The sequence below is a fragment of the Zalophus californianus genome, chromosome 4, assembly GCF_009762305.2.
Source record: "Zalophus californianus isolate mZalCal1 chromosome 4, mZalCal1.pri.v2, whole genome shotgun sequence".
NCBI classification, from domain to species: Eukaryota; Metazoa; Chordata; class Mammalia; order Carnivora; family Otariidae; genus Zalophus; species Zalophus californianus.
In genome coordinates this window covers 35,967,013-36,109,623 of record NC_045598.1, presented here as the reverse complement: position 1 = coordinate 36,109,623, position 142,611 = coordinate 35,967,013, and the positions used below count along the sequence as shown (strand labels likewise).

General features: G+C 39.9%; 3 protein-coding genes and 1 long non-coding RNA gene across 8 annotated transcripts; 2 read left to right on the top strand and 2 right to left on the bottom strand.

Annotated features, from left to right (window-relative positions):
* Positions 1-29,333: 29,333 nt before the first annotated feature.
* On the bottom strand, positions 29,334-34,643 carry LOC113928721. The gene is made up of 3 exons (XR_003521944.1): positions 34,599-34,643; positions 32,134-32,250; positions 29,334-29,390 (listed from the first exon to the last, which is right to left on the bottom strand). It is a non-coding gene; the product is annotated as an uncharacterized LOC113928721 (long non-coding RNA).
* LOC113928696 (intracisternal A particle-promoted polypeptide) lies at positions 34,292-72,961 on the top strand. Of its 4 annotated transcripts, none has more exons than XM_027604602.2 (9): positions 34,292-34,472; positions 36,996-37,334; positions 41,206-41,637; positions 49,949-50,104; positions 51,107-51,274; positions 56,649-56,786; positions 57,344-57,466; positions 60,554-60,774; positions 70,106-72,959. In XM_027604602.2, exons 2-9 carry the CDS (start codon positions 37,043-37,045, stop codon positions 70,328-70,330), a joined length of 1,755 nt encoding a protein of 584 aa, XP_027460403.1. In that variant the 5' UTR covers positions 34,292-34,472; positions 36,996-37,042; the 3' UTR covers positions 70,331-72,959. The 4 variants fall into 4 exon arrangements, with proteins under 4 accessions (XP_027460403.1, XP_027460421.1, XP_027460430.1 ...); XM_027604620.1 differs by lacking the exon at positions 70,106-72,959 and adding an exon at positions 61,810-61,945; XM_027604612.2 differs by lacking the exon at positions 34,292-34,472 and adding an exon at positions 34,587-34,727 and having other exon boundaries at positions 70,106-72,960.
* A 1,540-nt stretch (positions 72,962-74,501) lies between these two features.
* Positions 74,502-81,748, bottom strand: TMEM69 (transmembrane protein 69). The gene is made up of 3 exons (XM_027604667.2): positions 80,833-81,748; positions 78,235-78,374; positions 74,502-76,001 (listed from the first exon to the last, which is right to left on the bottom strand). Exons 2-3 carry the CDS (start codon positions 78,274-78,276, stop codon positions 75,294-75,296), a joined length of 750 nt encoding a protein of 249 aa, XP_027460468.1. The 5' UTR covers positions 78,277-78,374; positions 80,833-81,748; the 3' UTR covers positions 74,502-75,293.
* A 149-nt stretch (positions 81,749-81,897) lies between these two features.
* GPBP1L1 (GC-rich promoter binding protein 1 like 1) lies at positions 81,898-141,050 on the top strand. Of its 2 annotated transcripts, none has more exons than XM_027604651.2 (12): positions 81,898-82,023; positions 106,983-107,989; positions 108,579-108,693; positions 112,627-112,756; positions 113,300-113,586; positions 127,084-127,156; positions 128,387-128,580; positions 135,544-135,684; positions 136,536-136,694; positions 137,484-137,608; positions 139,005-139,107; positions 140,005-141,050. In XM_027604651.2, the coding sequence occupies exons 3-12, from the start codon at positions 108,634-108,636 to the stop codon at positions 140,155-140,157; spliced, it is 1,425 nt and encodes a 474-aa protein (XP_027460452.1). In that variant the 5' UTR covers positions 81,898-82,023; positions 106,983-107,989; positions 108,579-108,633; the 3' UTR covers positions 140,158-141,050. The 2 variants fall into 2 exon arrangements, with proteins under 2 accessions (XP_027460452.1, XP_027460444.1); XM_027604643.2 differs by lacking the exon at positions 81,898-82,023 and adding an exon at positions 82,492-82,666.
* The last annotated feature ends 1,561 nt before the right edge of the window (positions 141,051-142,611 follow it).

The window sequence follows — 142,611 nt, the reverse complement described above, 5'->3', positions numbered from 1 at the left end:
ACCAAATCCTCTTGGGTCTATCTATAGCGAAATCTCAAATTATTCATTTCTTCTCTCTACTGCTACCTCTCTAGTCCAGGTCATTAACATCTTTCATCTGTACAGCTGTAATAGTTTTCTAATTAGATTACCCATTTCTATTTGCCCCTTCTAATCCATTCTTCGACCAGCATTGGCTTTTTGAAAATGTAAGGCAAGAGGCTGTGTTTACTACAGTACATGTTTTGACAATTTCCCTTTCAGAAAATTTCATTGAATTTGAACAATAAATAAATAAATAAATAAAATAAGATTCCAGTTTGTGATAAACTCCTAGAAGACCAAAAGCTGACAGGCTCAATGGTCCTGGCAATATTCTAGTTATTTTGTCAGGTGATAAATTTGCTGGTGTTTATTTTATTATGCTTCAAACTTACATACATGTTAAACACATTATTTTGCATGGATCTGTCCAAGACACATTTATTGATCATTAAATATCCTTATGATCCCCTACATTTCCCATCATTCTTTGCAGTTAGATGGGATCACGTGACCAAGACTGACAAATGAGCTATGAAAGGAACTCAGATATGTAAGTTTCAAACTAAGATGTAAAAAGAGGGAGTGTAAATTTGCCATGTTCTCCCTTCCCTGTAGGTGACTTCAGAGACTCACTGGAAGCATGGAATTGATGAGTTATCACATGGAAGACAGCTAATGGGTCATGGGTCCTGGAATCAAGCCCTGCATGAGGCTTTACACTCAGTGGGGAGTCTGCTTCTCCCTCCCCCTCTCCCTCTTCCCCTGCCCCCACTCATGCTCTCTCTCTCTCAAATAAATAAATAGTATCTTTTTAAACAGAAAATATAAGTTTCTTAACTCAACAAGAAAAAAAGGAAGTCTATTAGAATCTCCAGAAAAACAAAAAGCCATAGTCCAAAGATGAAGCAAATTTAAAATGTGGCCTATATTGTAGCAATCAATGGCAAATAAGATAAGAAAGTCCATTTAGCCCTGACACTTCTATTTTTGTTGTTAATGTTTTATAATTTTTAGGTTAGATTATTTAAAATCCTAATGCAGGGGTGCCTGGGCAGCTCAGTTGGTTAAGCGTCTGCCTTTGGCTCAGGTCATGATCCCCGGGTCCTGGGATCTTCTCCCTCCCCCTGCTCTTGTGCTCTCCATGGCTCTCTATCTCTCTCCCTCTCAAATAAATAAATAAAATCTTTTTAAAAATAAAAATAAGATAAAAAACTAATGCACTTGGTGACATCTCTGTAAATGTCAGCCATTAACTGTGCTAATCTCAAATCCATTTCTTGGCCTTCCTCTACTTTGTTCTATCTTGCAGAGGATTGGCTCATGCAAATTATATGTCTTAAGTTTCCTAACTTGGTTACTTCTGTTTAGTGAGAAGGATGTTGGAGGATCTCTGTTACAGGCAGCATCTCCAACATAGGCTGTGTCTTTTCCATGATTCCAGGTCTCACCAGCATCCCTTCCTCCCTCTCTCAGCTCCTACAGGGCAGTCCTTGACTCTATGGTTTCAGTTCCCACTAACTTTGTCCCAGGTCACGGGATCTGTTAACAACACCTCTTCCTCAGGATGCCTGGGTGGCTCAGTCGGTTAGGCATCTGCCTTCAGCTCAGGTCGTGATCCCAGAATCCTGGGATCAAGTCCCATATCGGGCTCCCTGCTCAGCGAGGAGCCTGCTTCTCCCTCTGCCTGCCGCTCCCCCTCTTTGTGCACGTGCTCGCTCTCTCTCTCTGACAAATAAATAAATAAAATCTTAAAAAAAATAAAAATAATAAAAAAAATAAAAAAAACAACACCTCCTCCTCTCATTCTCCAGCCCTGGGGGTGGTAGAGGTTTCCTGCTGTTCCTAATTTCTGAGTTGCTTCCCCAACCCCTGTTTCACTAATCTCTTTTTAATTAGCTCTCTATAGTAAATTCCTTCTATTTAACTACTGGAATGGGATCTGTTTCTCTGACCAGCCCTAACAGATATAATTAATCTGTGTAGTGTATATAAACCATGAGAATTAATGTTACTTAATCATCCATCAAAGGACAAGAAAGTGAACACTGAGACTAAAGAATTCCTAGAGCAGTGAGCTAGATAAAGAGTTTTACCACACAGTTGTTGCTGTTGTTGTTTATAGAATTCCAGAGGGCGGGGCGTCTGGGTGTTGCAAGCCCACCGCCCCCCAGCATTGGGCTCCCTGCTCCGCGGGAAGCCTGCTTCTCCCTCTCCCACTCCCCCTGCTTGTGTTCCCTCTCTCACTGTCTCTCTCTGTCAAATAAAATCTTTTAAAAGAGAAAGAGAGAAAGAAACCTCCCTCAAAAAAGAAAAAAAAAAAAGAATTCCAGAGGGCATTTCTCCTAATATGAATCATTCTCCCCCAGTATCCAATCCTAAATTCTACAACTATCTATTGAATGTCTGTTCATGCTGTATCCTGAAGGAGACACAAAAATGAACTAGACATGATACTTGTGCTCAAGGATCTCAGAGTCTAGTATAAAAAAATAAAACATGTACAAGTGATCAGAAATAGGCAACGCCTGTTTTATGAGAATTCAAAGGAAGAAAGGATCAAATCCTGCTGAAGTTTCAGGAAGAACCTCAAGAAGGGAATGTCGTTTGAATAGAACCTTGAACTATTTTGGTATTGAGAGATCATGGATGGAACAGCATGAACAAAGGAGTAGACTTGGGGAAATGTAGGTGGTCTATAGTGGATGGTAAATATTTTAGTTTGACTAGTGAAGTATGTAAATAGAAGTCATGAGAAATATAAATGGAAGATAGTAAATAGCCAAATCTTGAAAACTCTTTGAATACCAAACTTCAGAATATAGAAGCTTCAGGCACTGGGCCATGGGTTGGCAAACTACAAACCATAGGCCAAATCTGGCTTGCTGCCTATTTTTGTTAGGCCCATGTGACAGATCAAGATTTGTAAACTTTTTGATGATAGAAAACACTAAGTTTGAACCCCAATTAAATGAAATGTTAGCTCCATTCTCCTGATGAGTAGAGCTGTATTACAAAAAACAAAAACAGAAACAACAACAACAACAAAAAAAAAAACCACAAAAAAGCAAACAACCCAGTTAATATATTTTCAATAAAAGTTTGTGGAAATTTGGGGCACCTGGGTGGTCAAGTGTCTGCCTTCAGCTCAGGTCATGATCTCAGGGTCCTGGGATTGAGCCCCATATGGGGCTCTCTGCTCAGAGGGGAGTCTGCTTCTCCCTCTGTCTGCTTATGCTCTCTGTCTCTCTCAAATAAATAAATAAAATTAAAAAAAAAAGTTTGTGGAAATTTGTTTTCTCTGTTGCTATATGAGCACTTATATAATATCCTCAATTTTTCCTCTTGGCCTACAAAGCCTAAAATATTATCTGAACTTTTACAGAAAAAGTTTGCTGACCTCTGTATTAGGCAATGGAATAGCCAGGCAGAGATGTGCTTTGAGAAGGCGGGTTGCATTTGCATCATCATTGCAAGCAAAGTGGAAATTAGAGGCAGGGAAACTTGAAGGGAACTCAATACAGTAATCTAGGAAAGAGATGATGCATTTGCATCATCATTGCAAGCAAAGTGGAAATTAGAGGCAGGGAAACTTGAAGGGAACTCAATACAGTAATCTAGGAAAGAGATGATGATGAAGAGATGATGAAGATTTTGACTGTATTAGTCAAAATATATCTGGTTGCAAGTGATCAAAGCCTAATTCAATCAGGTAAGCATGGAACACACTGCTAATTGCTTATCCAATATCCATTCTTCTGTCTTCCATGTGAAGGAATCCCAGTCTTGTACAGGACAGCGTGCTTATAGCAGCTAAAAATTCTTACCTTTCTAGAGTGCAAGTGGGGGTAATCTGTACTTAGGTGTGGCCATATGACCCAACTCTGGCCATTGAGAGAATAAAAGAAAGTTTCAGTTAGGCTTCCAGAGATAATGTGGATAATATGCTTACTCCTTCAGTCCTCTGTTCTTTATCCTTTCCTTCTTTTCTTGATAAGACAGCAGACTCTACCTGGGAGGTACAGACTCTATTTTGCCTCACACTAAGGTTGATGGAACAGGAAGACAGAGAAGCCTAGTCTTTCATGACATTCTGTAATCTGAAACAGTTGCTCTTACCCTGGGTGCCTATCTCCAAGCATTTTTTTTCCTTTAAATTTTTTATTGTTATGTTAATCACCATACATTACATCATTAGTTTTTGATGTAGTGTTCCATGATTCATTTTTTGTATATAACACCCAGTGCTCCATGCAGAACATGCCCTCTTTAATACCCATCACCAGGCTAACCCATCCCCCCACCCCCAAGCATTTTTTTATAAGAGGAAAATAAATTCCCATATGGTTAAGCCATGTTAATTACTTACAACTGAATACATCCCTAATTGATGAAGAGAATATATTGGAGGGATCCTAAAGTAACTCACAGATTATACAAACTAAACTGGAGTTCAGTAAACTGTTCTTGGAAGAAGTTGGAGTACTATAGATCTTTCTTCTTTATCTCATTATTGTTCTCTGCATATCGAATTAATACTCTTTTCTTATCTAATTTGGCTTTCTCTACTCCCCAATCCATATAGCAGAAAACATGGTCAACAACAGCTTCTATGTTTTATATTAAATTTTGACAGTCATAGGGGCTCCTGGGTGGCTCAGTTGGTTAAGCATTTGCCTTAGGCTCAGGTCAGGATCTTGGGGTCCTGGGATAGAGCCCTGCGTATGGCTCCCTGCTCAGCTGAAAGTCTACTTCTCCTTCTCCCTCTGTCCCTCCCCACTTGTGCTTTCTCTCTCTCTCTCAAATAAATAAGTAAAATCTTTAAAAACAATAGTGAAATTTATTAAAAACTTAATAAATAATAAGGACTAGTTTAATGCATTATGATATCCTCTTGCAATGCAATATTATGTAACCATTAAAATGATAGCAATTAAAAAGTATATATATAGAAAATGCTTTTAACATAACCTTAATAATATTAGCAATGCTCCAAGTATAAATTCAAATAAAACCAAGGTGTATGAAGTAAAAATAAAAGCTTACCCCAGGGTAACTGCTACCAAAAGTTTTGTGTGTTTGCAAATTTTTTTCTGCGCATATAAAATTGTATATCCTGGTAATTTTACTTATTGTTGTACAATGAGCCATTTACATGTCATGAAATAGCCTTCTAAAATATTTTTAATGGCAGATAATCTACATACAAAAAATGTACAATTATTTACTCCACCATCCCCTTAGCTGTAAACCTATTATTAGTGTTTGGCGGCAAGTAATTAAAACTCACCTAAGTTATCTTAAAGGAAAAATTATAAGCTGTAATAAGGATACTGTGTTTTATAGAATGAAGAGGCAAGAATTCATAAAGTAGCTAGAATGTGCAGTGGAATGCTCTGGAGAATGTTTTATCTGTCTCTTTTCTCTGCTTCTCTCCACATCTCTCTCATTCTCCTCTCTCTACAGATTGGTGTTCTTTGCTCTTCAGTCTATCTGAGGATAATAGCCTTGACACAATTCCTGATTTTTTACACTCCTTCCATTCAAGATGTCAGCTCAAACTAAATCAGAATTCTAGGTGAAAAAGATAATTAACTTAGTTTGTCAGGTATCTACCCTGGTCCAGTCAACAGTAGCCAATGGATCAAGGTCAATGGATTAATGAGGCTGCAGTAAGGAGGGTGATGACATGAATAGGATTCTCCATTCTCAAAGAAAGGCAAATCATTGTGAGCTGATAATATACCTCAAAAAATGTCTACTATGGCCTCCATATGTCAACTTCCCTTCTTAGAATAGATAGGTAAGTGAAATCATCAGATCAAATGATATAAGCCTTTTAAAGCCAATTGCTTTCCAGAAAGAGTATCAACCTGCCCTTTCACCTGCAGTAACTGGGAATTCCTGTTTGCTTACACCTGTTAACTTTAAGGAAAGAGAGGTTAATTTGAAAGGGAAAAAGTGGTATCTCATTGTTGTTTTAATTTGTGGGTTTTTTTTTTAATCACTAGTAAGGCTGAGCATTTTCTCAGATATCTGTGGACTAGTGCTTCCTCTGGACAGGGCAGAGCTTTGTGTGGTTTCTTCTGCTTGGTAAAGAGAGTGAAGATCTCCCCTACAGGGCTGAGGAGTCAGGCTTTCTGATAGGGCAGATGAATGGATGGGGCCTCTGCAGCTGTTAGGCAAACATCTGCATTTCTTCTGGGCTACCCACCCCTGCTCTCCAGCCACTGCTGTCTCCTGCCTGGTTCCACTCCCTGCCCCACAACCAGTTCTCCCAAGTCCTCCCCTCCTCTCTAGGAGCTATAGCTGAGTTTGGATAGAAGTCCTGGGCTGTCTGGGGTGGCTGGGTGGCTCAGTCAGTTAAGTGTCTGACTCTTGATTTTGGCTCAGGTCATGATCTCAAGGTTGTGAGATGGAGCCCACATTGGCCTCTGTGCTGGGTGTGGAGCCTACTTAACTCCCAGCCTCTCCCTCTCCTTCTGCCTCCCCCCCACTCCGTCTTGAAAGAAAGAAAGAAAGAAAGAAAGAAAGAAAGAAAGAAAGAAAGAAAGAAAGAAAGAAAGAAAGACAGAAAGAAAGACAGAAAGAAAGACAGAAAGAAAGACAGAAAGAAAGAAAGAAAGAAAGAAAGAAAGAAAGAAAGAAAGAAAGAAAGAAAGAAAGAAAGAAAGAAAGAAAGAAAGAAAGAAATGGAAGAAGTTGTCTGGACAGCTCTGTCTTTTGGGAAGTCAGTTCAGAAGTTCCCGTTAGCAGGAGTCAACACTGTGGTGGTCAGTACTGCAGCATAGAAGCCGGACACTTAACCTGTGGTGCCTGGAGACTTTAGCTGTGATGACCTTGTGGATGGAACATGCAACTATGAAGACCAAAGTTCCGTTCCCCTGGACTGCATCTGTCCATGAAGCTGTACCCATCCCACCCACAGCCTCTAGTGTATAATTCTGTCATTGCATTTGCCATATTGTGTTGTCATTGTCTGTGCTAATGTCTTTTTCCTCCCTAAAGTATTAACTCCTTGAGGACAGAGACAATATCTGTCTTGTTTATCTGTGTCCTTAGTTCTATGAAACTCCTCTGCTAGACTTGCTCTGCCAACATTTCCTCTGAGCTCCCTGGCTGGGGAGAATAAAAAATAGAGATTACAGGTAAAGGCCCAAGAGGGATCATTTGTTATTCAAAAAACTAAAGAACTGAAAGATTTTTGACTGAAGACTGAATTTACAAGGCTAGTGGTGAAGGAAAGATAACATTTTCTAAACGCTAGGCAATTGTATTATTAGGTACTCTTTCACTTACTTGGTTTCTCTCCTATAGCTGTCAGGCTTTCTGCACTGTAGGAAAGATTGTAGCCAGCAGCCCCAGACTTACATTACCTCAGATAAGATCCTGCCACACCAAAAAGGAGGGTGCATCTCTCTTACAGTGTGTAGATTAAGCCAAGAAGGAACTCGGAGTAGCTCTTCTTGGTCACATGTCACCTGTGGACCAATCCCTGAGCCAGGAAGATGGAATACTGTAATGGGCCATGGCTGGATTATGTTTCCTATCAAAAGTGGAGCAAGTTTTGTTACCCAAAGGGGTGAATGCAGAAGTCTGCTAAACAGCCAAGAGCATTAGCTACCAGGGCTAAAAATTGTTGGAGTCATTGTCTGTCTTGGGAGCTACTCATCCAACACTCTAAAGTCCTGGACAGCCTGGGACACCAGACTCTAAAGACTGCCTTCTTGTTCTGGGCGCCCGGGTGGCTCAGTTGGTTGGGCGACTGCCTTCGGCTCAGGTCATGATCCTGGAGTCCCGGGATCGAGTCCCACATCAGGCTCCCCGCTCAGCGGGCGGTCTGCTTCTCCCTCTGACCCTCTTCCCTCTCATGCTCTCTCTCTCAAATAAATAAATAAAATCTTAAAAAAAAAAAAAGACTGCCTTCTTGTACCCTGAGGGGATGGATTAAAAAATCTTTTTTTTTAAGATTTTATTTATTTATTTGACAGAGAAAGACACAACAAGAGAGGGAACACAAGCAGGGGGAGTGGGAGAGAGAGAAGCAGGCTTCCTGCGGAGCAGGGAGCCCGATGCGGGGCTCAATCCCAGGACCCTGGGATCAGGGCCTGAGCTGAAGGCAAACACTTAATGACTGAGCCACCCAGGTGCCCCTGGATTAAAAAATCTTCAGGGACCATTTCAGCTTTATGGTTGAAAGAGAAGATGCTTTTTTAGCCAAGCCTTGAATACTGGGCCTCGTCTGAAATAATCAAGAAAACTAGACAGTCAGCACATCTGGATGGATCTACTCTCATTATTAAGTTTTCAGACAGGAAATTTTGGGTTTGGATAGAATTCTAATTAGTCCCCAAGCAGTTGAGGTTGTTTTGACACCAAAACACAGTCACACTCCATTTATCTGACCAACTTCATTCCCAGTCCTCTTTCATTAAATGATGACTTGACCTTCAAATTCATTCCTCCTCTAGCCATTTTCTCCATTCACTTTTAGAGACAGACTTGCTACTGAAATTCATTCATCCATTTGCCATTTGAGGGCAAAAATAATTTATTAAATATCTGCTATGGGGGTGCCTGATTGGCTCAGTCAGTTGAGTATCTAACGCCCCGATTTCGGCTCAGGTCATGATCTCAGGGTCGTGAGGTAGAGCCCTGCGTCCAGCTCCATGCTCAGCATGGAGTCTGCTTGTCCCTCTCCCTCCCCCTCTGCCCCTATGAGCTCGCTCTCTCTCTCTCACTCTCTCTCTCTCTAAAACAAATAAATAAAATCTTTAAAAAAATAAATATCTGCAGTGTACTAGGACTATGCTGGGCACCTTAAAAAACTTTAGAAAGCCTGTAAGGGTTTAAATCTGCCAATGTCGACCTGACCACATGAAGACTTCTGCTGAGTCCTTTCAAACCAGTCCTGACTCTCAGGTCTGCAGAACACTGAACAAGGTAGGTGTGACTTACTAGGTGTGGTTTCCAGGTCCTCTTTCTGATTCAGTCATACACACAAAACCACAGGACAATTTTTTCAATCAAACAAATAACTAGATCTGTCTAAACAGTTGGGGACTTGGAAAAGATATGGCTGCATTTTTTTTTCTGGAAGTGGAATATAACTGACTTCACACATGTGCACATATATGCTCAGTTTGCACTTTGGTCCAAGGCTGGGTGGTTCTAACCTCACTGCCTATCCATGCAGTTGGCAATGTTCTTTCTCTGTAACTTAGCAGCAACAGTAATAGCAAGGTGAGCCCAATAGCAAGGTCAACTGCTCAAGGGTATCTCTGAGAATATGGCTCCTTAGTAATGCCAAAGAAATAGACCCCCTGGGCTTCCTCATCTCTGCTATGTTCTGTTGTCAGAGAAAGTTATAAACACAATTTCCTTAGGCTAGTGTAAGCCACTCTTTAGCTACAATTCATTCTGAATAATAGCTGATGAGAGTTAAGAGGTCTCAGGTGCTTGTAAATGGAGTATATAGCACTGGTATCTCCCCAGAGCTCAGTGTGGACTCACAAACCTGCCTTTGCTCTGTGTGTGACAGGAGTACAAATGGCACTGGTTGATCAACCATACAGCTGTGTCTTCTAGGGTGATACTTCAACCTGTCAAAGCCTTATAAGGGTAGAAAAGATTATTCTGTAATCTTCCTATGATACAAGACAAAATCTTCCCCTAAAGCCTTGGGTTAAATGAAAGGCAGAATAGGTAGGACTGCTGAGCCAATTACAGCGTTGCTTAGAAAATCCAGGCATTTGGTCAATGACAGTGAGGGGAAACTGAGACAAACCTACAGGCAAAGCAAAGGAAGCAGCCAGAGCTGCCTCTTAGAAACCCAGTGGCCCCTGTACACAGAGCTGGCAAAGAGGCTGGATCAAGAAAAGAAAAGCTGATTGAGGTCTCATCTTGTGTAAGGAAGTCTCTGTTGCTTGTAGATGAATTGGGACTATGTACAGTTTTCAGTCAATAGATATTTTGATAGAGACAACAAGTCTGGAAAACCATAATCACTCCAGTGTCCAGATGATGAAAAATCTGCAGACCAGCCCCCAGGCAGGTCAAAAGAGAACAGATTATGCCCAGTACACTATATGGAGGTAGCTCAGAGTTAGAATGGAAATGAATGTCTCTGGGTGAAGAGAACAGACTATTATTTGTGAGACAGATGGTCGAATATCAGGCTACTTTCTGTGTTTACTTCCGGTGTCACCTTCAAGCCTTTGGTAAAGCCTTTTTGAAAGTCCCAGCCTCATGTCACGATGCTGCTGGGATTAAGGGCAGCACTGGAATCTACATGTCCACACTCAAAGCTCCCACCTAGGATCAGCTCCAAATAGCCTCTTAGGTTTACACCAAGATCAGGTGTGCCAAACCTCAGCACAGATAGAGCCAGAAGGAAACGTATCAGTTTCCTTCTCTGACCCTCAGTTCCTTCTACCTATAGGTATAGCACGAAGTCCCAGTTTAGCCCAAACCGCATTCAGAGTCTGGACTGTGGTGGAGCTAGTGGGCTAGTGTGTGCTCTGTGTCTGAATTAACACATGACAATTTTCCTGGGGAGAGATGAGAACTGAATGGAGGGAACACCAGGAACACATATGCCAGAGGGACTGATGTCTCCTTGGAGAGTGGGTGTCTTAACTTGAATTCCCCTTGAAACAGACCCTGAAGCAAGGATTCAAGAAAAAGTAGTTTATTAGGAAACACTAGTAGGAAAGTGGAGTGAGAAAGGGAAGGAAACGTCAATAAAGGACAAATTAACAAATGAGCTATCACTGTAGTGACTAAAGCTTAATCCCTTGGAGAAACTGTAGGAAACTGTAGAATATAAGCCTCAGAGTTACTGCATGTCAAGGGTGAGGAACTGGGGTATATATACACCAACTCCCATTGGTCATTGTTTGAGGACTGCTCCAGGGGGCATTCATTCCCTTCACCATCATCCCTGCCAGTGCACTTGCAGCCTGCCCCATACAGGGGCTGAGTGACCTTCAGGCAAAGAAATACAGATACAGGGGTGCCTGGGTGGCTCAGTGGGTTAAGTGTCTGCCTTCGGCTCAGGTCATGATCCCAGGGTCCTGGGATCGAGCCCCCTCATTGAGCCCCCCCCACACATCAGGATGCCTGCTCAGCAGGGAGTCTGCTTCTCCCTCTCCCTCTGCCCCTCCCCTTGCTTGTGCTCTCTCTCTGTCAGATGAATAAATTAAAAAAAAAAAAAAAGAGAAGGCACGTCTTTCAAAATGCCACGTCCTAGGGCACGTGGCTGGCTCATTTGCTGGAGGTGTGACTCTTAATCTCGGGGCTGTGAGTTGGGGCCCCACGTTGGGTGTGGAGATTACTTAAAAATAAAATTAAAAAAAAAAAGCCAAGTCCTTCTTTGTGTAAAGTTCTTACATGTCTGTCTCAGACTTTGAGGAATAAAAGGGAATCAGAGCCAATCACTTTCCTTACCCCATCAAGACCTTCCGACCTAAGGTATTTGTGTCAGTGTGTATTTAAGTATGCTTATGTGTGATCACATCAATGTGCATGTTTCTGTCTATGTCCATGATGTGTGTATACAATGTGTTTGTGTTCGTGTATGCATGTCTGTGGACAAGTGTGTCAGTCTGTGGGGGTTGAGGAGTGGGGCTGATACTGCCTTGTTGTCCTCTGCAACTTGCACCAAGCCCAGAGTTCTCTCCTTCAAAGCTGCCCTGTGATTTTGGATCTGAGAGAAATTAAAAGGACAAATTATTCAGGCAGCCCTTACTCTTGGGGCCAGCTGCATAGAGACTGGGTGGTGGGCTAAATAGATGATTGATTGTCCAGCCAGGCAGAGCCTGGGCTAGAGCCTAAAAAGCATATTTATGAACATGAGCAGGGGAAGCAGGGACAGGAAACAGAGAAAGCAGAGAGAAGTGAAGCAGATGTGGACAGCTCAAAAACTGAAGCCAAGAAACAAACAAACAAACAAACAAAGGAGAAGCAGGCCCATAAATACAGAGAACAAACTGGTGGCTGTCAGAGGGAAGGGGTCGGAGGTTGGGCAAAATGGATGAAGGGGAATGGGAGCTATGGGCTTCCAGTTATAGAATGAATAAGTCACAGAGATGAAAGGTACAGCCTAGGGAATATAGTCAGTGATATTGTAATAGTGTTACATGGTGACAGATGGTAGCTACCCTTGTGGTGAGTAGAGTATAATGTGTAGAGTTTTCTAATCATTATGTTGTATACCTGAAATCAATATCACATTGTATGTCAACTATACACAATTTTTTTATATATTAAAAAATAACTGGAGCCAAGAACCAAGAACTGAGAAGCCCTCTTCTATAATATAGAGGATCCAGATAATGATTTTCCAACCCCTTATCTCAGGAGGCCCAGATTAGCCAGGCAGAACTCCCTGGATGGTCCTGTCCAATGCCAGCCCAACACGAACAAGCCAAGTAACAAAATAAACTGCTTGGATGAAGGCAGAAACTCAGCATGGCTTCCCTGGGACCCAGTATAGCAGCCAGAGTCTGAGCAGATGCACACTGCGTGTACAGGAAATCCACTAGCCATTTTGGCCATACAGGAAGCAATCATCCTTGCAATAACAATGGCATATGCTTGCATAGGGACAAACAGTTTATGAGGCCTTTAACTCTATGATCTCATCTGAGCCTCATTTAGGCCCTTTGGGGACAGTGTCATATCCATTGCATAGTTAAAGTGATGTAAGCTTAGAAGTTAAGTGATTTTCCCATGGTTATATAACTGGTTAGTGACACAGTTAGGGCTAGAATTCAGGTTTGTCTGTCTCCAAAACCAGAAAATTCTGTCTCTTCTAGTTCCTTTCCTGAACTGGTATCCTCAGTGCTCCCTTCCTAAAGACATGCAAGGGCTCCTGAAGGGGCGTCTGGGTGGGTGGTCAGGTAAGCATCTGCCTTTGGCTCAGGTCATGATCCCAGGGTCCTGGGGATTGAGTCCTGCATCAGGCTCCCTCCTCACCTGGGAGTCTGCTTCTCCCTCTGCCTGCCGCTCCCCCTGCTCGTGCTCTCTCTCTCTCTCTTTCTCTCTCTCTCCCTCAAATAAATAAAATATTTAAAAAACAAAACAAAACAAAAAAATGGTTCCTGGAAAAATAAGGATCCACTTCATTGGGCCCTATAAAGCCCAAGAACTTGATTGTTCTCAAATAGTTGGGTCCTCAGCTCAGCCACATAATGCTCCTCCTGACAATTCATCCAGAGAACTTTGTATGAGCTGGAATAGAGGGAACCCAGGAGCAGAATATCTCAGGAGGTGTCCAGATGTATTAGAAACCTTGCCCAGTGTATGCACCTGGGCCTGTTCAGCTCAGACAGAGAGAAGGAAGGCAGAAACCCCTCTAAGATTCTTCCATCAGACTCAGGGTGCAAGTACCTCAACCCCAGCAAGAGATGCCCTTAATTCCTAGATATGGAAATGGCAATTTTCTTCTAGAAGATTCTTGGATTACTAAAAAGAATAATCCTAATATGTGGGAGAATAAATTAATTGAGACTATTTCTCTACATTTCCTTATACCTTTAGTTGAGCTTATTGCCTCACTTACCACCTCGTGGGAAAAAATAACATAACAGACTAAAACGTTGTCTCTTGGCTTCTGAGAAAACCTTAGGTTTCAAGGCAACATAAGAGCAAGCTTCCTATGGCTAAGGCTTAGTTGAGATGTGTTGAAGTGAGGGAGAAGAATGGAGGAGAAGCAAAGAGGATGGAGGAGGAGTTGAGCCTGGACTTGACTGATGAGATGTATTTATGATAGATTTGCCTATTCTAGACATTTCATATAATATGGGGTCTTTTGTGATTAGTTTCTTTCACCGAGCATAATTTTTTCAAGGGTCATCTATGTTGTGGCATATATCAGTACTTCATTCTCTAGTCAAATAATATTCTATCTTATAGAGATACCACATTTTGTTTATTCATGCATTAGTTGGTGGACATTTGTGTGGTTTTCTCTTTGTGGCTATTATGAATAATGCTGCTGTGAATCATCATATACAAATTTTGTGCAGACACCTATTTTCATTTCTGTTGGAGTAGAATTGTTTGATCATATGGTAACTGTTTTTAACATTTTTTGGAAATTTACCCTTTACTTTTTTTAAGTAAACTCTAGGCCCAACATGGGGCTTGAACTCATAACCCTAAGATCCAGAGTCATGTGCTCTACCAACTGAGCCAGGCAGGCACCCCCAGGCACCCCTGTTTTTAATGTTTTGATGAACTGCCAAACGGGGGCTGTACCACTTTACAATCCCACCGTCAATGAACGAAGGTTCCGATTTTTCTACATCTTCATCAACACTTGATATTGTCTGTCTTTTTGTTTCAGTCGCTCTGTGAATGCGAAGAGATATCTCATTGAACTTTTTTTGTTTGTTTGTTTTAAAGATGTTATTTATTTATTTTTTCAAGAGAGAAGGAGAGCAGGACCGGGGGGAGGGGCAGAGGGAGAACCAGACTCCCCACTGAGCAGGGAGCCCAATGCGGGGCTTGATCCCAGGACCCTGAGATCATGACCTGAGCCAAAGGCCAACGCTTAACCAACTGAGCCACACAGGTGCTCTTGTTTTTGTTTTTTAAAGTTTATTTATTTACGTAATCTCTGCACCAAACGTGGGGCTTGAAATCCCAACCCTAAGATCAAGAGTCACACATTCTACCAACTGAGCCAGCCAGGTATCCCACCATTGGGCTTCGGATTTTCATTTCCTCAATGACTTTTTATGTGCTATTGATCATTTGTATGCAATCTACGGGGAAATGTCTATTCATAAATATCCTTTGCCCATTTTTTTAACCCTTTGCACATTTTTAAATTGGATTATTTGTCTCTTTGTTATTGAGTTGTAAGAGTTCTTTATACATTCTGGACACAGTCAGAAGGTATATCTTAAGGATGAAAAAATTTCAAAGAAATCTTCAATGTTTTTTTTTTTTTTAAAGATTTTATTTATTTGACAGAAAGAGATAGCGAGAGCAGGAACAAGCAGGGGGAGTGGGAGAGGGAGAAGCAGGCTTCCCGTGGAGCAGGGAGCCCGATGTGGGACTCGATCCCAGGAAGCTGGGATCATGACCTGAGCCGAAGGCAGACGCTTAACGACTGAGCCACCCAGGCACCCTTCAATGTTATTCAATAATTTTATTGTGTTGTTGTTGTTTAGAGAGGGAGGCATAGGAGGGGAAATGGAGAGGGAGAGAGAGAATCCCAAGCGGGCTCTGCACTGGGCACAGAGCCCGACTGAGGCGGGGCTTTATCTCACAACACCAAGACCATGACCTGAGCCAAAATCCAGAACTGGATGTTCAACCAACTGAGCCACCCAGGTGCCCCAATAATGTTATTGTTGATAGTAGTAATATTGGTAATGCATTTTTTTTTTAAAGATTTTATTTATTGGGCACCTGGGTGGCTCAGTTGTTAAACATCTGCCTTTGGCTCAGGTCATGATCCCAGGGTCCTGGGATAGAGTGCCATATCGGGCTCCTTGCTCCACGGAAAGCTTGCTTCTCCCTCTCCCACTCCCCCTGCTTGTGTTCCCTCTCTGGCTCTGTCTCTCTCTGTCAAATAAATAAATAAAATCTTTTTTTTTTTAAGATTTTATTTATTTGACAGAGAGAGACACAGCGAGAGACGGAACACAAGCAGGGGGAGTGGGAGAGGGAGAAGCAGGCCTCCCGCCGAGCAGGGAGCCCGACACAGGGCCAATCCCAGGATCCTGGGATCATGACCTGAGCAGGAGGCAGACACTCAACAACTGAGCCACCCAGGCACCCCGGTAATGCATTTTTAATTTAATGATGTGTATTATATAGCAAACTACGGAAAGAGCCCAGAGTGTCCATGGACAGATGAATGGATAAAGAAGATGTGGTACATATATACAATGGAATACTACTCAGCCATCAAAAAAATATGAAATCTTGCCATTTGCAATGCTATTGATGGAACTAGAGGGTGTTATGCTAAGTGAAATAAGTCAGTTAGAGAAAGACAATTATCATATGATCTCACTCATATGTTGAATTTAAGAAACAGAACAGGATCATAGGGGAAGGGAGGGAAAAATAAAACAAGACGAAATCAGAGGGAGACAAAACATGAGACTCTTAAGCATAGGAAACAAACTAAGGGTTGCAGGAGGGGAGGGAGGTGGGGGTGACAGACATTAAGGAGGGCACGTGATGTAATGAGCACTGGGTATTATATAAGCCTGATGAATCACTTAACTTTATATCTAAAACTAATAATACATTTTATGTTAATTAATTAAATTTAAATTTAAAAATAAATGTAAAAAAAGATGTGTATTGTAGGATAAAACAAATAAGTAAGTGTTATTAGTATTAAAAACCAATGGGCGGTGGGCGCCTGGGTGGCTCAGTTGGTTGAACGACTGCCTTCGGCTCAGGTCATGATCCTGGAGTCCCGGGATCGAGTCCCACATCGGGCTCCCTGCTCAGCAGGAAGTCTGCTTCTCCCTCTGACCCTCTTCCCTCTCGTGCTTTCTGTCTCTCATTCTCTCTCTCTCAAATAAATAAATAAAATCTTTAAAAAAAAAAAAAAAAAAAAAACAATGGGCGGGGCACCTGCGTGGCTCAGTCGTTAAATGTCTGCCTTCTGCTCAGGTCATGATCCCAGGGTCCTGGGATCGAGTCCCACATCGGGCTCCCTGCTCGGCAGGAAGCCTGCTTCTCCCTCTCCCACTGCCCTGCTTGTGTTCCTGCTCTCGCTCTCTCTCTGTCAAATAAATAAATAAAATATTAAAAAAAAACCAAAAAACAATGGGCGCCTGGGTGGCTTAGTCTGTTAAGCGTCTGCGTTCGGCTCAGGTCTGCTTCTCCCTCTGACCCTCCCCCATCTCATGCTCTCTCTCTCTCACTCTCTCTCAAATAAATAAATAAACTCTTAAAAAAAATCAAGATTCTCAGTAAAAGAGAAGGGAGATACAATATAAAATTTAAAAATAAAGAAAAAAATTCTATAATGTTCATTTTGTATTTGAAATTAATATGGAGGGGCGCCTGGGTGGCTCAGTTGTTAAGCGTCTGCCTTCGGCTCAGGTCATGATCCCAGCGTCCTGGGATCGAGCCCCGCATTGGGCTCCTTGCTCAGCGGGAGGCCTGCTTCTCCCTCTCCCACTCCCCCTGCTTGTGTTCCCTCTCTCACTGTGTCTCTCTCTGTCAAATAAATAAATAAAATCTTTTTTAAAAAAATGAAATTAATATGGATTCAGCTCTGTCTTTTGAAAGCACCTAGAAGCTATAAACAGTAGTAGATTGTATGGATGGCCTATACTATATTCCCTTCTGCCTGCTCTGAGTTCACTTGAAGCTACAGTAAATAGTTCCAGTCATGCTTATGAATTCAAACCTCTGATGGAGGTGCTGGGATTTAACAATCTAAATAACCCCTCAAACAGTGAGGGATAGAGACTAGTGGATAAATATCCCAGCATTTCTGTCCCTGGGTGGGATAGTTCTGGGGCAAATTTTAGGCTGTTCTTCAGAAGATTCCCCGCAGGATCCAGCCCCATTTGCTCACAACGGTAATGTGTTCATTAATACAAACATTATTGTGTTTTTTTTTTTTTTTTTACCTTTCCTGATTCATTTCCCCACTTCCTGATTTATACTTATTGGGATCATCTTCCAAAGAAAATACTTGCACTCAAATCCTTGTCTCAGGGTCTGCTTTCAGGGGAATCCAAATGAAGACAAACTCCAATAGTAATCAGTATACCAGCGCTGACATTGTGATTTCTAATTATTATCTTTCACTAAAATGAGCCACAATTTCTTAAAGAAATAGCTTATGAGAGGTTTGGGGCAGGGAAAGTGTAAGGTAAATCTGGGTTATCTTATTGTGCCAGAAAACAAGGAATCTCTCAAAGACTAATGGAAACATATCATGAGCACAAGGAGGCGGGTTGAAGGGATTCTCATTGGCCAAATTTGGGATAACTTTAGAATCAAAAAGAATAATGGTTGTGACTTTAAAATATTGAATACTGGGTGTCTGGGTGGCTCAGACGGTTGGGCATCTGCCTTCCGCTCAGGTCATGATCCCAGGATCCTGGGCTCAAGTCCCACATCGGGCTCCCTGCTCAGCGGAGAGCCTGCTTCTCCCTCTGCCTCTCTCTCTCTGTCTCTTATGAATAAATAAATAAAATCTTTAAAAAATAAATAAATAAAATAAAATATTGAAAACATAGTAATTAGAAAGTTCATAATGATGCTCAGAGAGCAACAGAAAAAGAAAGGGAAATAATTGAAAATAAACTTTTATACACACTATTCTGAAAATTGGCTACTAAAAGAAATGTAAGCACTTTTTTTAAAGATTTTTTTAATTTATTTAACAGAGAGAGACACAGTGAGAGAGGGAACACAAGCAGGGGGAGCCTGAGCCGAAGGCAGATGCTTAAGGACTGAGCCACCCAGGTGCCCCAAGAAATGTAAGCACTTACCTTACCTTTTAAGGAGGAACAGTAGATAAGGAAAAGTTTTTCTTTATGGGAAAATGTCAGCTAGTAAATGTAAAAGGAATAATTGAATTAAGAAATTGCCATTTCTCTACTCCTCATAAAATACTTGCTTAAGGCAAGAAAAAACCGGGGGATGCTGAAATTACGAGTTAAAGTCTTTGGGGGGACAAGATATTTGCACCATGTCAAAGCATCACCCACAGATTATTTTGTTGTTAATTGCAAAAAGAAAAACCTATCTTTACAATTTAGAGATCTAAGGGTCACTGACTTGACCAAGTGATCAAATCTAGCATCACTATTAATGAAACAACCTAACATTATGGGCATCATGTTGTAATACAGTATAAAGTACCCAGTAAAGGGGCGCCTGGGTGGCTCAGTTGGTTAAGCGACTGCCTTCGGCTCAGGTCATGATCCTGGAGTCCCGGGATCGAGTCCCACATCGGACTCCCTGCTCAGCAGGGAATCTGCTTCTCCCTCTGCCCCTCTTCCCTCTTGTGCTCTCTATATCTCATTCTCTCTCTCTCAAATAAATAAATAAAATATTTTAAAAAAAGCCAAAAACAAAAACAAAAAAAAGAAAAATATTGTTGTAAATATTTTGTCCAAATTATTACATGTTTTATGCTGGAGGGTAAATTGTGGTTGGAAGTGAAAGTTTGAGGAGATACTTGGAAATTATGTAAATATCCTGTTCTCTGACATCTTTTTATTCAATGGTTTTAGCATCCACTGACTATTTTTATTTATATCATTTATTGCTGTGATGGTTGAAAATAGTGACTACCTGACTATCACTCTTCTACATTTATTAGTTGGTCTGTTACCACAAACAAAAGCTTTCCCTTTTTCCTCCTTCATTCATGTATTTAGGTATTTAGTTTGTGCGGTGGACAGACTCTAGGGTGGTCCCCATGATCCCTGGTGTTCATTGCCTTATGTGGTACCTTCCCTTTGAATGTGATTGGGACCAGTAACTTGCTTCTAACCAATAGAATATGGCAAAAGTGACTATATTTATATGTGGTTATCTCTTTGTGATTATATTACATAAGACTGTAACTGTCTTGCTAGGAGACTATCTCTAATTGCTAGATTGGAAGAAATAAGCTGCCATGTTGTGAGCTGCCATATGGAGGCTTGAGCCCATGACCACGAGATCATGACCTGAGCCAAAACCAAGAGTCAGATGTTCAACCGACTTAGCCACCCAGGCACTCCAGCATGGTATTATTTTTTAAAAGCTCTTCAGGTGATTCTAATGGGCACCCAGGGGTAAGAACTACAGCCTTTGAAACAGACAATTGTCTGAAAAGTACTTTGTGAAAAAAAGACCTAGTTGAAAAAAAATCCTGTTTGAGGGTGATTCTCTGGCTAAATCCAACTCCTGGAAGCCCTGAAACTGGCTCCTAGAGGAAGTATAATCCAGATCACAAGAGGTCCAGCCAGCATTCATCTCTCTTTTCTTTTTTCTTTTTTTTTTTTTAAGATTTTTTTATTTTTTTAAAGATTTTATTTATTTATTTGACAGAGAGAGACACAGCGAGAGAGGGAACACAAGCAGGGGGAGTGGGAGAGGGAGAAGCAGGCTTCCCGCTGAGCAGGGAGCCTGATGCGGGGCTCAATCCCAGGACCCTGGGATCATGACCTGAGCTGAAGGCAGACGCTTAACGACTGAGCCACCCAGGCGCCCCAACAACTCTCTTTTGTTAACCAAAATAAAATCGTGGGTATTAAATAGAGGTCAAAACAACACATGTTTTAGATGCAAAATGGCCCTCAACCAATATTCAAGATTCAGTTTTGAGGGAAGTAAGGACAGTGGTGGAGTGTGAACTTTGAGTTAGTTCTCTTCTGGTATGTAAATAAGCTACTTTACTTGTTCTTTGACACTGTTGCTTTGCCTAACAATTTAGTATATATATAATGACTGTGGAGTTATTGAGCACTTCTGGGCTATGCACCAAAAAGATTCATATACTTTCTTTCCATGACCCTCTCTTGAAGGAACCACTGCATTTTCTGTCTTCTCTACGTTCCAGAGTTATGTATTTCTTTGGTTAGTATGAGAAATGCTGTTTTGTCTCTGCCTCTGGTAATTCTTCAGCAAATGTTCTGCTCAAACTTTAAAGCAGGCTCTTTTATCAACCATTTTTCTTCCCTACTCCTCATTTCCAGCTCAAACTATTATTTCTCAGGAGAAATGAAAAAAAAAAAGAAGAGAAAAGAAAAATAAATCATAGTGAACCTTCTGATTAATAAATTTACTCTGCTTCATTGTGAAGTAGTTTGCTAAATTGGAAAGTCTCCATTCTCTAGTCTTTAACACAACCTTCTAAGGAAAACAATGGTATTATCTAAACTGTGCTAACAACTCAGAATACTTTTAAAATGATGTATGCTCTAACCCAGTAGCAATTAGCTCCCTCTGGTGTCCAAATTATAGTCTCTAAATACCATTTCCCATTAAAAAGAATCTAGAGCTCTTTGGATAAATGGCTGATTCCAGGCCTGGGACAAGAAATGTTAAGATGAGCCTAAAATATCTTGTGCCTGAAAGCAAGGAAGTTATCAAAGACTACTGGTAGTGTGTCAAAATGATACAGGAGCCAACTAGACAGGGATTCCTACTTACCAAAGATGGGATAATTTGAGTATCAAATAAAATAATGACTTCAATGAATTGAACCAAATCAAATATGTAAAATCTATTATTTCATAATGACACTAAAATGTATTTTTTGGCCACCTTTAGAAGTTGCTAGGGCACTGAATCATTAATCTGAAAAACTGATAAATAACAGTAAGCATCCAGCTTCTATCCTGTCTTTACTATATAGACTCTAAGAGTATGGTGTGGGAAAGTTCTTTATAGAAGTATCATTGCTAGTAAGTGAATGATAAAGAAGTGACAATTTTAAGTCAACTTTTTTTTTTAAAGATTTTATTTATTTATTTGACAGAGAGAGACATAGCGAGAGCAGGAACACAAGCGGGGGGGAGGGGGTGGGAGAGGGAGAAGCAGGCTTCCCGCAGAGCAGGGAGCCCGATGTGGGGCTCGATCCCAGGACCCCGGGATCATGACCTGAGCCGAAAGCAGACGCTTAACAACTGAGCCACCCAGGCACCCTTAAGTCAACATTTTGCAACCTCTAATGAAATAATGGATTTGGGCAATTATCTAGGCAACATTACATGTATAGGATTTCTAATCACTACCACAACTCTAAGAGAAAGGCACTCTAACTATTCCTATTTTACCAATAAGTTTAAGTAACTTGCCCAAAGGCAAATTGCTTTGAACCTAGGCGCTCTGACTCAGGCTTGTACTTTAAATATTTCATTATATTTCTTCTTGAACATGATAGGAGACTACCGAAGGAATATAAGCAGGGGTGTGATATAATCCCACGTGTAGGAAGAGCACTCTGATTTGCAGGTGGAGATGGACTGGAGCAGGGAGAAACTTGAGGCAGAAAGAGTAAAATGCTGGGGCGCCTGGGTGGCTCAGTCGTTAAGCATCTGCCTTCGGCTCAGGTCATGATCTGAGGGTCCTGGGATCGAGCCCCACATTGGGCTCCCAGCTCCGCAGGAAGTCGGCTTCTCCCTCTCCCATTCCCCATGCTTGTGTTCCCTCTCTCGCTGTGTCTCTCTCTGTCACATAAATAAATAAAATCTTAAAAAAAAAAGAGTAAAATGCTATTCATTCATTTATTCATTCATTCATTCATTTAGTAAATATTGAACATCTCCCATGCACTAACCATTGTTCTAGGTACTGAAAATACAGGAATACAAAATAGAAATAGGGGCACCTGGATGGCTCAGTTGGTTAAGCATCCGAATCTTGGTTTCCCTCCAGTCATGATCTGAGGGTCATGAGATCAAGACCCGCATCGGGCTCCTGCCTCAGTGGGGAGTCTGCTTGGGATTTTCTATCCCCCTCCTTTTCTGCCTCTCTCCCTGCTTGCACATGCTCTCTCGCTCTCTCTTTCTTTTGCTCTCTCTCTCAAATAAATAAATAAGTCTTTTTTTTAAAATAGGGAAAAATACCTACTTTCAAAGAGTTTATGCTTGCATGTGGAAAGACAGTCAATAAACATATAAATACATAATATTTGTAGTATGTCAAATGGAAATAAATGCTATGGAGAAAAATATAGATGAGGACTGGGAAAGAGAGTTCTGGGAGAGGCGTTATACTGTAATTTTAAGTAGGGAAATCAGGGTGGTTTCACTGAGAAGATAAAATCTGAAAAACAACCTGAAAGGGTGAGCCACGAAGATATATTGAGGAAGAATGATCCAGACAAACGCAAGTCCCCAAACAGGAGCGTGCCTGTAGTGTGGAAGAACAGTAAGGAAGCCAGAGAGCCTAAAGCAGAGTGAATGCAGGGAAGAGCTGTACATGAGGCTAAATGGGGAGGCAGATCTTGCAGGATCTTTTGGCCAGTTGAAGACTTTGACTTTTACTCTAAGTAAAATGGAAAGCCGCTAAAGAGTTCTGAGTGCAGGAATAATACAATCTAACTTTTAAAAAAAATAAGAGCTTTATCAAGATATAATTTATAGGGGCACCTGGGTGGCTCAGTCAGTTAAGCGTCTGCTTTCGGCTCAGGTCATGATCCCAGGGTCCTGGGATCGAGCCCGTGTCAGGCTCCCTGCTCAGTGGGAAGCCTGCTTCTCCCTCTCCCATTCCCCCAGCTTGTGTTCTCTCTCTCTCTCTCTCTCTCTTTGTCAAATAAATAAATAAAATCTTTTTTTAAAAAGGTATAATTTATATACCATAAAATTTATCCTTTGATAGTACATAATTCAATGATTTTTAGTATATTTACATAGTTGTACAACAATCAACATTACCTAATTTTAAAACATTTTCATTATCCTGAGAAGAGACCCTGTACCCATGAGCAGTCAGTCACTCTTTTCCTACTCCCTTACTTTAGCTCCTGATAATCACAAATCTAATTTCTATCTTTATGGATATGCCTATTCTGAACATTTCATATAAATGGAATCATACAATATGTGGCCTTTTGTAACTGACTTCCTTCACTTAACATAACGTTTTCAAGGTTCATCCACGTTGTGACATATATCAGTACTTCATTCCCTTTTATTGCCAAATCATATTCCATTGTATAGATATACCACATTTTGTTTATGCATTCATCGGTTGATGGCCATTTGGGTTGTTTCCACTTGATGGCTGCTTGAACAGTACTGCTATGACCATTCCTGTACAAGTTTTTTTATGTTTCCATTTCTCTTGGGTATATACCTGGGAATGAAATGGTAAGGTCACATGGTAACTCTATGTTTAACTTTTTGAGGAACCACAAAACTGTTTCCCACAGTAGCTGCACTATTTTACAATCCCTCCAGCAACGAAAGGTTTCAATTTCTTTATGTCTTTTTTTTTTAAAGATTTTATTTATTTATTTGAGAGAGAGAATGAGAGAGAGAAAGAGCACATGAGAGGGGATAGGGTCAGAGGGAGAAGCAGACTCCCTGCTGAGCAGGGAGCCCGATGTGGGATTCAATCCTGGGACTCCAGGATCATGACCAGAGACGAAGGCAGTCGCTTAACCAACTGAGCCACCCAGGCGCCCATTTCTTTATGTCCTTATCAACACTTCCTATTGTCTTTTATTTTAGCCATCCTAGTGGGTGTAGTTTTGAATTTATTGTAGTTTCGATTTGCATTCCCCTAATGACTAATGATGTTGAGCATTTTTCATGTGCTTATTGGCCATTTGTATATATTTTGGGGAATGTAAAATCAAATCCTTTGCGGGGCACCTGGGTGGCTCAGTCCGTTAAGCATCTGACTCTTGATTTCAGCTCAGGTCATGATCTCAGGGTTTTGAGATCAAGTCCTGTGTTTGGCTCTCTACTGAATGTGAGGCCTGCTTAAGATTCTCTCTCTCCCTCTCTCTTTGCCCCCCTCTCTCTCTAAAAAACAAAAACAAAAACAAAAAACTCCTTTGCTCATTAAAGAAAATAGACTTTATTTTTTAGTTTTAGAACAGATCTAATTAGAGTTACACAAAAATTGAGAAGATAGAACAGAATTCCTATCTACTTAGCACCCAATTTCCCCTACTGTTAGCATCTTACATTAGTATGGTACATTTGTTACAATTAATGAATCAATATTGATAAATATTATTAACTAAATTCCATAGTTTTTCAGATTTTCTTAGTTTTTACCTAATGTCCTTTTTCTGTTCCAGGATATCATCCAGAATACTATATTATGTTTAGTTGTCATGTGTCCTTAGGCTATGACAACTGCTCAGACTTTCCTTGTATTTGATGACCTTAACAGTTTTGAGGAATACTAGTCAGGTTTTTTGTAGGATCCTCCTCAATCAGAATTTCTCTGATGTGTTTTTCATGATGAGACAGGGATTGTAGGTTTTGAGGAGGATCACAGAGGTAACATGCCATTTCTGTCACCTTATATTAAAGGTACCTACCATTGACATGATTTGTGACTGTTTACCTTTGCCCATTTTTTGAATTGGGTTGTCTTTTTATTTTTGAGTTGTAAAGGTTCCTTATATATTCTGGATACAAGTGCCTTATCAGATGTATGAATTGCCAAAATATTCTCCCATTTTTTGGTGGCCTTTTCACTTTCTTTGTGTGTGTGTGTGTGTGTGTGCAATTTTATTGAAATTCTAGTTAGTTAACATACATGTCTTTTCACTTTCTTAATGACATCCTTTGGAACACGAAAGTTTTTATTTTTTACAAAGTCCACTTTATTTTTTCTTTTTGTCACTTGTGCTTTTCGTATGTACCTAAGAAGCCATTACCTAACCCAAAGTCAAAAAATTGATGCCTATGTTTCCTTCTACGCTGCCATAGTTGGGCGCTTATGTCTTTGATCTATTTTGAGATAGTTTTTGCATATGGTGTGAGGGAGGGGTCCACCTTCATTCTTTTGCATGTAGATATTCCGTTGTTCCAGCACCACTTGTTAAAAAGACTCTTCTTTCCCGTTTGAATTGTCTTGGCATCTCTGTTGAAAATCAATTGACAATAGACATGAGGGTTTATTTCTGGACTCTCCATTCTATTAATTATCTATATGTCTATCTTTATCCCAGAATCACACTGTCTTGATTATTGTAGCTTTGTATTAAGTTCTAAAATTAGAAAGTGTAAATCTTCCAACTTTGTACTTCTTTTTAAAAATTGGTTTGGCCATTCTGGGACCCTTTAATTCCATATGAATTTAGGATCAGCTTGTCAATTTCTGCAAAGAAACCAGCTGAGGTTTTATTTTTTTTTAAAGATTTTTATTTATTATTTATTTGAGAGAGAGTAAGAGAGCACAAGCAGGGGGAGCGGCAGAGAGAGAGGGAGAAGGGGGCTCCCTGCAGGGAGCCTGATGTGGGGTTGGATCCCAGGACCCTGGGATCATAATCTGAGCCCGAGGCAGACACTTAACTGACTGAGCCACCTAGGTGCCCCAAAACCAGCTGAGTTTTTGATACGGATTACATATAAGTTTAGAATATAAGATAAGTTTAAAAAATGTTGTCATCTTAACAATATTAAGTTTTTGATCCATGAACACAGGATGTCTTTTCATTTAGCTCTCCTTCGATTTCCTTCAGCCCTGCTTTTATAGTTTTTTAGTTACTACTCTTGTACTTCTTTTGTTAAATTTATTCCTAAGTATTTTAGTGTTTTTGATGCTCTTATAAATGAAATTGTTTTCTTAATTTTAAGATTGTTCATTTCTAGTGTGTGGAAATACCATTGATTTTTGTATATTGATATATTTGCAAACTTGCTGAATTCAGTTATTAATTCTAACAGTTTGTGTGTGTGTGTGTGTGTGTGTGTATTCTGTAGGATTTTCTACGCAAGATCATATCACTACAAATAAAACCTTTTATTTCATCCTTTCTAATCTGGATTTCTTTTTTCTTTCTTAATTTCCCTAGCTAAACTTCAAGCACAATGTTGAATAAAAGTGGTGAGAACAGATATCCTCATCTTGTTCCTGATCTTAGGGGAAAAGTATTCAGTCTTTCACTATCAAGTATGATGTTAGTTGCGGGGTGTTTGTAGGTGCCCTTTATCAGATAGGTGGAGTTCCTTCTATTCCTAATTTGTCGTGTGTTTTTATCATGAAAGGGCACCTTACATTTACATGGCTCTTTTGCTTGCTCTGTAGGGCAAAATGGATTGTAGTAGAACAAGGTCTAAAGCAGGGAAACAGGTTAGGATGCTACTAGGATAATCTAGGTGAGAGATGATGATGGCTTGTGGTTTTCCAGGCAAAAAATGATGTAAGAGTGTAGGAACTAACCCAGTGGTAATCAGAATAACAAGAGATGTTAAGACAATAGGAGTGACAGACTTTTGTGACCAGTGAATGTAATATTGGGCATAACAGATGTTTTCCTGCCCAGATCCTCTTTACTAAGCTGGTCCAACCAGTTGCTGGGGGTGTTGGCTGATAATGGCTCACACCTGCACTTCTCTTTTTATTTATTTATTTATTTATTTATTTATTTATTTATTTATTTATTTATTTTTAAGTAAGTTCTAGGCCCAATGTGGGGCTTAAACACACGACCCTGAGATCAAGAGTCACATGCTCTAATGACTGAGCCAGCCAGGTGCTCCATGGATTCTGATCCCTGAACTGCCCACTGGGAGTGAAAAGTTTTCTCTTGGGCATGATGAATTCAGTTACTAATGGAAACCATATATTAAGCTGTTGAGATTGACTATGATAATTGGTTTCAAAATTTTACCAAGCAAATTGCAGAAGGTCTTTGAAGATAATGAAAATACTTGTGGTTAGAAAATAAGAGAAAACAAGTCCTCAAAAGTTATGTTACTTTATGGGGTGATGGAAATAGTTTATGTCTTGATTGTGGTAGGCTATATGGCTTTATACCTCTGATGGCCAGTTGAATGTGCCTTGCAGACTTTCAACTGCAGGAAGCATAATTGACCTGGGGCCCTACCTGCTGGGTCCAGGAATCCGTCATTCTATTTGAATCAACGCTACATTTCAATGATCTATTCCCAGACAATGACTGGACACAGCAAGAAAATTAAAGCCTGTCCATTGTGAAAGCTCCTCAGAAGGTCAGCTTTAGCTCAAAGCCTCGCAAAGTCCTTGCTGATCTTTCTTTAGATTTCTCAGCATTCAAGGATATTCTCAACCTTTTCTCCTTGGTTTTGTTCTCCTGTGTTTTGTTTGTTTGTTTGTTTTATTTTGGATCAGGCTGGCCTTGTGATCAGATAGTTCACCTAGCTTTTCCTGGCTCCCTCCTCATTTCTACTATAAGTGTTGCCCCTCCCAAAAAGTCCTTGCATGTTTAACCTCATATTGGCATCTGCTTTATGGATAACCTGGACTAACACAATACATTTGTCAAAACTCAGAACTATATACCCAAAAAGGATAAATTTTACTGTATGTAAATTATACCTCAATAAACTTGACTTTAAAAGATGTTACATTAGGGGCGCCTGGGTGGCTGAGTCGTTGAGCGTCTGCCTTCGGCTCAGGTCATGATCCCAGGGTCCTGGGATCAAGCCCCACATCGGGCTCTCTGCTCAGCGGGAAGCCTGCTTCTCTCTCTCCCACTCTCCCTGCTTGTGTTCCCTCTCTCGCTGTGTCTCTCTCTGTCAAATAAATAAATAAAATCTTTAAAAGATGTTACATTAGTTTTAAACATTTATCAACAGCAAGTGAATCATGACTGTTCTTCTCCACTCTACTTCAACCATCCATTGCCAAGGCCATGTCCTGGAATAGGCCCCCACTTAGAACTGCTGAAATTCCACATCACACAATGACCACATCCAATATCCACATCCAATCTTACAACTTGCTTGCTCAGTTGCTCCCCAAGTCTGTCTTTATAACACTTATCATCCCCTGTTATATCATGTATTTATTCACTTATTTGTTGATTTTCTGCCTCCTCAATCAGAATGTAATCCCACAAGAATAGGAACCTTTTTTGTTCACTACTGTATCACCACAACTTAAAGTGTTTGGCACATTGTTGGCACTCATTAAGTATTAGTTGAATAAATGAAGCTCACTCTCATGTCTCCGTTCCCTTTCTTCTTCAGTTCCTCTCAGTAAAAACAGAAAAAAAGTTAGCAAGAGAAGAATCTCGGCAAACAGTAGACCTCAGCCACAGACTGATCTGGGGCCTTGAGCATACTGGCATGCTCTACTGAACAAATTTCCTGGGGCTTTTAAGAATGACTCTTTCGGGGGCGCCTGGGTGGCTCAGTCGGTTAAGCGTCTACCTTCGGCTCAGGTCATGATCCTGGAGTCCCCGGATCGAGTCCCGCATCGGGCTCCCTGCTCCGCAGGGAGTCTGCTTCTCCCCCTGACCCTCTTCCCTCTCGTGCTCTCCATCTCTCATTCTCTCTCTCTCAAATAAATAAATAAAATCTTTAAAAAAAAAAAAAAGAATGACTCTTTCGGGGTGCCTGGGTGGCTCAGTTTGTTAAGCGACTGCCTTTGGCTCAGGTCAGGATCCTGGAGTCCCGGGAGCAAGTCCTGCATCGGGCTCCCTGCTCAGCGAGGAGCCTGCTTCTCCCTCTAACCCTCCCCCCATGTACTCTCTCTCTCTCTCTCATTCTCGCTCTCTCAAATAAATAAATCTTTTAAAAAAAAAAAAAAGAGGGGCACCTGGGTGGCTCAGTCGTTGGGCGTCTGCCTTCGGCTCGGGTCATGATCCCAGGATCCTGGGATCGAGCCCCACATCGGGCTCCCTGCTCCGCAGGAAGCCTGCTTCTCCCTCTCCAACTCCACCTGCTTGTGTTCCCTCTCTCTCGCTGTCTCTCTCTCTCTCTCTGTCAAAAATGAATAAATAAAATATTTAAATAAAAAAAAGAATGACTCTTTCAACAATAAAAATTAAAAACAAAGAATGACTCTTTCAACAATAAAAATTAAAAAAAAGAACGACTCTTTCAACAATAAAAATTAAAAAAAAAGAACGACTCTTTCAACAATAAAAAATTAAAAAAAAAAGAATGACTCTTTCAGTTCATTCAACCACTGTCATAAAATCCTCAAGGTCCTTGACCCATTTTCTTTTCACTCTATCTATGTGGCAAAACCTTAATCTTGGATCAATCCAAATGGTTGCTTTTCTGTATCCAGGCAGGCTGCAAAACACTATTGAAGGAAAATCATTCAACTGGGTAAATCCAAGCCACTATAAGTTCATTGTTACTTATCTCAAGCAGTGAAAACAAGATAAATAAGAAAAACAATAGCTAAATGTTTATTCCTAAAAATGGTATAAATACTTTATATGCATAAACTCATTTAATACTTATAAACCACTGGAAAGTAGATACTCATTACATTTTATTGATGAAGAAACAGAAGTGTAAATAGCCAAAAGTCACACAGCTAATAAACGACAGTCTTAAAAAAGGAGTAAGTTTAATAAAAGATATGTAAGACCCTTATGGGTAAAGTTATAAAACTTCTAAAATTTCTAAAATTTAAGGGACCCTGACTGGTTCAGTGGGAAGAACATGCAACTCGTGATCTCATGGTTGTGAGTTCGAGCCCCACGTTGGGTGTAGAGATTACATAAATTAAAAAAAAATTTTTTTTAAGATTTTATTTATTTACTTGACAGAGAGAGAGGGAACATAAGCAGGGGGAGTGGGAGAGGGAGAAGCAGGCTTTCCGCTGAGCAGAGAGCCCGATGCGGGGCTCGATCCCAGGACTCTGGGATCATGACTTGAGTCAAAGGCAGACGCTTAACGACTGAGTCACCCAGGCGCCCCATAAATAAAAAATTTTTAAATAAAAAAAAAAAATCTAGCCCCACATTGGGCTCCCTGCTCGGCGGGAAGCCTGCTTCTCCCTCTCCCACTCCCTCTGCTTGTGCTCCTGCTCTTGCTCTCTCTCTGTCAAATAAATAAGTAAATAAAATCTTTAAAAAAAATCTAAAATTTAATTTTGTTAATGGACAAGAATACCCAATGTTATAAAGATATTAATTCTCTCCAAATTGTCCTATAGACTTATTGAAATTCTAATAGAACCTCCACCTTGTGTATATGTGTGTGTAAAACTTGACAAGCTAGTTCTAAAATCCATGTAGAAGAACCAAGAGTCCCAGGAACAGCCATGACACTGTTGAAGAACAAGCCGGAAACTTGTTCTACCAGAGTTATTACAAAAGTATAGTAATTAAAACAGTAGGGCATGGATGAATAGACCAAGATATTGAATAGAGAATTGATCCCAGGCCTAAAGGAAATGTAACTAGGGGAGATCTGGCATTGCAGATTAGTGGGGAAATATGAACTATTAAATAAATAATGTTGTGATAACTGGTTATACATATTAAAAAAAGAAATTGAACTCCTATCTTAATCCACTTAAAAAATTGATTCCTGGGGTGCCTGAGTAGCTCAGTCAGTCAAGCATCTGCCTTCGGTTCCAGTCATGATTTCAGGGTCCTGGGACCAAGCCCCACATTGGGCTCTCTGCTCAGCAGGGAGTCTGCTTCTCTCTCACTCTCTCTCTCTCAACTAAATAAGATCTTTAAAAAAATTGATTCCTAGTGACAAATGTAAAAAGTAAAATTATAACACTTTTATTTCTTTTTTTTTTAAAGATTTTATTTATTTGATGCAGAGACAGAGAGAGAGCACAAGCAGAGGGAGCGGCAGGCAGAGGGGGAGGGAGAAGCAGTCTCCCCGCTGAGCAGGGAGCCCGATGCGGGGCTTGATCCCAGGACCCTGGGATCATGACCTGAGCTGAAGGCAGTCGCTTATCCAACTGAGCCACCCAGGTACCCCAACATTATAACACTTTTAGAAGAAAATATAAAATAACATCTTTTAACACTGGAGAGAGGAAGAATTTCTTAAGCAACACATCAGCTGGGAGCCTGCTTCTCCCTCTCCCTCTTCCTTTGCTGCTCCCCCTGCTTGTGTTCTCTCTCTCTCTGTCAAATAAATAAACTATACTGTCATTTATTAAGTGTGCAATAGCATTATGTCTAAAAGAGCACATATCCTAATTAAAAAAATACTTTATTGACTACATCAAAAACTAATGATGTAATGCATGGTGATTAACATAACATAATAAAATAAAATTTAAAAATACTTTATTGGTAAAAAATGCCAACCATCACCGAGTTTTTAATGAGTCATACTCATGGATAATAGATCTCCGTAACAAATATAAAAATAACAATGAAAAAGTTTGAGATATTCCAAGAATTACCAAAATGTGACACAGAGACACAAAGTGAACAAATGCTGTTGGAAAAATGGTGTCAAGAGAATTGCTTGATGAGGGTTGCCACAGACTTCCAATTTGTAAAAAAACGCAGTACCTGTGAAGCACAGTAAAGTGAAGAGCAATAAAATGAGTGTGCCTATAATAAAAAAACTCTTAAAAATCAATTTTAAAAAACTTCAATAGAAAAAATGGACAAAAGACATAAATAGCCGTTTTATGGGAAAAGAAACTTAGCTGGCTAGGTATTAGTCCGCTTAGACTAACATAACAAGATATCATAGACTGGGTTGCTTAAACAACAAAGTTATTTCTCACAGTTTTGGAGGCTTGGAAGTCCAAGATCAAAGTGCCAACAAGGTGGGTTTCATTCTGAGGCTTCTCTCTTGATGTGCAGGCAGCTACCACCTCCGTGTGCTCACTTGACCTCATCTTCTGTGCACAGTGGGTTAGTGGGTTCAAGGGGAGTGGGAGGGGTGGAGAAAGAGAAAGAAAGGGAGAGAGGAAGGAAACAAGTTTTCTGGTATTTCTTTTTATAAAATTACTAATCCCATCATGAGGGACCCGTTCCCCTGAACTCATCTTATCCTAACTACCTCCCAAAAGCCTCATCTCCAAACACCATCACATTGGGACTTAGGGCTTCAACATGAATTTGGGGGAGGAGGGACACAATTCAGTCTGTAGCATCTTATAAACATCTTTTTACTGCCTGATCTCATAAATGATCAGGTAATGTAAATTATAACAAAATGAAACATCATTTTACACTCACCAGGTTATACAAAATTTAAACATCTAATGATATTAAGTGTTGGCAAGGATGTGGAGGAAGGGAACTCATTCACTACTGGTGGGAATGTAAATCGGTCAGAGTTTCTAAAAGAGGTATTTTCTAGTGCAATTGAAGATGTACATGCCATATGTTCCAGCAGTTCTGCTCTCAGATATATACACTGGTTTTCAAATTGCCGGGTGCAAACCAATAGTAAATTGGGAAATTAATTTTAGTGGTGCTGAAGTATAATTTCCCAAAAGGTAAAATTAGGACTGTCATAGAAATATAAAATTAACACATACCAAAAATGTTATTTATGTTAATTAATGAGGGAGCCAGTAAAATGGTACAGGAATGCTGTTATGACTTTGCTAAGAATCAGGAATGTTGAATTTGTTGAGAGGGAAGAGTGGTTTAATATGCCGTAGGTTAATATAACTTAATGTTTTTTTGTTTGTTTGTTTGAAGATTTTATTTATTTATTTGACAGAGAGAGACACAGCGAGAGAGGGAACACAAGCAGGCGGAGTGGGAGAGGGAATAGCAGGCTTCCCGCTGAGCAGGGAGCCCGATGCGGGGCTCGATCCCAGGACCCCGGGATCATGACCTGAGCAGAAAGCAGACGCTTAACGACTGAGCCACCCAGGCGCCCCTAACTTAATGTTTTTTTGTGTAATCTTTTCTACAGAGTGGACAAGAATTATTTTAAATACCCATTTTCTTGCAAAATAGCTTCTTCGTCAATAGAAAGTCATAGGTCCTTATGGATTCAAATCCTTCCAAAGTCTGCTAGACAATGCCTAGCCTTACACTAAAAGGGCACCCAAGTAATCGCTTTTGCTCATTTCCGAGTCTTGGACAATAATTTTTCTGACAAGGGGTCCCTGTTAGCACTTTTTGGTAATGAATCGAAAAGAAGAAATAGAAATTTAGTGAATTGTTGGCAGTAAGTACATAGTTCTGTGAAATTTTTGTTTCAGATATATACATCTGTATATATGTATGTGATATTATTGGGTTTGAGATAGAATGTTTTTGTTCATTGTTGGCCGGGATCAAAATATTTGAAAGCCACGGATGTGACATATTATGAGGTTCAACAGTGAAAAGAACTAGACGTTTGGAGTTCTCAAAAGTAGGCAACCATCCAAATGCCAGGCTTAGGCAAACTTAGAAAATGATTTGAGAGGCGCCCAGGTGGCTCAGTCCTTAAGTGTCTGCCTTCAGCTCAGGTCTTGATCCCAGGGTCCTGGGATCGAGCCCCGCATCGGGCTCCCTGCTCCGCGGGAAGCCTGCTTCTCCCTCTCCCACTCCCCCTGCTTGTGTTTCCTCTCTCGCTGTGTCTCTGTCAAATAAAATCTTTAAAAAAAGAAAAGAAAATGATTTGAGTGAATGGTAAAGAATAAAGAGAAGATAGAAATATCGAATCATGTTGTTACCCATGAAGCTAAAGTTATACGTCAATTACATCTCAATTACATCTCAAGTTAAAAAAAAAGAGAGAGAGAAGCGCAGCCCTGGGGTTTGTCTCTGTCTTTCCTTAACACTGAGGTTCGCTGGCTATCTGAGACGCCACAAGAATGGAGAGAACGTAGGTGCAGTGAAACGGTCGAGCCGGCCAGCCCCAACAGGCAAGAGCTTGGACGTGCAGCTGTGCAGTTAGAACACTGCGCACGCGCAGACCCGACCGGGGCCGGCGGCAAGTGAGAGGCACTCCTCTGCAGGCCTGGCCTCGCCTCCAGCCCTCGGCCGGCCGCTGTGCCCAGTCACCTCCGCCTCGTCGGCCCAGCCGGGTTTCCCCCGCCCTCTCGGCGCCGGTGCTGGTCGCGACTGCGCGCGCAGAGCCTGAGCGGGCGCCGGCGGGAAGGGGAAGCGGCGGGTAAGAAGGGCCTACGTCCGGGTGCGACTATGACGGGGTTGGGAATGACCTCTTCGCTCTTACGGCTCTTGGGACCCCTGAGGAGAGGAGAGGAGCCTCTGATAGTCAAAGTGTTTTCGCCCTCACCTTTCGCTTGGCCTCGTCCGGTCCGCTCCTGCCTCTCCTTTCCCCGCCCCCAACCTGGAATGCGAAGGCCGAGCCCCCAACCTGTCAGCTAGCCCCAGACAAGTGTGAGGTGCCTTCTCCGCCATTTAGGTAGCGCCGAATGTTTATCCTCTTGTAGTGTCGCAGCAGCTTAGGGGTAACGCTCCAGATCCCCCACTCAAGCACAGAGCCTCGGTTTTTTGACGCTTGCTTTTTCTGCCACCCTCTGCTGAAGCAGCTTCCCGATGCTCTTGGCAGTAAAGTCAAGGCCACCAAACATAGGTCTTCACTTCTGGGCATCTCCACCGTTTCCTAATAATCTTCCTTTCAAGCTTGGGTCTCTTGAGGCACATCCCTCACATCCATATGCAGAGTCCCGGAGTTATGCTCTTTCCTTTTGGAAATATGGTCACACACATGTGCCGCCTTTTGGAATGAAGTTCTTCACTGGCAGTGGGATAGTATCAGCAATTACTAAGAAGCATGGTAACACGTTAGGATTTCTGCTGTCTGCTACCCCAGTGGATGGATATTCAGTGAACTATTTAGTAGCAGGAGGCAGCATTTTAGCTCAGTGGCTGTGCTTGATGCCTCGAAGTTGGGGGCAGAGGAGGTACCTGACAGGAAGAAATCTAAAACAGAAAAAAAGCCTAACAGCCATATCATGTTTAATAATACTCTGCAGGTCAAATTTCAATGTAGAGACAAATGCACTGTTTGCTTTTATATGCCGGTTAAATGTAATATGTTGACATTCTGTAAATGCTCGTTGGAAGTTTTAGCAGCTGTCTTGGAACTTCTCAATCAGATTTCTCAATTCCTAGATAATCATGATAATCAGCTTAGTTTTACTTTGATAATTTTGAATGCTGTAAACTTAACCACTTTTTTCTAACATCAGCCCACACCTTTCTGTCAGTCTTATTACTAGTTCCTGTTGATGCCTACATTACAAAACCGCAGTCATCTTGGATTTCCCTTGTGCTTCATCTCCAAATGTATTATATTACTGGATCTCATGGTTTCTTTATTTAAAAAGTAAGATGGATTTATCCCTTAGATTCTCATTGTTGAAGCTGTAAGGCTGTTTTCAAGGACTTTGCTACCTCTCAGCTCATTCCCTGGAAGGTTCATATAACAGTTCTGAAACATGACTGTTGTCATGTTTACTCTTGAGTCTATAGTGGCTAAATATCTGTGCTTGGGTTTCAAAGCCTTTTCTCTATAACCTGGTCTAATAATTCCTATGCATGTGATATGATGGGGAAAGCCCAGGATTTAGAGTAATAAGACTTGGATTCAAATACTGAGACTGTCATTATAGTAACACTGTGTCCTTGGGAAACTTTGAGCTTCAGTTTCCTTTTCTCTCGTTTCAAATAACAATACCTTTTCTTCCAGCCTCTTAATTATTGTGAGGATTACATTTGGCAGAATATGTGGAAAAGCTATCATAGACAAAAATAACCTAAGCTATTGTTATTTCTCATTTAATTGTTCATTTCACAAATATTTGAAAACTTAATATATGTTAGGTACTGGTGCTACTACTTTGAAAGATAGTCCTTGCCCTTAAGAGACTGTCTTTCAGGAAGCTTTCAGAGAATATATGTGTCTCTAGGAAGTAGGGTGGTAGAGTGTCTGACAAGGTAGAGTGTGATATAGACTGTAAAATAGGCAAGTTTAGGATGAGCACCAAATCCAGAGGAGAGAGGAACAGGGGAGGTTCTGCAGGAAATTATGTTTGAACAGAATCTTGAATTATAACAAAGACCCAAAAGGAAAAGGTGGGGAAGGATGTTTTGAAAGAGACACTTTTAGAGAACTGCAAATTGTTAAGGTTTTGTTGGCGTATTAAGTTCAAAGAAGAGTATGGGAGATAGGACTGGACAGGTAGACAGAGGTGAGATTTGAAGGGCTTTGTGTGCCAAGAGGTGTGCCAATTGAAGGATTGTTAAGCAGACAGTTGGCCTGATCACAGTTGGTTTTTGAAAATTCATTCTGCCTGGAGTGTGTGCTTCCTTACTACAGTATACAAAAACTTCTGCCTTTGTGCCTTTTCTTATTTTCTTTATTTCACCTAGAAGGGCTTATGCCCTCTCCTCATATGTTAATCTTTATCTTGCAACATCCAGTTCAGGTTGCATTTCTACCGTGAAGCATCCTCCAATTATTTTAGGCCCCATTACTTATTCCCTTCCCTGAAACCCCATTAGGAATAGTACCACACAGGTTTAGTCCTTATTTGTTTTGTGTGTGTTTTATGTCCCTAAGTAGATTGTAAGCTTCTTGAGGATAAGGAATGTTTGATATGTGTGTGAACAGAAGACGTGTTAAAGACAAAAATGTTTTCTGGTCTCCTTCTATTTTGTTTTTCAGGGTAGGACCAGATTATGGGCAGCAGTCCTTTTAATTAATCTGTCATCATGGCTAATGAGGACTGTCCCAAGGCTGGTGATAGTCCATTTTCATCAGATAAACATGCCCAACTCATCTTGGCCCAGATCAATAAAATGAGGAATGGAGAGCATTTCTGTGATGTACAGCTGCAAGTTGGGAAGGAAACTTTTAAAGTTCATCGGCTGGTTTTGGCTGCCAGTAGTCCTTACTTTGCAGCTTTGTTCACTGGAGGAATGAAAGAGTCCTCAAAAGATGTTGTACAGATTCTAGGAATTGAAGCTGGAATTTTTCAAATACTTCTAGATTTCATTTATACAGGTATGTTAAGTGAGCCTATAGCTTTGAGTGAAGAATGATGTAATCACTCATGCATTGCAATGGGAATATAAATTGATACAACTTCTGTGGAAAGTAATTTGACAATATGTTATTATGACTGAAAAATTCATATCTTTTGACCCAGTATTCCTTTTCTAGGAATCATGAGGAATTAATTAGTGATGCAGACAAATATTTATGTACCAGGATGTTTATTGTAACATTATTTATAACAGTACATAATTAAATACAATCTAACTATCCCTCAGTAGGTTATATGGTTAAATTATGGCACATGTATATATCATGGAATATATTTTTAGATCTCTCAAATTATTTAAATATATACTATGGAAGAGTGTTTACAATATATTAAATGAAAAAAATTTTGGATATAAGTACTGCTCTAGTTTTGTAAAGAAAAAAAAATCATTTTATTTGTGCACAGGAAAAAGACCAGATGTTGATAAATGTTTATCTCTGGATGGTGGAATATGGAAGATCTTTATTTTTCCCTCTTTTTCTTTTTCCCCTCAAAATATTTATAATCAGCATGTATTTTAATTAAAACTTTTATTTTTAAAATGTTTTTAAAGAGTTTTGATAATATTAGAAAATGCACACAAAAAAACATGAAGTATAAGTTTTATATGATATGTAACAAATATACATAGAAATAAGATTTGAAAGAAAGACACTAAAGTGTTAGTACAGTGTCTGTGGGAAAATGCGTGATTTTCATTTTTATACTTTTCTGCCTTGAAGTTTTTTTCTGTGGCAAATATAATATAATCAGAAAAAATATTTGAAAACAGACTATGTTTGGTCATCATACTCTCCTTAAAGGACTACTTAGTTGGAGATATTTTTTTTTTAAAGATTTTATTTATTTATTTGACAGAGAGAGATAGTGAGAGCAGGAACACAAGCAGGGGCCGCGGGAGAGGGAGAAACAGGCCTCCCACCAAGCAGGGAGCCCAATGCAGGGCTTCATCCCCGGGATCAGGACCTGAGCCAAAGGCAGACGCTTAACGACTGAGCCACCCAGGCGCCCCTGGTGGGAGATAATTATGTGACCTGATAAAGTATTAGCTATTTATATTTAGTGCATGGTATTTAAACCTCGAAAATGACAAAAGGAGATTTCTTTGTGTTGTTTCTTATTATGTTTTGGAAAATATCAGAAAATAACTCTTAATTTAGAGATTATAAAAATGACTATGTTTTATTTACCGAAAGCAATGCAGCCCTGTCTATTGGCTAATGTACAAATTAGCATTGAGGGATTTTTTTTTTTAACCTTTTCTAAATGATTTGGTGAGCTGAAAACAGCTTCATAAATGTCCTGCTTCTCTTATTTGCAAAGTGTAAATTAACACAGATTAATCCAATGGAATTAGTGTTGAACTATGCAAAAACAGAAGAAATGCTGCAAGGTGTTTATTCTGCCTCTTGTCTAAGGGTAGCAGCAAGAGATACTTAGTGAACAATGTTCCTGGTACTATCGCTATATTGGTGATTAGCACTGCCATCAAATAAATAAAAAGTGGTAAAACCCAGAGAAATAAAAGCTATTGAACATATCTGGGAGAAATAACGTTCTACAATATTGACACTTAAAGCTGTAATTGGTATAACAATTAAGAAGAGACTTTGGCTACGGGTAAAAGATACCAAGTGACTTAACAAGATAGTTTCTTTTTCCACAGAAGTGAATTCATAATAGGCATTCCAGGGATGGTATGGTGGCTTCATGATGTCCTTGGTGTCCTAATATTCTCCCAACATTTTGCTCTACCATCTATAGCTTGTAGCGTCTAATGTCATGATTGCTGAATTCCAGACAGTGGAAGGAGGAAGGGAAAAAGGCAAAAGGGCCTGCTAACTGAGACTGTGCTCTTTTTAAGCTTTTCTGGTAGCCGTACCCAGTAACTACTGTCTATATCGCATTGACCAAACAGTAAAAAGTTCATCCCTATCTGTAAATGGGGCTAAGAAATATAATTTTTAACAGGGCACAATTACTACTCACAACAAAATCAAGGTTCTTTTTTTTTTTTAAGATTTTATTTATTTGAGAGAGAGAGCACAAGCAGAAGGAGAGGGAGAAGCAGACTCCCCACTGAGCAGGGAGCCAAACTCGCTGCTCGATCCCAGGACTCTGGGATCATGACCAGAGCCAAAGGCAGATGCTCAACCAACTGAGCCACCCAGGTGCCCCTTATTTTTTTTTAAATAAGCTCTACGCCCCATATGGGGCTTGAACTCAGAACCCCCTGGTCAAGAGTCACATGCTGTACTGACTGAGCCAGCAAGGTATCCCATATGAATAGTTTTTGTGAGCTAAGCACTAGGGATATAACAGTAAACAAGATAGGCAGGGCCTCTACCTTCTCAGAGCTTTATAAGTAGTGTAGTTTAAGTACTTACAAATTTGAAATGAACTTGTGAGAGCCTCATATTCCTTAGTTGCAAAGTGGGGATAACATTTCATAATTCATGTGAAAATTAAATGAGATAAAATTTCATAAATGTAAAAGTGCTTTTTGTAATCTATAAAGCCTTATATAGTTATAGGACATTCTTTTTATTGCTCTCAAGTAACTCTTGGCTTTATCCAGTGGCAGACATTCAGTCTTCATAGATTACAACCCATGATCTTGTCCAAATTTGTTGTGAATTCTCATTTCATTCAATTAAGTCTTTTTTTTTTTTTCATTCAACTAAGTCTTATCTCAATTTTCTCTGCAGCCTACCATTTACTCCCATGGTGGATTCCATTTCTTACTTTCGGGAACCCGTGTTTGCATTCAGCAAGCGATATTCTTCCTCTCACCATAATCACTTTGACCATTAATTTATTTAAAACAAATTTTTTGAGTGCCTAGTGGGCGCTAGGCATTGAGAATAGAGAAGGGGAAGCCTTCCCCGCAACAGACTTTATAAATCTTATTGGGAATACAAATTTTAGACAAATAGTTTAGGGGGTGAATATCATAAAAGGGATAAAGGGAAGTATAAGATTGAATGGAGAGTTTGTCCTTATCAGGTAGGAGAATTACAGTGTTTTTCTTCCCTTCTAAATAGATTTGACTAGTTGGTGTTCTTCCAAAGTCATATATGTAAATATATGGAAGTAAAGTCATCTAGAAAGAAAGTGGTGTACATACTTACTTAAATGTTAAGTATTTAATAACTTCTCATATATTATAGACACTTGCTTATACCTAGTATTAAAAATTAATGTTTGTATGGTACTTTATCATAATTGAAGATGGGGACCCTGTCTTACCCCAGTGCCTCAGTAAATGTTAGATGTATATAGCCTAATGTTAAAATGTTAAAAGCATGGACTTTGATGTCAGTCCCTACCCTCAGTCACTTGACCGTGTGACTTGGAGATAAGTTATTTAAACTTTCTGATTCTTCAGGGCCCTTGGGTGGCTCAGTTGGTGAAATCAAGAGATTTCAGCTCAGGTCTTGATCTCAGGGTCCTGAGTTCAAGCCCCACATTGGGCTCCATGCTGGGTGTGGCGTCTACTTAAAAAACATTTTTTTAATATATAATAAATAAACTTTCTATTTCTGTTAAATTGATAGAAAAAGAAAAAATAATAACACCTCTATGGGGTTGTAGTGACAGTTAAGTGAATGGATAAAACAATTAATGTTTCTGTCCATTGTAAGTGTTCCATAAATGTTAAGCATCATCGTTTAAGTTTTGCACTCTTTATACAAATCCTTTGTTGCCTTTTTACTTAGCATCTATCTACTCAGCAAATACTAAGCTATCAGATTTAAATATAATGCTTTTTTAATATAAGTCAAATGTTTTTATTTTGTTGGTTATTTTGTCTCCCTAATTCCCTAGGTATAGTGAACATAGGTGTGAATAATGTCCAGGAGCTGATTGTTGCAGCAGACATGCTACAGTTGACTGAAGTTGTTAATCTATGCTGTGAATTTCTGAAAGGACAAATTGATCCATTGAACTGCATTGGGCTCTTTCAGTTCTCTGAGCAAATTGCCTGCCATGATCTTTTGGAATTCACAGAAAACTACATTCATGTCCATTTCTTGGAGGTTCACAGTGGGGAAGAGTTCCTGGCGCTTACAAAAGATCAACTAATCAAAATTTTGCGAAGCGAAGAGCTCACTATTGAGGATGAATATCAGGTCTTCTTAGCTGCAATGCAATGGATTCTGAAGGACCTGGGAAAAAGAAGAAAACATGTGGTAGAAGTGCTAGAACCAGTTCGATTCCCTTTATTACCTCCTCAGAGGCTTTTAAAGTATATAGAAGGTAATTTTTTTTGCATATCAAATGAGTGAATATCCAGTGGCTTTTTCTCTGTTTGAAATGTGATGTTTTCATTTTTCAGTTGAATAGCAGACATTTATTGAATGATTAATATATGCAAGATACAACTTTTGTGTTTTGCAGATAGTAGTAGTTCAGTATTTCTACCCATTATTTTGATCAAAGTCTTACATACCTTTCTTGAGATTAAATACTAAGGGAGATTAGAGTTATAGATAAAATTACTGACAGAGCTAAAATACCACTGCTGTTTTTGGTAGTACTGATTATTTCAGTGTAAGATTTCCTCTTGCTCCCCTAAAAACTTTAGCAAAACCTGACACTTGAGGAAAATGCATATGCTAAAAACAAAACCCAAACTCAATAAATCCTGTAAGTCTTCTCATTATAAAATTAATTTTATATTAATATAATATCATAGCTTCTAAATAGCCCTTGAATCATCTTTAGGTACTAAACTCTGAAAATACTTTTCATCATGGTATAAAACAGTGTTAATTTTCATATTAGAAAAATGATAATATATACACATATAAATATAATATATTAATTATTATTAATTAATTGGTATAGTAATATTTTATTTTTAAGCACTCTACACCCAATGTGGGGCTTGAACTCACAACCCCAAGTTCAAGAGTCACATGCCCCACTGACTGAGCCAGCCAGGTGCCCCATATTTAAATTTATTTTTATAAACTACCTTAGACCTGATTTCAAGATTTGAAGCTCTTACTCTTGTCGTGCACTGAAACTTTAGGATGTGACTGAGTTACAAATGATCTTATCAATTAAATACACTATTAGCATTAAAGGTGTAATTCTGTGAAAGAATTATATTTAATGTGGATTTTTATTTTTTTCTACTCTTAACAATATTAACAGGTTTTTCTGAGTGATATCTTTTTATTAATGTATATACACTACTCAATCAATTCTTATTATTCACAATAGTTATGTTCTATAAAGTTGCCACAAACACTGAATTGGCAAATACTGAGATACTGTTCCTAGGGGAAATATTGGGTAAGTTCTTACCTAGGTCACAGTATTTTTGCCACCTGATCAATACAGAACCTTGTTTTATGTGTGTTTCTATCAAAAACATCTTATTTAATATATATACTTGATTTATTAACATTGAACTCATGGCCAACAGCCCTATAACCCATGCCTAAATGAAACCTAATACATGTATTTATTCCATAAGGCACATTACAGGCTTCTTAAAATTGGGAACACTAGATAGCACTTCAACAGTATGCTTGGGGTCATTTTTAACAATGAAATCACCAACAAAAAGCCCCAAAATGTGAAAAACATGGCACTAAATAGACAATGAAAAGGACACTTGTTTATAATATGAGAGCTGAAACATGAGGCATAGCGTCATCTTGTTCAGTTCCCACCTGGAAACATGCATTCAGGTGATTCAAACTTTTTTCCACTCTGCAGCATGTCTGTGAATGACTAGGAAAGCGCCATGAGTGTTAATTTGGGTAACAAGTGCATTTTATTTATTTATTTATTTTTAAAGATTTTATTTATTTATTTGACAGAGAGAGACACAGCGAGAGAGGGAACACAAGCAGGGCGAGTGGGAGAGGGAGAAGCAGGCCTCCCGCTGAGCAGGGAGCCCGATGCGGGGCTCGATCCCAGGACCCTGGGATCATGACCTGAGCCGAAGGCAGACGCTTCACGACTGAGCCACCCAGGCGCCCCTACAAGTGCATTTTAATGAGGAGATGTTTTCATAAGTAAAGGAATCCACAAATAATGAAGACTGACTGTATTTAAATGCTAAAACAAGAAGAGAGAAATTATCCAGACACATTTTTGCTTGAATCATATGAGAATTTAGGAGTGGGACAAAAGCTTTCATGGTTGAGTTGTCTTTTCCCAAGTTCTGTAGATACAGCGTGCTGCAGGAAATTTCCTTTGCTAGGAGCAAGAGAAAGTTACTTAGAATTGGGGCATGTTTTCCTACAGCTTTTTAGTGTTATAATATTCAAACCTTATACTGCTTATTAGAATGCCCAATAGTTGTCAGCTAAAGGTATTTCACTGGAGTAAAACTGCAAGGAGTCAGGGAGAAGTAAATGGAGGATTTTTTTTTTTTTAAAGATTTTAATATATTTCAACTTTGAAACTTTCTTTTTGATCATATTAGAGAAAAGGTGGGCAATTTATGTAGAAAAATAATGAGACTACCACAAAATTTAGAGAGAGAGAGAGAGCAAAAGACTTAATAGAAACGGTTAAATTATGTTATGTGAAATATGTAGATTTCCCCCCGGTATATTTTTTTGTATTTACCCCTGGAATAATTCAGGAAATTTAATAGTACTAGCTATATGATAACAGTCTATTTCTTGCCATTTTAGAGAATGACTACTTTTTAAAAATGGTACATCCTCTTATAAATGTTTAGGTAATAAAGTACAATAAAACAACAAATTCCCCCAAAATCCACCACTGAGAAATAACCAGTTATGATTAACATTTAGTAAACATCATTCTAGATCTCTCTGTATAGGATGATGGATGATGGGTAGATGTATGGTTGGATGAATAAACAGAAAATAATATAAGAATCATTCTGTACATACTATTTATAATACAAAAAGCATACTTAAATCTCATTAAAAGTTAAGAAACTGAAGTAATAACTAATTTCAATGAATGTTTCTTTATCTCAGGAAACACTCATTCTAAAAAGTTCTTATCGAGTTAAGGACAAAAGATGAAAATCATTAAAAGATGAAATAAAAGTTTCATTTGTGTTTCAATTTTATTTTTATTTATTATTTTTAATTTTCAATTCCAATATTTTTAACATACATTGTTTTGTGTTTCAATTTTAGAAATTTTTTTTAAGATTTTATTTATTTATTTGAGAGAGAGAATGAGAATTAGAGAGCATGAGAGGGAAGAGGGTCAGAGGGAGAAGCAGACTCCCCGCTGAGCAGGGAGCCCAATGTCGGACTTGATCCCGGGACTCCAGGATCATGACCTGAGCCGAAGGCAGTTGCTTAACCAACTGAGCCACCCAGGCTCCCCTTGTGTTTCAATTTTAAACAGTATAGACCCACTAAGAAAAATAAGGTAATTAGCATTATTATTTTTCTTCCTATGCCACCACCCAAGGGTTATACCTTTATATAGATTTTTTTTTCAATCATGATTTCCCTAGCTCTGTGCTTTTGTTCTGTATTTAAATGAATTTAATGTTGTCTACCAGTTTTTCAGTCTTTTTTTTTTTAAGATTTTATTTATTTATTTGACAGAGAGAGACACAGCGAGAGAGGGAACACAAGAAGGGGAAGTGGGAGAGGGAGAAGCAGGCTTCCTGCAGAGCAGGGAGCCCTACGGGGCTCAATCCCAAGACCCTGGGATCATGACCTTAGCTGAAGGCAGACGCTTAAGGACTGAGCCACCCAGGTGCCTCTGGTTGGCTGGATTTCATCACCAAGTACTTTTTTCAAGAAAAGCTCGTGATTACTCTATTTCCTGAATTCTTTTCATATTTGAGAATTTCTGCCTGTTTTTTTAAGTTAACAGCAATTTGGATGGGCATAATAATCTTTTTTTTTTTTTAAGATTTTTAAAATTTGGGTGGCTCAGTCAGTTTAGTGTCTGCCTTCGGCTCAGGTCCTGGGATAGAGCCCTGCATTGGGGTCGAGCCCTGCATTGGGTTCCCTGCTCAGTGGGGAGCCTCCTCCCTCTCCCTCTGCCGCTCCCCCTGCTCATGCTCTCTCTCTGTGTCAAATAAATAAATAGTAAAATCTTAAAAAAAAAAAAAGTAATCTCTACACCCAACAGGAGGCTCAAACTTACAACCCTGAGATCAAGAGTTGCATGCTCTATTGAATGAGCCAGCCAGACACCCCATGGATGGGCATAATATTCTTTTTTTTTTTTAAGGTTTTATTTATTGAGAGAGAGAGAGAGAGAGAGAATGAGCACGTGTGTGTGCCTGTGAGCAGGGGGAGGAGCAGAGGGAGAGAGAGAGAGAATCACAGACTCCCTGCTGATGGAGGAGCCTAACACAGGGCTCTGTCTCACAACCCATGAAATCATGACCTAAGCTGAAATCAGGAGTCCGAGGCTTAACTGACTGAGCCCCCACTCGCCCCCTAGTTCTCACAGTATAGAAAGTAGGTTTTACTATTAGTCATTTCTATTTTACAGATGAGGAAACTGAAGCAGAGAGATTGGGTAGTTTGTCCCTATCACATATTTAGTAAGTGTAAAGCCTGGACTTGAACCCAGGTTTCTCCCATTCTACAGCTTAACCCTATACGCCTTAACCCCCACCTCCAGCCCCACCCCCTGCCCCCACCCTTCAATGGGCATTAAGAAAAATGAATGTGGGCATTACCTATAAGTACTATTTCAGCAGAAGTGTCCTAGAAGTCTCAGCTTTAAATCATCACAAATGGAATCTCTCTGATGCTTCTAATAGATATACAGCTGCTTGGTGAAAACCATCAACCCTCACTTTGGCCAGCTAGGTGCTGGACACCTGTGCATATAAAGAGAAGACCCAAGAAAGAGAAAAGGTGAATCTCATGCCCCTGACTCGGAGCTTGATCTCCTGAGTGAAATCAAGAGTTGGTTACTTAACTGACTGAGCCACCTAGGTGCTCTGGGCATAATATTTTCTTTTTTTTAATTGAGATTTATTTATTTATTTATTTATTGAGAGAGAGAGAGCGCACGCACACACATGCACATGCTCAAGTAGGGGAGGAGGGGCAGAGGGAGAGGAGAGACAGACTCCCTGCTGAGCGTGGAGCCCAACACAGGGCTTGATCTCATGACCCATGAGATCATGACCTGAGCCAAAATCAAAAGTGGGACACTTAACCAACTGAGCTACCCAGACCTCCGCTCCCGCGCCCCCCCGGGGCATAATATTCTTAAGTTATCATGGTATTTCTCCCTGCCCCCAATCAAAGTTTATGACATGGTCCTTTCTTTTTTTTTTTTAATGATTTGCCTTTTCTGCTTAGATGGCTAAAGAATTATTTTGTTATTCTTTTTTTTCCAAAAGATTTATTAGCATCAACTCATAGAAGATTAGCACCCAGATGTACTTTAAAAAAAAAGTTTTTATTCAAATTCCAGTTAGTTAACATACAGGGTAATATTAATTTCAGGTGTACAATATAAAGATTCCACACTTCCATACATGACCTAGAGCTCATCACTACAAGTGCACTCCTTAATCCCCATCACCTATTTAACCTGTCCCCCCACCCACCTCCCTAGCACCCAGATGTACTTTTTTCTTGTTAAAGATTTTATTTTGAGAGAGAACGGGGGTGGGGGAGGAGGAGCAGGGGGGAGGGAGAAGAAAAGGAAAGGGGAAATAATCCCAAGCAGACTCCGAGCTGAGCACAGAGCCTGACTTGGGGCTCAATCTCATGACCCTGAGATCATGACCTGAGTTGAAACCAAGAGTTGGTGGTTAATCAGCTGAGCCACTCAGGTGCTCCCAGATGTGCTTTTGAACTGTGAGAATAGGCTCATTGTTTCAAAACCTTAGTTCTCATTGTTTTTATTAATTAGTAATAACTGATCAACTATTTCAGGAAGCAACTATAAAACTATATTCTCTGAAATATGACACTCAAATTAGTAGGAAATGATAATGGCATTTTATTTATTTTTATTCCTTTTTTTTTAAAGACTTATTTATTTATTTATTTGACAGAGACACTGAGAGAGGGAACACAAGCAGGGGGAGTGGAAGAGGGAGAAGCAGGCTTCCTGCAGAGGAGGGCGCCCGATGCAGGGCTCGATCCCAGGACCCTGGGATCATGACCTGAGCCGAAGGCAGCCGCTTAACTGACTGAGCCACCCAGGCGCCCCTATTTATCTTTATTCTTGATTTGTGTTAAAGTTTGTCATTTTTCATTAGAGTATAATTATATACCCTTTCCTTTTAAAGGTTCAGTTTTTCCTTCATTTTGGGGAAATCTTCCTGAATGAAATTTCTCAGTACTTCTAATGCTTCATTTGGTAGTCTTCATCCTTTTTTTAAAGATTTTATTTATTTACTTTATAGAGAGAGGGCACACACACGAGCAGGGGGAGGAGCAGAGGGAGAGGGACAAGCAGACTCCACGATGAGCCCAGAGCTTGACGCAGGGCTTGATCCCATGACCATGATATCATGACCTGAGCCGAAATCAAGAGTCAGATGCTTAACTGACTGAGCCACCCAGGAGCTCCAGTCTTCATCATTTTATCGGAACTTCTTTGTCCTTCATATTTATCATCTTCTAATATTAAAATATTTTCTTTTGTTCTGTATTCACAGTTGTTTTCTCAAGTCTTTACTCCAAATTGGTGGTTTGATTTTTCTTTTTTTATTTTTTTTAAAGATTTTATTTATTTATTCATGAGAGACAGAGAGAGAGAGAGAGAGAGAAGCAGAGGGAAAAGCAGGCTCCCCGCTGAGCAGGGAGCCCGACGCGGGACTCGATCCCAGGACCCCGGGATCACGACCCGAGCCGAAGGCAGACGCCCAACCATCTGAGCCACCCAGGCACCCTGATTTTTCATCATATCTATTGTTTTCCTTGTTTCTAATTTATTAAGTCTGTAATACTATCATTTCAGGTTCTCACTTTGTTTCCTTAGCAAGGCATCTCATTCTGCCTTTGAGCTCTTTTTTTTTTAATAGGATCTATATATTTTTTTTAATTTTTATTTTAAATAGGCTCCACACCCAGTGTGGGGCTTGAACTCATAACCCTGTGATCAAGAGTCACATGCTCTACAACTGAGCCAGCCAGGTGCCCCAGATCTAACCTTTTAAGTAATTCTATCCTGTGAAGCATGTATGGCAAGTCTGTTTCTGTTTGTGGCTAACGTTTTCTTCTAGAATGAATTCTGCAGTCTCTTTCTCTTCTTTTTCCTGGGATATTTTAATAGTTGTATTGTTACTTATTGATATAATGCTCATATATAACATGGGCAACTCTTTTCAAACTAGTTTACTCTGATAATGCAAAAGCTAATTCTCCTTGACACCCTTTCTATCTACCTTAATGTAACTTCCAGCTAAAATTTGAGGACTGTGTTGTGTTCTCGCCACTTCTTTCTAGCCTGAGGTATGAAGGTGGTGGAAGAACAGAGATCTGCTAAGGCTTAGATATTTGCTTAGGGACCTGGGCTCTGAGCTTTCTCTAAGATCCTATTATTGATCTTGTGTCAGGGCTTACTTAACCCAGCTAAGAATGTGTCTCACTAGTGTGGACTTTGGCTAGTACTGTGCTCTGTTAAATGGCAAGCCATGGTGATTCTGTCTTTACTGATGGTTCTTTAAAGGATTTCTTGTAATGGTTTTTTGTTTGACTTCTCAGTTCTACCTCTTACCTGCTCATTCTGCCTTTCCAAATTATTAGTCATTAGTGAGAATTCTCAAGATTTGTTTAATTGACCTTGTTTCCTCAATATTGCTTCTGGGATATAGGGACAAGGCTTGGAGACAGTCCCTTGCTAGCATATATGGTGTCTTTGTGTAAATTAGAAAATAATCCCTTTCAAGAAGCCAGGTCTTATAGCTTGCCAAGTGGACATAGGTTGACTTTCATCCCCACTTCACCTTAGCTAAGCATCTTTGAGCAGAAACAGTCTACCCAATCATGCTCAAAGTTTTAGGAGATGGACCTCATCCCACTGGAATCTTTTGTTTCTTGCACTGACTATCCTTTTTTAAAGTACATAACATAATTTCATATCTTTTTGTTATTTTTTTAAAAGACTTTACTTATTTATTTGACAGAGAGAGAGAGACAGCGAGAGAGAGAACACAAGCAGGGGGAGTGGGAGAGGGAGAAGCAGGCTTCCCGCTGAGCAGGGAGCCCAATGTGGGGCTCGATCCTGAGCTGAAGGCAGACGCCTAACGACTGAGCCACCCAGGCGCCCCTATCTTTTTGTTATTAAGTCACAAGTATAGAATATTGGGCTATTTTATTTTTCCATTTTGTTGGATAATCATGGTCCTATTTTACCTTGCCATCTTTGTTTAGAAATCCTCACACATGTGTTTTTAAATTAGATATTATGAAACATATTGTTAAAAACAATTTTTGATTTAAGGAAAGTATATTCTTTAATAACAATGAGAAAAATAGTATTTGGTATTGTAGGAAACAATTGCAATTGCCTGATGAGGAGTTTTTATTTTTTGATAAATGTGTTCTATCTTTATGGGAACATGTCTTTTCAATATTATTTAAAAGTTGATTAAAACAGTCTCTTGTCAAACTTGCTTTAGGAGTATCCGATTTTAATCTTCGTGTTGCATTGCAAACACTTTTGAAAGAGTACTGTGAGGTGTGCAAATCTCCCAAAGAGAACAAGTTTTGTAGTTTTCTGCAGACATCTAGAGTTCGGCCTCGGAAGAAAGCAAGAAAGTACCTGTATGCAGTAGGTGAGAACCTTTTAAAAAGTGATACAAATAATCTTTATTTTTAGGAGTAAAACCTTTGAATATTTTGTTGTTATTGTTTTACACATCAGAATATGCAAGTGTGTCAAATAGGCATATTTAATTTCACATAGAGGCTACAGATTAATTATGTTTAATACAGTGGCTACATCTAAGAATAAATAGCTATTTATTTGACATCTATTATTCTGTGATATAAGTTGTTGGGATCTTAGATTGTCCAATTAGTGTCAAATAACTGATTTATGAAATATTGCTTCAAAAGTTAAAAATGTGAATTCCAGTGAAAAATAAGGAAAATCTCAACATTTTTAACTATTCATGGTGTCTTAGATGATTAGGGATTATAGGAACCAGTGGTCTCTAAAATGTGGGCATACAGGATAATCCACAGAAGAATCAGGTGAACATATTAAAACATCTTTTTTATTTTAAAAAACATTAAGTCTTATTAATATGTGATGTATATATAGACAGATTATCCAAATTTACATACATATTTTATATATACTTCATAACATAATTTATAATCTGTATGTAATTATATGTATGATTTCATGTACGCTATAATATATAAATATGTAATTTTTGAGTGCATGCTACAATTTTTTTACTGATGGGATGTGCAGTTAAACAAGGGTTTCAACTATTTTTAATTGAAAAAGATACTAATAGAAGTCATAATGAGACTTCCTAACTAGACAGATAACCAGCTCCTTTTATGTTTTATCTAACATTCTATTATAACCAAAACCAGGTGGTAGAACACTGGTTGACCTCATTGCATTTAAGCCATCATCTTTCAGGACTTGGTGTATTTAAGAATAATATATGTATATGTGGCAGGCTCTAAAGCACTTATTCCTGGCTATGAAAGAGTTATTGACTGAATGTCTAGATGTAGAGGGCTAGATTTTTCTCATTACTGTCATTTCCATATTTAGCAGTAAGTGATTTGCTGTGTATCTCCTTTCCTTCATTCAGGTGGATATACTCGGTTACAGGGGGGACGTTGGAGTGATAGCAGAGCCCTCAGCTGTGTAGAACGTTTTGACACCTTTAGCCAGTACTGGACCACTGTGTCTTCACTTCATCAGGCTCGATGCGGGCTGGGAGTAGCAGTTCTGGGAGGGATGGTTTATGCTATTGGAGGTAATAATGAAAATGTCTTCTTTCCCTTTTTAGTCTCTAGCTATAAGTTGACTGCATTCTTATATGACATATATATTGTTAGGTACTGTGGGGTATACATAGATATGGTTGTGCTCAATAAATATTTAATGAATAAATGAATGAAAAAAGAAAGAGGAAATAAGATAATTGAACGTTTCAGACCAGAGGGATACTGTGATTTATCCCAAGGCAGAATACTTAGGTTTGATTTTGATGAAAAGTTGTTTATAAAATGTGGCACCAAATGTTTGATAAAAATTGTTTTAATTTTGAAATTTAATTTCACATACTGGAAGTTGTATTTAATTAACATAGTTACCTGGACAATGAGATTTATAAAAACTAAGTCATCTAGACATTGGGATATACTTCTTGGTTGAAATCACTGTTTTCTGAAACTATTATTATGAATTATAAAATGATTAATAAGATTAAATAAAAGGAGTTTTGACTGTTGGAGGGAACTAATTATCAGAGGAGGATCTAAAGAGAAATAAATGTTAACACTTTTATATCAATATTTACTTCTGTATAATTTGTCTTTATAGCAACAAGCCTAGGCAGGTCCTCTCTAACCCTTAGAACTAATCATTATGCCTTATTTCTATGGTTTAGTCTAAAACACAAAAAGTTGTATGTAAAAAAAATTTTTTTAAGATTTATTCATTATTTGAGAGAGAGCACTAGCGGAGGCGTAGCAGAGGGAGAGGGAGAATCTCAAGCAGACTCAGTGCTGCGCCCAATGTAGGGCTTGATCTCACAACCCTGAGATCACGACCTGAACAACCAGGAGTTGGTCCCTTAACCCACTGCACCACCCAGGCACCTCTTGAAAATGTTATTACTATTTTGGGGCGCCTGGGTGGCTCAGTCGTTAAGCGTCTGCCTTCGGCTCAGGTCATGATCCCAGGGTCCTGGGATCAAGCCCCGCATCGGGCTCCCTGCTCCGTGGGACACCTGCTTCTCCTTCTCCCACTCCCCCTGCTTGTGTTCCCTTTCTCGTTGTGTCTGTCAAATAAATAAAAAATCTTAAAAAAAAAAAAGAAAAGAAAATGCCATTACTATTTTTTGACTATGATACTGTCAGTTTAAGATGAGAGAGATATAGAGAATATTTGGTTTTTACTTCTCTTTTGGAGGGAACATAATTGTCCCTTAAAAACAGTTCATTAAGAGGCAACTGGGTGGCTCAGTCAGTTAAGCAGCTGACTCTTGATTTTGGCTCAGGTCATGATCTCAGGGTTGTGAGATCGGGCCCCACGCTGGGCTCTGCTCAGTGCAGACTCTGTTTGTCCCTCTCCCTCTATGCCTCCCCCCGTGTGCACTCTCTCTCTCTCAAATGAAATAAATAAAATCTTAAAAGGAAAAAGAACTCAGTTCATTAAATCAATAAATGCCATGGTGAATCCAGAAATCCCAACAAAGAAATAAGAGTTTTAAGCAATAACTTTCTGTCAGCATAAAGACCATGATTCTATATAATCTTTGACTAAAACTCTCATAGCTCTTTTTATATACACTTTGGCATATGGATAGTTTCATTGCATGAACTCTCCTGTTTAACATAGGGTCACAGTGTCCTGTGTGACACTTTCATATATATGTGTCCCCTTTCCTCATGCCACAGAAATACTTATGGGCACCCTTCAAAAATGCTATGACTTCAGGGCGCCTGGGTGGCTCAGTTGGTTGAGCGACTGCCTTCGGCTCAGATCATGATCCTGAAGTCCCAGGATCGAGTCCCACATCGGGCTTCCTGCTCAGCAGGGAGTCTGCTTCTCCCTCTGACCCTCTTCCCTCTCATGCTCTCTGTCTCTCGTTCTCTCTCTCAAATAAATAAATAAAATCTTTAAAAAAAATAAAAATCTTCAAAAATGCTATGACTTTAGTATTAATTATTTATTTATTTTTAAGTAGTCTCCACATCCAATGTGGGGCTTAACCTCATGACCGAGATCAGGGCCACATGCTCTACTAACTAAGCCAGGCACTTCAACTCGGGCTACTATTATTAATAATATCAATATTGCTATCTTAAGATATTTTATGATATATAATTTTAAGATAATTTTTATTATCAAAGTAATTCAGGTTTGTAGTAGAAATTTTTGCTGAAATTGAAGCATATGAAAAAAATAAAAATCACCCATACTCTAATCATATCACCCAGAGATAATCACAATATTTGGTTTATTTCCTTCTACTACATATTTTTAGGGGCGCTTGGGTGGCTCAGATGGTTAAGCATCTGCCTTTGGCTCAGGTCATGATCCCAGGGTCCTGGGATCGAGCCCCACATTGGGTTCCCGACTCAGCAGGGAGCCTGCTTCTCCCTCTCCCTCTGCCTCTCCCCTGTTCATGCTCTCTCTCTCTGTATCTCTCTGTGTCTCAAATGAATAAATAAAATCTTTAAAAAAATAATAAAAATAAATACTATTTTTAAAAATTAAGATATAATTCACATACCATAAAATTCAGTTTGAAGTATATGGTTCAGTGGTTTTTAGCATATTCATAAAGTTGTACAACCATTACCACTGTTTAATTCCAGAACATTTTTTTTTAAAGATTTTATTTATTTATTTGACAGAGGGAGACACAGCAAGAGAGGGAACACAAGCAGGGAGAGTGGGAGAAGGAGAAGCAGGCTTCCTGCCAAGCAGGGAGCCCAATGTGGAGCTCGATCCCAGGACCCTGGGACCATGACCTGAGCCCAAGGCAGACGCTTGACGACTGAGCCACCCAGGTGCCCCAATTCCAGGACATTTTTATCACTACAAAAAGCCACTCTTATTATTTAGGGAAATTTTTATATCAGTGTAGGGAATTGTTTACAAAGTATGTTTCCAGATTCCATCCAAAGGTCAATCTTGCAAGCAGGCCTTTCTAAGGATAGGCATTCTCAGGCCTGCTGCGCTGATTCTTTTCTGCACGGTAGTTTTCTATGTTCAGGATTCCAGGCCCTCATAAAGTTATATGTTATATGTGCTGCATATGCCTTTTGCTACTCTGCTGCTTCATCTTTCACTTTCATTTTATTTTTTTAAAGATTTTATTTATTTATTTGACAGAGAGAGACACAGCAAGAGAGGGAACACAAGCAGGAGGAGTGGGCGAGGGAGAAGCAGGCCTCCCGCCGAGCGGGGAGCCCAATGCAGGGCTTGATCCCAGGACCCTGGGATCATGACCCGAGCTGAAGGCAGACGCTTAATGACTGAGCCACCCAGGCGCGCCTGTATTTTTCATTTTAATGTAGCTAACTCTATTATTATTTATTTTCCCTTTATGGTTAGTGTTTCTAGTATCTTTTTAAAGAAATCCTTCCCTACTCCAAAGTCATGAGGATATATACCTTTATTATTTTCTAAAATTTTAGTTTTAGAACTAACTGTATGTCTGTAATGTATGTCTGCAATCCACCTGGAATTGAGTTTTTAGATAATGAGTAGGGAACCAGTTTCATCTTTTCCTCATAGATATAACCAATTATCCCAGCATAAAAAGCTTTTGTTTCCCTATTGCTGTGCAGTGCAAACTCTGTCATATATCAGGTAATCATATATGTTGGTCTCTCTTTCTAGAATTTCTTTTCTGTTTTGGTCTCTCTGTGTATCGTTATCTTAATCACTATAGGTCTGTTTTTAAGTCTGATAAGCTTACCTGATAGGACAGTTTCTCCCCTTACTATTCTTGTGTGGGAGTGCTTGGCTATTCTGGGCCCTATGTACTTCTGTATAAATTTTAGAGCCAGTTCATCAAATCTGTTTGTTTTCTTTTATCAAATCTGTCTTTAAAAATAATGTATGACAATGGAATACTAGTCAGCCATCAAAAAAATGAAATCTTGCCATTTGCAATGACATGGATGGAACCAGGGTGTATTATGCTAAGTGAAGTAAGTCAATCAGAGAAAGACAGTTATCATATGATCTCACTCATATGTGGAATTTAGGAAACAAAACAAAGGATCATAGGGGAAGAGAGGAAAAAATAAAACAAGATGAAATCAGAGAGGGAGACAAACCATAAGAGACTTGTAAGTGTAGGAAACAAACTGAGGGCTGCTGAAGGGGAGAGGGGTAGGGGGAAGGGGTAACTGGTGATGGACATTAAGGGGGCACGTGATGTAATGAGCACTGGGTATTATATAAGACTGATGAATCACTGACCTCTACCTCTGAAACCAATAATATATGTTAATTAATTGGATTTAAATTTTAAAAATGTTAGTTCGAGAAAAAGATAAAAATAATGTATGATTCCACTTATGTGAGGTACTTAGAATAGTCAAAATCATCAAAGACAGGAAGTATAATGGTGGTTGTCTGGGGCTGGGGGAGGGGAGAGTGGGGAGTTACTGTTTGAATCAGTATAATGTTTCAGTTTTACAAGATGTAGAGAGTTTTGGGGGTGGATAGTGGTGATGGCTACACAAAAATATGAATGTGTTTAACATCACTGAACTCTACACTTAAAAATGGTTAAGATGGTAAATTTTATGTTACTTGTATTTTAACAATAAAAAAGTGTGTTTCAAATTGGGATTTTGTTAAATCTATAAATCAGTTTGGGGATAATCATCTTTACATTGATTCTTCTAATTCATGAACATGATATATCTCTTCATTTACTTAGATATTCCTTAATTTAAAATTTTATCTAAATGAAGTTTATAAATTTTATCTGCCAGAGGTCTTGTACAATGTTTGATTAGACTTATTTCTAGGTAGAGTCTATTTTAAAATTATTTTTTAGGGCACCTGGGTGGCTCAGTTGGTTAAGCGACTGCCTTCGGCTCAGGTCATGATCCTGGAGTGCCAGGATCGAGTCCTGCATCGGGCTCCCTGCTCAGCAGGGAGTCTGCTTCTCCCTCTGACCCTCCCCCCTCTCATGTGCTCTCTCTCTCTCATTCTCTCTCTCAAATAAATAAATTAAAAAATTCTTTTTTAAGTGATACCTTTTTAGAAATTTTTATTTTCTCTTTGTTGCTAGGTAAAGATTGCATTAAAATTCAAATTATACCAGACCAGGTATCCAAATTAATACATGAAAAAATATAGAAGTGTTAAAGTACAAATTTTATCCCCAAAAATTACACGGATTATTTGGGTGGTAGAATTAGAAATAGATAATAGGAAAATTATGCCATGTTTCATTAAGTGGGCTTTAATAAATGACAATGCTGTTGATTTATAATAACACTTATGGGGCAAACTAATCTTAATGAATAGTATAAAATCAGACATAATAGTTGAATTTCTGATAATACAGAATGCTACTGAATATTGTATTATGGTTCTAGGCTATTAGCATCACTAAACCTTCTGATATGTGTCTCTTTTATTTAACTCAGGTGAAAAGGATTCGATGATTTTTGACTGTACTGAATGCTATGATCCAGTTACTAAACAGTGGACAACTGTAGCTTCAATGAATCACCCCCGCTGTGGCTTGGGAGTGTGTGTGTGTTATGGGGCTATCTATGCTTTGGGTAATTATGATTTTTGGTTTAAGGATATCTAGTATTATTTAAATTCTTAGATTCTAATTACTTTAGACATTTCCCTTCCCTCCCATAAGAAACTTATATTTTTTCAGCTTTATAAATTTTTATTTTCAAAATTAAATTACTTGGGGAATATTGTCAAGTATGGAGCTCTTAGAAGGAGATGGAGATAAAATGTAGATAAGATGTCCAGTGAAGTACTTTAGCTAACTAGTTAAATCTCATGATTAGGATAGCCATTCTGAATATGCAGAAGTTGTTTCAAAAGGTAGTTTTGCAAAATACCTTATTTCCTAAGCAATATGATGAGCTTTTGTTTTTATTTTGTTTTGTTTTTTTAAATCTCTGATGAAAACTAGGCAGAGTTAAGATCCAAGTTTTATAGTCAGATTCTAACTTTTTGTATGATCTTGGACAAATAACCCTCTGGTCCATGTGATAATCATTCACAATATAAAGTTGCCAGATTAGATGTTTTCTAAGGTATTTTTCATAGATAAGACTCCTTTATCCAGAATTGACATTCTTCTATTTGGTTACAGGTGGATGGGTTGGAGCTGAGATAGGGAACACCATTGAACGATTTGATCCTGATGAAAATAAGTGGGAAGTAGTTGGCAACATGGCTATGTCACGCTACTACTTTGGGTGTTGTGAAATGCAAGGTAATTGCTTTCTAAAAAATTTTTCCTGAAAATGTATTTTATTTTAATTTATTTGTTTATCTTTTGGGGGAAGGGCAGAGGGAGAGAAGAGAATCCTAAGCAGGCTCCATGCCCAGCATGGAGCCCAACATAGGGCTCAATCTCACAACCCTGAGATCATGACCTGAGCTGAAATCAAGAGTCAGATGCTTAACTGACTGAGTCACCCAGGTGCCCCCCCCTTTTTTCCCCTAAAAATATATTTTTTTAAAGTTTTTTTTAAGATTTATTTATTTATTTATTGAAAGAGAATAAGAGAAGCTTCTCCCTCTGACCCTCCCCCCTCGCATGTGCTCTCTCTCTCTCATTATCTCTCTCAAATAAATAAATAAAATCTTTAAAAAAAAACTAAATTTGAAGCTTTATTTTCACAAAACTATATTTTATGTCTGTTAGTTTTGAATGCTTGACACTAACAATATGGAAGTATTGTTTTTAACATTTTATATGTTTTAACCTCTTATATTCTTATTTCTGTATTGCCAAAAAAATCATTTTTTTCCAAAATAAACAAAGCTAGAATTAAAAATTACAGATAGGCACAAATACCTGACTGGGGCAAAATAAGCATTTGAACCTTCATCCATCTTTGTCACTTTCTCTGCCATACAGCCCTTAGTAAGTATTTCTAAGTAGGAAGAAGATATAAAAAACAATCTTCACTGTCTCTTCTGATTCAGTCCACACAGAATATAATGCTATGACAGATTTGAAAAATGTTGTACTACATATTAAAATGGTGTACAAACATTATTTTAATTGTCTACTATATCCTGAGAAGTAGTTGGTAAGCACTGTCAAGTAGAACCTGATTCTTGGTCCAGAATTGGAGAGCAGATTTATATGTACCTGTAGAGTAGTGAGCAGTGTGCTCATTGTTATAACAACTCAACCTGCTATTCCCAGCTCAAGTTCTTTCTGCTTTGTGAATACCTTCTCAGATTTCCATTAGCATTTTAATGTTCAAATTACATGGTACAGACTGTATTCTATTGTGTAATACTATAGTGTTCTCTAATTGTTTTATATCTATTATTTTTATCTTCTCATATAAATTAGGTGTTCTGAGACTTAGTTTTCAACATGGGGTGAGGGGCAGTTTCCCTCCTACTAACAAGAAGAGGTTCTCAGAACACCAGCTGGGTGTTGGAGAATTCAATTCAACTCTAACACTATGTACCTATACCTGGAGATAACATCAAATTCCACAGGTTGAAGCTCAGTCCTACAAGATGCTCATCCTCCCCAGGCTATTACCTGTGCTTCTGATAGACTGGCTATAGATCAGAAGTTCTAATGGTCCCTCCTCTTCAGGTTCAATTAATTTGCTAGGGTGACTCACAGAACTCAGAGAAAATGTTACTACTAAAATGATACAATGCAGGAACAGCTAGATGGAAGAGATGCAAAGTCGTTATGAGGAAGGCGCACAGAGTTTTCATGCCCTCTCCAGATACTCCACTGTCCCCATATCTCCACGTATTCACCAACCCAGAAGCTCTTCAAACCCTTTCTTTTGGATTTTTATGGAGGCTTCACTATACATAGGCATGAGTGGTTAAATCATTGGTCATTGGTGATTGATTCAACCTCTACACGTTCTCCTCTCCCCAGAGGTCAGGGGCCGAGACTGAAAGTTCCCACACTCAAATCATAGCTTTGGCTCCTTTGGCAACCACCCCCCATCCTTAAGTGCTTTCCCAAAGTTACCTCATTAGCATAAAAAAAGACAAGCCTGATCATTCTTAACACTTCGGAAATTCCAAGGGTTCGGGTTGCTATGAGCAAGGAATTGTGGATGAAGACCATATATAGATGAGAAATATATATATATATATGTATTATAATTTTATTTTTTAGGACTTTATTTATTTGAGGGGTGGGGAGAGAGAACATGAGCAGGGGGAGGGGCAGAGGGAGAGGGAGAAGCAAACTCCCGCTGAGCAGGGAGCCCCACACAGGGCTGGATCCCATGACCTGAGCCAAAGGCAGATGCGTAACCAACTGAGCCACCCAGGTGCCCCCCAATTATGTGTTTCTTATAAATCACAGTATTGTATCTTCTAAAATCATAGAGCTAGAGAGGCATCTTGGAGATTATCTATTTCAACCCCTTTATTTATAGATGAGCAAGCTGAAGATCAGGAAGGTTGTGAATTGTCTTTTCCCATAGCTGGTTACTGGCAAAGCTGAATCTAGAACCCAAGTTCACTGACATTTAGCTCACATTTCTTAAAATGCCATTCTTTATAACTTATAGCTCCTCATTGTAGATTGTCAGAACCATTAGTTTCAAATCAAATTTAATAAGAAACTCACTGTGAATTATATTCTATTGTAATCTGGTAATTGATCCTGAATACCTTAATCTAGCCATATAACTATTCTAATTTGAATTCAATTCTCTATATCCATTTGAGCAACAGGTAGGCTGTCACCAAACAAGGCCATATCATTCCCAGTTTAAGTGCCTGGCATTTTTTTTAGGGGGAAAAAAAATCACTCTCCCTTTCCTTTTTTACCTCATGGTAGCAGTGGTTCTGGAACTTGAGATCATCAAGCAGATAATAAGAGGGAAAACCTTGTCTGACTGTTTTGTTATAGCATTATAAGTTCTTTGAAAAATAAATGTCACTTAATTTTTTTTGAAGATGTATTTATTTATTTTAGAGAGAGAGCACGTGCATGGGGGGGAGGGGCAAAAGGAGAGGGAGAGAATCTTAGGCAGACTCCATGCTTAGCGTGGAGCACAACGACACAGGACCCTGAGATCATGACCTGAGCCGAAATCAAGAGTCGGATGCTTAACCGACTGAACTACCAGGCACCCTTTAAATGCCACTTTAAATTATACCTCTAATTCTTGTAACATGCTTAAATGTGAGCTATGATATACTAGACAGAAGTCAATTTCTCTCTTAAAGGATAATGTGAGCCTTATATTAAAATATGGCATCAGCATAGCAGACATAAATCACAACTATTACTTTTTATAATTATTTATATTCTATTTTCTGTAGCATCTGAACAAAAATATTCTGTTTCCAGGTTTAATTTATGTAATTGGGGGCATCAGCAATGAAGGAATAGAGCTTCGTTCTTTTGAAGTATATGATCCACTTTCTAAGCGTTGGTCTCCACTTCCTCCAATGGGAACCAGGAGAGCATATCTTGGTGTGGCTGCACTCAATGACTGTATCTATTCTGTTGGAGGGTGGAATGAGACACAAGATGCTCTTCATACTGTAGAAAAATATTCCTTCGAAGAGGTAGGTTGGATGATTTCAAATGCTTAATATGCTGTTATTCTTTTAATGTCTATAAGATCTATAGTGATGTGCATTCTTTTATTCATGATATTAATCATTTGTAGGGTTTTTTTTGCTTTTCAGAACACCAACTTTGGTGTCATAGGTTTTTTTCTATTGATTGCCCATCTTCTGTTTCACTGATGTCTGTTTCTATCTTTTTTCATATTTCTATTTGTTTTTGGTTTAATTTGCACTTTTTTCTAAATTCTTAAAGTAGAAGCTTAAATGATTTTATTTATTTATTTATTTATTTATTTATTTATTTATTTAAGATTTTATTTATTTGACAGAGAGAGACACAGCAAGAGAGGGAACACAAGCAGGGGGAGTGGGAGAGGGAGAAGCAGGCTTCCCGCTGAGCAGGGAGCCCAATGTGGAGCTCGATCTCAGGACCCTAGGATTATGACCTGAGCCGAAGGCAGACGCTTAAAGACTGAGCCACCCAGGCACCCCTTAAATGATTGATTTTAGACCTTTCTTTTTTTATAATGTAAATGTTTAAAACTATAAATTATTTTCAAGCACTGTTTTAAGTGCATCCCCCACATTTTGATATGTTCTATTTTATTTATTTATTTATTTGGTTATATTTTAATTAGCATTTATCTTGAAATACATCTTCTAATTTCCCTGGTAATTTCTTTTTTGAGCAGTGAGTTGTTAGAAGTATGTTATTTATTTTCCAAATATTTGGGGATTTTCCAGATATTTGTATTACTTATTTCTAATTTAATTCCATTGTGATCAGAGAGCATACTTTGTATGATTTCTGTCTTGGTAAATGGTTCCATGTCTGCCTAAAAGGAATTTATATTCTGCTGTTGTTGAGTGTAGTAGTCTATAAATGTCAGTTAGTTCAAATTGGTTAGTGTTGTTCAAGTCTTCCCTAGTCTTTTTAACTTGTGCAATTGTTTTGTCAATTATTAAGAAGGAAGGGTTGAAATCTTCAAATGTAATTACAGATTTCTCTGTTTCTCCTTTCATTTTTGTCAGGTTTTACCTCAGAAATGTAGGAGCCAAGGGCAGGCTGCCCCAACATGTGCCACTTTGGCATCTTGATTATTTTATTATTTTATTAAAGATCTATTTATTTGAGAGAAAGAACTTGAGCAGGGAGAGGGACAGTGGGAGAGGGAGAGAAACAGACTCCCCTCTGAGCCAGGAGCCCGCCACAGGGCTCAATCACAGGAACCTGAGATCATGACCCAAGCTGAAACCAAGAGTCAGATGCTTAACTGACTGAGCCACCCATGCCCCCCTGGCATATTGATTATTTTAAATAAAAGTTACTTAAGAGACAGGCTATGCAAGAAGGACTTTCTGACCCTCCTCTGTCCCCCTAAAAGCAGGAAATAAATCTCTTATTTGAAAGGTACCTTCCTTGTACCAGGAAGTTTAAAAAGGCATCTGTATCACCCAGATGGGAAATTTAGAGCCAAGAAGAATGTATAAACAACCCTTGTTACTTTTTTACTAATTTATTATCAGAGCCCAAATTCTCTTTAGAACTTCTTACTAATTAAAACTCCTAAAGTTAATTTTACTTTTAATTTTACTTTGTCCTGTCAATTCCCCACAGATTTATTGTCTCTGTATAAAAACTGCCTTGGGGGGCGCCTGGGTGGCTCAGTTGGTTAAGCGACTGCCTTCGGCTCAGGTCATGATCCTGGAGTCCCGGGATTGAGTCCCGGGATCGAGTCCCGCATCGGGCTCCCTGCTCAGCAGGGAGTCTGCTTCTCCCTCTGACCCTCCCCCCTCTCATGTGCTCTCTCTCTCTCTTCATTCTCGCTCTCTCAAATAAATAAATAAAATCTTTAAAAAAAAACTGCCTTGGTCACTTCTTTAGGTCTCAATTACATTATTGGGCCTCTTGTGCAAGTAATAAAACTTTTTTTTCTCTTGTTAATCTGTCTGATGTAAATTTAATTCTTAGTCCAGCTGGAAGAATTTACCTTAAGAGTAAAGGAAGAATTTTTCCTTCCCTGCGCATATTTTGAATCTCTATTATTAAGTGTGTACAGGTTAAGATTATTGTCTTCTTGATGAATTTGATCCTTTTCACAGTCATGGAATATTTGTCTTTATCTTTGGTAATATTCTTTGTTCCTAAGTCTACTTTGTCTGATATTAATGTAACCACTGATGTAGCCAAGCTATCTTTTGATTATTATTTACCTGATACATGTTTTTCTTTCCTTCCACTTTAAATCTATCTACATCTTTATAAGCTGCATCTCTTGTAAGATAACATACAGTTGTAGTCTCTTTTTTCATCCAGTTTGACAATCTCAAACTTTCAAATGGAGTCTTTAGAGTTTTTACTATTTATATGTAATGTAGTTACAGAAATGGTCGGTGTTTAGACTCCTGTTTTGCAGTTTTTCTATTTGTACATTTCATTCTTTGATCATTTTTTCCCTCTTTTCTGTCTTTATGTTGATTGTTTTAGTATTCCATTTTATCTCTTTTATTATCCAATTAACTATAACACTTCACTTTTTAGTGGTTACTGTAGGGTTTACATTATATATTATATATATTTATACTATACATATTACTGTATCAAGGTGACCTTTGAATAGTATCATATTACTTCACTTTCTTGTTCTTTTTCTTTTTTTAATTTTAAACCATTTTTATTTATTTATTTATTTTTAGCTTTCTCTCTTTTTTTAAAGATTTATTTATTTATTTATTAGAGAGAGTGAGAGAGAGAGTACAAGCAGGGGGAGTGGCAGAGGGAGAAGCAGGCTCCCCACTGAGTAGGGAGCCTGATGCAGGGCTTGATCCTAGGACCTGGATCATGGCCTGAGCCGAAGGCAGATGCTCAACTGACTGAGCCACCCAGGGACCCCAACAGTCAGTTATATTTAAAATAAAAAATTTTTTAAAGATTTTATTTATTTATTTGACAGAGAGAGGGAACACAAGCAGGGGGAGTGGGAGAGGGAGAAGCAGGCTTCCCACCGAGCAGGGAGCCCAATGTGGGACTCGATCCCAGGACCCTGGGATCATGACCCAAGCCGAAGGCAGACGCTTAATGACTGAGTCACCCAGGCGCCCCTCAAATAATTTTTTTTTAATTTTATTATTATTTTTTAAAGATTTTATTTATTTATTTGACAGAGAGAGACACAGCGAGAGAGGGAACACAAGCAGGGGGAGAGGGAGAAGCAGGCTTCCCGCGGAACAGGGAGCCCGATGCAGGGCTCGATCCCAGGACTCTGGGATCATGACCTGAGCCGAAGGCAGACGCTCAATGACTGAGCCACCCAAGTGCCCCTAAAATAAAATTTTAATGTTCAAGTCTTCTATAATTATGCCTATATTAATAATTCCTAATTCCTAGTTCTTTTTTTTATGCTTTTATTTTTATTTATTTATTTGTTAGAGAGAGAGAGCAAAAGAGTGCACAAGTAGGGGAGGCAGCAAACAGAGGGAGAAGCAGGCTCCCCGCTGAGCAGGGAGCCCGATGCAGGACTCAAACCCAGAACCCCGGGAGCTGAAGGCAGATACTTAACTTAATGACTGAGCCACCCAGGTGTCCGGATCATTCCCAGTTCTATTCTTTTGTGTAGAACTAAGTTTCTGTCTCATAACATTTTCTCTTAGCATGAAGAACTTCCTTTAGTATTCTTTTTAGTGCTGGTCTGTTGGCATTTATTCTCTTAGTGTTCATTTTCTTTCTTTTTTTTTTTTTTAAATATTTATTTGTCAGAGAGAAAGAGACAGAGAACACAAGCAGGGGGAGTAGCAGAGGGAGAAGCAGACTCCCCGCTGAGCAGGGAGCCTGATGCAGGACTCAATCCCAGGCCCCTGGGATCATGACCTGAGCTGAAGGCAGACGCTTAACTGACTGAGCCACCCAGGCATTCCTTATTGCACCATTTCTGATGGGAAGTCAGTAGTCATTCTTATCCTTGTTCCCTTGTATGTAATGTGTCTTTTTTTCCTTTGGAGGCTTTTACAATTTTCTCTTTATTATGGGTTTCCAGTAATTTGATTATGGTGTGTCTTTTTGGAGTTTTGTGTTTAACCTGTTTAGAATTCATTGAACTCCTTGAATCTGTGGAATTATAGCTTCCATCAGAGTAAATGTTTTCAGCCATATTTCCTCAGATATTCTCCTGCTCTTTTTCTGAGACTCCAATAACATGTATGTAAGACCACTTTAATATTGTCCCACAGGTCACTGAGGCTCTGTTAATTTTTTTCTCCCCATCTTTTTTCTCTCTGTGCTTCAGTTCATTTTTGTTTTACAGCTTCATTGAGGTATACTTAATAAAAATTGTGTAGATTTAAGGTGTATAATGTGATGTTTTGATATATATTGTGAAATAATTACCAAATCAAGCTAATTAACATATTCATCACCTTATAGTTTCCTTTTCCTTTTTTTCCCATTTAGCTGAAGTCTTTATTAGCCATTCTAATTTTTAAAAAAAGTCCAGTGTAGTTAAACATACAGTATAATATTAGTTTCAGATTCTCTTTTCCTTTTTTCGTGTGTGGTGAGCGTTGCTTTCTTACCAAATTTCAGGTATACAATATAGTATTATGAATTATAGTTTCCATGTTGTATATTAGATCTCTAGAACTTATTCATCTTGCCTAAGTGAAATTCTGTTCTCTGTGCTTCAGTTTGGATGGTTTCTCTTGCTGTGTTTTCAAGTTCATTAATCTACATTGTCACACTTCTAGTTTGCAGTGTCTAATTACATTTAGGGAATTTTTCGCTTCAAATATTATATTTTTTAGCTCTAAAAGATCTTTTTGGTTGTTGTTTTTAATATCTTCCATTTCTCTCCTCATGTTCATGTTTTCCTTTAGATCCTTGAACATATTTATAATATCTGTTTTTAAGTCCTTGTCTGCTGATTTCATTATCACCATCACTTTTGGACCTGTATCTGTTGAACTTTCTTCCTGTTTGAGTCACCTTCTTCCTGCTTTTCCACATTTCTAGTAACTTCTGATTGGATGGTGGACACTGTGACTGTTACTTTGCTGAGTGTTTGGATTTTATTTTCTTATTTTAGGAAGTATTGAGTTTACTTTTGGTAAGCAGCTAAATTATTTGCAAATCAGACTGATTATTTTGAGACATATTCTTAAGCTTTGTAAGGAAGAGTAGTCGAGAGTAGTCTTTCCTTTAGGTTTCCTACTAAATAAAGAATGACCCTTCTTGAGTCTCTACTGAATGTCCTAGCTGTTCAGCAAGGTGTCTTTATTTTGGCTAGTCAAAACTAGAATGTCATCTAGCTTTGTGTGAGTTCTGGGTATTGTTCAGCTTACAACTCCTAAAATGGAAAACAGTTTCTCTAGTCACAATACTTTTGACACCAAATGTGTGGGTTTTCCATACTGAGCTGTTTTCCAGTTCTCTCTGGTCTCCAACTAGGTACCCTCAAGTCAATTCATTTCTGACCCTGACAACCCCACAAGTTAAGAGCTCAGTTTCTCTCTTTTTAAAAAAAATAATTTATTTATTTGACAGAGAGAGAGAGAGACAGTGAGAGAGGGAACCCAAGCAGGGGGAGTGGAAGAGTGAGAAGCAGGCTCCCGGCTGAGCAGGGAGCCTGATGCGGGGCTCGATCCCAGGCTCTGGGATCATGACCTGAGCTGAAGGCAGACGCTTAACGACTGAGCCACCCAGGCACCCCAAGAGTTCAGTTTAAAAAGATTGCCCCTCACTTTACATGCCACTACAAGTAGTGGGTCATCGGGTTAACCACTGACTTATTTACACTTGTCTGACTTGGCTACAAATTGGGGGTTCCCATAATCCTTTCCTCAGGTTCAATAATTTGCTCTAATGGCTTACAGAACTCAGGGAAACACTGTATGTACTATTAGTGGTCTATTATAAAGGATACAAATGGATAACCAGATAAAGAAGTATATAGAGCAAGGTCCAGAAGGGTCTTGAATGTAGGAGTCTATGTAGAATTTGGGTTGTGACACTGTCTTGACACATGGATATGTTCACCAACTTGGAAGCTCTCTGAACACCATAGTATAGAGATTTTATGGAGGCTTCATGATGTAGGCATAATTGATTATTAATTCAACCCCCAAACCTTCTCCCCTCCCCAAATGATAGGGAGTGGGGCTAAAAGTTCCAAGCTTCTAATTCTGGCTTGGTCTTTCTGGTAACCAGCCCCCATTTCTGAAGCTATTTAAGGAGTCCACCAAGAGTTGCCTCATTAGAACAAAAGACACTTCCATCATCCAGGGAATTCCCAGGGATTTAGGAGTTCTGAGTCAGGAACTGGGCCCAGAGGCCAAATGTATACTTCTTGTTATATCATATCCTCCTATGGGTTGTTCTTTGCCTGTTTCTCATGGAGTTTTACTTTATGCATTGCACAGATTAGTGGCATTCAGCTAAAGACACAAGGGGACCTCTGGCAGTCTTGCTTGCAAATCTTGGCTGCTTCAACCTCTCTAAACTCTGATCTCAGCCTCCTAAATCAGATTACCGTCATGCTGTGCTTGGGAATTCCCTTCTCTGTGGTGTTCAGAAAGCCCCACCAGACAGAAAGCCTAGACAACCATGAAGCTCACCTTCTTTGTTTCTATTTCTGAGTGATCACAGTTTTTCATTGTCTGTTGTCTGGGAACTTTTGTTTCTTAGGTTTTGTCTACTTTTCTAGGTCTTTATGGCAGAAGGACAGCTTTGGTGAAAATTATTCTATTGTAGCTGTAAGTGGAAATCCTTCCTATGTCATTTTGACATGTTACCATCATTCATTGAGCATGTCTTTACTTTCTAGCATAATAAAATATTTCAAGCTCATTTTGTACTTTCTCTGCTCTAGCCCTGAAATCAGCCATTTCTCTAAGAAGCTCCAGTTCCTCTTAGTGAAGGGGATAGTATTTAGAAACCAAGGTCTAGGCACTCAGACTACCCATGGCTACTGGAATATTGCTGCTTCTAGGCACTCTCAGTAAACAGAGCTAGGAATACATGTACCTATATACATGTATGTATTCACACACATATTCATTTGTAAGTATTTCTTAACATGTAAGTCTTATATGTGATAAAACCACAAGTTTATAATGATAACTCAAATTCCAGTGCAGTATCTCAGGTTCTTTCAGGCCTTCCCCATTTCCATGTTTGTAAATACTTTCTCCATTAGTTAAAAACTTGGCTCCTAGTATTCACCCTATAGCTCACCCTTGAACAACATGGTTTTGAACTGTGTGGGTCCACTTATACATGGATTTTTTTCAATAAATACAATATAGTACTGTAAATGTATCTTCTCTTCCTTATGATTTTCTTAATAACATTTTCTTTTCTGTAGCTTACTTTATTGTAAGAATATAGTACATAATACATACACAAAATATGTGTTAATTGACTATGTTATTGGTAAGGCTTTTGGTCAACAATGGGCTATTAATGGGGTGCCTGGGTGACTCATTCAGGTACACGTCCAACTCTTGACTTTGGTTCAGGTCATGATCTCCGGGTTGTGAGATTGAGCCCCACATCAGGCTCCAGACTAGGTGTGGAGCCTGCTTAAGATTCTCTCTGCCCTTCTCTCCCTTCCTCCCTGTCTCTAAAAAAAAAGCAAACAAAACAAAACAATCCCAGTAGGCTATTAGTAGTCAGGTTTTTGGGGAGTCAAAAGTTTTACATGGATTTTCTTTTTTTATTTTTATTTAAATTCAATTAACATACAATGTATTATTGGTTTCAGAGGTAGAGATCAGTGATTCATCAGTCTTATATAATACCCAGTGCTCATTATATCACATGCCCTCCTTAATGTCCATCACCCAGTTACCCAACCCTGTACCCATCTCCCGTCCAGCAACCCTCAGTTTGTTTCCTATGCTTAAGAGTCTCTTATGTTTAGTCTCCCTCTCTAATTTCATCTTGTACCACATCTTCTTCTTTTTTTTTAAGATTAAACCAGCTATTTTTGTGAATATCTCTGTCTTTTAAAATATGAGTATTTTGGGAGCACCTGGGTGACTCAGTTAAGTGTCTGACTCTTGATTCCAGCTCAGATCATGATCTCAAGGTCATGAGATCTAGCCCTGTGTTGGGCAGCGTGCTGGGCATGGAGCCTGCTTGGGATTCTCTCTCTCCCTCTGTCCCTCCCCCTGCTCGTGTGCTCTCTCTCTCTCCAAATAAATAAATAAAATATGAGTTTTTTCAGCTATGCCAACTTGTCATGGATTCTGTAATTTCAGATTTCCTTTAAGAAATGTCTGTTCATGTCTTGTACCCATTTTTTAATTGGGTGATGATAAATGATTATTTTGGTATTGAGTTGTAACAGTCAGTACTTTATATATTTTGGATACCAACCCTTTTATCAGATATGTCATTTGCAAATATCTTCTCCCAGTCAGTAGGTTATCTTTTAGTTTTGTTGATTGTTTTCTTTGCTGTGCAGAAAGAAGCTTTTTATTTTGATGTAATCCCAATAGTTTAGTTTTGCTTTTATTTTTTTCTTGCCTCAAGAGACATATCTAGAAAAATGTTGCTACAGCCAATGTCAGAAAAACTGCTGCCTGTACTCTCTTCTAGGATTTTTATGGTATCAGGTCTCACATTCAGATCCTTATCCATTTTTAGCTTATTTTTGTAAATGGTGTAAGGGAGTGGTCCAGTTTCATTTTTTTGCATGTAGCTGTCCAGTTTTCCCAACACCGTTTGTTGAAGTATTCTTGTTTTATAAAATAACCTTTTAACCTGGAAAGATCATTCTTACAAAAATAGGTTTCCAAACCTTGGTCTATACTACCTTTCTGAAAATATGTTTCACAAATTATTGACTCCACTGGATGGTCTTTGAAAAAAAGGATTCCATGGTCAATAACTTGGCAAGTGTGATAGCAATATCATTCTCTTGGAGATTTATAAGGGTCATTAGCATATTAAAGCCTTTTAAAAGCCCTTCTGTGTATAAGCTTTTTTCTCCTTGGAGCTTTGTGGGTTTGTGTTGTGTGTGTGTGTGCATTACCTACATGTATTCCATAGAACAGTTTCACAGAATGCCTTTCTATATAGGTTTAGATTATCTCCTGATCATGATTTATAGTTAATTACAGACATGTTTTTCAATTGTTTTCCTCTAAATTCGCTACTTTGTCTATACCTGCTCAAACATTCCCTTGAAAATGTCCTATATATATTTATATGACTGGACTCTCAGTTTGAAATTTAAATATGTAAAAAGAACTAGAGTATTTGATTTCTCAGCAGTTTTCTCTATTGTCATTTTATGATTCTGCTAACTTTTTTTTCCCCCCTCTTAACCAGGAAAAGTGGGTTGAAGTTGCCTCAATGAAAGTGCCTAGAGCAGGCATGTGTGTTGTGGCAGTCAATGGACTTCTGTATGTTTCTGGAGGTCGATCTTCCAGCCATGATTTCTTGGCTCCAGGTACCTTGGACTCAGTTGAAGTTTATAACCCTCATTCAGATACATGGACAGAAATTGGTAACATGATCACCAGTCGTTGTGAAGGAGGTGTTGCTGTACTATGAAATATAAAGCCTAAGGGAGCACAAGAAACATTTTTGAAAATATAGGATCTGACTCTTTGCAAATCACACATGTCTTTGGTGATAGGATCCTCTGATTCTATTGACTTTTCCATGTATTTGGTAGATAAATGACTAAAGAATGATTTTTCTAAGAATTTGTATAGGGAGAGATACGGAATATATCCTAAATTAATAAAGAACTCACACAGATTTGCCAAGCTTACCAATAGGAATGCTGTTTATGCTCTAGAATTCTCCTCTTAAGAGTAGAGTCCTATTTGTAAAAATGATTTGCTAGAAGCTTCTTGGCAAATAGCCCCATTAGCTGCTTCTCCAGTGTCAGCCAAGCTGTAACATGACCCTTATGTGATGTAAGAATATCAATGAGACAGCTTAAAGATGTCTGTACATTCATGATTCAATCTATGGCACAATTTTCCATGGCCACGGTTGAACCTACAGAGAAAGCCAGTGAAACAACTCCCTACTTTTATTTGTTGCCAGGAGTTTTCACTAGCCCCAAACTTTTTATTGGCAGCAGATACACTGGGAGGGACATGTGGGAAATATCTAGCTGTCTCTATAGATGTTTATATAGATAGATAAGTTTTTGCCTGTTGATAACAAGATTAAAAAAGCTTTTGCTCTCTTACGTTTTTTGTCTTAATGCTGAAAATGCAAGCGAGGAATTACTGGAGGTTCTTAGTGACAGTCCTGTAGTGCAATTGGATGATACAATGGATGACAGAGCCCAGTGAGAGATAGGTACCTCTTAAGTTTCTTTCCTGTTTTCTAAATAGTTATCAAAAATATCTGCTTGGCTTTGGGAAGAGGGAATTTTATTAGACTATCAAGCTTTGTGAAGCTTACTTGTACTTGGGCAATCCTAAGTATGAACTTAGTACAAAGCCTACTGTCTGGTTTGGAGAAGGTGGAATTGTAGGTACCTATGAAGCTTTTTATAGACATTGACAAAAGCGTTAAGGTGAAAGGCCTCTGATCCAAAACTGTGTCTCAAAACTTTTCATTTTTCCCCCTGAGAAACATTTTTTTTTAAAGATTTTATTTATTTATTTTACAGAGAGAGACAGAGAGAGAGGGAACCCAAGCAAGGGGAGTGGGAGAGGGAGAGGGAGAAGCACACTCCCCGCGGAGCAGGGAGCCCGATGTGGGCCTCGATCCCGGGACTCTGGGATCATGACCCGAGCCCAAGGCAGATGCTCAATGACTGAGCCACCCAGGTACCTCCCCTTGCCGAGAAACATTCTAAAGAATTGTTCTGTCTGGTTCTGAGAGGAACATTCTTTGTGTACCTGATCATCACTTTTAGTTATTTCTACCAGTCGCTTGGAGCCATACATATATTAAAGGTCTTACATACATTTAGGTTCATCTAATGATTCCAGGATTTGATTAGTATATTCCTAATTTCCCCTTTTCCTTTTTTTTTTTTTAACTTTATTTTTAAACAATCTCTACACCCAGTGTAGGGCTTGAATCAACCCTGAGATCAAGAGCCAGCAAGGCACCTGATTTCTCCCTTTCTTTCTTAAAGTCCTTCAGTGTATTATTACAGTGTATCAGCAGCTTATTTAGATAGAAAATCTTCCTTGGGGGCGCCTGGTTGGCTCAGCTGGTTAAGCCACTGCCTTCGGCTCAGGTCATGATCCTGGAGTGCCAGGATCGAGTCCCACATCGGGTTCCCTGCTTAGCAGGGAGCCTGCTTCTCCCTCTGTCCCTCCCCACTCTTGTGCTCAATCTCTCATTCTCTCAAATAAATAAAATCTTTAAAAAAAACTTTGTTGGTAAGCATTAAAGACTCAGGTAGCCCTCATATCTAAAATATTTGGATTGGCCCACAAGGATACTTTGTTTCATAACTTAACCATATGCATGTATTAAGAAAAGCTTATATAGTATAGATAGAAAGCTCTGTGTCTTCTTTGGGGTATCCTAAAAGTCTTAAGGGTCATAGGTGCCTGGTGAGATTTATAATATGTCAAGGAATGACATAATTTGTAGATTATTTAAACTCCATGTGCCTTTAGTATTTCTCTACAGAGAATCTGCATTCTGGTTCAAAAGAGATTTACAAAATACTCCTATAATTTAATTCTCATAATTGCCTGGTGCCAACCCGAAATGGCACATGAAGGGAGGCATTTTGTACTGCTGTGGCAGAAACATGTCAAGACAATCTGTGTTTGGGCTTAATGGATCCAGACAATCCCTGTAAATAGATAATTATAAAAATGCATATTATTGTATTATCTTCTAGGTAATGACATGGTCTTAAAAATAATGTACTAATAAAGTGTGTTGATTTTTGCTTTTTCTTGTATTAGTCATTAACTTAGTTTATTAGCAGTGTTCCTAGATTATCCAACTGTAATAGGATTGCCCAAGTTTTTTTACTGTTTTGTTTTTCCTTTAGGGACCTGCACATTTAGTTCTCACATTTAAATGTTTCCTGAGCAGCTATTAATGTGATCTTCCTCCAAAATATTTGACAATCTAATATCGTTCTAAACGTCCTGTCCAATGTACTTAAAGGCAGATGTACTTTATTTTATTATTTTTTTAAGATTTTATTTATTTATTTGACACAGAGAGACACAGCAAGAGAGGGAACACAAGCAGGGGGAGGAGAGGGAGAAGCAGGCTCCACGCTGAGCAGGGAGCCCAATGTGGGGCTCAATCCCAGGACTCTGGGATCATGACCTGAGCCGAAGGTAGACGCTTAACGACTGAGCCACCCAGGCGCCCCTGTACTTTATTTTTTTTTTAAAGATTTTATTTATTTTTCAACAGAGAGAGAGGTAGCGAGAGAGGGAGGAATGGGAGAGGAAGAAGCAGGCTTCCCGTTGAGCAGGGAGCCCAAAGTACCAGATGTACTTTAAAATCAGTTTTTTTTTTTAAAAGAATCATACACTGTAACTTACAAAGTGCATTTACCAGCATTTGTGTAGTGAAATTGGGCAAATAGCTTAAAAGTTACTTGCCCCATTCTTTTTTTTTTTTTAAGATTTTATTTATTTGACAGAGAGAGAGACAGCGAGAGAGGGAACACAAGCAGGGGGAGCAGCAGAGGGAGAGGGAGAAGCAGGCTTCCCGTGGAGCAGGGAGCCCAGCGCGGGACTCAATCCCAGGACCCTGGGATCATGACCTGAGCCAAAGGCAGATGCTTAACCACTGAGCCACCCAGGCGCCCCTACTTGCCCCTATTCTGAAAGATGATGAATTTGAGATAAGAGAAGTTTTAACTTTGTGTAGTCCTCACGCAATTTAGAAGCAAAGACGTTTCCTCACCAAAACACTGTGAGTAGAATTCGGAGAGATTTTCTGAAGAGGGTTTTTCTTCCTTCATTATCAGGCTCTAGTAAACTATTCTTTGCATTGATAAAGGATTGTGTGGTGGTTTCAGCTATGGGCTTTCATTGGTAGGCTTCTCAATGCTCAGAACAAGGTCTAGCTCCGTGGGTGTTGTGCTTGTTTGCTAGGACTGCTGTAACAAAGTACCACAGAAATTTAAATGGAATTTTTTGTCTCTTGTCTAAAATCAGGGTGTTGGTAGTTGGTTCCTTCTGAGTGCTAAAAGGCAGGCATCTATTCCAGGCTTCTCTCCTTGGAATGTAGATGGCTACTTCCATGTACACGTGGCATTTTCCCCGTATGCATGTTTATCTCTAATTTCCCTTGTTATAAGAATACCAGTAATATTACATTACAGCCTACCCTTAGGATCTCATTTTAGCACTATAACCTCTGTAAAGACCTGTCTCCAAATAAGGTCACATTCTGAGATACTGGGACAAGGACTTCAACATACAATTAAGCTTATGAAATTCAAGTTAACTAATATTTGAATACCTGTATTATACAAAGATAACATATACCAGGTGATACCATTTACTGATTTATATTCTTATGCCATTTAAAATGTTTTTTTCCTTTTCTATAAGACTAAGAATCTCAAGAGACCAAGTTTTCAAGTTAGATTCTAAGGTGTTGCTTTTGCTTGTTTTAAAAAAGCTTCTCTGGGGGCACCTGGGTGGCCCAGATGGTTAAGCATCTGCCTTTGGCTCAGGTCATGATCCCAGGGTCCTGGGATCAAGCCCCACATCGAGCCCCTGGCTCAGCATGGAGCCTGCTTCTCCCTCTCCTTCTGCCTCTCCCCTTCCTCATGCTCTCTCTATCTCTGTGTCTCAAATGAATAAATAAAATCTTTACCAAAAAAAAAAAAGCTTCTCTTTGAGTTAATGTGTAAAACTAGATAGCCCCGCTTGTAAGAACATCAAGATGGCTCCAGCTTGACTTTTCCTATTTATATATACTAGTGACTTTATTCTTTTAAATTTTTTGACTAGCTGGTGTTATGTGGAGATGGAGTTGTGTCTATAAAAACTGGAAAATATGTTCAGCTTTTCTTTGAACATGGCTTCCCCTCATGACACTGCTCCCTACTGACTTTAGAGCCACAGATCCTTCCAGCTCATATAACTAGATTATACCAGATGAAACGAGCTTGGAAATGCAATTTCCAGGGCAATTGCAATGAAAACTCCACACTGGAACCACCTATTATTTTCAGACACTAATGGATATGAAGTTTTCCTCTTGTGGGAGAATGTGCCTGTCTTTTGCCAATGATCATAAGGCTCTAACAAAAAGGATTTCCATTTTTATTATTTTACATTCTTCAAAACAAGTAAAACATTAAAATGTATAATTCATAAACTAAAAACTGTAATCTAAAGTGAAAATGACTTGTTAGGGATTTTCAAACTGTTGTCAGGTAATTCCTATGAAATAAAGAAATGAAAAAAAATCTGTGAAGAAGAAATAAACATTGATGGAGGAAAAGAGCTGTTAAACAGGAGAAGTATAAAAAGGTGATGGCAAAATACAACCTTCCAAGGCTTATAGCCAACATGCTAACGTCATCTACAGAGTAGTTTTGTATTTATTCTACTTGAACAGGTCTCTTGGGTCCTTTCTCTGGATAAGTATCTTTAAGTAATAAAGTGATTATAAATGAAAACAAGGCCACTAAAGTGACTACTATCTTAAGGGCTTTGAACCAATTGGGATAATGTGGCAAGAGAAAAAGTTCAATGTGTAATGCTATCCCCAAACCTATTATTACTGTGACTATAGCTTCACTGAGTCTTTCAGAAATAAGGAAGGCAAACCATGAAAACACAACAGGAGCTGTACTATTAGCTAAATTGAGGAAGTCTGGTTTGGCTGTACTACCTTCTGGCAGAGCAAAACCCCATCTGATCCCTCCCAAGAAAGATAGGAAACTGGCTCCATAAGCCATCTGAGTAAAAGCTAATAAGGGGATGTAAGTCTTTGTCATCACCATGACCAGTGGTGGAGCAACAAAGGGGATTAGTCCTGCCAGAGTTATGTATAATGCTGGCTTTGGGCTGTCAAGCAGGTAAGTGATGGTGCTTGCTGGCTTGGCTGGAGGTATTTCTTGCTTTTGCTTCTTAAAGCTGCATGGGGAAGTATGATAGTATTGTGTCTTCCTCATATACACTGGTAATGAAGAGAAAAACCAAGGCCTTGGAAACAAAGGGGTAAAGTTCTGCTGGTGACATGTCTTGAGAGAAAGTGTTTCTATTTTGCTGGCTCCTACTCGGACTGGGAAAGGGTACTTCAGCATCTATAGAGAAAACAAAACCAACAGACAAAAACAGATTTTTAAATAACCACATGTTAGTTAATCCCAAACTGAAACAATATAAAAACAAACCATCTGCTTTCTATTAGTACATCAAACTTTGCGGAAAGGTTGGACTACAGGGTGCTATTAATGCTAGCTAAGACAAGCAAACAGCTATACAACATGCAAAAGATACTACTGGAAAGAAACCTAGTGATGTATTTTGGCCTACCACTAATTTTATCCCATGAGAGGAATATCTGAAAGAATAGGTAAAGACTATATCTTTAGTATCTGGCATTTTAAACTCTCTTCTATTTATAACGTGCAAAAAGGAGCAGCATTAATTACTGTGGGAATGCTGTTTTGTATAAAGTAATCTACCTTCCAGTTTAGCTTTAGAGACACTAAATACTTTCCATAGCTCCATTACTTCCTATATGTCTTTGCCTAGAATTCTAACATACTACTTTTTTTTTTTTTTTTTTTGAGGCAGGGAGTGGGGAGGGGCAAAGGGAGAGGGGGAGAGAGAGAATCTCAAGCAGGCTCCAAGTCCAGTGTGGAGCCTGATCCCACTACCCTGAGATCAACACCTGAGCTGAAATCATGAGTCAGATGCTTAACTGACTGGCTACCTAGGCGCCCCCTAACATACTACTTTTCTATCTAGGGAACCTATCTTTTAAAATTCAGCATGAAGGTTTCCCCAATCTCAATTAATACTCCTATAAGTACCTTATGCACACTCCTATCATAATTCTCACGGTGAATTTAAATCATGTGTTGGTCAGGGCGCCTGGTGGCTCTGTGGGTTAAACGTCTGCCTTCGGCTCAGGTCATGATCCCAGGGTCCCTGGATTGAGCCTGCTTCTCCCTCTCCCACTCCCCCTGCTTGTGCTCGTGCTCTCTCTCTCTCAAATAAATGAATAAAATCTTAAAAAAAAAAAAAATCATGTGTTTGTCTGTCTCAGTATACTTGAGGGCCAGGCCAGTAATTTTTTCTTTGCCTTAAAAAAAAAAAAAAAAAAAAAAACACAAAAAAACCCTCCCCAGTGCCTTTCATGGTACATGGCCAAAGTAATAACCTTTCCTGCTGATTCTGTGCTTTAGTGAGCAGATTCCAGACTTCAACTAGTTAATAGATGAAGAGTAACTCAAAAAGCACTGGATGAAAGAAAAAAATGAAAGTTATTTAAGAATCTTGGTGACTCCTTAAAATGCTAGGAATTATTCCATCCTGGGGCCTTTTCTTCCTTTTGTTTGGAATGTTCTTCCCTGAGCTACTTGCATGGCTAATTCTCTCTCTTCTTACCTCTCTAGTTTTTTAAAAACAGATTTATTTAGGGTGCCTGGATGGCCTAGTTGGTTAAGCGACTACCTTCGGCTCATATCATGATCCTGGAGTCCCAGGATCAAGTACCGCATCAGGCTCCCTGCTCAGCGGGGAGTCTGCTTCTCCCTCTGACCCTCCCCCCTCTCATGCTCTCTCTCTCAAATAAATAAAATCTTTTTAAAAAATAGATTTATTTGTTTACTGGGGGGAGGGGGAAAGAATCTTCAAGCAGACTCCCCTGAGGGTGGAGTCCAATGTGGGGCTCAATCCCAGGACTCTGAGATCATGACCTGAGCTGAAATCGAGTCGGATGCCTAACTGACTGAGATACCAAGGTGCCCCTATTTTTTGTTTTAAGATTTTTTATTTTTAAGTGATCTCTACCCCCAACATGGGGCTTGAACTTACTACCCTGAGATCAAGAGTCAGCACCCCTGGCCCCTCTATTTTTTTTAAGATTTTATTTATTTGAGAGAGCACGAGAGAGAACACATGAGCAGTGGGGGAGGGACACGGGGAGAGGGAAAAGCAGACTCCCTTCTAAGCAGGGAGCCCCACATCAGGCTGGATCCCAGGACCCTGATATCAGGGCCCCAGCTGAAGACAGATGCTTAACTGACTGGGCCCAGGCACCCCTGACCCCTCTATTTTTAAATGCAATCCTAAGTCTATTGTTGATAGTCCCTATTCCCCTTCCCTGCTCTTATAGTTCTCCAGAGGACTTACCCCTTGCAGTATTAAATACTATATACAAATACTTATACAAATAAAAATACTTGTTTGTATTTTATCCACCCTTTCCCCCATCACCTAAACATACGAGGATAAGGATTTGTCTTTTTTTTCATTGCTATTGCCCCAGCAAAGCACTGCCAGCAAGTATTTGCTGAATAAACCAACCTTTGAAGATGCTTGAGAAAATTTCTGGATGAAATGAAGCATACTGGGTCCTACTGAAAGTCTTGCTCAGGAAGATGCCAGGCAGTTCTGATTAATGCGTTTTTACAGCTAAGTGGAGGAGCTGAATGAGAAGCATGTTGCTGTGTATAAAACAAGATGTCACTTAATTTTTTTCATTTTATGCATAATTTTTTATAAGTAGGAACTCGAGAATTTTTTCCATATAACACACTTACCTTTGAAAACAATCATTAATGTTTTCTGGAAATCACTAATACATTAAGTAAATAATCCTTTTCTTCTCTGAACCATTCTTTTAGCTTTTGCTAAAAGCTGGTGTAACAGAAAAAGTATTGCCAGAGACAGAAGATCTGTATTTTACAAATACCTCTATAGGGCGCCTGGGTGGCTCAGTCGGTTAAGTGGCTGCCTTCGGCTCAGGTCATGATCTCAGGGTCCTAGGATCGAGCCCCGCATCGGGCTCCCTGCTCAGCGCAAAGCCTGCTTCTCCCTCTCCCACTCCCCCTGTTTGGGTTCCTGCTCTCGCTGTCAAATAAATAAAATCTTAAAAAAACAAAAACAAAAAAACAGATACCTCTATAATTCCCCAGCTGTGTGACCTTGGGTAAATTGCTTCCCTGAAGTGTAGTTTTCTCATCTTTATTTTTTTTTAAGATTTTATTGACAGAGAGAGACACAGTGAGAGAGGGAACACAAGCAGGGGGAGTGGGAGAGGGAGAAGCAGGCTTCCCGCAGCAGGGAGCACGATGCGGGGCTTGATCCCAGGACCCTGGCACCATGACCTTAGCTGAAGGCAGACGCTTAACGACTGAGCCACCCAGGCGCCCCTAGTTTTCTCATCTCTAAAACTGAAGGTTATAGCTTCTCTGTTCTCTTTTTCAACTTAGTTATCTATTTTGGGGCTTAGATGTTTACAGCTCAAAATAATGATGGTAGCAATTAATACAATTTAGCTGTGAACCAAGCACTGTAACTAGTGTTTTATATGCATTAACTCATTTATTTTGTTTTTTTTTTAAAGATTTTATTTATTTATTTGAGAGAGAGAGAACGAGAGATAGAGAGCACGAGAGGGAAGAGGGTCAGAGGGAGAAGCAGATTCCCTGCTGAGCAGGGAGCCCGATGTGGGACTCGATCCCGGGACTCCAGGATCATGACCTGAGCCGAAGGCAGTCGCTTAACCAACTGAGCCACCCAGGCGCCCCTTATTTTGTTTTTAAGATATTTTTAAGTTATCTCTACACCCAATGTGGGGCTTGAACTCATAACTCCAACATCAAGAGTCACAAGCTCCCACTGAGCCTGTCAGGTGCCCCTGCATTAACTCATTTAATACAATAACCTCATCAACTTGGTGCTGAGAGACAGTATAGCCTGTTGGGTTAGAGTGAAGATTTTGGAGTCAATTTGTGTTGGGATCACGGCTCCACGACTTACTTATTAGGTATGTGATTTTGTACAACGTATTTAATTTTGTTATGTTGTAGTTCACTCACTTTTGAAACAATTAAAATAACTACATAGCTTCGTTGTAAAAATTAAATGAATTAATATATGTAAAGAGCTGCAAACTGTCTCTGACACCAAGTAAGCGTTCAAAAAATAATAGCTATGGGGCGCCTGGGTGGCTCAGCCGGTAACAGCCGGTAAGCGTCTGCCTTCGGCTCAGGTCATGATCCCAGGATCCTGGGATCGAGCTCCACAACGGGCTCCCTGCCCCACGGGAAGCCTGCTTCTCCCTCTCCCACTCCCGCTGCTTGTGTTCCCTCTCTCGCTGTGTCTCTGTCAAATAAATTAAAAAATCTTTTAAAAAAATAATAGCTATATTCCCACCCTACACAAGAGGAAATGGTTAAGAACTCTAACGTAAGCAACCAGTAAGTGGTTGAGAATATGAATCTCGATCTGTCTTACATGAGTTTCATTCTTAACCAGGAGAATGAGGTGTCTAAAAGATCCAAAAACCACATTTGCTACCTAATTAAATATTTTAATGAACTGATTTCTAGGTCACAGCTCTTAGGGCCGGGTAGAGGAATCTATATACCAAAGACTTATCTTGGGCCTCTGACTACATCTTAGATAGCACCTAACATCCACCTCCTGACTTCAAACACATATCTGCAGGGCCCACACACTCACTGTTGGTCAAAAGCACCTGCGTAAGGGCTTTCCAGACCACCCCACTTAAAAATCTCAACGCTCTCTTCACATTTGGAATTCTCTATGCACTGTGACCATGTGCTTTCCAACTCATGGGTGTTAAATGTAAAGAGTGATAGCCTGTATCTCGGGGACGGCCACTGGTGAGGAAATGAAGGGCAAAGACCTAAGGGTTAATCCGCTCAATTTAGGTTAAAACGCCCGATACTGCCACTGCCCCAGAGGAAATAGTTGCAAACTGCATGCCTCAGAGCCGACTTCTGAGAAAAGGGCGCGCTGTGAGAATACAAGGATCCTCGGGAAACTGCCTGACATTCCCCGCGGCTTTGATTTACTCTCAACCCTTGGTGCCCCCTCCCCCCAATTTGTACACTGTGGCAGCAGCCCTGCTGTCATATATATAAGTATACTTGCCAGTGTCGAACGGGGGTTGGAGAGCTGAGTTGCCAGAACAGCCAGGTACTCACGAAAAGGCACTTCCGGCAGGTGGGGTTAGCAGTCTCCCCCCCCACTTCCGGAGAACAGACAAAAAAAGAGTCCGGGTGGGGACTTGACCGGCGCTAACTGGTTCCCGGGCAGGGCTTTCCATCTTGAGTCATTCTTTTAAATCTGAAATTCTGGAAGCTGGCTTTTGAAGTCTGTAGGGTACCTGAATGGTCCTTGCCTCTCTCCTCCAGGTTTCCCAGCCCCCAGAATCTGGCCCTCAGAATTCGGAAAGGTAGGGCAGAACTACTGAAACAATCTCAAGTGATGGTGTTGTAGGAAGGTTGGAGAAATTCGGAGTCTAGGCCAAGTGAGACTTGGCCAAATTGCTTGCCATCTCGAACTCATAACAGGGTTTCTAGGATAGATGGGGCACATCTTACTCTGTGTTAGGGTCCTAAACTACTAACACTAAGAAAAACAAAACTGTTACTTCCATTCTCTTTGCTTGGACCTGGAAACTCCATTAAGAAATAAGAGCACAAAGGGCAGGATTTTCGCTTCCATAAGTGTGGTGGTAACAGTCTTGGGCTTAGGGTTAATCTGAAAAGTTAGATCATTTTCTGTCACCCTTTGCTTTAACTTTTATTTGTTGGTTCTGTGACCTTGGACAAGTCTTTCTTCTCTGGGCCTCCGGCCTCCATTTTCATAGTCTATCAAGGACACAGCACCAGACAATTTGAGCGTCGTTGGCCAGTTCCTCCATTCCCCCGGATTCTGGTTAATGTAGCTTCGTGGTTGTCGGCCATCATATGGCTTAGCGTCCCGTGCAGAATGGGCCCATTGCGAATTCTTCGTAATAGTAACCGCTTCTAATCCCAATAGGCTTTCACTTTTATTTCCTTCTCTGTCTGTCACGGCAGCGCCGCCCCTTCTAGTAGTGCGATACCCAATGAGACTTTAGGTCAGAGAAACAGCTCCTCCGCCCTGGCATAGGAGCGGGCTGCGGACAGATATCCGCCTTGCGCGGGGCCAGGGGCCTGACGCCAGCGGTCGGGCGGAACTACCACTCCCAGCGGGTAGCGCGTCAGGCCTAGCCGCGCAGGCCTCCAGAGCACGGCGGTGTGGCCCGCTGGGCGCTGGAGTCTTAATGTGCGCACTGAAGGAAGGAAGGAGCGGAAGGTGGGAAGGGTCGGAAAACACGATCCTACGAAGCCGGTTTGCTAGTACTTGTACGGGTAGTTTGGGGACGCGAGCATACCCAGAAGTGGGGTACGGGAGGGTGAAGGGGCGGGGAAAACGGTACACACATACACACCCACCCACTTATTCACACGCTTCCAGGCCCTGTGTTGGGCCAGGGAATAATAAGAGGGGTTCCAAACTCGGCTGGTCGCCCCCTCTGAGGCGGCGCAACGAAAGGCAGAGCATTCAATTCTGCAGAGGGGTGGGGGCAACTACGCACAGCCTCAAGCCCCGGTGAGGGGGGTTGGGGAACCGCGCAGGGAGTAACTGCCGTTCACGCGGCGGGACGTCGGCGGCGTGAGGCGTCGGCAGGGTCACCCGAACAGGGCTCCTGCGCTTGCGCTCCTGTGGGCGGTGCGAGTGGGTGGGCGTGTGGGGGGCGGGGTCGGAGGGGGGGAGGGCCAGGCTGGTCGTCGCTCCTCCCCCCCTGCCCCTCCGGGGCCGTGTGGGCCGGGCAGCCATTTTGGGAAGAGCTTTGTTATGGTTGTGGGCTCTCAACCTCTGCAGGATCAGGAAGCTGGGGACGCGCCCTCAGACGCTGCGTCTGGTCGGTCCCTAGCTGTAGCCCCACTGCAGTCGGGTAAGTGGGGGTTCCGGAGAACCGGGCGGTGGGGGATCTTGAGTCGTTCCGGCGCGGGGCTCCGCCCGGTGCCCAACCAACCGGCTGTTGAAACTAGTTGAAGGAGGCTCTCACACAGGTGGTTGGTGTCGGTCGGCCTGGGGTGGGGCAGAGAAGCCGAGGGGCCAGCGGTCCTGTAGGTCGGATGGGGCACCTCCCTCCGCGCGAGGAGCTTTGCAGTCGAGTGTCGCCGCGGCTTTGCCCGAGCGCTCCTACTTCAACTTTGGTCTTCGGGTCGGAACGCTCACCTGCGGCTCTTTGGCTCCTGTCCAGGCGTTCCGGCTTGTCGGTGGTTGAGTGGCTTGGTTTACGGGTTTCTTTTTCTTTCCTCCCTGAATTAGAGCCAAGGGCTTTTGTTTTCCAACGAAGGAAAATTTAAGAGGAAAAAATCGTGTAAGTCAACTGTGGGGCAACTGAGGGGAAAAGAAGAGCTTCAACCACCAACGTTTAGGTTCTTGGTTTCGAGGTGTTTTCTTTGATTTAGATTAAGTCGGTATCCAGCACCTACAGATTGCCTCCCTCCCCCGAAAAAAAGCTGGTCGATCTTGAAGAGTTTTAAGGAGGATTTTTTTCTGTTTTAAATCTACCTCTCTCCACCCCCGTGAAATTCAAAAGAAAGGCTGAATCTAAAATGGCTGTAGCTTGGGGAAGTGCCCTAAGCTTCGGTAACTTAAATACGTTACCGTGTCTTAAATTTTTGGTTGTTTCACTTATGAGGACAGCAACTGAATCTTTTGATATTTTGGTCTTCCTGCAATTGCTGTCTTGTCTTGAAGAGTCCTTTTAGGTGAAAACAAAGGTGAGGCTAAAGAAGTTTGCTTACTCCAAAAGTTTACGTAAGAGTGGGTGCGGTTTTGTGTGTGGGGGGGTGTGTTTTGTGGTTGCTTATAGTTTTGAAATTGTGCTAGGATGGTAATTTTATCAGCCAACTTTGTGCTCTGAGGTTGGTTTGCATTATTTGTCGAAATACGCTCTTAACGTTGATACTTATTGCTTACCAGGAAAAAAAAAAAGTTAATCGTGGTTCATGTTTTAGTTTAGTAACAAGTCACACGTTTCTTTGTAAATCCCATCCAAAAGTAAAGTGATTGGTAGTCTTCAAAAGACTTAGATTTGTAATTTGGCGGACTTCTGGCCTTTTCTGTGTAATATTTGAAAAGGAATCAGAGTGCTCTTAAGTTTAGGACATTTATTGCAATGGTGAGACAAGTGAAAACGAACTTTAGATGTGGAGCTCCTGATTGTTGTGCCCTTTCAAGCAAAAGGCTGTCTTTTTGTTTGCCTTTTTTTTTTTTTTTTAAACCATTAGATCCAGAAGTTTAACTGAAAACACAAAGGCATACAATGGAAACCAAGAACAGATAACTTCAGTGTTTGGGAAGGTGCTTCACTTTCAGGTGCAATCTCTCTAAAAGATAAAAATAATGAAATCCTAGTTGTGAATGAGAACTTGGGAATTAATAGTAAAATAAGCTGTCATCTTCCCTGGGGAGTCAGTTTCACTTTACCTTCCTACATTCTTTCAACACACAAGTTTATCTTTGTTAGTTCCCCTGGGATTTTTTTGTTTTTAAATTATTTTGTTGATTTTATAGGAAAAACATTTGAAGTGCCCTATAGAAATAACAAGTCCATTGCTTTATTTTTTGCCATTTGCCTACTGAACCCATAAACTTGGGTACTCAAAATGGTTTGTACATGTTGATACATTTTTTTCGTTTGATTGTGGATAGTATCTTATCAGAGTTCTTGAAATGGGGGGTTGATGTTAGGAAGCCTTTTTATTTTGAACAAAATGCAACTCACCAGTTTTCTCATCAGTAGCTGCTTAAAAGCTTGGCTGAAGGGGGCACATGCAACCATTTTAATAAGTTTGGAATGATATGGAGTCTGGAACACATTTCTGTTTATAATTCATTTTTAAATTCTCAGTTAAAGATATAATACACAATTATGAATCATACTTCAACAGATTGCATATCTTTGTTTTATGGTTAATTTGTAAGTACTTGGTAACAGTGATAACAAATGTGCACGGACCTAAGCAATCTGTTTCTAAGTCATTAATCATTATGGGTGCTGTCTTTATGAAAATAAGACTATTGGAAAGGTGAAAGGCACAACAATTTTAAAGGATCCCAATTAAAAGAATACTTAATGGAAAAGGTAAATTTTGCGGTGGGTTGTTTATGGTTTTTCAAATAGATGGGAGGAAAAATCTAGGTAGCACATTGATATCATGTTTCCTCACATACCACTATAGTTGCCATTGTTTGGAATTTAATATTTGGTATGCTGAGACCTAGTTATCCAGGTCGTTTCTAAATCAGACTCTGATTTTTATTTCCCATTGAAATCTGCTCCAAAACAAAACTGGCTACAATCAGACTTGAAGAGTAGTTCTGTAAGAATAATCTGAACTTATTTTGTCCAGGGGTAATCTTAACTAAGGAGGTAAAATATTGCTAATGTTACGTAATATGAATTTTTATAGGTGATTTCAAATATACTGGGCAAACATTTCAAGAAGTCAAATAGCTCTTTTCCTTTACTAAAGCAATCAGCTTTTTCTCTTTCTCATTTCAAGAAAAGCTACAGGCTCTACTGTGGTGCCAGTTTTGGTGTGCTAAAGGCTAGAAATGCCTAAATAACATAAAACATTTTGTCAACAAAGAACTTAGTTTAACAGATAAGTGGACAGTGTTACAGGATGACAAACATAGAAAGCTGTCTTTCTTAAAGAAGTTGGCTTTTAACATACTCATTATGTTTACCTTCCTTTTCTGTGATAAAACTGCTTTGCCTTATGTTAACCAGATATCAGGCTAGAGAATCACCAGCATGAACAAAGTTTTAGTACACTTTTCTGAACAGTAGGTCTATTTATGTGGAATATATTTTGCTTTCAGAAAAATCAAATTCATTTAAGTTGAGCTATACTTCAGATTTCAAACTCTTGTTTCTGCTGATTGTAAGTTTAAATTTCATTATATAAAAAACTCTCTTCTGAATTATTGCTACCTTTGAAGTATATTGAAAAGTTGTTTGGGGGGGCTCTTTGGCTAGTTAATTAAAAGGTAGAGCCATTTCAGTGTTCCTGCTATATGTTTATGAATTATTAGCTCTACTTTTTAATTAGTCTTACAAGGTCTGATGGAAAGGGTAGTTTATTGTGGGCTTCATAAGCTAGAGGCTGTAATAGAGTCCAATATATATAATCTCCTTCTTCAAAATACTTTTTAGAAATAGATATTAACCCTTCTACAGTGAGTGTACAGAGGTTCCAAGAAGTTAAGTAATTTACATAACATAATGAGAAATCTGGATTCAGGGAGCTTTCCCTGATTCTAAAGCTCAGTTTCTACCACATCATATAGAGAGATGGTATGGTAATTAAGGGCCTCAACTATACAGCCTGGATTTGAATCTCTGCATTGCCATTTACTGCTTGGTGACCTTGGGAGAGTTTAAAGTGAACTTTGTGCCTGTTTCTTCCTTTGTTAAATGGGGGATAATAGTAACTTCTCACAGGATTATTGTGGCAAATAAATAAAATACTATTTGTAGAGTTCTTAAAACAATGTACTTCATAATTGTTAAAGAAACTGTATAAAATTGTCTTAATGAATGTCCTTTTACCAATCAAATGAAATTCATTAAAATCTGAACATTGTTGCACATGGAGGTTCTTATTTTTCTTTCTTGGGTATTATTTTTCTGTTCATTTTTCTAGTTTATTTGAATCAGAATCCAGTTCCCACTACTATAACTGGCATTCTTTCAAACCTCTTAATTTGTATGTTTCTTCTGTGTGTTTTTTTCCCTTGCACTTTGTTGAAGAAGCCAGTTTATTTATCCTGCACAATTGCCACATTTGAGATTTTCCTGAATTCCTGTAAATTGGCATTTGGATATTGAGGCTTACATTGAGATTTGATGGAGGTGGGGAGGAGAAGACTAACTTCATAGGTGATTTGTGCATTTGGTTTTGTTTTTTTTTTTCTGGTTTGTTCAGTGGTTCTCATGTATCATTTACTTAAAATTTCTCTGTTGAACAGCACAGAGTAGTTAGAAGAGTTATTTACCCTCCTTTGTTATGCATGTAAAATGGAGTGTTAGGTTTGCCAACTTAGAATACTAACTTTTCCAGGCAGTGTTTTTCCTGTCCTTTTTTTCTTCATAGTTTGCATTTTTGTATAAAAATTGAGCCGAGTATCCTGGGTTTGCAGTGGTTTTGTTTTCTGATTTTGGTTACTGGTGAGTAGTTTTCTTAACCTATTTGGTTTGAAAATTTTTCTTATCAAAACTGTTTTTCCCAGGGCACCTGGGGGGCACAGTTGGTTGAGCATCAGACTCTTGGTTTCAGCTCAGGTCGTGGATCTCTGGGTCCTGAGGTTCTGCGCTCTTGAGGAGTCTGCTTGAAACTCTCTCTCCCTCTCCCTCTGCCCCTCCCCTCTGCACTCTCTCTCAAATAAATAAATTTTTTTTTAAGATTTTATTTATTTATTTGGCAGAGACAGAGCAGGAGAGCACAAGCAGTGGGAGTGGCAGAGAGGGAGAAGGAGAAGCAGGCTTCCCGTGGAGCAGGGAGCCCGATGCGGGGCTCGATCCCAGGACCCTGGAATCATGACCTGAGCCGAAGGCAGTCACTTAACCAACTGAGCCACCCAGGCACCCCTGAAATAAATAAATCTAAGAACAAAACACTTTTTCCCCTATTGCTTATGCCCCCCTCCCAACGCCCTTAAGCGTTTTATTCTTAACACCTATTGACCTTCTCCCGCCACACCCCAGGGGAAAACATCCAAGCATATTCTTAACACTACCAATATTCACCATTTTTTTTTAAAGATTTTATTTCTTTATTTGAAAGAGAGAGAGAGCACGAATGGGGGATAGGTGCAGAGGGAGAGGGAGAAGCAGACTCCCCGCTGAGCAGGGAGTCCGATGCGGCCTCCATCCCAGGACCCTAGGATCATGACCTGAGCTGAAGGCAGATGCTTAACCAACTGAGCCAACCAGGTGCCCCTATATTCACCATTTAATCATCAACTTTCCAACAGTCCCCAAATTATAGATAAAGATTTGAAGCAAAAAGAGGTGGAGTGACTTTCCCAAAGTTACACAGCTAGTCCATGGCAGAACTAGCTAGATCTAGTCTGCTCTTCTACCTTAAAAGTAATGTTTGGATTGAGGGGTGCCAGGGTGGCTCAGTCATAAAGCATCTGCCCTCGGCTCAGGTCATGATCCCAGTGTCCTGGGATTGAGCCCCGCATCGGGCTCCCTGGAGCCCGCTTCTCCCTCTTCCACTTCCCCCTGCTTGTGTTCCCTCTCTCCCTGTCTCTCTCTCTGATAAATAAATAAAATCTTAAAAAAAAAAGTAATGTTTGTGTTGAAAGCAAAGTTTATGCTTGAGAAGAGATTTTTAGAAATGCTTGTAAGTAAAATGAACGTGAAGTAAAAATGTATGTCTGGTGATACAGTGTTCACTGTTACACCTCTCAGTTATAAAAATGATGTATAGTTTTTTAGATGTGACAAAAAGTTTGTTCCCTGTTAGGGAACTGGAGCCTTTCAGGGTCAGTGTAGCTGCAAATATTTGATAAAAGTTATCACTACTGAATGGCTTGTTTGTAGTATAGTTGATACAGTGACTTTTGGAGCAAATGCTTTAAAACCATTTTTGCTGGTTCTGAAACCTTAGTTTCAGGTATTTGCATAAATCTAATGCACTTAGTTACCTCAGTCTTACAGCCAGAATTTAATGTGTCAAATTGCATTAGGTAATAAATTTCTATAACATACTATTCTTACTTGGAACTCCTGATTTAAGTAAATTCCCTTTTTTTCAGTGGGTTAGTGAATGTTTAGTTATGGCTGCAGCAAGTGTTCATGACTGTTGAATGACACAGTATTGGAAAGGAGATTACCTGAAAAAGGTTAATAAATTTTACTCTTGAAAAATTTTGCATTTTGTGAAATTACTTTCAGGAAATGTTTTTTGGAACAATGAAGCAGAAGGTGGCACAATGATTAAAATTTATTACTGATGGTAAGACTGGCAAGATTCCTGTGTTGGACGTTCTAATTGGGTTTTAAAGTGACCTTTGTTGTTTCTTTTGACCATTTACCATTTTAACCCCTTTCGTATACTGCCTTTTTGTGAATCTTAGTAGGAGAGGAAGCTGGAAAGGCTGTGTGTATGTAACTTGATGTGTACACACATATACATACCTTATACATACAGTTTCTGTCCTGAACACCTGGCATTTGTGACCCAAGTTGTGCCAGTCACGGACACTTGACTGGGGACTTGGATCTGGAGTGAGAGATGCAGAGGAATCAAGGACAGTTCAGAATCCATTCCGTAGGCTTGTGTTATTAGCAGTGGCAGTGTTAGCAGGGCAGTTTCCTAAGCAACTCTTGCTGTGGTGTGACCTTGACTGGTGATTTTAGACTGCTTAGCTTTACTCGGTTTCTACATGTTTGCAAAGTCAAGGAGGCTCTCAGTCATTCTCTGAACTCCCAATATATTTCTGATAAATTCCTTTTCTGTTTATCTAAGTATAGTTTCTTTTTTTCAACCAAAGACCCTGATTTATAAAATTGACTTATATAATTTGCTCCTTCTAGAAGATTTTGTTTGTGACTGCCTCTATTAGGGTAGTCTCCTAACTCATGAAGTGAAAAATCTATATGAATGTATTTTTTAAAGACAATCTTGGACAAGAATTTTCCTTTTTCTCTACTCCCAATTTTTTAAAGCAGTAGTTGTCAACCTTTTAAAATTTAGCTGGAGTAAGGCCCGTGTACTGTTTATTAAAGTTCCCGATGTGACTTTCTGTCTTTTAAAGATTCTTTTATTATTACAAAAGCAGTATTATGCTAGATAGAATATTAGGAAATATACATATGCAAAAGTAAAAATATTCTCCTCATCCAGAAATCACTACTGTAACTTGTGGTGCACTTTTTCCAGATCTTTCTCTAAGCACATATATGTAGGTTTTTATTTTTATTTTACTAAAATGAGATTAACTTGCAACTTGCTTTTTTTTTTTTAAAGATTTTATTTATTTATTAGAGACACAGCGAGAGAGGGAACACAGCAGGGGGAGTAGGAGAGGGAGAAGCAGGCTCCCTGCCAAGCAGGGAGCCCAATGCGGGGCTTGATCCCAGGACCCTGGGATCATGACCTGAGCCGAAGGCAGACACTTAATGACTGAGCCAGCCAGGCACCCCGCAACTTGCTTTTTAGTTGGTGATACCCATTCTTTAGTGTGAATAAATGTTTATTTCTTCTAATATCCAGGTGCAGTTTAAATTCCCCCAGGGGCCCTTGGGTTGTTCAGGCGGTTAAGCATTTGACTCTTGGTTTCAGCTCAGGTCTTGATCTCATGGGTCACGGAATTGGGCTCCACGCTCAGCAGGGAGTCTGCGTGAACATTCTCTCCCTCTGCCCGTCCTCCCCGCCCTCAAATAAATAATCTTAAAAAAAAATAAAAATGCATAAGTGAATTCCCCCAGGTGATAGCTATTCAGTACTAGCTAGCTATTCAATACTAGTATCTGATCCAAGACCTTGTTACATATAACACTTTAATTTCCTTATGTCTCTTTAATCTAGCATAGTCATTTTTCAGTGACACTGAGTTTGAGACTGCTCTATCTGTCCTGAAATGGTTTTGTACAGTTGTGTTCTGTGTTGTCATTTAGTTTGTCCCTTTAATTCTTATATTTTTCTCTAAGGTGTACATCTAAAAATTTGATAGATTCACATCAAAACATTTTTGGCCAGAATACATTGTAGATATATCATTCTGCATTTTATTTATAAAACATGTAATACCCGTTGACCTACTTTCACAGTGCTAAGATTGAGCCTTAGATTAAGGTGATAGTAGTCTGATCCATATATTAAACAGTGAGTCTTCTCTCCTTGCAACAAGAAAATAATTTGCATGGGGTTACTTTGCATTAGAAGTTCCCAGTCCCTTATCAGTCATTGTCCTAATTTTTTTAAGACAGCTTTATTGAGATATAATTTACATAATCTAAAATTCACATTTTTTTAAAGATTTTATTTATTTGAGAGAGCAAGCATGAGCAGGGGGAGGGGCAGAAGGAGAGGGAGAAGCAGACTCCCCGCTGAGCAGGGAGCCCGATGCAGGGCTCCATCCCAGGACTCTGGGATCATGACCTGAGTCAAAGGCAAACACTTAACCATCTGAGCCAGCTGTTCTTTTTTATGGCTAAATAATAGTCTGTGTGTGGTGAGGGTGGCACATTTTCATTCTTTTCTTTTTTGAGATTATTTATTTTAGAGAGTGGGAGAGCAAGCAACGGGGAGGGGCAAAAGGAAAGGGAAAGAGAAACTTAAGCAGACTCCTGCTGAGTGCGGAGCCAGATGCAGGGCTCCATCTCACAACCCTGAGATCAAGGCCTGAGCCGAAACCAAGAGTTGGACACTTAACCGACAGTGCCACCCAGGCTCCCCTCTGTATCCATTCATCCATATGTGGACACTTGGGTTGTTTTCATATCTTATCTAAGTCTTTGGGTTGTCTTTTCACTTTCTTGAGGGTGTCTGTCTTTTAAAGCACACTTTTTTTTTAAGTTTTATTTATTTAATCTCTACACCCAACATGGGACTCAAACTCAACGACCCAGAGATCAAGAATCACACACCCTTCTGAGCGCACCAGCCTGGCGCCCCTGAAGCACAAACATTTTTAATTTTGATGATATCTAATTGATCATTGCCTAACCTAAGATCACAAAGATTTACTTACGTTTACTTTTAGCTCTTACATTCAGGCCTTTGATCCACTTAAAGTTAAATTTTTTTTTTAAAGATCTTATTTATTTACTTGAGAGAGAGAGAATGAGAGAGAGCTCACAAGCAGGGGGGAGGAGCAGAGGGAGAAGCAGATTCCCCGCTGAGTAGGGAGCCTGATGCAGGACCCAATCCCAGGACCCTGGGATCATGACCTGAGTTTAAGGCAGATGCCTGAGCCATCCAGGCACCCTAAAGTTAATTTTTTTAAAAGCTTTATTTATTTTAGAGAGGGAGAGAGAGAGCACAAGTGAGCTGGGGGAGAGAAAGAATTCTGAAGCAGATTTCAAGTGCGAGTCCGATACAGAACTCGATCCCAGGACCCTGAGATCGTGAGGTGTGGAGCCTGCTTAAGATTCTCTACCCCTCCCCCCCATCCCATCCCACCCCCCAGCTTATGGGTGCTCTCTCGGGGGGGGGTAGGAGGGGGAGCTTTTTTTTTCCTTTTTTAAAAGATTTTATTTATTTGAAAGAGCATGAGCAGAGGGAAGGGCAGAGGGAGAGAGAATGTGTTTTTGAGAGAGAGAGAGAGAGGGTGCATGTATGCACAGTACGGAGTGAAGGGGCAGAGGAGGAGGGAGAGAGAGAATCCCAGGCAGGCTCCACACTCAGCACAAGCCTAACACAGGACTGATTCCCACGACCCTGAGATCACCACCCAAGCTGAAACCAAGAATCAGTCGCTCAACTTACTGAGCCACCCAGATGCCCCAAGCCAAAACCAAGAGTCAGCAGCCTGGCTGCTTAACCAACTGAGCCACCTAGGTGCCCCTGAATGTGATTTCTAAGACTGTCGTATATGGTTTGTTATATCAGCGCCACTCACTTCTTTGAATTCTTTCAGTTGGCTCAACCAACTGAGCCAACCAGGCGCCCACAAAAAGGTGTTTTTATTAAAGCATGGGGACAAGACCCATGGGCAGAAAGAGCTGCCAGTTTTTACAACTTTTTTAATTTTGTGAGCTTCATCAGTTTTGTTTATGTGTATCTAACCATTTCCTGCTATGCAGTATTGTACAAATATACCACAATTTAATCATTATCCTGTTGGTGGACATTTAGTGATTTAATTTTTTGTCTATTGTATACAGTGCTATAGTGAACAGTTTTATATTTTTTGTGTGGTGTTCATGTGTGATTAAAATTAGTGGTCAGGGTGCCTGGGTGGCTCAATTGGTTGGGCCTCCGACTCTTGATTTCGGCTTGGGTCGTGGGATCCAGCCACACATCAGGCTCTGCACTTAGCAGAGAGTCTGCTTGAGATTCTCCCTCTCTGTCTGCCCGCCCCCCAAAAAATAAATAAATCTTTTTTAAAAAATGGTGGGTCACAGAGGTTGCACAACTTCTTTATATTTGCCAAACTTTTCCAAAGTGGTTGTATGGGTTTACAGTCCCATCAGCAATATATAAGAATTTCTTGTTCACTTTACATGTTTACCAACACTTGATAGTTCAGAATTTGTTTTTGCCAGTTTGGTAGGTGTAAAATAGTATGTCATGATTTGACTCAGGTTTTAAAAGTATGAATTTGTGATTAATTCAAAGTAATGTTTTATATCATGCTTTATATTATTTCAGTAGAGCATTTGCATATCACATGCATATCTCTTATGGGCAAGGTAATCTGTTAAATATCTAGTTATGGTTTTTGACAGAAATAACTTTGTTGTCATTGAGTTTATGTACTAGAAATAGATTTTGTGTTGTTGTTTATTGGACCCTAATCATATAATAGCAGACATCACTTATCCATATTAATAACCATGGAATTAAGTATTTTCTTTTTTTTTTTTAAGATTTTATTTATTAATTTGACAGAGAGAGAGAGCGAGAGCAGGAACACAAGCAGGGGGAGTGGGAGAGGGAGAAGCAGGCTTCCCGCCAAGCAGGGAGCCTGATGTGAGACTCGATCCCCTGGGATTATGACCTGAGCCAAAGGCAGACGCTTAATGACTGAGCCACCCAGGCGCCTGGAATTAAGTATTTTCTTAACAGACAGAAATGCTCTAGTGGAAAAAAGTCTTTTTTCGTTGTTGTTTATAAAAATGCATTTAATACAGCAAAGCAAAATACTTGAAAAGTAACTTTTAAAAATTAAGTAGAGAGAAAACAAGGTAAATGCTGGTGTTAGGTAAGCTTACATAAAGCATGCCTTAAGTTCCATACATAGATGTTCTAGGGACAACCACACGTGTGTCTCAAAGCTTCCTAGCCATCAATGCCTGGCTTTCTACTGGTCTGACTGGATCCAGAGAGGAGTCTGCAAAGTCTATGCTGCAGTGTACAATATAGTAGTCACTAGCCGCATGCAACTATGGCATGTGAAATGCAGTTAGTGGAAAAAATCTTAGAGGTGTCCTGTATCCCTTTTTAGTACATTGAAAGACATGCTCAAATTTTATGTCCTTTAGAAATTCTTAGGTAGGGGGTGCCTGGGTGGCTCAGTCGTTAAGTGTCTGCCTTCGGCTCAGGTCATGATCCCAGGGTCCTGGGATCGAGCCCCGCATCGGGCTCCCCGCTCTGTGGGAGGCCTGCTTCTCCCTCTCCCACTCCCCCTGCTTGTGTTCCCTCTCTCGCTGTGTCTCTGTCAAATAAATAAATCTTTAAAAAAAAAAAGAAAGAAATTCTTAGGTAGGAATTTGTCTTCTCTAAAACTAAAGTACTTAAATACTAAGGTAGAAAATGACTTTGGGCTCTTTCCTGTCTGAAGTATCAACATGAGGATGGATTAAAGATGAACTAAGCAATGCACCAGTAACCCTGGTATTCTCCTTATTGAGGACTTAAGGAGGAAAAATTGATGTGCAGACAGTTAGGAAGCGATTATAGACTATGTAGGGTGACTCAGTCCTTTAGATGAAGTGAAAGTGGTAGGCTAAAGACCTTATTAGTTTTCTTTTCAAATCCTGGGATTTGTTTGTTTGTTTGTTTGTTTATGCAATCTCCATTCCTAACAGGGGGCTCAAACTCATGACCCTGAGATCAAGAGCTGCATGCTCCACTGACTGAGCCAGCCTGGTGCCCCTCAAATCCTGAGATTTAGAAAGGACTTATTAAAGCCAGTGAATATATGAAGATATACATAGGTATAGGCTTGGGCTCTGCAGTTTAAGTAATGTTCAAGGAGAGGTTTTAACAGTAAGATAAAGGAAAATACCAATTGATGAAATTGTCAACATCTCTTAAAAAAAGAAGTTATTATTTAATGGGTATGCTATCTGTACTAAAAAATTATCCCATTTGCTATTAATCCCTACCCAAGTGTGCCCTGTTTGTAGGGGAGATAAATACATAAACAGGTAAACGTAATGCATTGTGATAGATGCTTGAGTATAGGTATATGTGTGATAAAATGCTTCATGAAGTGCCACTTAGAGATGAGAAGTGCCTGGGTGGCTCAGTGGTTAAGCGTCTGCCTTCAGCTCAGGTCATGATCCCAGGGCCCTGGGATCGAGCCCCGCATCGGGCTCCCTGCTCCGCGGGAAGCCTGCTTCTCCCTCTCCCACTCCCCCTGCTTGTGTTCCTGCTCTGGCTCTCTCTCTCTGTCAAATAAATAATAAAATCTTAAAAAAAAAACACAAAACCCTGCTTTAAAAAAAAAATGAGTGAGACAGTGAAGAAATTACAGAGAAACAAAGTGCTGTATCAAAGCTTTTAAGTAGCCATTACATTTACAGGGCAAAAGGAAAAAGTAGTAATCACAGGGATCATAGGGAGAGGACCATGGTATCTTAATGCATCGGTTGCCACTCACGCTGCTCTGAGAATTATTTCACCAGTTCTTTATGAAGAGTATACGTGTAAGGATGCCAACTTGTTTTTTTCTTAAGGTGAGCTGTCCTTTTTTCCCCAGATTTGTCTGTCTTCTACAACATTTATTGCCTTTTCTCTTATGAAGTGGTATTAGGATTTTTTTAAAATGTTTTGCTTATCCAAATAAAATTTACAACCAGTATCAACCCTTGAAACATACTTTGAAATTTTATATAGCTTTCTGCAGTCCACCAATGAAAACTGCTGGTCTAGTGATGTAATGTGATGGAAACCATGAGAAGGCATTTTAAGAGGGGATTGGCAGGGCACCTGGGTAGCTCAGTCAGTTAAGCATCTGACTCTTGGTTTCAGCTCAGGTCATGATCTCAGGGTTGTGAAATCGAGACCCACATCAGGCTCCATGCTAGGTGTGGAGCCTGCTTAAGATTCTCTCTCTACGCCTCCCCCCCCATCCCATCCCACCTCCCAGCTAATGGGTGCTCTCTCGGGGGGGGGGGGCGTAGGAGGGGGAGCTTTTTTTCCCCTTTTTTTAAAGATTTTATTTATTTGAGAGAGCATGAGCAGAGGGAAGGGCAGAGGGAGAGAGAATTTTTTTTTTTTTGAGAGAGAGAGAGAGAGGGTACATGTATGCACAGTGCGGAGTGAAGGGGCAGAGGAAGAGGGAGAGAGAGAATCCCAGGCAGGCTCCACACTCAGCACAAGCCTAACACAGGACTGAGTCCCATGACCCTGAGATCACCACCCAAGCTGAAACCAAGAATCAGTCGCTCAACTTACTGAGCCACCCAGACGCCCCAAGCCAAAATCAAGAGTCAGCAGCCTGGCTACTTAACCAACTGAGCCACCTAGGTGCCCCTGAATGTGATTTCTAAGACTGTCGTATATGGTTTGTTATATCAGCGCCACTCACTTCTTTGAATTCTTTCAGTTATTTACCAAGAATCATTTCACAGTCATCAAAAATTATTTTTAGTGATCTCTTAGCTGAGAACTAGGTTATATCCTTTTTCAGTTCTGTGAAATACAGGCATACCTTGTTTTATTGCACTTCACAGATACTGCGTTTTTTTCAAATTGAAGATTTATGGCAACCTTGTGTTGAGCAAGTCTTTTGGTGCCATTTTTCCAACAGCATTTTCTCACTTCTTGTCTCTCTCTCACATTTTGGTAATTCTCACAATATTTCAAACTTTTTCTTTTTTTTCTTTTAAAGATTTTATTTGAGAGTACGTTCATGAGAGAGAGTGTGCCAGGACTCTGGGATCATGACCTGAGCCGAAGGCAGACTCTTAACCAACCGAGCCATGCAGGCGCCCCTATTTCAAACTTTTTCGTTATTACTATATTTGTTATGGGTGATCTGTGATCAATGATCTTTGATGTTACCATTGTAATTATTTTGGGGCATCACTGAGATGGCAAACTTAATAAATGTTTGTTCTGACTGCTCCCGTTTCTCTCCCTCCCCTCAGGCCTCCCTATTCCCTGAGACACAACAATGTTGAAATTAGGCCAGTTAATAACCCCACAATGGCCTCTGAGTGTTCCTGTGAAAGGAAGAGTCGCAGGTGTCTCACTTTAAATCAAAAGCTATAAATGATTAAGCATGTGGGGAAGGCAAGTTTAAAGCTGAGACAGGCCAAAAGCTAGGCCCCTTGAGCCAAACAGTTAGCCAAGTTGTGACTAAAGGAAAAGTTCTTGAAGAAAATTAAAAGTGCTACTGCAGTGAATGCATGAATGTCAAGAAAGTGGAATGGCCTTATTGCTAACATGAAGAAAGTTTGAGTGGCCTGAATAGAAGATCAGACCAGCCATAGTAACATTCCCTTATGCCAAAACCTGATCCAGAGCAATACCCTAACTCTCTTCAATTCTCTGAAGGCCGAAAGAGGGGAGGAAGCTGCAGAAGAAAAGTTCAAAGCCAGCAGAGGTAGGTTCATGAGATTTGAGGAAAGAAACCATCTCTGTAACAGAAAAGTGCAAGGTGAAGCAGTAAGTGCTGATGTAGAAGCTGCAACAACAATCCAAGTCAGGACCCTCCAGCAGCAAAAAGATTATGACTAGTTGGAAAATCAAATGATGGTTAGCATTTTTTAGCAATACAGTGTTTTTAATTAAGCTATATGTACATTATTTTTTAAGCATAATGCTATTCACACTTTATAATACAGTATAGTGTAAACAACTTAGGTGTACCATGAAACCAAAGAATTCATTTAACTAGTTCTGTGGTGATACTTGCTTTATTGTGGTAGTCTGGAACTGAATCTATAATATCTCCAAAGTATGCCTGTACACAGACTGTAAACTACCTGATCTGTTTAATGATTTGTCACCCAGTCATTAAATTTGTCAGTTTCTAAGAGACCCAAAAGCCTTTTCTAAAGAAGGCTTACCAAATGACTATATCTATTACTCTTGTACTTACAGGAACTTTATGAAGCTAAAATCAAACACAAGACTGGTTAAAAATTAGACACTGCATATTTTTGGATTTTCCCATAGATTTTTTAAAATTTATATTAGAGGGGCACCTTGGTGGCTCAGTCAGTTGAGCGTCTGATTGTTGAGTTCCACTTGGGTTGTGATCTCAGGGTGGTGAGATCAAGCCCTGCATCGGGCTCCCCACTCAGTGTGGAGTCTGCTTGGGATTCTCCCTCTTCACCCTGCCCCCACCCCACGCATGTTTTCTCTCTCTAAAATAAATAAATAAAATTTTTAAAAATATTAGAGCCAAACCTCAGTGGTGAAATGGAAGTAACTTTTGAATTATTGCATCTAGTGCAGGTAGAAATGGAAATTTCATTTCGTGGTTGAAAATGTGCTTATAATTATGTTTTAGAATTAAAATGGGATGTCCACATCTGAGGGGAAGAAATTACTGGAATTAAATGAAGTGGTTTTTGTTTTTATTAAGTTTAAGGCGTTATAGCCTAGATTGCATTTCAGGACCGCTTGTCCTACCTAACATATAGATGTAGGTGTTCTGTTTTTAAGAGTGTGATTTATTTTGCTAGGAACTTTTTGAAACAGTAGAATTCACAAAGTCACTTTATATTAAGCAAATAAGTGTATGGTAGGAATGAGTAAATGTGCATTGAAATGTTTGACAGTGAACGAAAGATTTGCACTTAAAAATGAAATCCTTCAGCAAAAGTTAATTGAAATGTTTCTTCATGTCCTGAATACGTAGTCAAGAAAATGTAATATAGGGAGGCCTGGGTGGCTCAGTCAGTTGCGCGTCTGCCTTCGGCTCAGGTCATGATCCCAGTGTCCTGGGATGGATTCCTGCATTGGGCTCCTTGCTCAGCAGGGAGCCTGCTTTTCCCTCTGCCTGCCACTTCCCCTGCTTGTCCCCCACCCCCGACAAATAAATAAAATCTTTTTAAAAAAAGGTAATATAAACCCCCAACATATGTTTAATATATTTCTTTTTTTAAAAAAACACGTTTTCAAAGTTTATGATATGTTCCTTTTATTCAGATATATAACATTGATCTCTTGGAAGTAAATTTGGACCTTCTCACCCTCAACAACTTAGAACCGTGTGAAATGTAAAACTGGGACATGTTCTTGGTGTAACTTGGACACAGTTTTAGACACACTTCAACAAGTCCTCACTGAGCTTCACAAAAGATTGGTTTTCCCAGCATGCTTTACCAGGAGCATTACTGAGTCTGTTAACTACATGAAATAATGCTCTATACCTTATCCACATTTTCTATGCTTGTCATATTTGCTTTCAGAAGCAAAGCATTCTTTGATATTAGTAAGGGGTCCGAGATGAGATCATTAAACAGAAATTCCTGTCATGACACTTGACAATTAAAATACTCCAACATGAATTAAAAGACTTTATTTTTCTTTTTAATACACTTAAGGTGGTATATCATAGTAAGATGGGTGAGAAGGGGAAGGGCACTTTTGAACCAGGGAGATGGGAAAAAAGAACCAACATGATTCCTTGACTACAGGTGCCTTCTCAGATCAGTTTTATTTTTTATGTTTTTAAAGATTTATTTATTTAATTTTAGAGTGAAAGCACATGTGAATGGTGGTAGGGGGTGGGGGTGTTCTCCAGCAGACTTCTTGCCAAGCACGGATCCGAATGTGGGGCCTAAGACCGTGACCCGAGCTGAAACCAAGTCGGACACTCAACCAACTCAACTACCCAGGCTCAGATCAGTTTTAAAGAAGTGAGCATAGAAGTGGAAGGTAGGGAAGTTCCTTTCAAACTCTTCAAATCCACTTACCCCTTTTAGCTGGTCATTTGGCATAAGCCTGATAATCTTTTGCAGAAAGAACCCCTTGTGGCTTCTTTGCTTTCTTTTCTCAGCTAGATGTGAATATGGCAGGTCCTTGGAGCTTCATGGCTCAGTAGTACATGTTTTGAATTATTTTCCCTATAATGGAGTTGGATTTATGGGTCCTGTTCTTTTAGGATTCTCATGGCTAAGGACATGAGATTGAAGTTTTATTAAGATGAGGAGCCATGTGCTTACCAGCCACATTTCAGTGTGTGTTTTTTTCTTAGCACAAAAAGGTATTATTTTTCAAGTCTTTGAGTTTTGCCTGGAAGCCAGACTTGGCTAACACAAAGAGAGGGGTACAAAAAGAAAGGCAAAAAAAACCCATATTTACATTAATTAACATCCCTATTTAGTACACTTGCTCCATAAGACTCTAAGGAGTTCTGTTTTTCTGATCATAGGAATCATACTTTATGACTGGAGAATAAGAACCACAGTGTAATTCAGAAGGCAGTGAAGTTAGAAGACTTGGTTCCAGGCCTGACTTTACTGATGATTAGATGTGTTACCTCGGATAAGTCCCTTACCATTTTAGAGCCTGCCTTTGTTTGTTTTTTTTGTTTGTTTGTCGAGCTCTACACCCAGTGTGGGGCTTGAACGCACAACCCCAAGATCAAGAGTCACATGTTCTACTAATTGAGCCCACCAGGTGCTCCTGTCTCATTTTGTTGTTAACCTCCGGAATGGATGGCTAATCTGGCATCAGTGGGAGGAGAGAGGAAAGGGTAAAGTGTGTTAGGAGTTATATAGATCAGTGTTTGAAGAATTCTCCCGGAATAGTACTAAATAGTTCATCTGCCTTTGTGTTTAGTTTCATCCGTCCTTCAATTAAGAATCAATTAAAATGTGATGTTTCTCATGTTTTTATGTTTGGTTTATTAATCTTCAAAGCAACATGTGAAACAGTACAACTTTCATTCTAGAGGTAAAGAGACTGGGAGCTACCCATCAGATTTTGGAATTAGGACGTATCTGTGTTTCTTGGAGTTGTGAGGGAAAAGTAGTTTGCTATGGCCCAAGGAATAAATGGGTGAGAAGATGAAGACACTAAGGATACACTGCTTTTTATAGAAGTTTATTAAGACTGAAGGGACGGTGCCTGGGTGGTTCAGTTGGTTAAGTGACTGCCTTCGGCTCAGGTCCTGATTCTGGAGTCCTGGGATCGAGTCCCACATTGGGCTCCCCGCTCAGCAGGGAGCCTGCTTCTCCCTCTGATCCTCTCCCGTCTCATGCTGTTTCTCTCTCTCTCTTTCTCTCTCAAATAAATAAATAAAATCTTAAAAAAAAAAAAAGACTGAAGGGAAGTAAACATAATTACCTAGAGGGAAATACAGACTCTAGGAAGGGGTTTTGTTTAAAGCTGGGGGAGAGGTGGTTGTGGGGTTTTTTTTGTTGTTGTTAATTCAGGTGAAACCGGTGTAGCTAGAGGGTGAAGTTATCAGGAGTAGTAGATGGTGACACTGCTGGACTGTGAAGAAAATGATGGATTGAAATCAACATAGTGGTAAAGGGAGCCTAAGGTAGAAGAGCTTGAGGGAAAGTCCTTGGCAGGAACATTTACTCCTTGCATTACAAGCTTAATTATAAAGGATAAAATTAGATCATGTTGTGAAGTACTTTGTAGATTGCTAGGCATATATGAGCCCAAGGCGGATGCTTAACCAACCAAGCCACCCAGGTGCTCTCAGGTCAGATCTTGATCTCAGGGTTCGGAGTTCAAGCCCTGTGTTGGGCTCCATGCTGGGTGTGGAGCCTGCTTTAAAACATACACACACACACACACACACACACACACACACACACACACATATATTATTTAATAAAATGTTAATATGTGAATATAATACATATTTTATATATAATACATATTTTAGAAATCTTGATCTCGGGGCGCCTGGGTGGCTCAGTCATTAAGCGTCTGCCTTCGGCGCAGGTCATGATCTCAGGGTCCTGGGATCGAGCCCCACATCAGGCTCCCTGCTCGGCGGGAAGCCTGCTTCTCCCTCTCCCACTCCCCCCCTGCTTGTGTTCCCTCTCTCGCTGTGTCTCTCTCTGTCAAATAAATAAAATCTTAAAAAAAAAAAAAGAAATCTTGATCTCCCCTCCAGTTTAGTCTTGTGCAATGTTTTTTAAAGTTCTAAGGAAGTTTTAAGTGATGTATTTTTCCTTTCCATATTTCTCAGTAGTTTGCAGAAGCGCCTTCAATTAGTCACTCTAGAAAGATAGCCACAGGGCGCCTGGGTGGCTCAGTTGGTTAAGCGACTGCCTTCTACTCAGGTCATGATCCTGGAGTCCTGGGATCGAGTCCCGCGTCGGGCTCCCTGCTGGACAGGGAGTCTGCTTCTCCCTCTGACCCTACCCCCTCTTGTCCTCTCTCTTTCCTCAAATAAATAAATAAATAAATAAATAAATAAAATAAAAATCTTTTTTTAAAAAAAGAAGGAAGATAGGCACAGCTCCAAAAGTCATCACCAGAGAATAAAATTTTCCAAAAAATCACAAAGTAATTTCATTACAGAAACATTGACTAATAGGGAAGATAAAACAAAATGCCCATAGTTCCACCATCCTAATAAAACCATTATTGGCATTTTGTAATGTTTCTCTTTAATCTTTTGCTTCCAGAACAGGAATTTCTTTTTTGTCCTCTTTCATCTTTTATTTGTTCCCTTCTACTAAACACTCCCATTTGTCATCTATCTCCTCCCCACTAGATACTCTGCACATATGTGTATAGACCACACTCTTACATAACTTTACATACTCGGTGTCAGTATATATTCAGGATGGTGGATAAGTAGTTATGGGATATATGTCAGCTTTAGAACTTTCACACCAGTAGCAAAGCATTGCTGATTAATATTTCCTCTGCAATGACTGCCTCAACTGGGACTCTGCTAGAGATATTTGGAATTGAGAATTGATTGAAAAGATGGTATATAAGTGTCAGTTGGGAGCCTGGAATGTGCCTAGTGGGGTTTGAATAGGAACTGTTCATGTTTAAAATTGAGGTATTTTCCTTTGTGTCTAACAGCTTAATAACCTAATGGGTGATTCACCTCCTTGCCTTGAATTTCATGTTCTCTGTGGTTTAAACCAAAATTCTTTTTTTTTTTTTTTTTTTTAAGATTTTATTTGAGAGAGAGAAGTGAGCATGTGCTCAGGGGCGGGGGGTGGCGGGGGCAGAGGGAGAGGAACAAGCAAACTGTGTGCTCAGCGTGGAGCCCGACACAGGGCTCAATTCCAGGACCTGGAGATCATGACCTGAACCGGAATCAAGAGTCTAACGCTCAGTTGACTGAGCCACCCAGGTGCCCCTAAACCAAGATTCTTTTTTTTTTTTAAGATTTTATTTATTCATTTGAGAGAGAGCATGAGTGGAGGCAGAGGGAGAAGGAGAAACAGATGCCCCACTGAGCAGGGAGCGGATATGGGACTCGATCCGGGATCATGACCCAAGCCGAAGGCTGTGCTCAACCAACTGAGCCACCCAGGTGCCCCTAAACCAAGATTCTTAAGATAAAAATCATGCAGCAGTTATGTCTTGTTCATAAAAACCTATTACGTGGGTATTGTTATCGTACACTTATTACTGGGAGTTATAGGTATAGACCTTCATAAAAAAAAAATTCTGGGGGTTCCTGGCTTGCTTGGTTGGTGGAACATGTGACTCTTGGTTTCAGGTTGTGGGCCCCACATTGGGGTGTAGAGATTACTTAAAAATAAAATCTTAAAAAATAACTCTTGGAGTTACACTGAAGGAACAGTAACCAGTCAGCTTTTACTCCCTATATTAATGAATGATGTGATGGTCATCTGCATAGTTTGACAAGCTAGAAATGAGCCTATATTTCTCCTTTACACCCACCCCCATATCCCATCAGTTATGAAGTTCTGTTTATTTTTCTTCTTCCTAAATATTTTGTGAATTGGCTTCTTTTAATTTGTTTATATTAAAAGCTGGTCTTTTCTAGAGTGTGTCTTGCAGTCACTCCTGATTTTAAAAATCTCTAGCCTGGGCCACTGAACCATATCAAGGGATGGTACTTGAATTAGCTGTTCCTCTTGTGCAAGCTGGTCCAAACTTTAAGTCTGGGCCAAAGTGCTAACCGCCCTGTCCCAGTTCACTAACGAGGCATCTCTTTGCTAACCAAGAGCAAATTACAGGTAGAGATTCAGCTTCTCTTCTTCACCTGGGACCCTTTTGAAAAGGGGAGTTTCCTGATTCATATTTAAGAGTCTTTGCTGTATAACAATATATACAGGTCTGTTCAAGTTTTCTACTGTGCCAGATTTGCCAGGTAATAGAAATTATCTAAGATTTTCAAATTTATTAGCATATAAATTGCTCATGATACTGTTTTCCTCATATTTCTTAATCTGTTGTGTTTATGTCCCCTTTTTCTTTTCTTTCTTTTTTTTTTTTAAAGATTTTATTTATTTATTTGACAGAGAGAGACACAGCGAGAGAGGGAACACAAGCAGGGGGAGCAGGCGAGGGAGAAGCAGGTTTCCCGCAGAGCAGGGAGCCCGATGTGGGGCTTGATCCCAGGACCTTGGGATCATTACCTGAGCTGAAGGCAGACACTTAACGACTGAGCCACCCAGGCGCCTCTATGTCCCCTTTTTATGCTGTCTTTTTTATATGTATCTTTTTCCCCCAAGCAGTTTTACCAGTTTGTCTCTTATTACTCTTTTAATTATAAATTTTTAAAATTATCTCCATTTTTTCTTTCTTTTTTTTGCTTCTCTCCTGGCTTTTGGGGTTTTTTGGGGGGGGGGGTGTTTGATTTTGGTTTGCTTTGATTTTGGTTTTGGTTTTTTTGTTTGTTTTTTGAGAGAGGGAGAGAGATGACCTGAGCCGAAATCAAGAGTCAAAAGCTTAACCAACTCAGCCACCCGGCCGCCCCTTTAGTCTTTTTTTTTCTAAGTGTTCTTAAAGCTTATTTTCCATTAAGTACTGTTCCACCTATTGCAGATTTATTCATAGTGGTTTTTTGTAATTCTGCTTAAGTGTTTTGAAAGTTTCTTTATCAGCTCATCCTTTCTCCCACAGTAAGAAATCTGTCTCCTGTACTTTTCAGTACCCAGTATGTAACTAACTCCAGTTATTTCTTCTTCCCTTACATGAATTCCTTCCTTACCACACCCATACCTGTACAAAGCACTTTGCTGCATGGAAGCCAACTTGCTTGCCCTTGTCCTTCTGCCAGGAGCCTTCCTCATTCTACTTAGGCTCCTGCACCCTGAATTGGGCTGCCCTCCTACTCGGACACTTGCCTTATGTTTCCTAATGGGCTCTGACATCCTGCACTGGTCTACTGCCATACACACATTTCCCTGTCCTTCACCCTGCATGGGCATACTTCACATCCTGGTTAGGCCCCAGCACCGTGCTTTGTGCCTCTGCTGCCCATAGATCGTACCTTACTTGGCCCCACCTAATGGCTTTGGACAGGATCTCTTCAGGAAGGTGAAGGAGAGTGGGAACTTAAAGAGAAAAGTTATTTTCTAAGTTTAATACAGTATGGTTAGAGGACAAGGAATATTTTATCCTTTGGAACCAAGACTTTTAGCTAGTATAAGGTCAGCTTTTATGACTTCTATATGTGTTGAAGGAATATATGTACTCTGGGTGATTGATACGTGTCTATGTGTATGTATATGTATGTATTCACCTTATAAATTGCAAATCTTTTACTTTTTTATGCTTGCTCTGTTACTATTTTAAGTATTACAAGTATATAAAAAGTGTAGAGAATGGTGAACATGTGGCGATTGGGGGGAGCGATGCACCTGGAGAGAGCTCAGAAGCTCTTACACGTCTCACCTCACCCTAAGTATCTCTTACATCTGGCTGTTGATTCATGTTTTTTATCATATTCTTTAATAAACTGGTAAATGTTTTAAAAAAAGTGAAGACACGGGATGCCTGGGTGGCTCAGGTCATGATCCCAGGCTTCTGGGATTGAGTCCCACATCTGGCTCCTTGCTCAGCGAGGAGCCTGCTTCTCCTCTGCCTGCCACGCCCCCTGCTTGGGCTCGCGCGCGCGCTCTCTCTCTCCCTCTCTCTCTCTCTCTAACAAATCAATAAAATCTTCAGAAAAATGAAAAAGTGTAGACAACAAGTGAATAGCCATGTATCACTCACCTAAGAAGTAATGCATTACAGGCATGCCTGGGTGGCTCGGCTGGTTGAACGTCTGCCTTTGCCCAGGTCATGATCCCAAGGTCCAGGGATCGAGTCCCGCATTGGGCTCCTTGCTCGGTAGGGAGCCTGCTTCTCCCTCTGCCTGCCATTCCCCCTGCTTGTGCACTCTCTCTCTCTCTGACAAATAAGTAAAATCTAAAAAAAAGAAAATTCTAAAAGAAGGAAGGCATTACAGATGCAGTTGAAGCCACCAAGACCTCTTTTTTGATTCCTTTCCTTTCATTTCCCCACAGAGGTATTTACTGTCCCAAATTTGGTATTTCTTATTCCTGTGAACTTAAAACAGTAGATCAAGGCTGCCAATTTATTATATGAGAAATATCCTCCAAACTAGACTTTACCAATAGAGACCAGAATTGCCTACAGATGCAAGCCTCCTCTTACATCAAAAAACTTTGTAGCCCCTGGAAGAATGTTGGGAATTTGCCAAAGAAATATTTATGTCATCTCTTACAGTATATCTTAAGTCAGAGCCTAAGAGCTTAAGTCTCTCAGTTGATAACTAGATATCTGAAAAGGAAGGAATGCTATGACAAATGACTTGTTTTTAAAGATCTAGCTGTAGGGCGCCTGGGTGGCTATAAGCATCTGCCTTCGGCTCAGGTCATGATCCCAAGGTCCTGGGATTGAGTCCCTCATTGGGGAGCCTGCTTCTCCCTCTCCCTCTGCCTGCTGCTTCCCCTGCTTGTGTGCTCATGCTCTTTCTCATACTCTCTCTGTCAAAATAAATATTTAAAAAAAAAATAAAGATCTAGCTGTGGTATTAATTGATGACTGTGGTAATAAACAAGTTATATGGCTTTGTGATTACTTAGAGCAAGTTATTCACGTTTATGAGAGAAAATGTAAATCTAACAGACTCATTTGCATTTATGAATTACCTTTGATAGCTAATTACAGATGTGGTTATATAAAACAAACTCTGTCCAGGTGACTTGTCTAAAATCCTTTAAAAATTATTAAAAGAATTATAGCCAATTATGTTGTTGTTATAGGTGGTGACACATTAAATTAATGTCTAAATTGGACTTAAAATTTTTATTACTAGTACCTATTGACTGATAATTTGTATCTCATTTTAGCAATTCTGTGTAACAGTGATTTTGCCTCTTGTGATACTGTGTTTCTTTGCTTTTTTATTTATAGTGATAGATTCCTGTGGCCTTTTAAATGACTGAATAATGATTGAAATGGATCCAAAATAATGACTACTCTACTAAAGCAGTAGAAGACTCTTCATATCACCTTCCAGCTCAGTTCAGTCTTCAGGAAGAGGCAGAACAAGTGAAATAGAGAAAACTGAAGAAAAGAAAACCTCACTTTGGAACTGTTTTACTTCTTAACTTCTTTCTTTCTATTTGTTTTAATTTTGCTGTGAATTTAAATAGTGAAGACCAAAGAAATAGAAAATACATCTGGGAGCTTTATATAACCCAAAAAATTTGCCTTGAAAGCTGCTGTTCTTTGGAGGAAAACATATATTAAATTCCTGTCTGATTAAAAACAAGATTTCTTATGTCCTTAGATTTTGAAGAATAAAACATATAAATATATATCTGCACACCTTCTAGCAGCTCTGTAGGAATAATGAGATTTGTAAATTAAGGGCTTTGTTATGTGGATGTTTTGCCACTGAAATTGACTGCTCAGAAGATCTTTTATAGCTCTTTAATGTTATATTCTTGATCTGTTGCTTTGATGGCATTATTTGCCCACACAGCAGTTCACCTGTGTTTCCAGCTATGACCTGGTTATGAACAGTGTTTGCACTCAATGTGCAAATGTCCATGTATTATCTATTTAAGCAACATCATAGTGCCATCACTCAAGGAAGTTGAATGAGGTGAATATAGACATAGCTCTTTCCCCTTCCCCTATTTTTTAAATGTAACAAATACTTTTTATGTTCCCCTTCCCCTTCCCCTTTCCCCTTCCCCTTTTTGGAAACGTGTCAGGAACTAGATAGTTAAGATGAACAATTGAGGGGACTTGAAAGAGTGATACATACAGAGCCTGGCTTCCTTGTGCTTTATCACAAGGCGTGCTGCTGGCCAGCCTATTTAAGCACCCTTTTAACAAGAGAACCTCGTGGGAAATCCAGCTGGCAGACTCAAGGAGTTCGGGAAACAGGACCACAGAGGTTACACTCTGGGGTAAATATTCTCCTATCTCTAACTTTGGAAGAAGGCTGTATGTATATGTATTATGGAAAATAGCTACTGTTTTCTGGTCTATTTAATTTTGGAGCACTTTAGTGGGGTGGTGTGGAGACACAGTGGATCTCCTAGGAAAACTGATGCTAGTGGGTATTTGAGGGAATTAATGTGAATAAAACAACTCTTGAGAGATTGTTATCTTCCTTCTCTAGGAAGATCTTTTCTGCTTTTGCCACAAGTTACCAGAGTACCTGAAGCAGGTTAATCTCTTTTCATAAGTACCAGTAGTATTAAGTAGGTGTTTATTCTTAAGGTTCTTCTGTTAAAACTCAAGAATTCATTAGTTTTCATATAACCTTCCAGGTCTCTGTCAAATTTTTCTGTTTGTGTTTTTCATAGTCATTATTCATGGGCTGTTGCTTTTGTTTAGAACTTTGAGGTTATAGAGTCTGATAAGTAGTCTTAGAGAGACTCAGAGATGGCAGGTCTTTCTGTAAAGAGGGGAGCTTAGAGTAATCACAGACTCTTTTGTACATTGGTAGCAGGTTCTTGCAAGTATAAGTGAGTGGAGTTTTCTCATTTTCAGATCCTGGCCATGAGGTTGGATGCCTCACCTTGCTGAAAAGAGACACTGGACCTAAATGGCGCAGCATGACTTTGTTCCTGCTTGGCTAAATTTCTCAACACCACAGTCAGCTAAGGTACTGTTCTTCATTCCTTTAGTAACCTTCCAAATATCAGTTCTTTTTATCCCCAACTTATTGATGGCCTCTGTTTTGCAGTCTAGGTGTTTTTGTGTATTCAACCTTGCCTGAGGGTTTAAAGTATGTTTTCATAGACTTACTACATTTCTTTTAATAGGATATAAATAATTAGGCAGTCTAAGTCATTGTGGGCCCTGCCATTGCCAAGTATCTCCCCTTCCCCTTATTTCATTATATGCTAAGCTTTTCTCATGTGGCACACTTAAGACTTCCTGGATTAGAGGCGCCTGGGTGGCTCAGTTGGTTAAGTGTCTGCCTTCGGCTCAGGTCATGATCTCGGGGTCCTGGGACCGAGCCCCATGTAGGACTCCCTGCTCAGCAGGGAGTCTCCTTCTCCCTCTGCCTCTTCCCCCACTCTCCACACCCCACTCATGCTTGTTCTCGCTCGCTCTCAAATAAATAAATAAAATCTTTATTTAAAAAAAGATTTACCAGGGTGCCTGGGTGGCTCAGTTGTTAAGCGTCTGCCTTCGGCTCAGGTCATGATCCCAGGGTCCTGGGATCGAGCCCCGCATCGGGCTCCCTGCTCAGCGGGAAGCCTGCTTCTCCCTCTCCCACTCCCTCTGCTTGTGTTCCCTCTTTCACTGTCTCTCTCTGTCAAATAAAATCTTAAAAAAAAAAAAAAAGATTTAGTGGATTAACTGCACTACACTTTGGAATTAAAACATACCTGCTAACCTATTACTTAGGTATAGAGGGGCAGAGGTAAAGGGGAAATGGTTTTTTGGGGAAATGGACCCTTGGGGTAAGTGCACATTTGTCTGTAGTAGTAGATGAGGACGAAAAGGGAGAGACATTGACTACTACATGGATCTCAGATTAAATACTAGAAATTTATGTTTTAGGGGTAATAATCTATGTAATGATTTCAGGGGGAAAATGAATGTTGCATTAGGAATAAAGACAAGTGAAAACAACCAGTTCATATAGAGTGAAGTAGCCCTAGTCACAGTACAGAAGAATGGCCTCAATTAGTGGGGCACCTGGGTGGCTTAGTTGGTTAAGCATCTGCCTGTGGCTTGGGTAGTGATCCCAGCGTTCTGGGATCAAGCCTCACTCGGGTGCCTGCCTCTCCCCCTGCTTGTGCTCTCTCTCTCTCAAATAAATAAAATCTTTAAAAAAAAAAAAAAAAGAACAGCCTCAGTTACTGATAAAGGAAACCTTTGGGAAGCTAATAAACTTGAAAATGATTCCCATTTTGCCAACTAATAAGAGGAGGGACACAGTTGATATGTAATCTCAAAAAAAAAAGGGCCTATCTTCCCTATTTTTTAAAATATTTTATTTATTATTTTACAGAGAGAATACAAGTGGGGGAGAGGTGGGGGGAGAGAGAGGGAATCCCAAGCACACCCCACACAGGGCTCAATCCCAGAACCTTGAGATCATGACTCAAGCTGAAATCAAGAGTTGGACACTTAACCGACTGAGCCACCCAGGCGCCTTCCCCTGTTTTTTGTTTTGTTTTGTTTTGTTGTGTTTTGTTTTTAAGACTGTATTTATTTACTTCAGAGAGAGAGAGTTGCCCGCGCTTGAAAGTGATGGGGAGGGGCAGAGGGCGAGGGAAAGAGAGAATCTCAAACGCAGGGCTCTATCTCACAACCCTGAGATCACCACCCAAGAAGTCAAAATCAGGAGTCAGACACCCAGCTGACTGAGCCACCCAGGCGCCCTTTCCCTATTTTTAAACGTGAATTTTGGGGCAGATGTTCCTGATCTATCTAAACCCACAACCTTTTGCTCTAAACTTCATTTTCAATTGCCCTTTTGAAATTCCCAGGATCTCGTAATTGACATAATCTGACCCAAAACTTGGGGACGGTAGACCTGAGGGATTAGGTGTGGGATCCAGGAAAGCATTTAAAAGTATGTAGATCTTATTATCTGCAAAGAATAATCTAGCACAGTGAAGTAAGTATAAAGAATTGGGAAGGGCACCTGGGTGGCTCAGTTGGTTAAGCGACTGCCTTCGGCTCAGGTCATGATCCTGGAGTCCCGGGATCGAGTCCCACATCGGGCTCCCTGCTCAGCAGGGAGTTTGCTTCTCCCTCTGACCCGCTTCCCTCTCGTGCTCTCTATCTCTCATTCTCTCTCTCAAATAAATAAATAAAATCTTTAAAAAAATAAAAAAAAAATAAAAAAAAATAAAGAATTGGGAAATGAGATTTCACTATTTCCAGTAAAGTTGCAGTAAACAAAGTTCTGCAGTGTTGGGATAAGTAAGGGTAGACATAAAGCAATGAGAGCAAAGAATAGAGAATTCAAAAATAGTCCTATATATACAGTCAGTCGATTTTTGACTAAAGTTCCAAGGTAATTTAATGCAGAAGTGATAGTCTTTTTAGCAAATGGTTCTAGAACTGGATATATATATGTATTATGTATATATATGTGTATGTGTGGGAAGTGAGAACTTTGACTTCAACCTTAACTTCATATCACACACAAATAAACCTGAAGTGGTTCATAACCTAAATTAAAGAGCTAAAAACTATAGAACTGAGAAAATAGATGTAAAGATGTCTATGCCCCAACCTGTAGTTTTCCTCTACCCCTTTGTCAGATATATCCATATTTTTTACAGCCTTTTATTTTAGACTTTGGTCTCTTATTTGAAACTAAAGAATGCTCTAAAAAATAATAAAATAAAATAAAATAATTTAATAAAAAGAATGTTCTAGAGGGGCGCCTGGGTGGCTCAGTTGTTAGGCATCTGCCTTCAGCTTGGGTCATGATCCCAGGGTCGTGGGATGGAGCCCTGCATCGGGCTCCCTCCTCCGCGGGAAGCCTGCTTCTCCCTCTCCCACTCCCCCTGCTTGTGTTCCGTCTCTGGCTGTGTCTCTCTCTGTCAAATAAATAGAATCTTAAAAAAAAAAAAAATGTTCTAGAATAAAATTATTTGGAAAAGGGAGGGGAATGAAAGTTCATCTGTGACTGTGTTTCTCAAACTGCTTCCTTTTCATTGTATAATAAGACTTAGTTCTCCCTGACCTCTTTCCTCATGTGTAAATGAGTAAAATGAAGCTGATGCCAAATATAGTACTGTTATGAATATTAAGTAATGTTTAGAAGTAAGTTTTTTATAAAACTATAAAAACCGTGTAGTTGTTAATGACCAAAGTGTTGTGGTATTTAAACCATTTATTTCGGGTGCCTGGGTGGCTCAGTTGGTTAAGCGACTGCCTTCGGCTCAGGTCATGATCCAGGAGTCCCTGGATCGAGTCCCGCATCGGGCTCCCTGCTCGGCAGAGAGTCTGCTTCTCCCTCTGACCCTCCCCCATCTCATGTGCGCTCTCTCTCTCTCTCTCTCTTTCATTCTCTCTGTCTCAAATAAATAAATAAATAAAAATCTTTAAAAAAAAAAAAAAAAAAAATAAACCATTTATTTCTCCCCGGTTCCACAATAATTTACAGAAGTAATAAAGCTGTTAGAATTTTTTTTAACTAGGCATCTTGCTTTTCCTTTCCTCTTACAAGGTTAACTTAATATCTTTAAGTGTAAAGTTTGAGGGCTTATTTTAATGGATATCGACAGGGTTTTTTTTTCCACCCTCTCTCGTGCAAATAATTAAAGTAGCTGCCTTTTCTCCCCTTCTGGGATGCAGAAAATGAGTTAATGAGTGAATATGTAACCTAGGTCTACGACCATACCACCCTGAACCACCCTGAACGTGCCCAATCTTGTCTGAATATGTAACCTAGGACTTCTCTAACTTAGAGGCCTGTAATACCCTTATTATGGCCCATATGCTCATAGTGGGGGTTTCTTCCACCTTTATTACTTGTTTTCTAAAAGGCTGATGCAAAACCTAAGATACTGAGATTGATATCTTTTTAATTGGTTTGCTTCTCTATACTTGATCATCTTAGTCACCTACAGCCACATTCGAAAAACACGGAGAGCACCTACCCCGAGGAGATCGTAGATTTGGAGTAAGCCGTCGTCGACATAATTCCTCTGATGGCTTTTTTAACAATGGACCTCTTCGAACTACAGGAGGTGAGCCATGCCCCACTTCCATGACTATATTTAAGCTACTCAGTTAGGACAAGCCCACATAGGGGGTGCATGTCCATAATCTTGATATGCTGTTGTGTTTTTGTTTTTGTTTTTAGATTTTATTTATTTATTTGAGAGAGAGAGCATGAGAGGGGGCAGGGTCAGAGGGAGAAGCAGACTCCCTGCTGAGCAGGGAGTCCGATGCGGGACTCGGTCCTGGGACTGCAGGATCATGGCCTGAGCCAAAGGCAGTCGCTTAACCAACTGAGCCACCCAGGTGCCCCAGATAGCTGTTTTTTAAACACGCTTCTCAGTTAAATCTTCCAGTTGTCATTATTCAGTTACGTTGGCTTTCTAACATTCTTGTGTTCTCATGTGTCATTTATTCAGTTGAAGATCTCATCTAGAAATTACATTAAAAGAAAAAGATAATTTTGTGGGCTTAATCTTTTATTTTAAAAGGTCCCCTGAAGGGCTTTTGGTAGTACTGTAAATCAGATCGGAAGCAAAAATCTAATGTGTTACTTGTCCTTACTATCCTAGATTCCTGGCACCAGCCCTCCCTGTTCCGCCATGATTCTGTGGACTCTGGTGTCTCTAAGGGAGCATATGCTGGAATCACAGGGAACCTATCTGGTTGGCATGGCTCTTCCCGAGGTCATGATGGCATGAGCCAGCGTAGTGGGGGTGGCACAGGGAACCATCGCCACTGGAATGGCAGCTTCCACTCCCGGAAAGGCTGTGCCTTTCAAGAAAAGCCACCTACGGAGATTAGGGAAGAAAAGAAAGAAGACAAGGTGGAAAAATTACAATTTGAGGAAGAAGACTTTGTAAGTATGAAGGTTTAAATGTGTGGTTAAAACCTAACAAATAATGCCGTAAATAGAAGACCTTGTTAATAAGGAGAGGTTTGAAGAAATTACTAAAAAGGAAGTCCCTAAGTTTAGATTTTTACTGTTTTTAGAGGGAAAAGTTGATTGTATGAAGATAATGACCAAAATTCCTATGTAACTTTTAGCAAATCTTCATGTTTTTCATCTTTATGCTTTTGAAACGTCTAAAAAAATTCTTAATTTCCTTTAAGCTTTATAAGGTTCAACATTCAAAATTTGATACTCAAATTATATAAAAATGTGGTCTTGCATGTTGAATTGTCTTTCTCCAACTATCATAAGAGGTTTTTTTCTCTTCATTTTTCCCTCTTATAGAAAATAATTGTGATGTTATAAATATGCAGTTGGGAGTATTTAAGTTGTTGGGAGTATTTAAGTTAACTAAAACTTTGCCGTTGTGTATTGAATTATATGCCTTTTGGCTTCTCAACCTAAAGTAGAGTTTTTAGTTCACCTTAAAAAAAGTTTACTGTATTTAACAAACATATCCAAGTTATTATCATTTTAATATGTAATTGATATCTTTAAATTAATAGTTTGCATTATTTTTGGTACTAGATCTTGCAGATCCTTTGTGTATTCTAGACTTGTTTGTAGCATAATCTCAGTATAAATTAGCCACTTTCTGAGTGCTCAACAACTACATATAGCTAGTGGCTACTAGTGCAGCTCTAGTTATTTTTAAAAGTAGCGCATTAAATTAGCCAATCATTTCTGTGATGGCCATTTTAATATATTAATGAAGCCAACTGAATAAGAGTCAAATTGAGGCATCAGCTCCTCTTAAGTCTAGCAAATGTTCTGGGATCCTTTAAATGTAATGTGAATTCCTAACCCCCGAGCACCTATCCTTCAAAATTTTTTTAGTGGAAAGGTTTATACTGCCCCGACATACTGAATATTGTCCAGAATGTTCTAAATATGCAGTGGTCCAGAAATTATGACACTAAATTATAACTTTCATTATTTATTCAATAAACTTAGCACATTTAAGAAAGACCAGTGGGAATAATTAACAAAATCTGTGTTGCTCATCACGCTTTGGGAACTTGGTTAAAATCCTTGATCAAACCAGCAACAACAAAAAAGTTTAATTGTACTCCTAGGAGTTTCTTTTTGTATTTTATTCCATCTAAGTAAATTAACCCACGGTAATGATAATTTATATATGATATGAATGTTTATCTAAAAGTATATTTTGCATTGTGACCAAAGCCAGCTGAGCATATAGTAAAGTTTATTTGGGTCTCTTTATTAGTTTTGGTTTCTTATGTGCTTTGGTAAAAAAGAGATTGTAGCAAACAAGAAGTAGTGTTGGGTAAAGTGGAAGGTGCTTTTTTTTTTTTTAAGAGTGCCTTTTGAATAGGTTCTATACTACTGATTGGCAGAATTTTATAAGAAGGCCCATTATCAGTTCTGTGGCATTCCCAGTGGGAAATAAATCGACAACAGAAAGAAAAATGTGAAAGTAGCACTATCTATGCCTGCTGAGTGATTTAAGTGAAAGTTTGCTGTCAGTTAAACCTGAACCAGGTCGATAAGGGCAAATTAATACTGCATTTATGTTTTAAAGTATCTTAAGTGTCCATAAAAGTATGTACATGAAAGGAGAAAAATGGTCGGGTATGCACTTCATCAAATTAAAGCTTCCCTAATCCTGCTCTCTTCACTTCCCCCAGAGGTAATCGCCATCTTGACTTCAGTGCTTTATCATGTTTTTGGTAAACTTTTATTACATGTATGTATGCATAAACAATCTATAATATATCATTTTCCTTGATTTTTATGTTTATATGGATAATATTGTAGTTCTCTTTTATTTGCTTAAAATTGTTTTGAGATTTATCTGTATTTGATACATAAGGCTATAGACCAGTGGTTCTCAACCAGGAGCAAATTTGGCCCCCCCACACATTTGGCAATATCTAGGGAAGTTTTAGTTGTCACAGCTGGAGATAGTGCTATTGACATCTAGTATCTGGAGATCAGGGGTGTTGCTAAACATCGTACAATGCACAGGACAGCCCCATAACAAAGAATTACCTAGCCCCCAATGGCAGGATTACCATGATTGAGAAACCTTGCGTTAAATCTTTTTCACTATTACATGATATTCTATTGTGTGAATATACTGCATTCATTTATCCATTTTCCTGTTGACAGACATTTAGGTTGTAAAAGATCATGGTTTGGAGGACAAATCTAAAGGATTGGAACTGAGGTAACTAGAGAAGGAAGAGTCAAAAATTTCTATTTTGATTTAAAGCAAATTGATGAATAATAAGTAATTTGAAAAGGAAAAACGGGCGCCTGGGTGGCACAGTTGGTTAAGCGACTGCCTTCAGCTCGGGTCATGATCCTGGAGTCGCAGGATCGAGTCCCACATCGGGCTCCCTGCTCGGCGGGGAGTCTGCTTCTCCTTCTGACCCTCCCCCTCTCATGTGCTCTCTCTCTCTCTCTCTCATTCTCGCTCTCTCAAATAAATAAATAAAATCTTAAAAAAAAAAGAAAAGGAAAAACAGGAGCATAATTGAAGGGAGAAAATAACGAATTCTTCGTATCCAAAGGATGGGTGAGATCTAGAGATGTGCTTACAGAAATAAAAATAATAGTTGAGGTTGCTGGACAGATAAGAATCACCTAAGGAGAGTGATATATTCAGAGAGGGGGCTAGAACCTGTGGAAATAGCAGTAAGGAGGCTGGGAAATGGTTGAAGAAGAAAGGGGTATGTGAAGAAAGAGTAGTTAACCAAAAAATAGCAAAATCAAGATATTTTGGGGACAAATCATTTACAGTGAATTTTCTATATTTTCTATACAGTGTATAATTAGAAAGTTGTTTTCTGTTTTAAAATGGTATTAGTTTGATGTAATGAACAGTCTTATAGTTATCTTGGACAAGTTAAACAGTCCTAATTTTTACATAGATAGTAATGTTTACCTTGCAGTGTTACAGTAAAGGATAAAGATCACCTAGGTTGAAATTAACTGGGGGCATCTATCTGGCTCAGTTGGTAGAGCCATGTGAGTCATCTCAGGGTCATGAGTTCAAGCCCCACATTGGGTGTAGAATTTACTTTTTAAAAATTCAGTTGTATTTTTAGGTGCCAGCAGTAAGCAGTCGGTAAATGAAGTTTTATAAAATGCTTTTAGTGAAGCCAAAAAACCTTTTAAAACTGTTTAGGAGTAAAATGTGTAGGAATAAATTTAACCAAAGATGTGAAAGACCTCTATACTGATCCATAAGATATTGCCAAGAGAAATTAAAAATCTAAATAAAAGATACCATTGTGAATGGGAGGCTTTGAATTAGAATGACTCAACATGGTTAGGACATCAGTTCTACACAACACCAACCAGCATGTGTTCTTATAGAAATGGACTGGGTTATTCTAAAATTTTTATTGAAATACAAAGACCGTAGAATACCCAAAGTGATCTTAAAAAAGAACAGAGTTGGAGGACTTATACTACCTAACTTGAAGACTTAGTACAAAACTGTAATAATAATCAAGATGTTACATTATTATAAGGATAAACTAATAGTGGAGCAGAATAGAGAGTTCAGAAATAAACCTACAGGGCGCCTGGGTGGCTCAGATGGTTAAGCATCTGCCTTCGGCTCAGGTCATGATCCCGAGGTCCTGGGATCGAGTCCCGCATCGGGCTCCCTGCTCCTTGGGAGCCTGCTTCTCCCTCTGCTTCTCTCTCTCTCTCTCTCTCTCTCCCCCCCCCCCGTCTCTCATGAATAAATAAATAAAAAATCTTTAAAAAAAAAAAAAAGAAAGAAACCTACATTTATATAGTCATTTGATTTTCAAAAGATAACTAAAGCAGACCAATAGAGAAATATGTTTTTAACAAATGGTACTAGAATAACTGTGTGTGTATATAGAGATAATGAGAGTATATATATATATCTATCCTCTCCCCCTACCTCATAGCATACCAAAAAAAAAAATGAATTTGAGAGGAATTATAGACCCAAATGTAAGGCCTAAAACTATAAAGCTTCTAGAAGAAAATTTGGGGGAATGTCTTTATGGCTTAGAGGATAGAAAAAGATTTCTTTGGACACAGTAATAACCTTACAGGAAAACATTGATAAATTGGATTTCATCAAAATTTAAAACACCTGCTTATCTCACAGACTCAAAGAAAATAGTGAAAAGGTTTATAAAGCATATATGTGAGGGGCAATTGGGTGGCTCAGTCAGTTAAGCGTCTGCCTTCGACACAGGTCATGATCCCAGGATCCTGGGATGGAGCCCCGCATCGGGCTCCTTGCTCAGCGGGGAGTCTGCTGCTTCCTCTCCCCCTGTCTCTCCCCTCTGCTCCTGCCCATACTCTCTCTCTCTCTCTCAGATAAATAAGTAAAATCTTTTTTTTTTTTAAGATTTTATTTATTTGACAGACAGCGAGAGAGGGAACACAAGCAGGGGGAGTGGGAGAGGGAGAGGCAGGCTTCCCGCCGAGCAGGGAACCCAATACGGGGCTCAATCCCAGGACCCCAGGACCATGACTTGAGCTGAAGGCAGACGCTTAATGACTGAGCCACCCAGGCACCCCATAAATAAAATCTTTTAAAAAAAGAAAATATATATATATGTGTATATATATATATATATATATAAAGCATATATGTGAAAAGAGATTTGTATCCATAATATAAATAACTCCTAGAACTCAATAATAAAAAAACAAACTGAATATATATTTTTCATTTCTTTCTTTCTTTTTGAGAAAGAGAAGCGAGTGAGGGGTTTGCAGAGGGAGAGCAAGAGAGAGAATCTTAAGTAGGCTCCACGCCCAGTGCTGAGCTGTTGAAACTCGGGGGCTGAATCTCAAATCCCTGAGATTAGGACCTGAGCTGAAATCAGGAGTCAGACACTTAACCAACTGCGCCACCTAGGCACCCCTCTTTTTTTTTTAAGTTTATTTATTTAGGGTGCTCGGGTGGTACAGTCGGTTGAGCATGGGACTCTTGGTTCCAGCTTGGGTTGTGATCTCAGGGTCATGAGATGGAGCCCCACGTTGGGCTCTGCGCTGAGTGAAGAGTCTGCTTTGAACTCTCTCTCCCTCTCTGGGCCTCACCACCCCCACGCCACCCCCGGACTCCCACACACACACTTTTTCTAAAAAAAAAAAAAATAAATCTTAAAGTTTATTTAAGTAATTTCTACACCCATTGTGGGGCTCAAACAACCCTGAGATCAAATTGCATGTTCTTCCAGCTGAGCCAGCCAGGTACCCCAACAACTCAGTATTTTTTCTTTTTTTAAGATTTTATTTATTTGGCAAAGAGATAAAGAGCACAAGTAGGCAGAGAGGCAGGCAGAGGGAGAAGCAGGCCCTCCAGTGAGCAGGGAGCCTGATGCAGGACTCGATTCCAGGACCCTGGGATCATGACCTGAGCCAAAGGCAGTCGCTTAACCAACTAAGCCACCCGGGCGCCCCCAACAACTCAGTATTTTTAAAAATGAGCAAGATTTGAACAGATTCTTCACAATGAAAGTTACACAAATGGCCAGTAGTCACATGAAAAAAGATCAGTGTCATTAGTCACAAGGGAAATGTGGAAATTCAGATTATGAGATAACTGCTACCCATTCACCAGAATGGCTAAAATATATAAGTCTGAAAACACTAATTTGGTGACATTTTCGAGCATTTGGAACTCTCATATATTGTAGGAACATGAAGTAGTACAACCATTTTGGGAAAAGGTGTGTGGCAAATTTTTGTATAAACTAAACGTAAACCTGTCCTGTGACCCAGCACTTCTAGATATTTACTCAAGAGAAACAAAGGTATATGGGCATTTATTACAATTTTATTCATAAAAGCCCCAAACTGGAAACAGTTTAAATGTCTTTTGACACAAGAACAGAAAACTTGTGGGTATAATAATGAAATGGACTACATAAATTCATTAATAAAGAGTGACTAATAAAACAACACAGTGAATTTCAGGGAAGCCTTACGCAAAATGGTGCATACTGTCTGATTTTGTTTGTGTGCTATCCTAGAATAAGCAAATAATCTATGGTGGGAAAGAAAGAGCAGTGCTTGCCTATGTGGAGTGGGGATTGTCTGGGAAAGGACATGAGGGAACTTTCTGGTTGTGGTAGGTAATTTTTGTTTTTAGAGAGGTTGAAGAGTTATAAACATTTTTCAAAACTCAGGGAATGGTATAGTTAGTATATGTGCATATCATTTTATGTAAATGTTATTTTATTAAAAAATAGGTTAACATCACCAGTCATGGTGGAAATTGATAAAATAAACCTCCTGATGTGATACACTGAGGATGCAACCTCACTTCTGTAAATTCCTTCCAGCAATGCATAGCCTGAATCTACCCATGAGAAAATATCATACAAACTCAAGTTGAAGTTTCTACTATAAAGAATTATAAAAGATTCTACAAAAGAACTAGCCTCTACTCTTTAAAAATGTCGTCATGGGGGACGCCTGGGTGGCTCGATGGTTAAGCATCTGCCTTTAGCTCAGGTCATGATCTCCAGGTCCTGGGATCGAGCCCGGCGTAGGGTTCCCAGCTCTGTGGGTAGTCTGCTTCTCCCTCTCCCTCTGCCTCTCCCCGTTCTTCTGCTCTTTCTCTCAAATAAATAAAATCTTTAAAAAATAAAAATGTCCTGAAAGAAAAAGTTCCAGATTAAAGAAAACTAAAGAGATAAGACAACTGAAGGAAGCCTGTGAGGAACACCTCACTGGCTCAGTCAGTGGGACTCTTGACCTCAAGATCGTGAGTGAGTTCAAGCCCCATGTTGGGCGTGGAGGCTACTCAAAAAAAAAAAAAAGGCAGAATGCAATCCTTTGGAGACGATGAGAAAACAGTGTACATTTAAGAATTGTTGTTTTGCTATAAAACTAATCAGTGTTATAGTTTGAATAAGTGTTACAGATTAGATAGTATTTATTGATGTTAATTGCCTGATTTTTACAGTTGTACTGTGATTATGTTAATGCATTTTTAAAGAAATACATAACTAAGTATTTAAGGATGAATGGTTTAGGTTGCAAATGGTTCAGGAAGAAATATATTTAGAGAGAATGTTGGAACAAATGGTGTAAAATGTTGACATGAGAATCTAGACATCTGTGTAGGATGTACAGAAACTTTATTTTTTTTTAAGATTTTATTTATTTGACAGTGAGAGCGCAAGCAGGGGGGACGCAGAGGGAGAAGTAGGCTCCCCGCTAAGCAGGGAGCCCGATGCAGGACTCCATCCCAGGACTCTGGGACCATGACCTGAGCCGAAGGTAGATGCTTAACCGACTGAGCCACCCAGGTACCCCAGAAAGTGGGGGTTTTTTGCAACTTTGTTGTAAGAATGAAATAATTTCTGGGGCGCCTGGGCAGCTCAGATGGTTAAGCATCTTGCCTTCGGCTCAGGTCATGATCTCTAGGTCCTGGGATCAAGCCCCATCTGGCTCCCTGCTCAGTGGGGAGCCTGCTTCTCCCTCTCCCTCTGCCTCTCCCCTTGCTTGTACTCTCTGTCTCTCTCTCTCTCAGTGAATAAAATCTTTTAAAAAAATGAAATTACTTCAAAATAATAAGAAAGAACAGAGAGAGGGGCACCTGGGTGCCTCAGTTGGTTAAGCTTCCAATTCTTGATTTCAGCTCAGGTCTTGATCTCAGGGTCGTGAGTTCGAGCCCTGCATTGGGCTCTACCACAGGGTGTGGAGCCTACTTTAAAAAAATATTTGTTTTAAAAAAAGAGAGCACAGAGCAACTGGTATTGAAGAACCAGAAAAAGAAAAATAAATCCATGGACGTTATTTACAACAAAATAAAGTGAGGTGTCATACGTAGGGACAAACTACCAAAAACTGTAATACCTGGGTAGTGATAGCATTTTTGGAGGAGAAATTGAAGGAAGCAACAGGACATCTGGCAGTACCAAAAGAGCCAGCAGTTCTTTCTAGATAGCTTAGAGGGTGTGTTTGAGAACAGCTAGAAATCAGTAAGAGTGGTTTTATGAAACTAGTCAGTCAATACAGAAGTTCTGGAATGATGTATGAAGGGTCTGGCTGGATCAATCAAGAGAGAGAAACCACACAGTAATTTGTACAGGGAAAGTACAGGATTGGGGTAATGAGCAGTTGGCTATATAAGGGACAGCCAGTAACCCTAGGGCTAAGATAGAGTTTGTTAGAAAGGGCTTAGTGGTGGTTCACTGAATGACAGAACAGTTGCTCGGCTGCTTCCAGGGAACATGCTGAAAATCTGCCCTCTTGAATACTTGGTAGAGCTGTTCAGATATCACTCTGCTACAAAACCACTCAAGTCAAAGCTCACTTGCACTTTAGAACCTGGCTTAGCAGGAATGGGTGCTGCAGGAGCCTGCTGAGTAATAAGCACATTGGAACAAGAGGCAGAAATCTTTTTCTTGCTCTCTACTGACAAAAAAGTTAACTTGCCAACTGGCAAATGGAAAAATTTTAAGTGCCCGGATACATTTACACAGAGCAGTCAGAAAGGACGACTTTGGAACTAAGAAGCAATAAGTTGATAAACAGCACTGAGTACTATCATTGTTTATGTTAACCAGCCAATATATTGCCCTTCTAGAACGTAGACCCTCAGTGAACACAACACAATTGGAAATAGGATCCAGATTGAGTTGTGGAGGTGGAAACGATAGAGACGAAAGAGAAGGTTCAGCTAAAAGGGAGGGAGGAAGGTAGGGATGACATCCAGGACATGAAAGAAACTAAGCCACCATATTTTTGAACACTATGAAAACAACAGAAGAGGGGCGCCTGGGTGGCTCAGTTGTTAAGCGTCTGCCTTCGGCTCAGGTCATGATCCCAGAGTCCTGGGATGGAGCCCCGCATTGGGCTCCCTGCTCAGCAGGAGGCCTGCTTCTCCCTCTCCTACTCCCCCTGCTGTGTTCCCTCTCTCGCTGTGTCTCTCTCTGTCAAATAAATAAAATCTTTAAAAGAAAAAAAAAGAAAACAACAGAAGAGAGCACTCTAAAGCTTGATGTCAGAAAAACTGTCTTGACCCACATTCACAAAAACTAATCATGTAAATGAACATAAAGGATCAAGAGAATAAGGAACAGAATAACATCCTCACAGACAGTGCAAAGTATACCTGTACAGCATGTCCACAAAACAGATAAGAACCATTTTAAAATTTATTACTACGGTGTTAAACTACTTTAAAGTTTAAATGATACTAAGGGGCGCCTGGGTGGCTCAGTTGGTTAAGCGTCTGCCTTCGGCTCAGGTCATGATCCCAGGGTCCTGGGATCGAGCCCCACATCGGGCTCCTTGCTCAGCGGGAAGCCTGCTTCTCCCGCTCCCCCTGCTTGTGCTCTCTCGCCCTCTCTGTCAAATAAATAAATAAAATCTTAAAAAAAAAAAAAAACATGAGAATAATCTTTTTTTTTTTAAGAATTAGAAGAGGACAAAAATTTTTTTTTTAATTTTATTAGAATGAAGAGGGGTGGGGGAAACAGGGAGAGGGACAAGCAGAGTGTGCTGAGTATAGAGCCCAATGTGGGGCTCGATCCCATGACCCTGAGATCATGATGACCTGAGCCAAAATCAAGTCGGACGCTTAACCAACTGAGCCACCCAGGTACCCCAGAAGAGGAAATTTTTAAGTGAGGAAGAAACAGATTAAAAGAGTTCAGGGAGGCAAAGTGAGTTAAGTGTCTGACTTGGTTTCCGCTCAGGTCATGATCTCAGGGTCATGGGATCAAAACCCCAAGTGAGGCTCTGTGTTCAGCAGGGGAGTCTGCTTGGGATTCTCTCTCCCTCTCCCCATACCCCTCTCTACCTTGTGTATATGTGTTCTCTTCCTCTCTCTCTCAAATCTTTTTTTTTAAGTTAGAATTGAGGGGTTCATGGCTGGCTCATGACTCTTGGTCTCAGGGTCGTGAGTTCAAGCCCCACATTGAGGGTAGAGTTCACTTAATAATTTTTTTAATGTATCATTATTTTAAAAAATAATAGACTCAAGTGAAAAAAGAGTACCCTTTGAGCATCAAGTCCCAGTGACTATAAGAGAAAGAAAATCAGACATTGACAAAGTTTTATAATAGAAGTCAGTGGAATAACAATTACAGTACTCAGAATGTTAGCCAAAGATTTTATACCCTATCACCCTTCAGTTATAAAAGTGGGTGGCTCAGTCAGTTGGGTTGCTGACTTTTTTCTTTTTTTTTCAAGATTCTATTTATTTATTTGACAGACACAGCGAGGGAACACAAGCAGGGGGAGTGGGAGAGGGAGGAGCAGGCTTCCCACGGAGCAGGGAGCCTGATGTGGGGCTCAATCCCAGGACCCTGGGATCATGACCTGAGCTGAAGGCAGACGCTTAACCATCTGAACCACCCAGGCGCCCCTCTCTTGTCTTCCTTCTTGTTTAGTCTCCCTTTGTCTCAAATTTTTAATTACTCCTTTCCTGATTTCTAGCACCTTGAGTTGAGATAGCACGTTCTAGCACGTTGAGCAGATGCTCAACGACTGAGCCACCCAGGCGCCCTGGGCTGCCGTCTCTTGATTCCAGCTCAGGTCATGATCTCAGGGTTGTGAGATCAAGCCCCCCATCAGGCTTCGCGCTCAGCAGGGAGTCCACTTGAGATTCTCTCCCTCTCCCTCTGCCCCTCCCCCCACTCAGGCTCTCTTTCTCTCTAGAAATGAATAAATAAATCTTTTAAAAAATAAATGTCACAAATACCAATGTGTAAGGACTTGGAATATTGTTCCCAAGACTTTTCCTGAGGGAAGTACTAGACTAGAAGCTGCAGACAGTGAAACTAACCAGAAAAATATAAAGGAAGAGTGGTAAATACTAAGTATATGGTTAACTGTAGAACTAAAAGAGTTAAAAAGAGAGTTTAGCATGTAATAGCTATGGGCTCTGACAGTCTAGAAAAAGCATAACTTCTTAATGGGAGAATGGGGAGAGCCTGTAAAAAATAACATTTTATTAGTCATATTGGTGGTGTAATGTTGTTATTGTTACCCTGACACTGTTGTATGCAGTATGGGATAAAGTGATTGAATATGATATTCTATACCTTTATCCTTGAGCATCAGGATTCTTGGCATAGAAAAAAGGAAGTATAGATACAAGATGCCTGGTAAAAACTCAAGTTTCTCAGTATGAGTTAGAAATATCAATAAGAGGTCATGATATATTTTATCTTTGAAAATAAATATATATTTGCAGATTCTGTCCACTGAAAAGATCTAAGAACAGTGACCACCCCCTTAGCAATTGGCATCCCTAATGCCCAGATTGTGGTCTTGAAATACCGTTTCTGGACAGGATATTTGTAAGATAAGCTTGGAATATTTTGTCATACTACATAGCAAAGAAGTAATTAAAGACTACTACGGTTGTATGAAAAGGATTCAGAAGCCAAATTGTTGAAGAGGTTCCCACTGGCCAAATACAGATGTTTCATGCATCAAAGATATTAACTGATTAAATTTGTGAGTTCATAGTGATACCACCTTAGAAACAAGCATGTAGTCTACCTTTCCCCATGAATTGTACCACTAAGTCACCAAATAAATGAGAGGAAGTTCCTTTTTATGGAAGTGTACTAGCTAATAGAGAAGGAATGACAAAACTGTAAGATCATCGTTTTGCATCTTTTAGTGAGTTAATAGTTTTAGGCCATGAGCATTTATGTCTCCGCGGGAAGCCTGCTTCTCCCTCTCCCACTCCCCCTGCTTGTGTTCTCTCTCTCTCAGTGTCTCTCTCTGTCAAATAAATAAAATCTTCAGGGGGCGCCTGGGTGGCTCAGTCGTTAAGCGTCTGCCTTCGGCTCAGGTCATGGTCCCGGGGTCCTGGGATGGAGCCCCGCATCGCGCTCCCTGCTCAGCGGGAAGCCTGCGTCTCCCTCTCCCACTCCCCCTGCTGTGTCCCCTCTCTTGCGTTCTCTCTCTTTCTGTCAAATAAATAAATAAAATATTAAATAAATAAAATCTTCAAAAAATTTTTTAAAAATTTAAAAAAATGTTTCTGGTTTGGCAGGTAATATTCTGTTGGCTTAAACTGAGTGAACTGAGTGGTGATTACAAGAATTTTTGCCCATTTGTTTTATGCAGGTTTTTTTATCTGTATTATATTTTACTATTTTTAAAAATCAGTGGAAAGAAATAGAAGATACCATATAAACAGGGGCAGTATCTCTGAAAACCCTGAATAGAATGTGACTAAGAACACAGCCTATTACAACAAGAAAATACAGCTTTTATCCATGGGGCCTCCCTCTACCTATACTTTTCCATCGAGAGGAGTGTATTTATCAGTCCTTCATATTTTGTCCCTAACTTTTCCATTTACGTGGTGAGTGGTTCTTCAATATGTATCTGTGCTTGTTCTATACTTGCGGTTCTCACCTTGATGGATTGAAAATACACACCTGCTGGGGCCCATCCCTAGACATTGTGATTCGGAAGCTCCGTAATGGAGTCTGGGCATCTTTCTGTTGTTTAATGTTCTATGGGTAATTGTGCTGAAAAGCCATTTTCCTACTCTGTTACCATATTGTAAAATTTGGGCTTGGACACCAGTGTCATACCACACCTCTAGTTGTTAAGTCCAGTTTATTGCTCTTAACACTTTTCCATCCTTCCCCCTCATCTCTTTCTCTCTCCCTGTTACCTTCATTATTCTCCTGAACTATGGAATTGGTCTCCTCTAATGGTCTCCTAGTTGATGTTTAAGCCTCTCAGATACATCCTTAAAGCTGCACCAGACTGTTATAAACTTAATGATTATGGATTATGTTTACTGCATGAGAAATGATCTTCAGTACCTACAGAATAAAATTTAGTCTCCCTAAAAAATCTGGCTCTTGCCCTACTTTGCTAGACATCTCTTTGACCACAGAAAGGTCCCCTCCTTCCCTAGTACTAATCATTCTGAACTTGGCGTACATACCCTATCGGAAGATGCGAACTTGCCCATTTAGTCTGTTTATTTAAAAAAAAAGTTTTGGGGGGCGCCTGGGTGGCTCAGTTGGTTGGGCGACTGCCTTCGGCTCAGGTCATGATCCTGGAGTCCCGGGATCGAGTCCCACATCGGGCTCCCTGCTCAGCGGGGAGCCTGCTTCTCCCTCTGACCCTCTTCCCTCTCGTGCTATCTCTCATTCTCTCTCAAATAAATGGATAAAATATTTAAAAAAATAAAAATTAAAAAAATTAAAAAATTTTAATCCTCTTATGTTAAAGGGAATGAAACCCAAGAGAGCCTAAGATTAATACAAGATCTATTGATTTAGCATTTCAGTATTTTCTGCTTGCTTGTTGATTCTGAATACAGCGTTAAATATGTGCTGCTGATAATTATTAGATAGGTTCCATGGTGATGACTACTTTGTGAAAAGTGCCAAAATGATAAGCTTTCTCTGTCAACCATTTATATCCCTTTTTTCCTAGCCTTCTTTGAATCCCGAAGCTGGCAAACAGAATCAGCCATGCAGACCTATTGGGACCCCTTCTGGAGTGTGGGGTAGGTGGATTTGCCATTTTAAAGGCACAACTTTAAATTTTTCTTAGCATGGAAAGGAGCAAAAATTCTTTATCTCTTTTTTGTTTCTTTTTTTCTCATCTCATCCATTTGCACATGGTAACTAACACCTATTCTCTCTCACTGTGCCCACCCAAAATACCCCTGAAATGTAATGGTAGTGGAGTCATAATACAGATAATGGAGAGCTTGTAAAGCCCTGAATTTGAAAGCAGATTTTAAGCAAAGGGAGAATTATCTAAAGCTTATGAGAAGTAATGTTTAATTAACATCACTAATTCATTTATAACAAAGTGAATTTTTTGTGTTATAACTGTTTCTTAAATATTTGGTAGGCAAATATAGTGGTATTTTCTAAGCATTCTTTCATATTAGTAGATAGTCTTCCAAAGTGTTCTTTGAAAGGCTGTATGATACCACATCCTGTAGAGAACTTTGTTCAGCCAGGTTCCAGTTGTTGAGGGTTTTTTTGTTTAAGGGTGTTGGGGGGCAGGTTTGGCAGTTACAAATGTTGCTTGTAGAGGGCAAGGTGAAAACATAAATACACACAATTATGTGTACATGTTGGGAATAACTAGCCTTATAAAAAAATTAAGAGACAAATCAGTGTATTTCTTAAAACCTGATCTGTAGTTTTGGAATCGTTGGCATTTACAAATGAGACTCTCCTAGTCCCTACATTAATTCAGTAGTTAGGCATCTTATTGGGAAGGCTTTAATATATCTAAATACTGGTTTTGGATCTTGAATTATAGGATTAAAGGTGCTTGTTGTACCGTTTCCCCTTTGTTAATAGTGTAAGGCTTTGCTCCACTTTGCCTCATCAGAAGGTCCCAGGGTAGCCTCCTTTCCCCAGTTTCCACATCTCTCTCCACTCCCATGCTGACAGGAACTGCCATACTTGGATATATTCTTGATTGGTGTGTGCCTGAGTGATCACACCATATACTAGACAAGTTATGCCCCTGAAGGACTACTAACATCTTTGGGCTTCCTGGTTGATTTATGAATTTAGCTTCATATGCAGCCTTTTTCCTATAATTCCCAAATAGTGTCATTTTTGAGAATATCTGTTAAATGCACACCAAGAAATGTTTGTTCCTCAGTTTCACCTGTCCGCTGTTTTTTTGAAAATGAGGACTTCATATAAACTGTGCTACGTATTAACCAATGTTTGACATTCTTTTGTCTCTTCACTATTGTATTTCACAGAAAACCCACCTAGTGCCAAGCAACCCTCCAAAATGCTAGTCATCAAAAAAGTTTCCAAAGAAGATCCTTCTGCTGCCTTCTCTGCTGCATTCACCTCACCAGGATCTCACCATGCAAATGGGAACAAATCATCAACCCTGGTTCCAAGTGTCTATAAGAACCTGGTTCCTAAGCCTGTGCCACCTCCTTCCAAGGTATGATTTGGAATCAGCGTAAGAACCTTACATAGCAGAGGTTTGGGAATAAATCAGGAAAAAATTCAGTAAATTTATTTTTTCCCATTGAGTCATTCACCAGATACTCATTTAGTACCTAATATATGTATAGTATTTTACTCTGTCTCCAAACTCTCTACTTCTGCTAATTGGACTTTTAGTAGGCTTTCTCATACTCATTAGCTTCATCTCATAAACTTGCTTCTTCTGATTTGCTGTTTCCATTAATAGCATCAACATCCATCTGATCACTTGGCTGATTATCTAGATTGGCTTCTTCTTTCCTCCTCCTCCTCATCACTCATTCCCTGTACCAAGCAGTTATAAATTCCCTGTCACTTATTCCCTCTATGATGTCCTATGCCCTTGTCACCTCCCATGTACTATTGTAATGCACCCTTTTATTTCCTCATCTCTCTATATTCATCTTGCACAAGACTGCCAGAATGATCATCCTAAGACAATTTGAATGTATGACATCCTTTCCTCAATCACTTCAGCAGTCCCAAACCATCTATAGCAGGGTTTGGTAAATTTCTTCTATAAAAAGTCAGATAATAAATATTTTAGGCTTTGCTGGTCACCTATGACACTAGGTTTTTGTTACATTTACCTTTCTTTTCTTTCTTTCTTTCTTTTTTTCTTTCTTTCTTTCTTTTCTTTCTTCTTTCTTTCTGTTTTTTGTTTTACAATGCTTGAAAAATGTAAAAAGTGTATTACTAGCTCATGGGCCATATAGAAACAGGCCTCTGGCCCGTGAGTGTTCCTGACCAACCCTGATCTTACAGTACAGTGTCCGAACTTCTTAGCAGTGGCATGTATAATTCTTTATAGTTTAAGCCTAATCCATCTTTTATATTTTACTACCCCTTCTTTCTCTTACCTGGAAAATTATTCATCCTTCAAATTCACGTTGTCATTTTGGGAATCCTCTTCTATCACACATATCTTAAGATCTCATTAATCTTTATATCTATGTTTGAATAGCACTCTTGTCTCTTATCACAATATCTATAACACTTAGTTACATTTATTTCCCCACTTGTAATCTCCTTAAGGGCAGCCTTCAGATCCTTTTCATATTCGTATCCCTAGCACCCTCACAAAAGCACCTAATAATTGCTTTAATAAATTCTAGCCACTGTACAGAAGTAATTAGAATTTACTTCGTGGGGCGCCTGGGTGGCTCAGTCATTAAGCATCTGCCTTCGGCTCAGGTTATGATCCCAGGGTGCTGGGATCGAGCCCCGCATCGGGCTCCCTGCTCTGCGGGAAGCCTGCTTCTCCCTCTCCCACTCCCCCTGCTTGTGTTCCTGCTCTCGCTATCTCTCTCTCTGTCAAATAAATAAAATCTTTTTTTTATTATTTTTTTAATAAAATCTTTTTTTTAAATGTGTTTTTTTTTTTTTTACTTCATTATTGAGGAAAACCAGTGAGCATTTATTCATTTTCCTCTGTGCAAGCACTGTGTTTGGTGGTTCTGAGCAATACAGGTAAGTACATTAGTCATGACTATCCATGAGCTGAAAGTCTAATTGGAATAATAAGATATAACAACATGAAAGCTCATGTGATGTGTATGAAATAAAATAGTAACAGATGGCTAATAATAAATTCTAGACAGACTTAGAATAACTAAATGAATTAAACACTAGTGTTCAGTTCAGATTATGACCATCAAGGAAAATTTTGCTGAAAACTTGTCATTTGAACTGATCTTTGGAGGATGGTCCAGATTTGGATAGGCAGAAAAAAGTCTGGAGAGTATTACACATCATTAAGAGAAGTGGTAGTTAAATACAAATTCTGAAACCAGAAAACGCTGGCAATATTTGAGGGATAGTGAATGATCATTTTAATTACTCCTGGGAGCACTAGGGAAGTATCCAGACTAGGGGTCCTTATCCTATTGGTAACGAATGAAGCTTTCAGGGTAGATAAGATCTCTAAGGAAGAAGAGTGGAAGAGTAAAGAATGGGAAAATAAAACGTGGAGGAATATTTAATAATTTATAAATATTAGGAAAATACCGATATAGTCAGTAGGACTAAGAAACTGTAATTCAGACATCAAAAAAATAGTATACTATCACAAAAATCTGGGTTAGGTGAATTTAAGTTAGCAACTGGGGTTGTCAACACTTGGTACAGTTGCTGCTGACAAGTTGATGAAAATAAATGAAAAAAAGGGTTTTGACCTTAGCAGTTGTAAAGGTTTAGGTCACCTTTGAGTTGAGGTTTTAGGAGAGTAGTGTAGGGATGAAACAAGATTTCAGGGGATTCTGGAATTATGTGGGTGGAAGTGGAGGTAGTGGCAATTTTGAGACTTGATAGTGAAAGGAAATAGAACATAGGTGGTGGTAAAGTTAAGTGAAAGGATGGAGAAAATCTGTAGGAAGAAGCCCTTGTAGTATACTTGAAAGAGGTCATTAAAGAATCGTGACCTAAGGAAGAAATGAGTAGGAATAAAACTGATAAGTGGAATTTTCTTTGAAAGGGTTTAGGATACTTGTTTGATGTAGAAGAGAAAGAATGTGAATTTAAGTCAAGAGAGCAACTACTATCTAGGAAACAGTATAGCATGGAAATTAACAGCAGGGCTTTGGAGTAGTGTCCACTTTGCACCTCCTTTGTGATACAACCGTGGACAAGTTTCTTAAGTTCTCAGTTTTATCATCTATAAAATGGAATAGTAGTACCTATCTTTTAAGGTTTTTGTGAGATGTAAATGAGATTTTTGAAGTATTTAAAACTGGCATATAGTAAGTGCTAATAAATTACAGAGATTATTATCAACACACTTTGTTCTATTCCTTAAGAAGTTTTATAAGTGTACTTCATTTGAAATGTCTGTAAGCATTCTGTTAAACCATAGAGAGTATAAAAATGAGTTAAAACAGTATGTCCTCAGACACCTAAGAAAGCTTTTGAGAGTGAAGAAGTGGCAAGTACAGAACTCAGGACACAGAGCTGAAGATTAGTTTAGCTCTGTTGTGTAGGACTATCCTAGTCGAGGATGGAATGAAAATAGGAAAACTAAGGTAAAGGCTGTGAATGTCCTTGCAGAAGGTAATGAAGCCTGAACAGGGATGATGAAAGTGGGCAGAGAACGGAGGTGGTGAAGGCACACAGTGGGAAGGAAACAGGACACCGCACATTCTTCTCTGGGAAACAGATAACTATGGAGCCATTCACTGGAGTTAAGAGAGAAAGATCAGTTTTCAGGAAAAGTTGATGAGAGTGGTTCTGCACGTGTGAAATGTGAGGTATCAGAGGAAGGAAGAGGTGAGATGACTGGGATTTATCCAGTCATTTTCTTTAGGCATTCAACGGTTATTACAAGTGAGTATCACTAGAGGTACAAAATAAATCTTAAAGAGTTTGTTATCTAGTAGAGGGACAGATAGAAAAAATAAATGTTCTCCTATGCATGTAGAGGGGGGTCCTCAGACTCTTTTTATAGATAAGGTCATATTTGAACTGGGTTTTGAAGTGGAAAAGGAAAGACTGGCCATGTGTTGACATCCTCCTATGTTCCAAGACCTTCATTAGGCCTTTTACATGTATTCTATAACATTTACTCCTCTAATCCTAGGACGGCAAGAAATTATGTAATATAAGGTTCCATAACTAATAAAGTGATGGAGTCAGGACTCTTAAACCAGGTTTGTCTGACTTCAGTCCAGAGCTCTTTCTGGTGCTTCAAACTGCCTCCTATCCTGAAGGATTAAAAAGGAGGGAGGAAGTTGAGAATTCAGGTCAGACTATAATTTTCAGCAAGTTATTTAGTTTTGCTAAACTTACATAAAAATTAATTGGAGCTAATTATATCTGTCACATAATTGTGGTAAAAGAATGAAATTAAAGTTTTTTGTTTTTTTTTTTTTGAAATTAAAGTTTTAAAAGTACTTGGAATATAATAGTGGCACATCTTAAGTAGTCAGTAAATAGTAGTTTAGAAACAGTAGGAGGGGCGCCTGGGTGGCTGTTGGTTGAGCATCTGCCTTTGGCTCAGGTCGCGATCTCAGGGTCCTGCGATCGAGTCCCACATCGGGATCCCTGCTGAGTGGGGAATCTGCTCCCTCTCCCTCTGTCCTTTCTCCACATGTGTTCTCCTTCCTGCTCTCTCTCAAATAAGTAAATGAGAAGATCTAAAAAATAAATAAATAGAAACAGTAGTTCAGGGCGCCTGGCTGGCTCAGTCCATGGTGCATGTGACTCTTGATCTTGGAGTTGTAAGTTCCAGCCACATGGCATAGGGATTACTTAAAAACAAACAAAAAAACCAGTAGGAGTTTGTTAGGGAGCAAGTAGATGGGGCTTTCCAGGCAGAGGAACCATTGTTACCAGAAAAAAAAAAAGGAAAAACATGCCATGTTTGGGAAAAGACAAATGATTAAGTATGGCTGGTAATTGGGAATTGGTGGGGGGGAAGTATTAGTTAAGCCAGTCCAGTCATGGAGGTCTCTCTTTTTTTTTAAGATTTTATTTAAGAGAGAGCAGTGGGAGTGAGAGAGCACAAGCAGGGGGAGCAGCAGAGAGGGAGAGAGAAGCAGGCTCCTCACTAAGCAGGGACGCGGGGACCCTGGGAACATGACCTGAGCCAAAGGCAGACGTTTAACCAACTGAGCCACCCAGGCGCCCCCATTCATGGAGGTCTTTATAAAAACTCAGAGGTTAGAGGTAAAGGTACAGTTTTACATATTTTCTACATGGTTTCAACAATTTAAATGATTAAGCAGTTATAAAATAATTGGTTTTTCTGATGAAGTTAACGGAGAAACAGATAGATTATAACAGAAGAACACTGAGGCTAGAGCTCTGAAGAATACCTGCATCCACTGAAGGGAATCCAGAAAGGAAAAGAGGACAAGTTCGAAAAGATGGGTAATAGCAATCTCTCATTCTCCAAAAACAGATTTTTTTTTAAGAATTTATTTATTTCAGAGAGAAAGAGAGCATGAGAAGGGGGGAGGGGGAGGGAAAAGCAGACTCCCTGCTGAACAGGGAGCCCGATGCTAGACTCAATCCCAGGATCCTGGGATCATGACCTGAGCCGAAGGCAGATGCTCGACCAACTGAGCCACCCAGGCGCCCAGATTTTTTTTTTTTAATTAAGAGCTGGCCTTGGAATATAATACAACGACAAGATTTTTGGTTATTTATTGAAAATAGGGATAGAGATGAGTATTACAGAGAATTGATAGTAATAATGAGCAAGTATAAGACAGCAGATACTGACTTATGCAGAAAAGTTAGGCAATAAGAGGGTGATGGTATAAAGGAAAATAAATGTTTGGGTTTTTTTCCCTAGCTTCAGTAAGGTAGCTTAGCATGTTTGTAGATAAAGGGGAAGAACTTATTAGAACAAAGGAAGAAATAAATTCTGAAAGGAAAGAGAATGAATAGAGTTACTGAAAACCTGAGTAACTGAAAATTAAGATTAAATTGGAATAAAGTTGGGCAAAGATACAGGTATCCTGTTGCATGTAACACTGTCTGGTAAACTTTCCATACTACTATGGCAAAAACTCAAGTGTTGGAGTGTCCTGAGGTGCCAGTGTTAAAGACAAAGCATCTGATAAACCGTCTACAGCTCTGCGGAAGCTGCTGGGGAACTGTCATCTTTGATAATGAGCCTTACGTAAGCAGCCATCTTTAGGTTTGCATCAGTGCAAGAAAAAAAATTAATCTCCATTCCAGTTGGGTCGTTGTCTCTTATCTGCTTGCATCTTCTTTTTGGAGGCATTGCAAAAAAACAATACTACATATTACTTGAGTAACCTTAGACAAATTGTGTAACTTTCTTAACCTTAGTGTCATTTTTTTGTAAAAAGTTGACATAGTTATACCTGACCGGGTTAAGAATGAAAACAGTATGACAGCCATCTGATAGATACCCAGTCATATTAATTTCCTTCTTAAAGCCTGCCTCTTTAATACCAACAAAGAAATTCTTTTCACTCAGATCTTTCCTTTTTCCTGGCAGTCTCTCAGTTCTGATTGTTTCATTCTGGGAAAATGGACATTTTTCACTTGCTTCAGCCTCACTCCATTGATGTGCTGTTTTCCTGTTTTCCTCAGGTAGTGTGATTGACTCAAAAAGAGTCGGGTGTGCCTGGGTGGCACAGTCAGTTAAGCATCCAACTTTTGGTTTCTCCTCAGGTTGTGATCTCGGGGTCATGGGATCAAGCTCTGCATCGGGCTCCACACTGAGTGCGGAGTCGGCTTGAGATTCTCTCTCCCTTTCCTTTTGCCCCTCCCACTTCTGTGTGTGCTCACTCTCTCAGTCTCTCTCTCTCAAATAAACAAATCTTTAAAAAAAAAAAAATATTCTAGTTGCACTACAGTGCCCAATCATAATTGGGATCAGGGCCAGAGTGACAGAATGGGCCTAGACCCCACAAGGCCAAGCAAAGAAGGGACCAAACCAGAATTGTCTAGCCATTTACATTGCCCACACTGGCCTAGAAGTAGCTTCCTGTCATTGAAGTTCTTGGAAAATAACTTTTTTTTTTTTTTTAAGAATCAAGATTACATCAGAGGTTAACAAACGTGCCATAGAAAGGGAACACTTTAGGGTCAAGTTTGGGAAATGCCACCTCTCAAATTCACATGTATAGTTAAATGCTTTGGGAAATAGCATAGTAAAGAAACCTGTTGAAGTTTATTCATCTCCACATCTCCCACACTTACTAAACTAGAGCTCTCTTTTTTGAGAATACCATTAATATCCCATGGTACTTCTCATTTCCATCTGCTTTTTTCCTTCAAGTGCCTAACCTCAGAAAGAGGTATGCATACCTCCCAAACATGTTAAGATGGGTAAGCTCTAGGAACTCATGTTCCCACATAACATTTTATTCTTGCTTTATGTGATCTTCCAGGCTGAGCTTCTGTCTCCATACTTGTTCTGACTGATTTGTTTTTTCTTCCCATGTAGCCCAGTGCATGGAAAGCTAACAGAATGGAACACAAATCAGGATCCCTTTCCTCTAGCCGGGAATCTGCTTTTACCAGTCCAATCTCTGTTACCAAACCAGTAGTACTGGCTGGTGGCGCAGTTTTAAGCTCTCCTAAAGAGGTGAGTGAAGATAAGGCCAAGCAGCCTTTTCTAAAATTGCTATTTCCCATTTACTTATACTGAGATACATGGTGTGACATGTAAAGCTCTAATTCCATTTCCTTTGTAGCTGTGTTTAGCTTAGAGTCGTTTCTTTTTTTTTTTTTAAGATTTTATTTATTTATTTGACAGAGAGATAGCTAGAGCAGGAACACAAGCAGGGGGAGTGGAAGAGGGAGAAGCAGGCCCCGCCGAGCAGGGAGCCCAATGTGGGGCTCGATCCCAGGACCCTGGGATCATGACCTGAGGCAGACGCTTAACAACTGACCCACCCAGGTGCCTGCTCAGAGTCATTTCTTTACTGGTAATTCGCATTTGCATCCAAAGATGGGCAGTAGCTGAGTGGAGTAGTTGCTCAGTAGTAGACTGGGGTCAGCCTGTGTTAGACTGGCATAAAAGATCAAAGAGGTGCTGTATAAGCCATACAGTCTGAACTGCAAAAACCCTGGAAAGCTGTGGGTTGCCTGGGTGGCTTAGTTGGTTGAGCATCTAACTTCAGCTCAGGTCATGATGCCAGGGTCCTGGGATCAAGCCCCAGTCGGGCTCCCTGCTCATCGGGGAGCCTGTTTCTTCCTCTCTGTTCCTCCTCCCTGCTTGTTCTCTCTCTCTGTGAAATAAATAAAATCTTAAAAAAAAAAAAAACCTGCAAAGCTGAAGTCTGTTTATTTTAATGAAAAGGATAGTTTACTTTAGGTAAAAGAGTGGTAATTAGGCTACCAGATTCTGGAAATCAGTACCATGTAGAAGTGACCCAGAGAATCCCAGTTCTTGCATCTGCTGTCAGGAGCAACCTATTTGTGGTATTTGCCCAGAGTCCTTCCAGCACTACTCCTCCAATAGAGATCAGCTCCTCTCGCCTGACCAAGCTGACCCGCCGAACTACCGACAGGAAGAGTGAGTTCTTGAAGACTCTAAAGGACGACCGGAATGGAGACTTCTCAGAGAACAGAGACTGTGACAAGCTGGAGGACGTAAGAGCATAAGGCTTTTCTGGGGCAACATAGGGGTTTTCCTGTGTTGTGTATGTCCTTTTTTAAGTCTTTAATTGGTCAGTGCTGTAAAAAATTGGTAAATTATAGAAGCTTTCATCAGTTAGGATTACATTTAATTGCAATATAAGAAAATCTGACAAATAGAACCACAAAACAAAGAGGGGTGTTTTTTTTGTATCCCACAACAGGAAGGTTAGAGGTTGCAGGCTAAGCAGGTAAGCTCATTGGGATTATCAGGAAACTTACAACTTTTGGTCACCTTGGACTGGGGTAGTTACGGACCTCTATTACTTCCCATCCGTATTCTGGTTAGGGAAAGGACAGGGAGCCAAAAACCTGAAAGGGGATAATGTCCCTTTTAATAATGCTTTCTTAAAAGCCACACCCTGCAATTTCCAGGAATACAACATTGGCCAACTATCAAATGGCAACTCCTAGCTGCAAGGGACTCTAGAAAGGTGAACTTTTTAAAGGCTGAGCACAATAGTTTTTTTAGTCCAAATTGTTAAGCCTAGAGCATTGAAGCTGCGTCAGTATCTAGTAGCGTCTCCCACCATTGACATAACCTAAAGTTAAGATCCTGACCAGTTGGTATACTTGAGAAATCTTAGTAAGGTGAACAAGTCCTCATTTTTAAATGGGGAAAACCTGTGGGCTGAAGTTGTTTTCTGGAAAGCACATTTCCTTGGTTCTGACTCCTTAATCTTGTAGATTGTGTATCTTGCCACAAAGGGTCATTGAACCAAGTGTGTCCTTCCCTTCTTTCAGTTGGAGGACAACAGCACCCCTGAACCAAAGGAAAACGGAGAGGAGGGCTGTCATCAGAACGGCCTTAGTCTCCCTATAGAGGAGGAAGGGGAGGTCCTCTCACACTCCCTGGAAGCAGAGCACAGGTGAGTGCAGATCAGATCACAGGGCATGCTGTGTATGGCCTATAAGGAGCTTGAACATCCTTAAGACATCCCAGATGGAGTCTGGCCTACAGAGAGAAGTGTTCATGGGCCATAACTTGTTCTCTCTTTATGCCCCAGCTTGGCCTCTTGCCCACTGGACATTCCTTTACAGATTTGCCAACTTTTTCACAACTTTCCTCTGTAAGGCTTTCATTTAGTTTAGTTTCAGACTAGGTTTATAACTCCATTTGCAGAGGGGAACCTATTTTCTAGGACCGTTTCTTGGACCCTCCTAGCCCAAGTGAGCCTTTATAAGACCCCTTTAAAAGGCCTTGGGAGGCCATGCCTCCCCACAGGTGGAGCTTGTTCTTTAAATGAGGGCCTTGAACATAGAGCAGCCAGCTGTTTGGGACACCTGGATGGCAGATGGGGCCTGCCATGTGTGGCAGTACCTTCCTAAAATGAAGTTCCTGTCCTGAAGAACTTTAGAAGTCAGCAAAAGATCACAAGAGTATGAAGGAGACCATGGTGCCAAGCTGATCTGCTTACTAGAGACAAAAGTGAGATTTTTTTTTTTAAAGATTTATTTCTTTGAGAGAGAAAGAGAGTGGGGGGAGGAGCAGAGGGAGAGGGAGAGAATCTCAAGCAAACTCCCCACTGAGCGTGGAGCCCCGTCATTTGCACAACCCTGAGATCATGACCTGAGCCAAAATCAAGAGTCGGCCGCCCAACCATCTAAGCCACCCAGGCACCCCAAAAGTGAGATTTCAGGGTGCCTGGGTAGCTCAGTTGAGCGTCTGCCTTCAGCTCAGGTTATGATCTCAGGGTCCTGGGATTGAGCCCCGCATCAGGCTCCCTGCTCCGTGGGAAGCCTGCAGCTCCCCTTGCTTGTGCTTTCTCTCTGTCAAATGAATAAATAAAGTCTTTTTTCTAAGAGATTTCTTCTTCTGTTTTGTCAGAGAGGGCCCTTGCACTTTGGCTCTTATGCAGTCTTATTTTCTGCTGCTTCTCTCTCCTCTCTGTAGCTCTTATACTCTAGAAAGAGCAACTGTGGAGATCCCTCATTTAATTCAGACACCTAAGTAGCCATAATTAAAGCTTATCCCACTGGGGAGGGGCACTTGGGGGTCCTGGAATTGGGCCTGTGTCGGGCTCCATGCTCAGCAGGGTGTCTGCCTGATTCTCTCCCTCCCCTCCTCCCGCTCATGTGTGCATGCATTCTCTTTCTCTCTCAAATAAATAAATTAAAAAAAAAAAACATCCCACTAGGGAGAAAAGAAAAATCCCAAGTGGGGTACTGTTGCCCCTGGGCAAGTAAGTTTTCTCTGGAAAGTTGTGGGCTTTGCACTTATGCTTAAAGATGTCGTATTTTCTTTGCCTGACCTCCCTCTACCAGGTTATTGAAAGCAATGGGATGGCAGGAATATCCTGAAAATGATGAGAATTGCCTCCCCCTCACAGAGGATGAGCTCAGAGAGTTCCACATGAAGACGGAGCAGGTATGCCATAAACCTTCCCTGGAGATCTGTTAATGACTAGGAGAGAAAGGAACAGGGCAGTGATTGCCCTTAGAGAGCCTGTTTTGTGTGAGAGAAGGGACCTTGGAAAAGAAAATAGAAAGTAAGTTGCCATAGTAGAAATACAGAAGAGCAAATCAGTGCCTAGGCAACAGGGCTCTCCAGTAGTGGGTACAAAAACTGGGTCAGTAGTTAGCAGATTCCAGAAAGTAGTATGTTCTTTCATCCTGGCAGCTCTACCCCCTTATAGAACCACAAGGCTGTGTTCCAGGGTTATGGGCTGAGCCCTGGGCCTCTAGGGAAGCAGGCTTATTCCCACCGCCTCCAGCCCTGTGGTTTCCCTCTGATACTCTGGCCTGAGCCAAGAAACTACCTCTGAATTTATCCAACAAGTGGTTCAATGCTTCCTCTGAGTGAAACACTGCCAGATCCTGAGATTTATAGCAATGAACAAGGTAAATGGAGTCTACAAACTTCATGGAGCTTATATTCTGGTGGTATTTATATTTTACTTAACACTTATTTTTATTTATGGTATTTATATTTAAAGCACAAACTAAGTCCTATAAAGAGAAATTACAGCTGACATAAAGACTCTGCTATTCAGAACTATTCTCTCAATCGTTGTCATCACCTGAGAACTTGTAGAAATAAAGAATCTGAAACCCTGCCTACTGAATCAGAATCTGCATTTTTAAAAAAGATCCGTAGATGATTGATTTGCACATTAAAGTTTGAAAAGCACAGCTATAAGAAATCTTGGATCTCTTAGAAGGGCCCCCTCTACATTCTGCCTAGAATTGAATACCTGCCTTTTCCAGGTCCCACTGCCAGTGTAGTCTTTGACGGTTTTCTTTTTTCTTTTCCTGCTAACCATAGCTGAGAAGAAATGGCTTTGGGAAGAATGGCTTTTTGCAGAGCCGCGGTTCCAGCCTGTTCTCCCCTTGGAGAAGCACTTGTAAAGCGGAGTTTGAGGACTCAGACACGGAAACCAGTAGCAGTGAAACATCAGATGACGATGCCTGGAAGTAGGCGTATAAATGCTCACAGATCTGACCCAGTAAACTCAGCTTGTGTGTTTAGGGAGTCTACAAAAGAAATCGTTCTTTTCCTTTCTTCTGTTATTGAATCCTTCATGCACAAGGGAAAATAATCATATCCCAAAGAGAGAGCAATTGGTTTGTTTAGCTTTTATTGTTGTTCCTCCCTGTTATCTGCTTAATAGAAGTTTGTGTGATGGGAAAGATTTTTTAAATACACACACACACAGACACAGTATCTATGGGGCGACACACGGGTGGGAGCTGCCCGTGCAGAGAGGGGAGGCTGGTCAGCCCAGCCCTTGGGGCGCTCACCCCCGTGCTCAAGCAATCATTGTCAATGACAAAGTGACTATTGAAGTTATAATTGTATTAAATTAATGCTAATAATCTGGATATTTTATTTTATTTTTGGCTGCTCGGGTAACGTTAGCCCATAACCAAGCATACATGGTTTTCTTCTTTCTTTTTTTTTTTTTTTCCTTTTTTGGGTACAGCTGTAAAATATTTGGATATAGGAAATGTGTTATTCTTGCAGCCTTGATATTCAGGGTGGATTGTAAAATATAAATTTTTGTGAGATTTCAAAGATTAAGATTATTTTGATAACATTATTTACAGATTTAAAAGAATGTGGTTATCACAAGTCTGTTGAGGGGGAAAACTACTGCATAAAATAACTAACTTGGAATAAATATTTTGCATCAGTTTCGATCGTCTTGTGTAAGAAGTATATTTCCTTTAAAACTAGATGAGTGGATTCTTTGAGGGATATACTTTTAGAAGTCTTAGGGAAATCTGAATTAGACATAGCTGTTTCTCCTTTTAGCAGATACTTTTTTGATGCAGAAAAACTTGTGCAATAAATTATCAGTAATAAAATCAAAAACCCAAGTTTCCTTCCTGAAACTGATTTTCACTTGCCTGGGTATTTACCAGTGTGCATGTTTTAAGGAAGGTTCTGTGCCTCAGTTTTCCTGCTAAAGAGGAACATGGGAAAGGGTTTGAGCCAGTGCTGTGACCCGTGGAGGGTGACCAGTGGTGACCAGTGACCAGTGGGGGAGGCAGTTTTTCATTCAGCATACACTTCCCCAGCTCTCCCTGTATGCCAGGCATTTTGCAAGGCTCAGGGGGTGCAGGGAATGCCCAGCCCAGTAGAGAAGAGAATAAACAATTATATTACAAAAATGAAGCCTTTGGGCCAAAATCTGATGGACAAGTAGAAGTTAAAGTAAGCACACACTGACACTGACACTCTTTGGCCATCCCTACAGTACACGCTCCCTGGTGGACATAGAGGTCCAGGATCATTAATGGGAGACAACCAGCAGGGTAACAGCCCTGATTGCATGTTAGAAAGATAACCAACTTGTAGTGTCTCCAAAAGGGATAGAGGCTAGAGGCAGAGAGACCAGCATGACATTTGCTAGATTCTGTAAGGCTAGGAAGGCAGAGACCCTATGTGCCACACTCTGTATTACATAGTCTCTCCTGCTGGTGTTATAAGCAGTCCATGTAGAAATGGTGGTTGGGGTAGAGCAGTAAGAACTATCATATTTTTGAATATATCTTTTAAAATATTATGTACTAATAAGAAAACTTGCCGGGTGCCTGGGTGGCTCAGTCCATTAAGCTTTTGGCTCTTGATTTCTGCTCAGGTCGTGATCTCAGGGTTGTGGGATCGAGCCCCAGTCGGGCTCCTTGCTCAGCAAGGAGTCTGCTGCTCTCTCTCCCTCCCCTCTCCCTCTGCCCCTACCCCCGCTTGTGTTCTAATAAATTAAAAGAAAACTTGCCAGGTATGATACTCCATTAATTGTTGGTCCTGATTTCAGTATTAAAATGGGGGGGGAGTACATCTTAGAATCCGTGAAATACTATAAAATGAATATAGTTGCAAAAGTATTAAACTGGAAGTGAGAAGTTGTCTGAGAGAGAGATATCCTGCCAGTGGGGTGTTGAGCTTTGCCACTTACTAGCTTTCACAAAACAAATTTCTTAAAAATGTGCCCTTTTTCTTGCTTGGAATTAAGCTGGCTGAGATCACATGCTTTGAAACACTTGTAACCTGTTGCTGGTCACACCTTGGCCTTAACATGGTGAGGGAGTTGCTACCGTTAAGTCCCTGTCTTGTTTAGAAAAGGGAGTTTGTTGAGAAACATGGGGCTAACTCAGAGCTCCTGATGGATACGTATATTTGGGGAGGTGGCAGAGATCTGATCAGCACAAAAGTCTCCTGGTCAGACATGAATGAAGGGGTACCTTTCTATATTTGATTCCCTCATCTGATAGATTCATTATGTTCTCCCAGAACTTTAATTTCTTGGGCTGTGCTAATTATCATCCCTCTCTAGCCAAACAAACCCCCCCCCCAAGGAAATCGGGACTAGGGAAAAACTGCTAGCCTTGGTGTGACTTGGTAATACAAAAGCTGTGGTTGCTTCCCGAG

Bases quoted from the DNA above. Each gene is read 5' to 3' on its own strand.
- LOC113928696 (XM_027604612.2), top strand. From the start codon at position 37,043: ATGGCTAATGAGGACTGTCCCAAGGCTGGTGATAGTCCATTTTCATCA. The intron at 50,105-51,106 runs GTGAGAACCTTT...TCCTTCATTCAG, and splicing joins AAAGTACCTGTATGCAGTAG to GTGGATATACTCGGTTACAG. The intron at 51,275-56,648 runs GTAATAATGAAA...TATTTAACTCAG, and splicing joins GATGGTTTATGCTATTGGAG to GTGAAAAGGATTCGATGATT.
- TMEM69 (XM_027604667.2), bottom strand. From the start codon at position 78,276: ATGCTTCATTTCATCCAGAAATTTTCTCAAGCATCTTCAAAG. The intron at 76,002-78,234 runs GTTGGTTTATTC...TTTTCTCTATAG, and splicing joins TTTCTCAAGCATCTTCAAAG to ATGCTGAAGTACCCTTTCCC.
- GPBP1L1 (XM_027604651.2), top strand. From the start codon at position 108,634: ATGGCGCAGCATGACTTTGTTCCTGCTTGGCTAAATTTCTCAACACCA. The intron at 113,587-127,083 runs GTAAGTATGAAG...CTTTTTTCCTAG, and splicing joins AATTTGAGGAAGAAGACTTT to CCTTCTTTGAATCCCGAAGC. The intron at 136,695-137,483 runs GTAAGAGCATAA...CCCTTCTTTCAG, and splicing joins ACTGTGACAAGCTGGAGGAC to TTGGAGGACAACAGCACCCC.